Source organism: Oncorhynchus keta, chromosome 24 (assembly GCF_023373465.1).
Source record: "Oncorhynchus keta strain PuntledgeMale-10-30-2019 chromosome 24, Oket_V2, whole genome shotgun sequence".
Classification (NCBI taxonomy): domain Eukaryota; kingdom Metazoa; phylum Chordata; class Actinopteri; order Salmoniformes; family Salmonidae; genus Oncorhynchus; species Oncorhynchus keta.
Genome location: NC_068444.1, coordinates 32,735,287 through 32,879,465, shown reverse-complemented (window position 1 = coordinate 32,879,465; position 144,179 = coordinate 32,735,287). Strand labels below are relative to the sequence as shown.

At 42.8% G+C, this 144,179-nt stretch overlaps 6 protein-coding genes across 9 annotated transcripts; 4 read left to right on the top strand and 2 right to left on the bottom strand.

Annotated features, from left to right (window-relative positions):
- Positions 1–67,419: 67,419 nt before the first annotated feature.
- On the top strand, positions 67,420–68,667 carry LOC118357420 (urotensin-2 receptor). The gene has a single exon (XM_035734492.1). The coding sequence runs from the start codon at positions 67,559–67,561 to the stop codon at positions 68,651–68,653; it is 1,095 nt and encodes a 364-aa protein (XP_035590385.1). The 5' UTR covers positions 67,420–67,558; the 3' UTR covers positions 68,654–68,667.
- A 4,488-nt stretch (positions 68,668–73,155) lies between these two features.
- On the bottom strand, positions 73,156–106,308 carry uts2r2 (urotensin-2 receptor 2). Its single transcript, XM_035734491.2, has 9 exons — positions 106,005–106,308; positions 105,328–105,551; positions 104,785–104,860; positions 104,652–104,694; positions 101,819–101,883; positions 100,260–100,316; positions 96,337–96,490; positions 91,950–92,073; positions 73,156–74,297 (listed from the first exon to the last, which is right to left on the bottom strand). The coding sequence occupies exons 1-9, from the start codon at positions 106,070–106,072 to the stop codon at positions 74,149–74,151; spliced, it is 960 nt and encodes a 319-aa protein (XP_035590384.1). The 5' UTR covers positions 106,073–106,308; the 3' UTR covers positions 73,156–74,148.
- Positions 106,309–113,392: 7,084 nt separating this feature from the next.
- Positions 113,393–119,155, top strand: hexdc (hexosaminidase (glycosyl hydrolase family 20, catalytic domain) containing). 4 transcript variants are annotated; one of them, XM_052478172.1, is made up of 13 exons: positions 113,393–114,681; positions 114,955–115,056; positions 115,823–115,938; positions 116,091–116,178; positions 116,382–116,546; positions 116,702–116,885; positions 117,023–117,094; positions 117,195–117,393; positions 117,571–117,653; positions 117,748–117,826; positions 117,919–118,029; positions 118,210–118,299; positions 118,462–119,155. In XM_052478172.1, exons 2-13 carry the CDS (start codon positions 114,967–114,969, stop codon positions 118,661–118,663), a joined length of 1,479 nt encoding a protein of 492 aa, XP_052334132.1. In that variant the 5' UTR covers positions 113,393–114,681; positions 114,955–114,966; the 3' UTR covers positions 118,664–119,155. The 4 variants fall into 4 exon arrangements, with proteins under 4 accessions (XP_052334132.1, XP_052334131.1, XP_052334133.1 ...); XM_052478171.1 differs by lacking the exon at positions 113,393–114,681 and adding an exon at positions 114,690–114,829; XM_052478173.1 differs by lacking the exon at positions 113,393–114,681 and adding an exon at positions 114,691–114,829 and having other exon boundaries at positions 116,064–116,178.
- Positions 119,156–119,631: 476 nt separating this feature from the next.
- Positions 119,632–122,306, bottom strand: LOC118357417 (cytochrome b-245 chaperone 1 homolog). Its single transcript, XM_035734490.2, has 5 exons — positions 121,024–122,306; positions 120,879–120,915; positions 120,571–120,741; positions 120,170–120,314; positions 119,632–119,935 (listed from the first exon to the last, which is right to left on the bottom strand). The coding sequence occupies exons 3-5, from the start codon at positions 120,593–120,595 to the stop codon at positions 119,785–119,787; spliced, it is 321 nt and encodes a 106-aa protein (XP_035590383.1). The 5' UTR covers positions 120,596–120,741; positions 120,879–120,915; positions 121,024–122,306; the 3' UTR covers positions 119,632–119,784.
- Positions 122,307–122,635: 329 nt separating this feature from the next.
- Positions 122,636–135,375, top strand: narf (nuclear prelamin A recognition factor). The gene is made up of 12 exons (XM_035734486.2): positions 122,636–122,918; positions 124,374–124,457; positions 124,656–124,865; positions 125,379–125,511; positions 125,678–125,812; positions 126,316–126,434; positions 126,594–126,723; positions 130,934–131,006; positions 132,855–132,992; positions 133,170–133,327; positions 133,661–133,916; positions 134,057–135,375. The coding sequence occupies exons 2-12, from the start codon at positions 124,401–124,403 to the stop codon at positions 134,316–134,318; spliced, it is 1,671 nt and encodes a 556-aa protein (XP_035590379.1). The 5' UTR covers positions 122,636–122,918; positions 124,374–124,400; the 3' UTR covers positions 134,319–135,375.
- Positions 135,376–136,789: 1,414 nt separating this feature from the next.
- LOC118357416 (uncharacterized) lies at positions 136,790–142,543 on the top strand. Its single transcript, XM_035734488.2, has 7 exons — positions 136,790–136,947; positions 137,975–138,043; positions 138,241–138,579; positions 138,862–139,929; positions 140,070–140,441; positions 140,913–141,043; positions 141,546–142,543. The coding sequence occupies exons 4-7, from the start codon at positions 139,863–139,865 to the stop codon at positions 141,696–141,698; spliced, it is 723 nt and encodes a 240-aa protein (XP_035590381.1). The 5' UTR covers positions 136,790–136,947; positions 137,975–138,043; positions 138,241–138,579; positions 138,862–139,862; the 3' UTR covers positions 141,699–142,543.
- Positions 142,544–144,179: the final 1,636 nt, after the last annotated feature.

The following is a 144,179-nucleotide window of genomic DNA, read 5'->3' as shown; positions in this document are numbered from 1 at the left end:
TTGTGAGGCCTGTGGGTGTCCTAGAGCAAAATAATCGACATGTACGTGTGCGTGCGAGTCTCATCTTTCCTTAGAGGAGCCAAACCGTTCAGACACTACAGACGATTTTGTGAGAACACCGATTTTTGGGATGTATCATGGTCTGACAAATACAGCTCTAGCTTTGTCCCCTAGGTGGATGCAGTGGATTGGGTGTTACATCTGCTCCTGCTACACCCTCTACTTCTCATCCTGTGTCTTCCTAACCTGCCCCCATTCACCCAGTGCTCTCTCCCTCTCTCTGTGTGTGAGTGTATGTGATTGTATGAGTGGAGGCAGGTGTGCTGGAGGCAGAGCGAATCCCCACAAGCTGCAACCTGTTCCATAATCAAGACCTCTAAAAAAAAGTCAGCCCTGCCCCTTCCACACTGCCAGATCATAGCCTCTGCTCAGTCAGTCTGCTTTTCAAGCCATTTGTTCCTGATTAGAGCTTGTTATCCTGTTGTGCCTTGTTTCCCTAGCCTGACGCTACTTTTCTCCCCGCTACAGTTCCGTCCACTCTGACTCTGGTCCCTGTCTCCAGTCCCTTGTCTCATCAGTCCTGCTTCCCTGCCAAGGACTCCTGCTCTACTGCTTCCTTGGATTCCGGACCTGCTTGTCCTGCCCCTACTCCCCTTGCCCCAGCCTCGTTCCTTGCTACGCGCCTGAATTCCCTTGGCCTGCACCCCATCTCCCCTCGCTTTTCAATAAATACCTTATCCCTGTCTCCTCGTCTGAGTCTGCACTTGGGTTCACCTGCTTCGCCCACTGTGACATTGAGAAGCATTCAATGCAAAAAAACATCTCTATCTTAAACTGATGGATTTTTAATGGGGATTGTTATATTATGCTAATTAGATTTCCACAGGGGTTAAATGTAACAGTGTTTTAAATGTGCACCCTACATGTCATTATGATAATCACAGTATCTATACCAGCATTTTAAAAGTGGTGGACAGATGATACTCAAACATTTTCCCCATCCAAAGCAGGGGAAGATCTCTAGTTTAGGCTTAATCTGCCCTGCAGGTAGTGAATGGATCCATTCTCTCCTGTTGGGGAAGGTCTCCTTCAACAGGACCTTTTAAGTGCGTGTCGCTTGGCCTCTGCTTCTCACAATTTTTTTCTGTTTCTGCGATATGCTTCTAACAGTCGTCCTCACATAGTTCACCACTTCGTGGGCGTGCCATTGTGGCTGCATTAGCTGCAGGACAGTTTATCTTGTTCATGTCGGCTGGATCTGAAAGCCTGGCACTCCAGCGAACATTCTTTATCTTTGGCGGAGGCATTTGGTGAACAACGATTATAAGAAAACTTTGTTTGAAGTAGTGATATTTCAGATAATCAAAGCCACTGTCATCAAAACAAGTCACAGAAACCAAGTGCCGTTTGCCTGCATTTGCTTTATTGTTAAGGTTTTGTTGGTGACTCGGTATGCAGAAATCACTGAGTGGAGCTATAATTCTATAATGCAACATACAACCTTTGGAAGTTGTCCATTGAAATAAGTGCTTTAACCCATGGCTCTGTTCTCTCGTGCTTTATACACAGATATCTTGCAAACATCTTTCTGCCTATGGCTCTTTACTCCCTGCTGTCTTAGTAGTGGGCTGTCTTCTCTACCAGTTTACTCCACACAGACAGGGCATTACCCTCTGCCAACTTCTAGCAAAGAAGTGTGGAGATGGGTGGGCGTGGTGTTTAATCTGAACGATATGGGTGAAATGGGTGAACAATATATTTGCAAGTGGAAAGTAAACCAAATGGACACACAATGGAGGATTAAATAAATTGGATTAAAAATAGAGGTACTATTCAAGACAATAGTCAGTGTGGTGTGATGTATGTGCTTCACTTCAGGTTGCTTGCATATATGAATACACTTACTCGTCTCTCTACAACTTTACAGCTGTCTTGCAGTATTTGCTTCAGCATCAGTGCCTGTAAGGGAATAGAGGTTACTTCAACACAGTTCAAACAGACAGGAAAGTTTCAGTGCCCAGATACTATGTAAAATACATTAAAGAACCTGCTATGATTTGGTTCACTGTTCATCTTCACATTTTCTGCCTGTGGAAACGCAGCTGGTCCACTTTGGCAGCCTCATGTTATGGGTATGCTTGTCAACAGAGAGACTTGGGAGTTTGTTAGGATCAAAATAAATATGAAAGGAGCAAAGCCCAAATGAAATAAAAAGTTAGAGGAAAACCCACCTCAATCTTCTGAAAACCATAACCCTGGAATAGGGTTTTATTTTTCGGCATAAAAATTACAAAGTGAAAGTGAAATACACACCAGAATGTCCAAGAGGTGTTCAGTGTTCCTAAGTGGTATAGTCTCACTCCTGACTTAAATATCCTTAAAAGATCTGAGACAAGGTTTAAATATTGCTATCCATCATTGATCCCCAACCAAAACTACTGAACAATTGACAAAAACAATGGATATATGTTGCTCTAAAAGTTGTGCAAAGTTGGTAGAATCTTAATGAAAATTACTCAAAGCTGTAATGGCTGCCAAATGTGCATCCACCAAGTATTAACTCAGGGGGAGAATTACACAATTATGATTTTTTTTTTAAATTATTATTATGTTTTTATTACTTTGGAAAATGTTCTATAACTTTCTCTAAAATGTGGAGTATTTAGTGTAGATCTGTAGGGGGGAAAAAAATTGAGATTTCATTTTGAGGCAGCATTTGTCATTTAGACTTTCTATAGGCACTGTAGACAGGCAAGCTTACAGGCAATGGACACTCCACATGTTGAGAAACTTACTTGTAGTATTTTGTTAATTGTCCCTGTCTTATGGCAATGAATTTGTTCCACTCTCTGAAAGTGAAATATCTAATTATAGAAGCAGACAGGCAGGCAAGCACATAGACAGACACCATTGTTTTTATTTACCTGTTGAATTCCATGACATGGGTGTCAGGATTTGGCCAGGGTTGTTCCGGTTTTTGGTCACTAGATGCCCCCATTGTGCCTTTTGACCTTTTGTTTTCCCTTGATCCCCATTATTATTTGCACCTGTGCCTCGTTTCCCCTGATTGTATTTAAACCCTTTGTTTTCCTCTGTTCTTTGCTCTGTGTTTGTATGTTAGCACCCAGCCCTAGTACTCTGAGAACTCTTGTTGATCCCGGTGGACTCTCTTGTGGAATTCTGTTTTTTTTTTTGTTCTTGTTTGTTTGTTTTTTGAGTATCTTTTGAGGCTTTTGTGCTTTACCTTCCACCTTGTGGATTTACCTTTGTTCTTGTAGGATTCCTTTTGAGGTTGTGGAGTTACATGTTTTCCTGAAGAATTTCACTTTTTACTTCATTAAATACACAGTCTCAAGTACTGCTGTGTCTGCCTCATCTTCTGGGTTCTGCTGACTATTCGTGGCTCAGTTGGTTAAGTGACTGTTTCTCACTCCGGAGACCCGGGTTCGTAACCGGGTCCTGACAATGGGCTCCCAGCACTCTCCCTCCATCAAGACTATAAAAGTGCTAGTGTGGAGTTCTAGGAAAATCTCATCCTTATCCACCTCTAGTCCATCACTCTCCGGCACCAGCTGGTAATCCTCTGCCTGAGAGCCCAAGCTTCATAGCTCCTTCAGAATCAGATTGGCAATAAATAAATCATGAGTGTCCAGTGAAATGAACAAAAATGTAACATTTTCCCAAAGCAAGTGAAATGTCATCAAACAGTGGATTCGGAAAGTATTCAGACCCCTTCACTTTTTCCACATTTTGTGTTGTTAAAGCCTTATTCTAAATTAGATTTTTTTATATATATATATATATCCTCACCAATAAATGCACTCTAGCCTGTAATGACAAAGCAAATGTATTAAAATTTTTACATGGAAACCTTTGACAGTGATTACAGCCTTGAGTCTTCTTAGATGTGAAGCTACAAGCTTGGAACACCTGTATTTTGGGAGTTTTTCCCATTCTTCTCTGCAGATCCTCTCAAGCTCTGTCAGGTTGGATGTGGAGCGTCACTGCAAAGCTATTTTCAGGTCTTGTCACGTTCTGACCTTAGTTCCTTTGTTATGTCTTTGTTTTAGTATGGTCAGGGTGTGAGGTGAGTGGGTTGTCGATGTTCTTTTTTCTATAATTTGGGATTTTCTGTGTTCGGCCTGGTATGGTTCTCAATCAGAGGCAGCTGTCAATCGTTGTCCCTGATTGAGAATCATACTTAGGTAGCCTGGTTTCACGTTTGAGTTGTTGGTGTTTATTTTCTGTTCTGTGTTTTGTTGCACCGTTCAGGACTGTTCGTTTGTCGTGTATTGGTTTTGTTTCAGTATTCAGATTTGGATCTCTGTACTTTGCTCCGTTAATCTTTCTCTTAAACCTGACTAGTCTCCCAGTCCCTGCCGCTGAAAAACACTCCCATAGCATGACGCTGCCACCACCATTTATCTTAGGGATGGTGTTGGCCAGGTGATGACCGGTGCCTGGTTTTCTCCAGAGTTGACGCTTGGCATTCAGGCCAAATAGTTCAATCCTGTTTCTCATGGTCTTAGAGTCTTTAGAAACCTTTTGGCAAACTCCAAGCAGGCTGTCATGTGCCTTTTACTTAGGAGTGGCTTCCATCTGGCCACTCTACCATAAAGGCCTGATTGGTGGAGTGCTGCAGAGGTTCAGACCATCAGCTTCTTGGTCACCTCCCTGACCAAGGCCCTTCTCGCATGATTGCTCAGTTTGGCCATGCTGCCAGCTCCAGGAAGAGTCTTGGTGGTTCCAAACTTCTTCCATTTAAGAATGATTGAGACCACTGTGTTGTTGGAGACCTTCAATGCTGCAGTAATGTGTTGGTACCTTCCCCAGATCTGTGCCTCAACACAATCCTGTCTCGGTGCTCTACAGACAATTCTTTAGACCCTGTGGCTTTCCAAATCATGTCCAATAAATTGAATTTACCACAGGTGGACTCCAATCAAGTTGTAGAAACATCTTAAGGATGATCAATGGAAACAGTATGCTCCTGAGCTCTATTTCAAGTCTCATAGCAAAGGGTCTGAATACTTAAGCTATTCAGACCCTTTGCTATAAGGTATTAATAAGATATTTCTGTGATTATATTTTTAATACATTTGCATACATTTCTAAAAACCTGTTTTTGCTTTGTCATTATTGGGTATTGTGTGTAGATTGATGAAAAAAAAAAATATGGAATGCATTTTAAAATAAGGCTGTAACGTAACAAAATGTGGAAAAGTCAAGGGGTCTGAATACTTTCTGAATGGACTGTAAATCTATGCACTTTACTCTACCCTTCTCTAGAGCTTACTTAAGTGATGACACCAAAACCATCTTCTTGTCTTCCTGCTTTGACTCCAGGTCTTCATGACAGGCATTCCAGTTGAGTGTTTCCAAGTTAAATATACATGTTTCAAAACAATACATGAACACAAAAAAAACTAAAATAGAAACAATCCTCCATTTTTTTAGCAGCTTACAGAAGCTAGCAAATGGATTGATCAAAACTAGCTTGTACATGTAATGGGGAGGCGGCTTGTGAGATGGAAGTGAGTTCCCATACAATAATGGCTCTATGTAATACTGTACACTTTCTTGAATTTGTTCTTGATTTGGGGACTGTGAAAAGACTCCTATTGGCATGTCTGGTGGGGTAAGTGTTAGAGCTGTGTGTATGCTGACTATGCAAACAATTAGGATTTTTCAATACATTGTTTCTTACAATAAAATAAGTGATTCAGTCAGTCTCTCCTCAAATATTAGCCAAGAGAGACTGGTATGCGTAGTATATATAACAGCCCTCTGATTACAATGAAGAGAAAGACGTGACTCTCCAGCTTTTTATTTATTTTTTATTTTTCCTTTATTTAACTAGGCAAATCAGTTCAGAACATACTCTTATTTACAATGACGGCCTACCAAAAGGAAAAAGACCTCCTGCGGGGACGGGGGATAAAACATTTAAATACACGACAAAACCCACATCACGACAAGAGAGACAACACAACACTACATAAAGAGAGACATAAGACAGCAACACATGAGAACACCGCATGGTAGCAACACAACATGACAAGAACATGGTAGCAGCACAAAACATGGTACAGCTCGTTCCAGTCGCTAGTTGTGCCGAACTGAAAAGAGGAGCGACCCAGGGATGTGTGTGCTTTGGGGACCTTTAACAGAATGTGACTGGCAGAAAGGGTGTTGTATGTGGAGGATGAGGGCTGCAGTAGACATCTCAGATAGGGGGAGTCAGGCCTATGAGTGTTTAATAAATAAGCATCAACCAGTGGGTCTTGCGACAGGTATACAGAGATGGCCAGTTTTCAGAGGAGTATCGAGTGCAGTGATGTGTCCTATAAGGAGCATTGGTGGCAAATCTGATGGCCGAATGGTAAATTACATCTAGCCGCTCGAGAGCACCCTTACCTGCTGATCTATAAATAAGGTCTCCGTAATCTAGCATGGGTAGGATGGTCATCTGAATCAGGGTTAGTTTGGAAGTTGGGGTGAAAGAGGAGCGATAAACAGGGCAAAATAGAAGTAGGCCTATAACAGTTAGGATCAGCTTGATATCCCCCTTTAAATAAAGTATGAACCGTGGCCCCAACAGTGAATGTGGACTCGAAGTGAGTGTTAGCTCAGGAGAGAGAGAGAAGATGGGGGTGGGGGGGTACCTGTTGCAGAGAGGAAGAGGGAGACAGGCCAGGGAAGACGGTGAACAGATTGCCAGGTGGAATCCAAGCAGCAGTGCAGCAGGCAATGGGAGTAGGTGTCACCCACTTGGGAGAAGCTTTTATTTCTGGAGGCAGATTTCTTGTAGAAAATGCCAGTGGATGGTCTTTGAACAGCAGGGGTGGGGTAGCCTGCCATTTGTTGGTCTCAAAGGCTTCGACACCTCTCTCTTCACACGTCAGTGCTAATTGAAGCTGTATCTCTTTGTCCTGGCAAAACTTGGTAGCCTGAGCATTCAGTCATTATTAAGTAAAATATATCATTGTAATGTATTTTTCTTCTTGGCTTTTGAAAGTTTTAAAAAAAATTGCTTCAGACTAAGCATTAATCACTCAGCTCCAGGTTGGATGGGGGTTTTCAGGTCTCTGTTTGTTTGCCAGAGCATTTGATGTATAGTTTGAGAATAATAATCCTTGAATGGAGGAAGCCTTCCAAGAAATTCTGTCAAAAATCAGGTTGTAGGTTTGGAGTTTCGATTTTGGAGTGAAGGTTATGTTCATTAGGGTAGCATCCTGTCCATCTCAAAAACTCTAAGTTTGTCTAACTCTAAATCTATCTATTTTAAAAAACATGCTGAAAAATGTGGGAGCTCATCTGCTCATGACCGCTCTCCCACACATGTTATCTGACTCCCTCTTGGTGCACCTTTCACTTTAGCGGGATAATTGTCATCAACTTCCGCTGAATTTCAGAGCGCCAAATTCAAATGATTAAATTACTAAAAATATTTAATTTTCATGAAATCACAAGTGCAATATAGCAAAACACAGTTTAGCCCGTTGTTAATCCACCTGGCGTGTCAGATTTCAATAAAGCTTTTTCGGCGAAAGCATACCAAGCGTTTATGTAAGAACATCTCTCTCAGTAGACAAAACATTACATACACCTAGCATCAAAGTAGATTGGTCAGGAAAGTCAGAAAGCAATAAAAATGGTCACATAAGTCAGAAAGCAATAAAAAATAATCGCTTACCTTCGATGATCTTCAGATCTTTGCACTCACGAGACTCCCAGTTACACAATAAATGTTCCTTTTGTTCCATAAAGATTATTTTTATATCCAAAATACCTCCATTTGGTTGGCGCTGTATGTTCAGAAATCCACAGGCTCGAGCGGTCACAACGGGGCAGACGAAAATTCCAAATAGTATCTGTACAGTTCGTGAGAAACATGTCAAACGTTTTCATAATCAATTCTCAAGTTGTTTTATTGAATAAATAATCGATAATATGTCTCCAGGACTGTAGTTTCTTCAATAGGATAGAGAGAGAAAATGGCTGCCCCACTCTGTTGCGCATGAAAAACTCTGCTGGCACCCTGCCACACCTCTGACGGGATCTGATCTTTGTCGCTAATTTTTCAAAATAAAAGCCTGAAACCATGTCTAAAGACTGTTCACAACATGGGGAAGCCATAGGAAAAGGAATCTGGTTGATATCCCTTTAAATGGAGCGAAGGCAGGATATGGAACATGGAGCTTTCAAAATAGAAGCCACTTCCCGGTTGGATTTTCCTCAGGTTTTCGCCTGCAATATCAGTTCTGCTATACTCACAGACAATATTTTGACAGTTTTGGACACTTTAGAGTGTTTTCTATCCTAATCTGACAATTATATGCATATTCTAGATTCTGGGCAAGAAAAATAGGCAGTTTCATTTGGGTATGTTTTTCATCCAAAAATATAAATACTGCCCCCTAGTCTCAAGAGGTTTTTAACAAGGTTTTTATTTGCAGCACTTGACTGGACAATAATCAAGATACGACTAAACTAGAGCCTGCAGGACTTGCTTTTAAGGAGTGTGGTGTCAAAAAAGCAGAGTATCTCTTTATTATGGACAGACCTCCATCTTTACAACCATTTAATCTATATATTTTCACTAAAACAGTTTACAATCTAAGGTAACACCAAGTAATTTAGTCTCCTCCACTTGTTCAACAGCCATATGTAATTATGTAGTAAACAAAAAAGTGTTAAATAAATCAAAACATATTTTATATTTGATATTCTTCAAAGTAGCCACCCTTTGCCTCGAAGACATCTTTGCACACTCTTGGCATTGCAAAAATATTTGTAACCCTTGGATTTATTCACATTTGTTGTTACAAAGTAGGATTAAAATGTATTTTTTTTTGTCAACAATCTACACAAAATAAATCTAATGTCAAAGTGGAAGATTTAAATTTGATCATTTGAAAAGATTCATAGAAATTCATAGAAATAAATGACTTAAATATAGGTGACTCACAACCTGGATTCTGTCTTATTTAGCTACATTTGAAACTGTGTTTTTTACATTGGATAAAAGTATAAACAAAATGGTATATCATACACTACATTTAAGGAAAGAAATTCTGCTTTGAATGTTGATCAACTTGTAAACTCACTTCTGAGAAATTGCCTTTGAATGTTTTGGTATCGAGTGAAGAGCTCTTCTTTGTCTACATCCATTCAGCATCGTTCACACCCTTTAACCCCACCCATCTCGTTTCGCTCTCGGAAGCCACATTTGACGCTTTGGCTGATGATTTGTTTACCAGCCTAACTAGCTCTGCTGGCAACAATTTCATTACACTTTTTTGCAGATCTTTACTGACACCAGCCATATTCAACGGGTGTTGTACACACATCACGTAACGTTAGCTAACGAGCCAGCCACCTAACGTTAGCTAGTTAAACAACAATGAACACAGTGCCAACAATGCCACAGTGCTGAAAGCTAACCAAACAGTTTCAATGTTAGGCTCTAACTAGAGAAGCAAACTGCTCTGGGATGTGAATAATAACGTCAGCTAGGGAGCCAACCAGCTAGCTAACAGTACACTTTAGCTTGAAATAAAACCACATTCTGTCAACATTAGAAAGGTGTCATATCTGAAAATGAAGCTAGCTAACATTAGACTATCTTACCTGTAAATATCATCATGCATGACAGACGATACTCTCCCTGTCAGGAATGCCATACCACGGATGCCCTTAGTTTAAAGATGTAATCCGGAGACAGGTGTTTTCTCTAACCCTTTAGCTATCAAACTCTAATTCCACTGATTTCAAAACGTGATCCTACAGAAAGTGGAGAGCAACACTTATGCAGCTCCACTACACAATATATATATTTTTAAGCCGCTTTGACAGGATTACCAACACAGACTGACCAGCTCAAATAGACAGAAGCCTTCTATATGGCAGACCAATCCGAACTCATCTCTTGGCATGTCCAGCCCACTCATGATCTCAGCCAATCTTGGCTAATAGTAAGGTTCCTGTCTTTTTTGTGGCTTAACCAACAAGGTTCGTAATTTAACAATTTTATTCGTATTTACCGATGGCATGCAAGTTTGTTATTAAGGCAAATGAAAGTTCACATGTTCGAGAAGGCATTTCTGGTCAGAAACGCATTTTGCTACAAAACAAAATGTTTACGTTCAAACAGCTCTCCTGTGAAGTCGTGACTTGTGACATACGCCTAGTTTCATGAATTGGGTCACATAGTCAGTGCTAGAAAAACTGTTGGCAGCGATTACAGCAGTGAGTATTCTTGTGTAAGTCTCTAAGTCTCTCACACCTTGATTGTGTAATATTAGTTCATTATTCTATTCATAATTATTCAAGCTCTGTCAAGATGTGGGTGCTCATGCCTACACAGCAATTTTAAAATCTTGCCAAAGGTTCTTGAGCAGATTTAAGTCAAAACTGTAACTTGGCCACTCAAGAACATTAACTGTCTTCTTGGTAAGCAACGCCAGTGCAAGCCTTGTGTTGTAGGTTATTGTCCTACTCCCAGTGTCTGTTGTAAAGCAAACTGAAGCAGATTTTCCTCTAGGATTTTGCCTGTGTTTAGCTCCATCCCATTTATTTTTATCCTGAAAAACTCCCCAGTATTTGCCGATGTCAAGCATACCCATATCATGATGCTGGCACCACTACGCTTGAAAATAACTTAGGCAGTTACTCAGTTATCTGTTGTGTTGGGATTTGCACCAAACATAAGGATTTGCATGTAGGCCAAAAAGTATTATTGCAGTATAACTTTAGGGCTTTGTTGCATAAAATATTCTGTTGTATTATTATTTTCTACAATTTTGTTGATCCATCCTCAGTTTTCTCCCATCACAACCATTAAACTCTGTAACTGTTTTAAAATCACCAATGGCCTCATGGTAACATCCCTGAGCAGTTTAATTCCTATCCTGCAGCTCAGTTCAGAAGGATGACTGCATCTTTGATGTGTCTGGGTGGTTTAATACACAATCCACATCATAATTATTAACTTGACCATGCTTAAAGAGATATTTATCTTTTATTTACTTCAGATTATTTTGAGTTGACATCAAATGACAATTAAATCCTTGTATACTTATAGTGTACTTGATCACTAACAAGCAGAGTTTAATTAAACAATAAACCATTTAAAAACAAATCCAAGAGTATTGAATATACTGAATTACAATTAAAGCTTAAAAATTGAAGTACAGTTTTAATGTGTGTTTACTGTTTAATGATAGTGAACATAGTATACTTAAAGCCTGAAAAACAATGAATTTAAAGTACACTTTTAACAAGTCTATTGAAGGTTGATGGTAGTATATTTATAGTATACTAAAACACTGAAAAAACAATGGATTTACAGTACACATTTAATAAGTGTATTGAAATGTGATGATAGCATATTTATAGTATACTAAAACACTGAAATAAATTGTTAATACAAAGTACACTTAATAAGTGTGTTGAAGTGTAAGGATATTATATTTATACTATAAAAATACATCTTGCATTTGAAGTGTATTATTATTTTTTTTTGTATATATAAGTATACAGTGCACTTGTAATATATTCAAATATACTTTTTTTTGCTTGCGTACAATGGCTCACTGTTCATTGTGAACCCTTAGTCAAATAATTTTTCAATTTGCATTAAGTCAACGAGTCAGATGTGCAGCCAGACTTACTGTATAAATACTGAGTGGACAAAACATTAAGAACATCTGCTCTATCCATGACAGACTGACCAGGTCAATCCAGGTGAAAGGTATGATTCCTTATTGATGTCACTTGTTAAATCCATTTCAATCGTGTAGATGAAGAGGGGATAGATTAAAGAAGCATTTTTAGGCCTTGAGACATGGATTGTGTACGAGTACCATTCAGAGGGTGAATGGGCAAAACAAAATAATGAATTGCCTTTGAATGGGGTAAGGTAGTAGGTGCCAGGCACACCGGTTTGTGTCAAGAACTGCAATGCTGCTGTATATTTTTTGGTAATTTAAAAAAATGTAACCTTTATTGAAATAGGCAAGTCAGTTAAGAACAAATTCTTATTTACAATGACCACTACAGTCCCTGGTTCAAATCCAGGCTCTATCACATCCGGCCGTGATTGGGATTCCCATAGGGCGGCGCAAAATTGGCCCAGCATATTCCGGGTTTGGCCGGGGTAGGCCGTCATTGTAAATAAGAATTTGTTCTTAACTGACTTGCCTAGTTAAATAACGGTTCAATTAAAAAATATATAACATACAGTATCGTACTGTGTATTTTTGATTAAGTTTCTCCCACTTATTTTTCACCAATACAGGTGACAGCTGCCCCTTCAACTCCACCTGAAAAGATACAAGATGAATTACAACATTAACCGAAACATGAGCAAAGTAAAGTTGTGTGAACTTTCTGCAGATAGCTAAACTGCCACATTCCTTATCAAATAGCCAAGGTGAAACAGTAATGAGTGCAGCTCACAGTAACCGTAACCGTTCAGGTAAAAACGAATATTGCATAGCATGAACAGTACAATCAGCTAAACACAGATAAATCGATGTGACTAATCAGGAGAACAAGAAGAAAATAGAAGCATAGGGACCAGCATCTGTGAAAAATAGGAATGTAGGCTAACGTTATAGCTATTGTCAAGAGAGCTACTTGTGGCAGCATTTCTCCTGCCGGTGAACAGGTGTTTCCGAGTTGCTCGCACTGAATTAAATCCCTGGAATTGCCAACAGACCCTGCAACAGTATGAACACAAGCCCTAGTATTTACAACAAGTAACTAGCTACAGCGGCTTGCAAAAGTATTCACCCCCCTTGGCATTTTTACTATTTTGTTGCCTTACAACCTGTAATTAAAATATATATTTCTTTGGGGGGGGTTGTATCATTTGATTTACACAACATGCCTACCACTTTGAAGATAAAAAAATATGTTTTATTGTGAAACAAACAAGAAATAAGACAACAAAACAGAAAACTTGAGAGCGTACACAACTATTCCACCCCCCCAAAAAAAGCTGCAAGTCTCTTGTCTCTTGGGGTCCGTCTCTATAAGCTTGGCACATCTAGCCACTGGGATTTTTGCCCATTCTTCAAGGCAAAACTGCTCCAGCTCCTTCAAGTTGAATGGGTTCCGCTGATGTGTAGCAATCTTTAAGTCATACCACAGATTCTCAATTGAATTGAGGTCTGGCTTTGGCTAAGCCATTCCAATACATTTAAATGTTTCCCCTTAAACCACTCAACTGTTGCTTTAGCAGTATGGTTAGGGTCATTGTCACAGGTGGACATTATTTCACGAAATATGTGCATTTTGAAGTTAATTGGTTGCACCAGATCTTTTTTAGGGGCTTCATAGCCAAGGGGGTGAATACATATGCACAAACCACTTTTCCGTAAAAAAATAATAATAATTAAACACATTTTGTTTTTTTCATTTTACTTCCAGAATTTGGACTGTTTTGTGTATGTCCATTACATGAAATCCAACAAAATTTGAAAAAACAAGGGGGATGAATACTTTTGCAAGGCACTGTAGCTAGCTAACATTGCTGCCGGTAAATGCTTCCATTCAGCCACGAGCATTAGTGAGGTCGGGCACTGATGTTGGCCAATTAGGCCTGGCTCGAAGTCGGTGTTACAATTCAACCCAAAGGTGTTCGATGGGGTTGAGGGTTATTTTTTATTTATTTTTATTTCACCTTTATTTAACCAGGATGCAGGCAATGAGGCAGTGATCACTGAGATCTTGATTGAAAACATCAGGGGTGTATTTGGAGGGCGAGTTAGTTAGGATGACATATATGAGGGTGCCCGTGATTATGGATTTGGGGTTGTACCTGGTAGGTCCATTGATAATAATAGTAGTAATACAGAACTCTGCAGGCTATCTTTGCAGTAGATTGCAACACCGACTCCTTTAGGCAGCTCTATCATAGCGGAAAATGTTATAGTTAGCGATGGAGATTTCAAGGTTTTTGGTGGTCTTCCTAAGCCAGGATTCAGACATGGCTAAGACATCCGGGTTGGCAGAGTGTGCTAAAGCAGTGACTAAAACAAACTTAGGGAGTAGGCTTCTAATGTTAACATGCATGAAATCAAGGCTTTTACGGTTACAGAAGTCAACAAATGAGAGCACCTGGGGAGTGGGAGTGGAGCTAGGCACTGCAGGACCTGGATTAACCTCCACATCACCAGAGGAACAGAGGAGAAGTAGGATAAGGGTACGGCTAAAGGCTAAACGAACTGGCCGTCTAGCACGTTTGGAACAGAGAGTAAAAGGAGCAGGTTTCTGGGCACGATAGCATAGATTCAAGGCATAGTGTACAGACAAAGGTAAGATAGGATGTGAGTACATTGGAAGTAAACCTAGGCATTGGGTAATGATGAGAGAGATATAGTCTCGAGAGACGTTTAAACCAGGTGATGTCATCGCATATGTAGGAGGTGGAACAACATGGTTGGTTAAGGCATATTGAGCAGGGCTAGAGGCTCTACAGTGAAATAAGACAGTAATCACTAACTAGGACAGTAATGGCCGAGGCATATTGATATTAAAGAGAGGCATGAGTAGCCAAGTGAACATATGGATCCAGTGAGTGGTTGGGCTGACTGGGGACATGGCGATTCAGACAGTTAGCAGGCCAATGCTAACAAACTAACAGTTAGTTGGCCGGAGCTAAAAAAAAGCTAGCAGTTAGCAGACCGGGGCTGGCAAGCTAGCAGTTAGCAGGTCAGGGCTCTGTGCAGGCCAATCTGGACCTTGCTTTGTGCACGGCCGGATTGTCGTGCTAAAAAAGGAAAGGGCCTTTCCCAAACTGTTGCCACAAAGTTGGAAGCACAGAATTGTCTAGAATGTCATTGTATGCTGTAAATCAAATCAAATCAAATTAGCATTAAGATTTCCCTTCACTGGAATTAAGAGGCCTTGCCTAATCCATGAAAAACAGCCCCAGACCATTATTTCTCATCCAACAAACTTTATAGTTGGTACTAAGCATTCGGGCAAGTAGCACTCTGCTGGCATCCACCAAACCCAGATTTGTCTGTCGGACCGCCAGATGGTGCGGCATGATTTATCACTCCAGAGAACGGGTTTACACTCTTCCACTGCGCATGGTGATCTTAGGCTTGTATCCGGCTGCTCGGCCAAGGAAACCGATTTCATGATGCTCCCGACAAACTGTTATTGTGCTGATGACGTCTTGCTTACAGTGATAGTTTGGAACTCGACAATGAGTGTAGCAACCGAGGACAGACAATTGCTTTTGCGTTGCATGCTTCAGCACTCGCCGGTACCGTTCTGAGAGCTTGTGTGGCCTACCACTTTGCGGCTGAGCCGTTGTTGCTCCTAGACGTTTCCACTTCACAATAACAGCCCTTACAGTTGACCGGGGTAGCTCTAGCAGGTCAGAAACTTGACAAACTGATTTTTTGGAAATGCGGCATCCTATGACGGTGCCACTTTGAAAGATACTGAGCTCTTCAGTAAGGCCATTCTACTGCCAATGTTTGTTTATGAAGATTGCATGGCTGTGTGCACAATTTTAAACACCTGTCAGGAATGGTGGCTGAAATAGCAAAATCCACTAATTTGAAGGGGTGTCCACATACAGTGTATGTGGTCCATGTTTCTGACCAATACAGTAGGGTGAGGAGGATTTTAGTTCTGGATGGATGTTGCGATCATCGAAGACTCCTTTCCTCAGTCTTGAGAAGGCTCCACTGGCACAGCTTAGACTGTCGTGTATTTCCGCATCAATGTCAGCTTTGGAGGAGAGCAGGCTTCCAAGGTAGAGAAAGTGGTCCACATTTTCAAGAGGGGTATTGTCAACCTGTATTACTGGGACTGGTATATTTTTGTCAGGTGGTGATTGGTGGAGGATTTGGGTCTTTTTTATGTTTAGGGCCAGTCTCAGGAGCATGTATGCCTTTGCAAAAGCATCCACGATGCACTGAAGGCCATTTTCCGAGTGTGCAGGGATGGCATTATCATCTGCATACTGAAGATCCACGATGAAAGTTGAAAAGTTTGCTGTCTGTTCTATACAGGATTTGGACTCCTTGAGACAGATTTTGGCTTGTGAGGTGGAAGTCTTCAGTGATGAAGATAGAAAACAAGGTGGGCGCAATGATGGTGCCCTGTTCAACTCCAGTGTACACCTTGAAGGGTTCCATTTCAGCGCCGGTGTTACTGCGCACTGTAGCTGACATGTTGTCTAACACACACACACACACACACACACACACACACACACACACACACACACACACACACACACACACACACACACACACACACACACACACACACACACACACACACACACACACACACACACCAAATGTCAGCAACACATTGAGATAGAAAACCAGTGGTAGTCCAAAACCTCGTAGGGTAAGATTTGAATACCCCTGCTCTAGAGAATAGCATGTGATGTCTTTGACTCTGTTCTACCTGACTCTGTACCACCTGGTGTCCCACATCTAAATCCGTCCCTAGTTAGAGGGAAAGAATTAAAGAAAATCAGTGGAACTGGTTTCTAAGGTCCAGATTTGAATTTGAGGTCTGTAGACATACAAAAGGTCTGTGCTTTTGTTCTAAAAACAATAATTTATATTAGTGCTCACTCTGGCCTTAGGGTACATGCACATGGAATGTATGTGGGACAAAATCATTTTCAACCCTTTTGCCTGAAGACACACACTGTGCCCAAACCAAAGTGAGTTAAAATCAAACAGAACTGAGACGAAACAGGGTCCAGGGATGACAACAGATGGGACAGGAAATGAACTGGACATTCAGACAAATCACCCAGACTCACGTCGAGACTTAGTAAAGGTAGTTAGTTAGTTAGTTAGTTAGTTAGTTAGTTAGTTAGTTAGTTAGTTAGTTAGTTACACTATTTACCATGTCAAATTCTCTCACCCAAATAGTGGGTGCACAAGTGGTAACTTAAATACTGCATAACTTCCTTATACTTGATAATTATATAGGCTATAATTCCACTTGATTTAACTATTGTATAAAGGCCTATTAAATGGATCAAATGAGCCAAAGACTTGACCACACATTATTTTATAGGTTTTTATCTGAAAGCACACTTTGTACCCAAACACAGATGTGTGGGTGTGATGAGAGTGAGAATAGTAACACACACATACAGGACTAGAAGCACTGTTTCCAATCAACTAAGAACTGCATATTAGCTAGAAACTCCACCACAAACTTCAGACATCTGCTTATAAATTTGGAGCTGGGTACCAAATAGTTGGAAAAAAGATTTTATCCATGGCTGGAACAATTTTTTTCCAAATACACACCCATATATGCACACACCCACATGCAAATGCAAACACACACACACACACACACACACACACACACACACACACACACACACACACACACACACACACACACACACACACACACACACACACACACACACCTCATCCATAATCACCACAAGATAAAGGGAATGTGTTCCTCCAATGAAAAATATTATTACAAGTGCTATCGGTTTTGCCATGGAAGTAAAACATTTTTGTCTTGCAACTCTTAAAGTCACAGACCAGGCATGCAATACTCAGGCCCTTGAGTTTCAGTTATGCTGTTTTTTTCCCTCAGCATGTACCTGATGTTACTGATTAGCAGGGGTGTAGGAACATCTGGTTTCATAGGTAGAGATCTGTCTCTGGGTAAAAAGTGTTGATGGAAATCAACGACTGTGGCCTTACACTTACTACACTCTTACGTGATCAGCACCCTAAATTAACAATTGAGATCTGCTTGTTTATGTTGTTTTGGTCCACCCATAATTGCCCTCTTCTTGAGAACACAGCTATTTTGCCTTTAATCAGTGAGGCAGCGTTTTAGACTTTAAGTTAACCTAAATAGATATTGGAGATACATTTTTCTTAATAATAATTTCCTCTTCAATTAAGACCATGACAGTAGAGGAAAAGACTTGGACATCAACTTGCTTCTCTCTCCAATAAGAGCTGCCCTAGGTTGATTAACTTTGACAAGGTCGTCCATTTTAGACAGCTTTCTGGCTCCTCTTCAAAATGGACAGTCTGTTCTCCAACTGAAATATATATTATTGTAAAGTCCAATGGGAGAATCATCATTTAAAGGGTAACTAGTTGAAAAGCCCTATGTGGTATGGATATGAGTCAGATTTTTTTTTCTGGTGTCAAAATTTACTACAAAGTGTAAGTAGGATCATTTTGGGCATAAAGTCAGTCTAGAGAGATTATTAGGAAAAAACTGTAATCCGGTTTGTAGGCTACCTATCCCTCCCCCCCTCCGAAGCATAGGCTACAGTAGGCTACTGACGTTACAAGTATTAGAGAGGTTTTTTATAAGATAAGAATGGATTCACTTTTTCAATGCTAATTAAGGATACTATAGTTATCACGTTTCACATTGGCTTTCTTCAGAGACATCATGCCCATGGGGGGCATAGGGGCGCGGCCACATCAGATTTATCCTGTTTAAATCAAATTAAATACAAATATATTTAATAATACTATTTGGGTTGTTGTTTCTCTGTAATGCTACTAGCCACGTAGCACTTTCATGAAGTTGAATTTAGCCAAACTAAATAGGTTCCCAATCGCCCAAGATCATAACTAGCTTCCAAGAAACCACATCAGGCTATCAATCAAGTTAGAGTGGCTAGCTTGTCTAACTATCTTAGCTGGAATGCCTGCTGGCAAGGTTGGTCGACTTAAGAAAAACAAGCAATATCTACATGTACTGAATGAGACAACCTTTTACCCAGATTTTAGCAGAGATGCAGAGAAGAATATTTAGTTTCTTTTTAAAAAAGAACCTCCAATCAGGAGGGTACAGACAGCTCAAGAGGTATGCTTAGATAAGCAGAAAAACATACATGTTTTTGTACATAGGATTAAGCTAAATGTTTATGGCTCTAGATTGCAGGAAAAAGCTGTTTTAGGTATTTAAAAAATGCTAAATTATCCAAATGCCACGGCCCAGCCATCCTCACATACTTTATGCTCCCATCAGCCTTTTATGGCTGCAGGGTCAGTATTGAGTAGCTTGGATGAAAGGTGCCCAGAGTAAATGGCCTGCTCCTCAGTTGCTAATATATATGCATATTATTAATCATATTGGATAGAAAACACTCTGAAGTTTCTAAAACTGTTTGAATGATGTCTGTGAGTATAACAGAACTCATATGGCAGGCAAAAAGCTGATAAGAAATCCAAACAGGAAGTGAGAAATCTGAGGTTTGTCGATTTTCACCCCAGGCCCTATTGAATTCACAGTGGGATGTGGATGAAATTGCACTTCCTGGGGCTTCCACTAGATGTCAACCGTCTTTAGAAACATGAATGAGGCTGTATGTTTGAGGAATTTTAATTACGAGATTTCTGTTGATTTGAATTTGGCGCCCTGCACTTTCACTGGCTGTTGTCAATATCATCCTGTTAACGGGATTGCAGCCCTAAGAAGTTTTAAGAGTCTATTGATGCACCTGCGTGTCAATCTACTGTAAGTAACATAATAAAAAAATCCACATCAAAATCTGTCAGTATAAACTGGAGATATCTGTTCATATAAATGTTTTGTATGAGCTGCGTCTCAATCCACCGGTCTTCCGTATCTGCGGTGGAAGCTGGCCAAACTACAGAGGTGTTTGTCAGACCAAGAGACATCCCGGTCTTCTCATGGAAACGTGTGCAGCGTCCGGACAGTTTGGCTTACAACCACTCTATGGAAAATGAGACTTTCACAAGCATGATAGTGCTCTCCGTTTTGCTCTACGACTCCCACAACTGTCACGGAACTCGTCTGAAGGTAACCCGTACAAATGAATGGGATTATGGAGGTAGTTTTGTTTCCAAAAAACTTAAATATTTTGTGAGCTTTCTTACATCTCCAAAATATAGGTCAGACACATCAAAACCTTGTTCCTTTTCACTGTATTTTTTTTGTCATTAATGAAGGTGTTATTCAATGTATTTCTATGGGTAAAGGACAAATTCAAAAATATTTTTTAATACCTATATGGGTCCTAAAATTCCAAATAAAGTACCTAAATGATCCATGGTACGACCATCTTAAAACAATTCCATATGTTAGCTCAACTCTGCCCCTTTATTAACTATAAAAATGTAAGACTTGATTTTAAATCTGGTGCTGCTCTGCACACACAAGCTTGTTAGCTACCTTGCTCTGGTCCAGCCAACTATCATAGGTTCGAAGACATTCAAATTTCCTACATAGAATCTGTTAGTAGCGTATAAATTATGTGGGCCTAATTCAGGTAATGCATGTCATAATAAGATGCCCTGTGACTCAAGCAGCCTCCACCCTTTCTCACTCTCTCCCAACCCACCAAATTTCAGTCGCATCTTGCGCCCTACACTTGTCTATCCATTACGTATGTGAACAACTAACTTGCCCACTCCATAGCAAGCTGCTATATCTGCAATGATTGGTGTAGTAATGAGCTAAATGTTTTTTTTTAAACTGTTGATTTCACAGGTTAAAAAAGGAAAAGAAAGGAACGATATAAACTGTTCATTTTTTGGGTTCGAACTGGTTCAGAACTTTATTTTGCAGGTCGGAACAGTGGAACGGAACAAAAAATGTTTTGGTTCTGAACAGAACTAAACTGGAGAGTAATTTTAATTCCATCCCTTGGGTGTGATGTTTGAGTTTGAGTTTCTTTTCGTTTTTTTACGGGGACAGTGCACATGAATCAATGTTTCAGTAAATGTTTGTGCTTCAATAAAGTTTGTGCAAACTTCCAATGAATTTCAACAATATTGCCAGATGGCCAGGAATCGATTACATCGGACGCTACCACTATCTGCTGGCTATCAACTGTCAAACCTGTGACTGGTGTTAGTGAGTAGTTAAGTCGATAGCTATCAGCTAGTTTTGGTTATACATTGTATTTGATAGCTAATGCTAGCAAGCCAAGCTAGATATGATACCACAGATGAAAGTAGAATGATACTTTAGCTAACTAAATACATCAAGCTAACATGAATGTGTTAGGAATATGTGCATAGCTATAACATTAGCTAGCTACCTTGCTATAACAACAACAAACTGTAGCCTAGTTTCCATTGGCATTTAGGGTAAATGCAAGGCAGGCATTTGGATACTACAGTGGCGTGCCGTGGGCCTGGGGCCTGGGCCTTCAGTGAAGTCCTACACAGTCCCACCCGAATTAATCCACCTCTTATTACCATCATTATGATGCCATGGCTCTAGACACTATACATTTAGACAGAAACGCAGTATAACCAGGCGTTGCGTCACCTTGAAATTGACATTTTTATTCAGAGAATTGCAGGGGAAGAGTACAATACCTTTTCATTGTGCAGCTTCGTTGCCCTGCGCGCTTGTTCGTTGAGCTGTAGATCCACTCGGGTGTCCCCAAAAGTTTTCAAAAGCACCATTGCTTGTAAGTGCCCAGCCGTACTTTGGTGTCTCGTTGCTGCCTTGGTTAGACAACTCATATTTGCAAAGCCAGTGTGGCTCCAAACACCAAATCGATCACTTGCAAATAATAGGCATTCCCAGCAGTACAGTTTGCAGTGCTTCTCGGAGCCTGTGAGCCATTGATAACGCTCATTGTTGGAACTTTGAAAGTGGAGAACGGACCCCTTTTTCCACCTGTGACAGGCTTTGTAGCGCCGGCGTCGACCTCTCCTGACAATGTGTAACTTTTCTTGAAAAGTTTGTCTTGAGAATGGCGTTATAATTATATCTTCGACCAAATCGATATCTTCTCCTTCCGCCATTGTGGATTGAAAAAACAGCTTTGTAGTACGCAAATTAATTTGTTTATCAGTTTCCTAGTTCTGAGACCTGCCCATATAGGACCTGCCTCTCAATATTGGTAATCCAATCAAAAGACGTGCACGCACTACGCCTGCTAGCTGGCTCCTGTGTAACACTGGAGCCAGCCAGCAGGCGTACAATAGCCAACTCTAAAGCTGATTGGTTGACACTAAATTTCAATTCACTTTAAGCTACAAGCGCCTGCACTGTTGATTCTGAAGGCCTGGTTGACTGGCAGATCTGGAACAGTCTGGCTGACTGGCGGATCTGGAAGAGTCTGGCAGACTGGGGGCAGATTTTAGACCCCTGGCAACACATGATGGCTGAATATGATTGGATAAAAGATCTAACATAAAGCCCTCCAAACCAGCCCTCCAAATCTCAACCTGGGGCTGGAAGCAGTGCAACCAAGAGGAAAGCTATGAAATGAAGAGTGTAACTGTAACGGTTTTCATGTGGTGAAGGAGAGTCGGACCAAAACGCAGCGTGTAGATTGCGATCCATGTTTAATGAACAAAACGTAACATGAATCTAAAATACAAACACTACAAAACAAAGAACGTAACGAAATCCGAAACAGCCTATACTAGTGTAAACTAACACAGACAGGAACAAGGACACTAAGGACAATCACCCACAACAAACTCAAAGAATATGGCTGCCTAAATATGGTTCCCAATCGGAGACAACAATAAACACCTGCCTCTGATTGAGAACCACTCCAGACAGCCATAGACTTTGCTAGATCACCCCACTAGCTACAATCCCAATATATACACACACACATACAAAAACCCATGCCACACCCTGGCCTGACCCAATACATAAAGATAAACACAAAATACTTTGACCAGGGCGTGACAGTAACTCTTACTCTGGGGAATAATTTAATACATATTTGTGGGAAAATATATATTTTTTAAATATATATTCTGATGATGTTTAGGCCAGCAGAGAAGGCCTTGCTGGCCCTGACGGCCCACCACTGGGATACTAGCTAAAGATAGCTAACTAATCATAGGATGTAGCCAGCTTGCTTTCAATGATGTTTAAAATCGAACTGGCTAGCGAAGATCCCTGCTAGCTAACGTTATTTCAACCGGACAAAGATATTAATAGCCCACTTACCCATACGTAGAATGTATGCACACATGACTGTAAGTCGCTTTGGATAAAAGCGTCTGCTAAATGGCATATATTATTATTATTATTATTACCACGATTTTAATTCGGGGGCTTTGTCTACTAACCCAAAACAACATTCCTTACTGTTTTCATAAAAGTGTATTGTGCATTTTCTAAGGCAAAAATAAATGAAGGATGGTACTTGCCTCCTAATAACATTATGACTCTGGCAGCAAAGAGCAAAATGTGTCAGCAAGCATTCAATAACATATACAGCTGGTTTCATCGTAACAGCTTCACCGGCCTGAATCATTTCTGTAATTACAGTCCCTCTACAACAGGGTTTTCAAACCTATCATTCCATGTTTTTTAAATATTCCACAGCTAGCACACTTGATTGAAATGGTCAACTAATCATTAGGTCCTTGACTAGGTAAATCAGGTGAGTTAGTTCATGGCTACAACTAAATTGTGAAACGTATGGGGTACCCAGTGCTCTACAATGCATATAATTACTTTCAAACTAGAGCTATATGTTTTTTTGAGTGATGATATTACATTTAATTCACAGGCTAGGTATAAAACCTTGTTCAACTGTGTCGTGGGAACCCCCCCTACTATATTAGGGCCTGTTACAGAAGACGAGGCTAATGCAGTGCCCAGACACCAGTCCCTCTTCAGAGTAATGAAGGACACTTGTATCAGGTAGGTCACATTTGATTTGGTCAAAATACTCACTTGTCTGTCCAGGAATTCACCTAACCACCATTGATAATGTAATTAGTGCTGTGTGTATTTGTATGTATATCTTGAATGTTGTAAGGAGGTTCCCCCTTACTCCTCCCAGGGCCGAGTGAGTAATGCCAACCACCCCTTGTGAATGACCTGTGAATCAGGATCTCTGATTGGATATGTTCAACTGTGTATTTACTGATGGCTTCCATGACTGTATGGTGACAATCTTTCTGTCTCTCCCTACCTCTCCGCTTCTGTGATGTAAGAGCTGAGTCAGATCTGTAAGTCAGGCTCTGTCATGACCAGTATCAGTGATGAAAGAGGCCTGAAGCCGATCTACACTGCCATGCCCATCAGACGCTTGCAAACACCTCAGAAGGGACTTGAGGTGATTACTGATAAGACAGTACATCACAAGTGTTTAATAATATACCTGTCAATCATCATACATGTCACTTTTCAAAATCAAAACCAATTGTATTTGTCACATGCTTCGTAAACAACAGGTGTAGACTAATAGTGAAATGCTTACAGGTCCTTTTCCAAAGATGCAGACTTAAGATTAAAATACAACATTTAAATAGAAATAGTGACACGAGGAATAAATACACAGTGAATAATGAATAACAATAACGAGTAAATGTAGCTTGGATATTAGCCTTGTCGATAACAAGGCTTATCTAAATGGGAAGCCTGGGGAAGTCCATGGCACAAAATCAGCTAAAAAGTGGTGGGAAACGGGTGTAAATCAGTGATGCCTCGCAACATTTCAAACCAATCAAATGCATTGTGTGGGCGGAGCATCAAAGGTGCTCACTAGATAAGTGTCGTAGGTGCAACAGTGCGTGAGAATGGCCGTGAAATTGCCATTTAAAACCCAGTGGTGGAAAAAGTACCCAAAAGTCCTACAGCCTCACATTTGCTTACCACCGTAGCATACTCCTGGGCTACAATATTCGGGCCCACGCCCGGTCAATCGATGTCACCGCATGAAGAGGAATAAACAGACTCACCCCATCGCGACGTCCCCCAAAGGCTAACTCTCTAGCCCTTGCTATCTCCTTGCTTGCTAATTCGGCCTGCTAACTGCTAGCTTGTTTAGCCCTGGTCCGCTAACTGCTACCTTGTTTACCCCGGCCTGCTAACTGTTAGCTTGTTAGCACAGGCCTGCTAACCGTGTGCATCGCCGCGTCCCAAACACTCACTGGACCCATATGTGCTTTCTATCTCTTTCCGATTTTTAATTTGTTTATACCTTCCGGAAACCTGCCTCACCCAATGTGATACGGAATCGTTATTATTTTTAATTTTTAGAACACACTCAAGAACCTCCAGAAGTTAACCAGCTAACTAGCTACAAGCTATTTAGTCATTGTTAGTTTTTTAACCTGGATAACACTCGCCAGTCCAGCTTCCCTGCCCCATCCACCGCTGCCCCCTGGACACTGATCACTTGGCTACATAGCTGATGCACGCTGGACTGTACATTAATCACGGTACTCCATTCTGCTTGTTTGTTTTATCTGTCGGTCCCGTTGCCTAGTCAACGCCATTTTAACCTGCTGTTGTTGTGCTAGCTGATTAGCTGTTGTCTCACCTACTGTTTTAGCTAGCTTTCCCAATTCAACATCTGTGATTACTGTATGCCTCGCTGTATGTCTCTCTCAAATGTCAATATGCCTTGTATACTGTTGCTCAGTTCACAATGGAGCCCCTAGTTCCACTATTTATACCCCTGATACCTCCTTTGTCCCACCTCCCACACATGCGGTGACCTCACCCATTACAACCAGCATGTCCAGAGATACAACCTCTCTCATCATCACCCAGTGCCTGGGCTTACCTCCGCTGTACCCGTACCCCACCATACCCCTGTCTGCGCATTATGCCCTGAATATATTCTACCATGCCCAGAAACCTGCTCCTCTTATTCTCTGTCCCCAACGCTCTAGGCGACCAGTTTTGATAGCCTTTAGCCGCACCCTCATACTACTCCTTCTCTGTTCCGCGGGTGATGTGGGGGTAAACCCAGGCCCGGCATGTCCCCAGGCACCCTCATTTGTTGACTTCTGTGATCGAAAAAGCCTTGGTTTCATGCATGACAACATCAGAAGCCTCCTCCCTAAGTTTGTTTTACTCACTGCTTTAGCACACTCTGCTAACCCTGATGTCCTTGCCGTGTCTGAATCCTGGCTCAGGAAGGCCACCAAAAATTCAGAGATTTCCATACCCAACTATAACATCTTCCGTCAAAATAGAACTGCTAAAGGGGGAGGAGTTGCAGTCTACTGCAGAGATAGCCTGCAAAGTAATGTCATATACTTTCCAGGTCCATACCCAAACAGTTCGAACTACTAATTCTGAAAATTATTCTCTCCAGAAATAAGTCTCTCACTGTTGCCCCCTGCTACCGACCCCCCTCAGCTCCCAGCTGTGCCCTGGACACCATTTGTGAATTGATCGCCCCCCACGCAGTCAAACGACCACCCCTCATCACTGTCAAACGCTCCCTAAAACACTTCTGTGAGCAGGCCTTTCTAATCGACCTGGCCCGGGTATCCTGGAAGGACATTGACCTCATCCCGTCAGTTGAGGATGCCTGGTCATTCTTTAAAAGTAACTTCCTCACCATTTTAGATAAGCATGCTCCGTTCAAAAAATGCAGAACTAAGAACAGATACAGCCCTTGGTTCACTCCAGACCTCACTGCCCTCGACCAGCACAAAAACATCCTGTGGCGGACTGCAATAGCATCGAATAGTCCCCGCGATATGCAACTGTTCAGGGAAGTCAGGAACCAATACACGCAGTCAGTCAGGAAAGCTAAGGCCAGCTTCTTCAGGCAGAAGTTTGCATCCTGTAGCTCCAACTCCAAAAAGTTCTGGGACACTGTGAAGTCCATGGAGAACAAGAGCACCTCCTCCCAGCTGCCCACTGCACTGAGGCTAGGTAACACGGTCACCACCGATAAATCCATGATTATCGAAAACTTCAACAACCATTTCTCAACGGCTGGCCATGCCTTCCGCCTGGCTACTCCAACCTCGGCCAACAGCTCCGCCCCCCCCCGCAGCTCCTCGCCCAAGCCTCTCCAGGTTCTCCTTTACCCAAATCCAGATAGCAGATGTTCTGAAAGAGCTGCAAAACCTGGACCCGTATAAATCAGCTGGGCTTGACAATCTGGACCCTCTATTTATGAAACTATCCGCCGCCATTGTCGCAACCCCTATTACCAGCCTTTTCAACCTCTCTTTCATATCGTCTGAGATCCCCAAGGATTGGAAAGCTGCCGCAGTCATCCCCCTCTTCAACGGGGGAGACACCCTGGACCCAAACTGTTACAGACCTATATCCATCCTGCCCTGCCTATCTAAGGTCTTCGAAAGCCAAGTCAACAAACAGGTCACTGACCATCTCGAATCCCACCGTACCTTCTCCGCTGTGCAATCTGGTTTCCGAGCCGGTCACGGGTGCACCTCAGCCACACTCAAGGTACTAAACGATATCATCATAACCGCCATCGATAAAAGACAGTACTGTGCAGCCGTCTTCATCGACCTTGCCAAGGCTTTCGACTCTGTCAATCACCATATTCTTATCGGCAGACTCAGTAGCCTCGGATTTTCGGATGACTGCCTTGCCTGGTTCACCAATTACTTTGCAGACAGAGTTCAGTGTGTCAAATCGGAGGGCATGCTGTCCGGTCCTCTGGCATTCTCTATGGGGGTGCCACAGGGTTCAATTCTCAGGCCGACTCTTTTCTCTGTATATATCAATGATGTTGCTCTTGCTGCGGGTGATTCCCTGATCCACCTCTACGCAGACGACACCATTCTATATACTTTCGGCCCGTCATTGGACACTGTGCTATCTAACCTCCAAACGAGCTTCAATGCCATACAACACTCCTTCCGTGGCCTCCAACTGCTCTTAAACGCTAGTAAAACCAAATGCATGCTTTTCAACCGATCGCTGCCTGCACCCGCATGCCCGACGAGCATCACCACCCTGGATGGTTCCGACCTTGAATATGTGGACATCTATAAGTACCTAGGTGTCTGGCTAGACTGCAAACTCTCCTTCCAGACTCATATCAAACATCTCCAATCGAAAATCAAATCAAGAGTCAGCTTTCTATTCGGCAACAAAGCATCCTTCACTCACGCTGCCAAGCTTACCCTAGTAAAACTGACTATCCTACCTCGTACGCTTTCAGTGGATACAGCTGGAGAACTGCAAGGCAATCCCATTGTGCTCTACTTGCGAGCCATGAACAATATGACCAATATATATTGTCCTGCTAATAACAGGGTTAATAATATATCTGTGAAAATATTGAATGGGCTTTTATATAATTCTACATTAATCACAATAATAATCGCTTTGTTTAAAAAAATAACAATATTTTGGAGATTTCGTTTTCAAATAAAGTAACATTTGTGAGAAAAAGGCCATTCTTGAACATGCGGTGAGACATTGTTACTAATTTGTAAATAAAGCCAGTTTGTTATTTAGAATGATTTATTTATGTTTTTAGAGGGAGAGAAACCAAAAACCTACAATCATCTCATGGGTCTCCTAGTCGAGGGTGGCAGGGGTATTAAACCAGAATTTGTAGCAACACAGCTTGCACTGTACAACGTGGGAGTGGCCTACAGTACTACAGTAAAACCAAAATAATACTAACAAAATCAAATAATAAAAACCTTAGTGTAACAACAGTTTTAGTAAGTAATACTGAAGTCGTGCACAATTATCTGTTTCTATTTAGGTTTATGTCGCCCATTGTCAGTTAGAGACACAGTAGGACCCAAAAGCATAATCAGTGCTCTAACTCCCCCTTGCGCTGGTCTGAAGCAATGAAGTGGTGACGCAGGGTACCGTATATCAAACCCCCAATTACCTCTATGTCCCGCAGAATAATGGCAAAACTTTTAGTGGAGCAACCACTGTATTGTAGTATTAGATATAATATAAATTTACCACATAGGGCCTATGGATTTAAACATGGGAAAGCAAGAGCAAACATTTCAAAAAGAGAAATCTCCACTCCACCTATGGTGCGCATTTGCCACAGTAATAATTCATTTTAAACAAATTCCAAATGCAAGTTTCATACAGGGGTTCTTCCTTTGAAAGTTGCAGCATACTACAGCACAGCTTGTGGGGTGCAGCAGAATTCTATGGCACTTCATTTAAGTGTCAGCCATTGTTGCCAGAATGACGCTATTTCCCACAATCTGCCACCATCTACCACAAACGGTCGAGGCATAAGCTCAAAACTTTTAAAGGAAGAACCACTGTAAGTAAATAATACAAGCTATTGTTACAAACCAAAATACCAATAGGCCTATGCTAGAGGTAGATTTAGGCTGTTTATTATCATATCTAATCATATGTCATGCATTTTACATAGGATGGTCCTCCCTGTCAGTTCATCTTGTATTGTAGTAATTTTATCTAGTGACAGATCTTTTATATCATATGATATTGCATTGTATGCTATAGCAATCACTTCATTCTAGTCATCATGTATTAGTACTGGTATTAATTAATTTCTCATTCATTTTGTTATTTTACATACTAGCTATATTATGTGTTGACTCACAGCCGTGCGAGTGGTTAATACCATCAAAGTTAATAACAATTGTTTCAATGGCCAAGGTGAGAGAAAGAAACGGAGGGAAAAGTAGTGAAAAAACATCAAAGGTTAGGGCAACAGTAGGGTAGTACTGGAGCCTACAGCACCTGCTGCATTTGGAGGGAATGCTGTGATGCAAGCGTTTGCATTTTTGACAAAAGAACAGCAGAAAATACTCTTGAAAGCAGCAGGGCGAAGAAACTTTCACTTAAGCGTTGTATGGCCTCGTTTCGGTCAATAACGGTTCACAGAGATGACAGTTTCCATGGGGAGGGAGACGTAGGAGTGAGGTGACCAGATTTCTGAAATGAAAACTGGGGACATTTCCAGTTTGGAGGACAAAATATAATTAAAACATCCAATGTTATTGTTTATGAAATAAGAAAGGGGGACAATTCCGGTTTCATGTATTTCGTCAGGCACAGGCACACTGTGACAGACACAAAACAACTATATTACATAAACACTACAGGCAAGAGAGAACTGTCCAATCTGAACAGCCACTCGGTGGTCCTGGTAGTCTGAGTAGATTACGAGCAGAAGAGAATATGAGCAAAATGTAAAAAACAGAGACCATAGTATATGTGAAATACTTAACAACATAATAAAGAAATAAGATGATGATGAGATTGGTACCTACATAATATACATATACCAACATATTCTGTATATTTCTCAGAAGAATGTAATTTTCTTCAGGATTGCTCTGTCTTTGGTCAGCTTCTCCATGAACTCCTGGCAGGGGAGGTGGAAGTTTGTCTTCACAATAAGCATGGCCTTGATGGTAGGAACAGTCAATCTATTTCTTGCTGCTGTCCATATGTCATTCATTTGGGAGAATACTCTCTGACGGTGAAAATATGAAAATATCCTAATATCTTTGTGAGCAGGTACTCAACATCAAGGGGAATCATATCCAAAGCCGTTCTGGCCATGTTATGAATGATGTGGGCAGGACAACCTAAGCCAATCGCCTCCCGCTGCAGAGCATTTTTGACTTTGGTATGAACATTGACCCTCCCCAGCCTATTCAGTTCTCCGAAGTTGGTATTTGTGTTGTCGGCAGCGAATTCCACGACTGTTTTCCAGGTAAGATTTGGGGATGACAACCAGGACCTCAGCTGCAATTTCCTCTGCTGTTTCTCCGTTCAATTCAACAAAATCAAGCAGTTTTGTTTCCACAGATGTGCTGCCATCATATATCTTACAATATCTGACTACTATTGGCAGCAGCTTTACATGTCCATGATTGGACGCATCAATGGACAGGGACACAAATTCAACCTGGTCTAGGTCCTATGTTACCAACGTAGTAGCCCATGGTGCTAACACGTTACTCACTATGGCGTCACATTTTGTCCTAGCACATGTAAACATTGGCTCATAAGCTTCTGTGTCAGTTGTGCTACCACTGTTGTGTCATCAGAAAACTTAATGCTGGTGTTGGAGTCGTGCCTGGCCGTGCAGTCACGAGTGAACAGGGAGTACAGGAGGGGACTGAGCACGCAACCCTGAGGGGCCCCTGTGTTTAGGGTCAGCGTGGCGGATGTGTTGTTAACTACCCTTACCACCTGGGGTCATCCCGTCAGGAAGTACAGGATCCAGTTGCAGAGGGAGGTGTTTAGTCCCAGGGTCCTTAGCTTATTGATGAGCTTTTGTGTTGAATGCTGAGCTGTAGTCAATGACTAGCATTCTCACATAGGTGGTACTTTTGTCCAGGTGTGAAAGATTGCATCATCTGTGGATCTGTTGGGGTGGTATGGAAATTGGATTGGGTCCAGGGTTTCTAGGATAATGGTGTTGATGTGAACCATGACCATCCTTTCAAAGCACTTTATGGCTACAGATGTGAGTGCTACGGGTCGGTAGTCATTTATGCAGGTTACCTTAGTGTTCTTGGACACAGGCACTATGGTGGTCTGCTTAAAACATGTTGGTATTACAGACTCGGACAGGGAGAGGATGAAAATGTCAGTGAAGACACTTGCCAATTGGTCAGTGCATGCTCGCAGTACACGTCCTGGTAATCCATCTGGCCCTGCAGGCTTGTGAATATTGACCTGTTTAAAGGTCTTACTCACATCGGTTGCAGAGAGAGTGATCACACAGTCTTCTGGAACAGCTGGTGCTCTCGTGCATGTTTCAGTGTTATTTGCCTCGAAGCGAGCACAGAAGTAGTTTAGCTTGTCTGGTAGGCTTGTGTCACTGGGCAGCTCTTGACTGTGAGAAACATTATCAAGGGCCAGCCACTTTGAACATGTGCCATTGGGAGGACAAACTGAAACACTATCAAAAGCAGAACATGAAGAAACGCCAGAAGAAGAGCGCCGGGAAGGAGGTAGTCAACTGTACCGGTAAATTGATGTAGGTTTGCCCTAAACTGTTCATTTGGGGTATCATGTTGATTTTAGAGGTCTACACACTGGGAAGCTTATTGTAATTTAGATGAAAATGCTTTGAGATACCGATATGTCATTAACATGCCACTCGCGACAGTAAAGCAGGAACAAACAGGGGCTGTAATGAGAAAAGATAATACTTTTTTTTACAATCTATCTGCAGTATTAAAGCTGATCTACCCCCTTTTTTTAAATAATTGTCTGTGGACTCTCTTCTGAAACACATGAAAGTGTTGGCAACCGATGAATGGATTAAAACCGGGGAAAGGCTGGCCGTGTTCTCAAATGGGAGAGGAGCGGTGGCTTTGATTAAGGATTAAACATCAGCAGCAGGCTAACTGCATCCCCTTACCTTCTATAATCCTTTCGAATGGGCAATCCTTGAGGAATAAAACAGACCAGTTGCAGGCTAAGTTTAATCATCTCCATGTGTACAGAGGTACCTGTTTCATGGCTTTTACTGAGACATGGCAGACTGACTCAGACATGGACTCGTCTTTGGAGATAAACGGATTTGGGTGTCCGTTCTGACTGTACCAGGGACAGTGATTCGACTGGGAAATCACAGGGGGGCGGAGTCTACTTGCACATCAATCACCAATGGTGCAACAATGTAACTGTCTGTGAGGATAACACAGTACCACCGACACAGCCCGCTCCCAAGGACTGTGGGCTCTCTTTCTTCGTGGCTGACATGCGTAAGACATTTAAGTGCGTAAACCCTCACAAGGCTGCCGGCCCAGACTATATTTTTGTCCACAGATGATGCCATCGCACTGCACACTGCCCTATCCCATCAGGATAAGAGGAATACATATGTAAGAATGCTGTTCATTGACTATAGCTCAGCCTTCAACACCATAGTACCCTCCAAGCTCATCATGAAGCCTGGGGCCCTGGGTCTGAACCCCGCCCTGTGCAACTGGGTCCTGGACTTCCTATGGGCCGCCCCCAGGTGGTGAAGGTAGGATACATCACCTCCATTTCACTGATCCTCAACACAGTGGCCCCACAAGGGTGCGTGCTCAGCCCACACCTGTACTCCTTGTTCATCCATGACTGCATGGTCAAGCACGCCTCCAACTCAATCATCAAGTTTGCAGACAACACAACAGTAATAGGCCTGATTACCAACAATTACAAGACAGCCTAGAGGGAGGAGGTGAGGAACCTGGCGGAGTGGTGCCAGGAAAATAACCTCTCTCTCAATGTCAACAAAACTAAGGAGCTGATTGTGAACTTCAGGAAACAGCATAGGGAGCATCCCCCCTATCCACATTGATGGGACCGCAGTGGAGAAGGTGAAAAGCTTCACTGACAATCTGAAATGGTCAGACAGTGTGGTGAAGAAGGTACAACAGCGTCTCTTCAACCTCAGGAGTCTGAAGAAATTGGTCTTGGCCCCTAAGACCCTCACAAACCTTTACAGATGCACAACTGAGAGCATCCTATCAGGCTGTATCACCGCCTGGTAGGGCAACTGCACCACCTGCAACCGCAGGGCTCTCCAGAGGGTAGTGCGGTCAGCCCAACGCATCACCTGGGGCACACTGCCTGCACCTCCAGGACATGTACAGCACCCAATGTCACAGGAAGGCCAAAAATAATCAAACACATCAACCACCCGAGCCACGGTCTGTTCACCCCTCTATCATCGAGAAGGTGAGGTCAGTACAGGTGCATCAATGCTGGGACAGAGAGACTGAAAAACAGCTTCCATCTCAAGGCCATCAGACTGTTAAATAGCCATCTCTAGCAGGCTACTACCCGGTTACTCAACCCTGCACCTTAGAGGCTGCTGCTCTATACACATAGACATGGAATCACTGGCCAATTTAATAAAGGAACACTAGTCACTAATAATTTTCACATACTGCTTTACTCATGTCATCTGTATATACTGTATTCTATTCTACTGTATTTTAGTCAATGCCACTCCGACATTGCTCATCATAATATTTATATATTTCTTAATTGCATTATTTGACTTTTAGATGTGTGTGTATTGTTGTGACTTGTTAGATACTACTGCACTGTTGTAGCTAGGGACACAAGCATTTCTCTACACCCGCAATAACATCTGCTAAATGTGTGTCTGTGACCAATACAATTTGAGAGACTATGTCTACCTGATATTGAACTTCTGTCAGTGTCGGTAAGACCTATTTCCCAAGAGAGTTCCCCCAAATATTTATCCTGGTTGTTTACATTCAGGCCAATGCGAAGAAGGCTGCTGATCTTATTTATTCTTTGACACAGAAACTGCAATCTGTGTCTCCTGATACCCCCAATATTATTTTACGAGATTTTAATCACTGTAACACAAAGAAAACTCTGAATAACATATTTCAGTATGTCACCTGCCCAACACACTTCAACAAGGCCCTGGACTATGTTATGGCTCCATCAAAGGGGGCTACAAGTCTATAGCGAGAGTCCTGCTCGGCTCATCTGACCACAACACAGAACATCTTCTACCTCCCTACAGGACTGTGATGAAGAGCGAGAAAGCGCAAAAGCGGGAAGTGAAGGTTTGGACCAATGAAATCAATCCGGTGTTACAGGGCTGTTTTGACTGCACAGATTGGGCTGTGTTTCAAGACTCTCCCGACAACATCGATCAACTCACTGATGTGGTGTGCAGTTATATCTCCTTCTGTGAAAGTACAGTGATCCCTAGCAAAAATGTAACTATTTATCCCAACAAACCTTGGGTTACCAAGTCATTGAAGGGCTTATTGTATAAAAGAATACTGCTTTCTATGAGGACAATGTGACTGCTAAATGGGAATCTAGAATTAAGGTGAGATCAGAAATGAAGAAGGCCAAACTGAAATATAAGGAGAAGATTTAGGGTGAATTCAGTAGCATTAATCTTAGGGATGCCTGGAATGGAATGAGAACTATGGTTGGGCTACAAGACAAGGGAAACAAGATGATACACGATGGTTTTAACTCAAGCAAAGGACTGGCTGATGAGCTAAATGGTTTTTATCTCTAATTTCACATATTAGCAGAGAGGCTCCTCTCCCACTTCAAGCTGAACATGAATGTTTTGGGCTGGATAGTGACTTCCTTACCGACCGGTCCCAGCCAGTTCGAGTAAATGGTGTCATGTCAAAGCAGCTATGCTCCTCCACCAGATCCCCACAAGGGTGTGTGCTCTCTCCTGTACATACTATACACTAATGACTGGCGTAGCGAAAATGAAAACATGCACATCATCACGTTTAAAAAAAAATAAAAAAACAATTATTAAAATATTTTTATTAAACACACACAAGAATGGTGTATAGGTATACATGACAGGTATACAATTCTTATCTAAACATAAAAGAGCAGACAGGAACAACAAGACCCAGAGTTCTGGGTGCAAAACAGATAATACAAAACACGACATACAGAACAAATACACGTAGAAAGAAAGAGGGAAGATGTCCCCCCTATCCCCCACTTATCCCCCAACTGCTCGGGTGGTAGGGCCAGCACATGCTGCCCAAAGGTAGATTAAAATATTACAATTGAGAGTGCGTTAATAAGTACAAATTCACAGCGCTGACTCGTCCAAGTAGGAGAGGAAAGGCTGCCAGATTTGATCAAATGTTGATAATTTATTGTTCAGAATATATCTAATTCTTTCTAAGTGTACAGTGTTTGCCAATTCACTGAGCCATAATTTGGTAGAGGGCGCTTCCCTCCTTTTCCAAAACAGCAAGATTAGTTTTTTTGCCGAGATGAGACCATACGAGATTAGTTGTTTTTGGGGGTTGGTTAATCCGTTTAGGGACTCAGATACTCCCAGGATTATCAGAAGCGGGTCTGGATCTATTGAAGTCTCCAAAACTTCAGAGAGGATCCTAAAAATTCCACACCAATAACCATGCAAGCTAGAAAATAGGGCAAAGCAGTGGAGTAGTGTACCCTGCGTAGCCTGACATTTAACACATGTAGGGGATGTGTCAGGAAATATCCTATGCAGTTTAGTTTTGGAATAGTGTAATCTGTGTAATACCTTGAATTGTATGAGACGATGTCTGGAAATAATGGAGCATGTGTGGATATACTCCAAGCTCTCTTCCCAGTCTGCCACCGAGATGTCAGTCCCTAGTTCTTCCTCCCATTTTGCCTTAAAGGCATCAGTAGAAGGTGTGCTAACAGATTGAAAAGCATCATATAGACGCGATATCAGTTTATCTGAGGTGGGGCATATTTTTATGCATCCGTCAAACATGGAAGGTTTAGCATTCCCAAATGTTGGGAGGTGTTTTCTAACGTAGTCTCTAATTTGTAGGTATCTGAAAAAATTACTTCTGGGAAGATTATAAGTTTCCCTCAGCAACTCAAAGGAAGCAAAGGTCCCTTCTATGTATAAATCCCCTATGGTACTTATCCCCAACTCTCCCCATCGCTCAAAGGTGTTATCAAGGTTAGAAGGGTCAAAGGAGGGATTCCTGGCGACAGGGAGCATGAATGACATTGGTCTAAGCTCAAAGTGGACTTTAATTTGCTTCCAGATTCGGTCTGTGCTATGTATAATAGGATTGTTACAATAAAGTGACATTTCCAGATTGACAGGCGACAAAATCACAGCGCCAATAGAGAAGGGGTGACACTCCTCACGCTCCATACTAAGCCAGCTGGATGCCGGGAGTACGTCATCCAACAGAAACGTAACAATGCGGAGGTTAGCGGCCCAGTAATAAAATATAAAATTTGGGAGAGACAATCCTCCTTCCATCTTGGATTTACAGAGGTGTTTTTTTACCTATCCTGTGTGTTTTATAATCCCAGATGAAAGGATTGATTATTGAGTCCAGTTGTTTATGAAAGGATTTAGGTATGAATACTGGGATGTTCTGATATAGGTAGAGCAGTTGTGGGAGGAAGACCATTTTAATGGCATTAATTCTTCCGAGCAGAGAAATTGGGACAGTTCTCCAAAATAGTATGTTTGCTTTGTGTTTTTGTATCAGAGAGGGGAAATTCTCTTTAAATAGTAAGGAGTATTGTTTGGTAACTACAATTCCTAGGTAGGTACATTTTTCTGAAGATAACTTAAATGGGAGATGTTCTAGCCAGGAGGTATTTTGCGACCGTATGGGCATTAATTCACTCTTGTTCCAATTTATTCTGTATCCCGAGAAGGTACCAAACAAATTGATCACATCAAGAATAGCTGGGATACTAGCCTGGGGTTCTGTTACATAGAGGAGGATGTCATCTGCGTATAGGGAGATCTTATTTAGAGTATCTTTAGTATTATAGCCGTGTATTGTTGCATGAGATCTAATCGTCTGAGCGAGCGGTTCGATAATTAGGGCGAAGAGCATAGGCGACAGCGCACAACCCTGCCTTGTCCCCCTGTTGAGGTTAAATCGGGGTGACAATGATTGGTTAGTGAGTATTCTGGCACAGGGGTTCCTATATAAAAGCTGGATCCAATTTATGAACCTATCTCCAATATTAAATTTCTGTAGGACCTTGAATAGATAGGGCCACTCAACTTGGTCAAAGGCCTTTTCGGCGTCAAGAGATATGACGGCAAGGTCCACGTTGGGTAACCTCTGAGAATACATAATATTGAAGAGGCGCCTGAGATTGAAGAATGAGTTTCTGTTAGGGATAAAGCCGGTCTGATCCGAATGGACCAATTTGCCAAAAGTGCTAAGCCTGTTAGCCAGAGTTTTTGCTAAAATCTTTTGGTCTGTATTAAGGAGAGATATTGGTCTGTATGACCCTACCTCTTCTGGATCTTTACCCTTCTTATGTATAACTGTAATGAACGCTTCGTCCAAAGTAGAAGGGAGAGCTCCATCCTCATTGGCCTGAATCAACATTTTGTGCAGATAGGGAGAGAGCATGTTGCTGAATGTTTTATAGAATTCACCAGGGTATCCATCTGGGCCCGGGGTCTTGCCACTCTTTAGAGATTTAATTGTTTCTCAAATTTCATCAAGAGATATTTCCTTATTCAGGAAGTTAGAATCTTCCTGGTTCAGGGCAGGAAGATTACAGTCCTCCAAAAATGTTTGCATAATTAAGGGGTTAGGATCCGCTTTAGATGTATATAGAGTCTCATAAAACTGCCGGAATCTGTCATTGATGTCTTTGGGGGAAGAGAGTAATTCCCCAGATGCAGATTTAACCCTGTGAATCATTCGGTCACTCATATTGTCTGGCGAGTAATTTGTGTGGTTTGTCACCAAACTCAAAATATTTTTGCTTGGCATAGAGAAAAGATTTAGCAATTTTAGCTGAGAGAATCTGATTATATTCAAATTTTAAAGAGGTAATTTTTTTATGTTTCTCCATAGATGGGTGGCTAGCATTCTCCCTATCCAGTAAGTGAATTTGTCCCTCTAGTTCTTCCAGTTTTGTCCCTCTGTTTTGCCTACTCCTGGCAGCCTGAAAGGAGATGATACAGCCTCTCAGATAAGCCTTCAGTGTTTCCCACAATAATGCTGGGGAGGTCTCTGTTTTGTCGTTGGTATCAAAGAAAAATGTAATTTGTTCTTTAAGATAGTCACAGAATGTTGGTTCTGTGAGGAGCCTCCAGAGAGGATTCAACCTCCAGACCCTCTCGTTTGGTACAATGTCACCCAATCTCAGGGAGAAGGTGAGTGGACTGTGGTCCGAGATTATAATATCATGATACCTCACATTACAGGTATAGGGGAGTAGTCTAGCATTCAACAAAAAGTAGTCAATTTGAGTGTAAACCTTGTGAACATGAGAGTAAAAGGAGTATTCCCTACCCGTAGGGTTAGCGAACCTCCATATATCAAATAAGTTTGAATTTTTTATGTAGGTATTCAAGAATTCGCTTGAATAGGAGGTAGGGGTTCGCCGGGTAGAGGATCTATCCAAATATTGATCTAGCACACAGTTAAGGTCCCCTCCAATGACCATGTTAGTATGGGAGATATCTGGAATCAGGGCAAGGACTCTTTTGAAAAAAGAGGGGTTGTCAATGTTTGGCCCATAGATATTTAGTAGAGTTACTGAGGTAGAGTGGATTTCTCCTATTGCGATCACATACCGACCCTCTATATCCGCAATAGGGGTTTTATGTAGAAAGGGAATTCCTTTCCGTACCAGAATCGCTGTGCCTCTCATTTTGGCAGAGAAGTTAGAGTGATACACTTGCCCCACCCACCTACACTTAAGTCTGCTATGAGAGTTATTCTTCAGATGGGTTTCTTGCAAAAATATAATATCAGACGAGAGTGCTTTCAAGTGGGCTAGGACCTTGCCCCTCTTAATTGGTTCGTTTAAACCCTTGACATTCCAGGAAGTGAATGTAAGCCCCGCCTTCCTCTCGTTTGTAGTTCCTATGGTGGCCTGCATACCATGTAACTTGATAAAAAGGTAAGAAAGCGCACCAAACCATCACGATCAGCATATGTAGCACCTACACCTGAGCAGTATCCAACCACCCCTCCCCCTGCAAGCACCTTTACTTCCCACCCTGTTCCCCTAATTTCCCCAACACTTACCCCCCATCAACCCACATTTAACAGGCATGTACAAACAGGAGAGAAAAAAAAGGAAAAATAAAAATAATAAACACATTGGCACCCTCATAGACGTCATCCTGACCAACTGGCCCTCCAAATATACCTCCGCTGTCTTCAACCAGGATCTCAGCGATCACTGCCTCATTGCCTGTATCCGCCACGGAGCCGCAGTCAAACGACCACCCCTCATCACTGTCAAACGCTCCCTAAAACACTTCTGTGAGCAGGCCTTTCTAATCGACCTGGCCCGGGTATCCTGGAAGGACATTGACCTCATCCCGTCAGTTGAGGATGCATGGTCATTCTTTAAAAGTAACTTCCTCACCATTTTAGATAAGCATGCTCCGTTCAAAAAATGCAGAACCAAGAACAGATACAGCCCTTGGTTCACTCCAGACCTGACTGCCCTCGACCAGCACAAAAACATCCTGTGGCGGACTGCAATAGCATCGAATAGCCCCCGTGATATGCAACTGTTCAGGGAAGTCAGGAACCAATACACGCAGTCAGTCAGGAAAGCTAAGGCCAGCTTCTTCAGGCAGAAGTTTGCATCCTGTAGCCCCAACTCCAAAAAGTTCTGTGACACTGTGAAGTCCATGGAAAACAAGAGCACCTCCTCCCAGCTGCCCACTGCACTGAGGCTAGGAAACACGGTCTCCACCGATAAATCCATGATTATCGAAAACTTCAATAAGCACTTCTCAACGGCTGGCCATGCCTTCCGCCTGGCTACTCCAACCTCGGCCAACAGCTCCGCCCCCCCCGTAGCTCCTCACCCAAGCCTCTCCAGGTTCTCCTTTACCCAAATCCAGATAGCAGATGTTCTGAAAGAGCTGCAAAACCTGGACCCGTACAAATCAGCTGGGCTTGACAATCTGGACCCGCTATTTCTGAAACTATCTGCCGCCATTGTCGCAACCCCTATTACCAGCCTGTTCAACCTCTCTTTCATATCGTCTGAGATCCCCAAGGATTGGAAAGCTGCCGCAGTCATCCCCCTCTTCAAAGGGGGAGACACCCTGGACCCAAACTGTTATAGACCTATATCCATCCTGCCCTGCCTATCTAAGGTCTTCGAAAGCCAAGTCAACAAACAGGTCACTGACCATCTCGAATCCCACCGTACCTTCTCCGCTGTGCAATCTGGTTTCCGAGCCGGTCACGGGTGCACCTCAGCCACACTCACCACCTTGGATGGTTCCGACCTTGAATATGTGGACATCTATAAGTACCTAGGTGTCTGGCTAGACTGCAAACTCTCCTTCCAGACTCACATCAAACATCTCCAATCGAAAATCAAGTCAAGAGTCGGCTTTCTATTCCGCAACAAAGCCTCCTTCACTCACGCTGCCAAGCTTACCCTAGTAAAACTGACTATCCTACCAATCCTCGACTTCGGCGATGTCATCTACAAAATGGCTTCCAACACTCTACTCAGCAAACTGGATGCAGTCTATCACAGTGCCATCCCTTTTGTCACTAAAGCACCTTATACCACCCACCACTGCGACTTGTATGCTCTAGTCGGCTGGCCCTCACTACATATTCGTCGCCAGACCCACTGGCTCCAGGTCATCTACAAGTCCATGCTAGGTAAAGCTCCGCCTTATCTCAGTTCACTGGTCACGATGGCAACACCCATCCGTAGCACGCACTCCAGCAGGTGTATCTCACTGATCATCCCTAAAGCCAACACCTCATTTGGCCGCCTTTCGTTCCAGTACTCTGCTGCCTGTGACTGGAACGAATTGCAAAAATCGCTGAAGTTGGAGACTTTTATCTCCCTCACCAACTTCAAACATCAGCTATCCGAGCAGCTAACCAATCGCTGCAGCTGTACATAGTCTATAGGTAAATAGCCCACCCATTTTCACCTACCTCATTCCCATACTGTTTTTATACTGTTTTTTATTTTTTTTAAATTATTTTTATTTTTTTATTTTTTATTTACTTTTCTGCTCTTTTGCACACCAATAGCTCTACCTGTACATGACCATCTGACCATTTATCACTCCAGTGTTAATCTGCAAAATTGTATTATTCGCCTACCTCCTCATGCCTTTTGCACACATTGTATATAGACTGCCCATTTTTTTCTACTGTGTTATTGACTTGTTAATTGTTTACTCCATGTGTAACTCTGTGTTGTCTGTTCACACTGCTATGCTTTATCTTGGCCAGGTCGCAGTTGCAAATGAGAACTTGTTCTCAACTAGCCTACCTGGTTAAATAAAGGTGAAATAAAATAAAAAAAATTGTCTGGCCGATGCCAAAAAAGCACGGCGCGACCTCGAACAAGAGGTAAAACAAAAATAAAATCACAACTATACGTTCACCTCTCACTATCCTAGAACTTCTACTAACATATGAACTGGGGAGGCTCCTGCGAGTTAAGTGTTCAGTTAGCATCTAATAAACCTAAACCGAATAAGTTGCAACTTAAACATATTGCGCATTCAAGCGTCATCCTGGGTCAATCCCAGAGATAAGCAAGATATAGCCTCAAGATTATATTGCTAAGCACTGCCGGTCAAAAAATAAACCATCCGCAACCGACATAGTCAGCCGTACCTTTACATACTGTGGGTCAGGAGATCGGAACAAGGATTTGTTAAATTAAACGTTCCCCCCATAAAAAAAATATGTTTAATAAAAAATAAATAAAAATATATACACATATACATACATACATACATACATACATACATACATACATACATACATACATACATACATACATACATACATGCATACACACACATATATATACATACACACACATACACATACCTATATATACATATATATACATACACACACACACACACATACATACATATACACGTATGTATAAAAAATCATATATATATTTAAAGAATATGTATATACATCCATATGCACACATACACATACAAACATTCATACCCCAGAATAACAATCTACACTGATTTAAAATATACACATACATAATACTAAAATGCTAAGAGAAAATAGTAATAAAGTACAAATAGTATTTATATGTACGCACACCTACACATACATAAGCACTACAGAGGGCTGGTGGGACTCTAATCGGGAGAGAGGCCCATGGCCAGACAAAGGCAGAACGGCACAAAACATCAACCTGCTAACCAGGTGTCTGCCCCCTCCCAACCATCACCCCCAGTCCCCTGCAAGCAATAAATAAATGGTATGGTAGTAAGAGTGATGTAAGGATTGTAAAATAAATAACGAAACAAAACAAAAGTGGGGGAATATAAGTATATCCGTCCGAAGGTGTCAGTGATCAAACCTGGAAGTAAAAAATATGCATCGCTGAGCACAGCCGGGATGAAAGTGAATTTAACGTTAAATGAGAGCTCTGACCGCCATCCATTGGTCTGCTCAGCGTCTTACATGCTCGGTAGCCCTTGTTGACAAGGCACTCTAACCTGTACGGGGGATTGGTGTATATCCCCGGATAAACTTCTCTACTTCTCTACCGAGGAGAGCCAAATCTTCGCACCGGAAGGCGGGGTAATTCTTAGTCTTGCAGGGAAGAGAAAGGCTGGGCGAAGATGGAGTTTGTAGAGTTTGGTCATGACATCTCTGTAGTCGGCGCGATGCTTTGCCACATCGGGCGCATAATCCTCATAGACACGGAATGGATGCCCTTTATGTGACAGGTTGCCCCTCATTCGAGCGTCACGCAGGATAAGATCCTTGGTCTTGAAACTGTGACAACAGATGATTACTGGGCGAGGACGTTGGCCCGGTCCAGGCACTGGGACAAGGGAGCGATGTGCGCGGTCCAGCTGGGGATCCGAATCCAAAACATCCGATCCCATTGCATCCTTCATTAGCTTGGCGAAGAAGTCGGTGGGGCGGGAGCCCGCCTCTATCCCCTCTGCCAGACCAACAACGCGAAGGTTATTACGTCTGGATCGGCCCTCCAGGTCCACCACTTTCACAGAAAGCCTCTGCACAGTATCCTGCGATGACGTGCATAGCTTCTCTAACTCGTCGATCCTACTAGCTTTGAATTCAGAAGCTTTCTCAAGGTCCACAATACTCTGGCCATGCGAAGCGACCGTTCGAATGATGCTCTCGATTTTGGTGTCCAGTTCAGCAATAGTGGCCTTAAGATCCTCAGCTATAGCAACACGTAGCTCCCCCAAAGCCCGGGTAAGTTCTGTAAGTGTCACGTTGTTGCATGTGCCTCCCGCCATGTCTGTCTCGTTGTTTAGTGGGGAGTAGGTCTCCGTTGTGGATTTATTGTCCTTTGGTCGCTTATTACTTGGCATTTTCATATAAAAAGTTACAATCTTGTATTAGAAAGAAACGTTTCTTGTAAAAAGTGCCATAAAGTAGGTTAAATTAGATTGTTACGCAAAAAAGTTGCAGGAGCCTCTCACGCACAGCCGTTCACTCCAACATGCTAGCTCCGCCCCCCATCATCACATTTTCTGATGACTCTGTCATCGCCAGTCTACTACAACTACAGGATGGAGAGTCTGAGCATGGGCCTCTGGTAGATGACTCTGTGTCATGGTGTGACAACTGCTTTCTCCACTGAATGTCTCCAAAACTAAAGATATGGCCGTTGACTTCAGAAGGCAGCCACTGAACCCCACACCCACTGTGGTCATGGGAAATGACATTGAGCTGGTCAGTACCTACAAGTACCTGGGAAGAGTGACGGACAACAAGTTGACATTTGAGCAGAACACAGTTAAAAGGGACAGCAGCTGCTTTTTTTTTACTCTTTTAATTTCAGCAAGACAATGATGACACTGTTTTATGGGAGTTTTATTGAATATCTATTGATGTTCTCAATGGTGGCATGGTTTGGCAATCTTAATGTTTGCAACAAAAATCGTTCGGACAGGTTGGTTAAGGTGACCAGCAAGGTCATCGGAGTGCAACAGGCACAGCTCTTCAGTGACATTCAGAAAGCAAGTGGTAAAGAGAGCTAACACTATCCTAGACTCTCCGGATCACCCACTCTTCAACGATTTTACTCTTCTCCCCTCAGTTTGTCATAGACTTCCCAAACTCAATAGCAACAGATACAACAACTCTTTTATCCCAATGAAATGTCTATTTATTGCTGCACTTTCGCACAATAATTACTCCCTTTTATCGATCTCATTGTTTCATGTTATGTGTATATCGGTTGTATGATTGTCACTGTTTTTAATGTTGTTATTTTATATTGTTGAACCCTGACTGCACAACAAATTTCCCAATTGGGACAATAAAGATAACTTGAACTAATGGCTTCCCACAACAAGTCAAAAACTTCTGGTGAAAAAATGGGATTAATAGATACAACAGCTAGAACTTTACAGACGTTTAGTAAAGGCTGGTCAGGTGCAGCCAACGGACATCTCCAAGTGTCCCCCCAACCTCTTCAAATTGTCCTAAGTATGTAGATGAGGTAATTCCACTGCTATTACACATTGAATAAACCTAAAGTTATGGGTCATGATAACACAATTTCTACAATATCAACCGCTCTCAAACATTGTGGTGGTGTCAGGGGACATCCAGGGGACATCCAAGTGTCCCTTCAACCTCTCCAAAGTGTCCAAATTTGGCAATTCCACTGCTATTACACATTGGATAAGCCTAAAACTTACTGGTCCCACATTAATAAGAACTATTTGCAAGACATTTATAAAAACAGATATATATTAGCAATGTAACCCAGACTCTTGCGAGATGTGGAAGCTATCGTACCCTGCAGTCTCTTTCTTGTCATTCTCCTCATCCTTTTGTGGGTCATGTCGCAACCCCCCTGCTTTTTCTAAGCCCGAGTCATCTTGGCTCAGGTCGCTCCCAGCATCTGTGTCTGACTCACTAAGAATTCCCTCCAAAGCCTCTTTCTCAGTATATCTGGATTTTGTCATCTTTTTACCCCCCTGTTGGTTAGTTTGCTTGGTTTTTCGATATCTTTTAACATCCCTGTTAAGCCATTTTTATCCCAAAGCGATGAAAGAATGGTAAAAAATACTATGATGCGTTCTGAGTGTGTCCTTTCACAATACAGGTAGCAATGGACCGCATTATGCTAAAGAGCTACTCAAGTCCTAGTTAGTCCCACTTGGGTCATTTGAGGTGACTGTAAATCTTATCTTATTGACACTTAAGTAAATGTAATATTTGAAGGGTAAACAGTGTGCTTCATACATTATTTTCTCAGGGCGAACATTACATTTTTTCCAAATCAGAATCCCAGTCACACATTCCAGTCACAAATATCTCCTCTTATCATTACCATTTCATAATAGATTTCAAAGCCAATTAGAAGCCAATGCACAGAATCCCCACAAATAGTTTGCCAATGTTTAACAAAATCCAGTAACAAAATACTGTCAGAAAAGAGAAAGGAAGAAAGAAAAGCATTTATCCATCCTATTTGCATGAAGCCTAATTGATGTAATAAGCGTTTATGAATGGAATTCATGCCCAACAAAACACACAAAATGTCCTGTTTATTTGATTCCATGAGTGTTGGAGGAAAACAAACATGGTTAAATAGATTCCTAATATCTTTCCCCAGGGCTTTTGTTTGCCTGTTTACTGCTATTTGTTTGTGTGTACAAACAAACAAACACGCGCAACACAGAGACACGTGCGCACACGCGTGCACACACAGAGACACGTGCACACATGCGTGCACACACAGAGACACGTGCACACACGCGTGCTCACATGCAGACACACACTTTACAAAACAGTAGTGTAAGCTGGGTTCGCTCCTGGAAGCGTACCATGGTTTAGACAGCTTAGGGAGGATAAAGGAGGAAATGATTTTGCCAAATGCGAGTGTTTAGAGAATGTATGAACAGAAGTCTGTTTAGCGAATGAATGCCTGTATCTATATAGATAGATCAATTCATTAACCAACCAATGGACAGAAAAAGTGAAAAATAAAAAGGTCAGTTACACCTCACATGATTAGGGCACCCAACAATGAACCAATCACCATCCAGCATAGCAGGATGTGTCTCAGAGCGTGAGCCCAATGAACATCTAAATAACCTCTTTCTTATCTCTTCATTCCAGCTAATTTAGCTTATCGCCCTCTGACCTCGTCCCTTTGATATGTCCCTTTATTGTATATAGTGCACACTTCCCCCTCCATAGGGTCATGTTTATCCCTGCACCCTAAATAATGATTAAATGACCTCAGACCACATATCTCTGTTTTGATCATGTTTAACCACCCGTATTCCCCTGTTACACAGCTATTATGCAATATCTTTTAAAAAGACAGCACTTAACCCCACCTTGTAGCTATCCTACCATGACTGTCATACCGTCAGTACAACTGTACTCTGTGTCGCATGCATAAGATGGGACTGGAAATATTCTTGCATCACTAATACTAATTATGGAATAAATAAAGGGAATGGGAATATTTCTGCATCACTAATGCTAATTATGGAATAAATAAAGGGAATGGGAATATTTCTGCGTCACTAATGCTAATTATGGAATAAATAAAGGGAATGGGAATATTTCTGCATCCCTGATGCTAATTCCAACCTTCGGGCATTTTGTCTGCATAGTTCTGTAAGAAATGGCACTGTATTTTTCTCAGTACGTCTGTAAAAAGTTGCATCATCTTTCGGTAATGATGCACTAAGGTCATGAAAGGTGCGTGGTTTGACGGGAATGGGGTAAAATGATGAAAAGAAAGTACAGGCCTTACAAGATCTTTCAATGAAAGCTGGTGTCACAGCAACAAGGTTTTGACCATGACAACCGACCATCATTTTAATCATCTTTAAATCATTTCATTTCAGTCTTAATGACCCATGTTCACCTCTTCATTGGTCACTAGCCCACCAGATCAAGAAGGGGTGTCGTAGCTCTGCCTGTGTCATCTGTTACTGCTTCTTTATCATGGGGGTGGGTGGGATGAAGAGATGGGAATTATTTTATACCTCACTCCAGTCTCACTGTTATTATCACAGAGTAGGAACCACTGCTTTCTGATTAAACTGTAATTAATGGAGATGACATAAAAAAAAATATATTGTGTATCATACTTTTAGAGGCAGAATTACTGTACAAGTAAATGCTTAGCAGGGGCTGGCGTTTGGCTCGACTTGCAGAGATGCCCTTACTTTCCAGCGTCTTGAACTTTGCAACACGCACCACATTAATTGCTCTATTTCTCGGCCAACGTGTGAATAAGTGGAGATTGCGAATGCACGACATGAAGCATGTTTGCAAACTACTGTGAACAAAATCTGATCTACTAGTCAATTATAATTGACAACAAGAAGAGAAAGCCAGAGTGAGCTGTCACTGTTTACTACCATAGCTTCTCACATTGTCAGTTTCCCCCCAGCAGTCAAACAAACAATGTATACATACAGATCTCAGTATACCACCAGTACACCAGGATTAGGGTTACAAAGCTACCAGTAATTTAACAAAGTTACCGGAATCTTTGGTCATTTTCGTAGTTAACAGTTCATCAATGTTATTACATTTACATTTAAGTCATTTAGCAGACGCTCTTATCCAGAGCGACTTACAAATTGGTGCATTCACCTTATGACATCCAGTGGAACAGCCACTTTACAATAGTGCATCTAAATCTTTTAAGGGGGGTGAGAAGGATTACTTTATCCTATCCTAGGTATTCCTTAAAGAGGTGGGGTTTCAGGTGTCTCCGGAAGGTGGTGATTGACTCCGCTGTCCTGGCGTCGTGAGGGAGTTTGTTCCACCATTGGGGGGCCAGAGCAGCGAACAGTTTTGACTGGGCTGAGCGGGAACTGTACTTCCTCAGTGGTAGGGAGGCGAGCAGGCCAGAGGTGGATGAACGCAGTGCCCTTGTTTGGGTGTAGGGCCTGATCAGAGCCTGGAGGTACTGAGGTGCCGTTCCCCTCACAGCTCCGTAGGCAAGCACCATGGTCTTGTAGCGGATGCGAGCTTCAACTGGAAGCCAGTGGAGAGAGCGGAGGAGCGGGGTGACGTGAGAGAACTTGGGAAGGTTGAACACCAGACGGGCTGCGGCCACAGGCAGGGAGCCCAGCCAACAGCGAGTTGCAGTAATCCAGACGGGAGATGACAAGTGCCTGGATTAGGACCTGCGCCGCTTCCTGTGTGAGGCAGGGTCGTACTCTGCGGATGTTGTAGAGCATGAACCTACAGGAACGGGCCACCGCCTTGATGTTAGTTGAGAACGACAGGGTGTTGTCCAGGATCACGCCAAGGTTCTTAGCGCTCTGGGAGGAGGACACAATGGAGTTGTCAACCGTGATGGTGAGATCATGGAACGGGCAGTCCTTCCCCGGGAGGAAGAGCAGCTCCGTCTTGCCGAGGTTCAGCTTGAGGTGGTGATCCGTCATCCACACTGATATGTCTGCCAGACATGCAGAGATGCGATTCGCCACCTGGTCATCAGAAGGGGGAAAGGAGAAGATTAATTGTGTGTCGTCTGCATAGCAATGATAGGAGAGACCATGTGAGGTTATGACAGAGCCAAGTGACTTGGTGTATAGCGAGAATAGGAGAGGGCCTAGAACAGAGCCCTGGGGGACACCAGTGGTGAGAGCGTGTGGTGAGGAGACAGATTCTCGCCACGCCACCTGGTAGGAGCGACCTGTCAGGTAGGACGCAATCCAAGCGTGGGCCGCGCCGGAGATGCCCAACTCGGAGAGGGTGGAGAGGAGGATCTGATGGTTCACAGTATCGAAGGCAGCCGATAGGTCTAGAAGGATGAGAGCAGAGGAGAGAGAGTTAGCTTTAGCAGTGCGGAGCGCTCCGTGATACAGAGAAGAGCAGTCTCAGTTGAATGACTAGTCTTGAAACCTGACTGATTTGGATCAAGAAGGTCATTCTGAGAGAGATAGCGGGAGAGCTGGTCAAGGACGGCACGTTCAAGAGTTTTGGAGAGAAAAGAAAGAAGGGATACTGGTCTGTAGTTGTTGACATCGGAGGGATCGAGTGTAGGTTTTTTCAGAAGGGGTGCAACTCTCGCTCTCTTGAAGACGGAAGGGACGTAGCCAGCGGTCAGGGATGAGTTGATGAGCGAGGTGAGGTAAGGGAGAAGGTCTCCGGAAATGGTCTGGAGAAGAGAGGAGGGGATAGGGTCAAGCGGGCAGGTTGTTGGGCGGCCGGCCGTCACAAGACGCGAGATTTCATCTGGAGAGAGAGGGGAGAAAGAGGTCAGAGCACAGGGTAGGGCAGTGTGAGCAGAACCAGCGGTGTCGTTTGACTTAGCAAACGAGGATCGGATGTCGTCAACCTTCTTTTCAAAATGGTTGACGAAGTCATCTGCAGAGAGGGAGGAGGGGGGGAGGGGGAGGAGGATTCAGGAGGGAGGAGAAGGTGGCAAAGAGCTTCCTAGGGTTAGAGGCAGACGCTTGGAATTTAGAGTGGTAGAAAGTGGCTTTAGCAGCAGAGACAGAGGAGGAAAATGTAGAGAGGAGGGAGTGAAAGGATGCCAGGTCCGCAGGGAGGCGAGTTTTCCTCCATTTCCGCTCGGCTGCCCGGAGCCCTGTTCTGTGAGCTCGCAATGAGTCGTCGAGCCACGGAGCGGGAGGGGAGGACCGAGCCGGCCTGGAGGATAGGGGACATAGAGAGTCAAAGGATGCAGAAAGGGAGGAGAGGAGGGTTGAGGAGGCAGAATCAGGAGATAGGTTGGAGAAGGTTTGAGCAGAGGGAAGAGATGATAGGATGGAAGAGGAGAGAGTAGCGGGGGAGAGAGAGCGAAGGTTGGGACGGCGCGATACCATCCGAGTAGGGGCAGTGTGGGAAGTGTTGGATGAGAGCGAGAGGGAAAAGGATACAAGGTAGTGGTCGGAGACTTGGAGGAGAATTGCAATGAGGTTAGTGGAAGAACAGCATCTAGTAAAGATGAGATCGAGCGTATTGCCTGCCTTGTGAGTAGGGGGAAGGTGAGAGGGTGAGGTCAAAAGAGGAGAGGAGTGGAAAGAAGGAGGCAGAGAGGAATGAGTCAAAGGTAGATGTGGGGAGGTTAAAGTCGCCCAGAACTGTGAGAGGTGAGCCGTCCTCAGGAAAGGAGCTTATCAAGGCATCAAGCTCATTGATGAACTCTCCGAAGGGACCTGGAGGGCGATAAATGATAAGGATGTTAAGCTTGAAAGGGCTGGTAACTGTACTGAGACCCTTTACTCAGTACTTTGTTGAAGCACCTTTGGCAGTGACTACAGCCTCTCGTCTTCTTGGGTATGACGCTATAAGCTTGGCACACCTGTATTTGGGGAGTTTCTCCAATTCTTCTCTGCAGATCCTCTCTGCACAGCTATTTAAAGCTCTCTCCGGAGATGTTAGATTGGGTTTAAATCTAATTGTATTTGTCACATGCGCTGAATACAACAGGTGTAGACCTTATAGTGAAATGCTTACTTACAAGCACTTAAAACCTCTTCAGGATTTGCCCCTTTTTTTCCACTTTCGCCTAAAATTACATACCCAAATCTAACTGCCTGTAGCTCAGGCCCTGAAGCAAGGATATGCATATTATTGATATCATTTGAAAGGAAGCACTTTGAAGTTTGTGGAAATGTTAAATTAATGTAGGAGAATATAGCACATTAGATCTGGTAAAAGATAATACAAAGAAATAAACATGTGTTTTTTGTACCATCATCTTTGAAATGCAAGAGAAAGGCCATAATGTGTAATGCCAGCCCACGCACAATTTAGATTTTGGCCACTAGATGGCAACGTTTTAGACTGATCCAATGAACCATTGCACGTCTGTTCAAAATGTTCTATCAAGACTGCCCAAATGTGCCTAATTAGTTTATTAATGCATTTTCAAGTGTGCACTCTCCTCAAACAATAGCATGGTATTATTTCACTGTAATAGCTACTGTAAATTGGACAGTGCCGTTAGATTAACAAGAATTTAAGCTTTCTGCCCATATCAGATATGTCTATGTTCTGGGAAATGTTAGCTCCTGTAGAGGTTTTAAAATCTGTCACTGTTTTAAAGTCACCATTGTCCTCATGTGAAATCGCTGAGCGGTTTCCTTCCTCTTTGGCAACTGAGTTGCTGTATCTTTGTAGTGAATGGGTGTATTGATACACCATCCAAAGTGTAATGAATAAAGTCACCATACTCAAAGAGAAATTCAATGTCTGCTTTTACATTTTTACCCATCTACCAATAGGTGCCCTTCGTTGCAAGACATTGAAAAACCCTGCTGATCTTTGTGGTTGAATCTATGTTTGCAATTCACTGCTTGACTGATAGACCTTACAGATAATTGTATTTGTGGGCTACAGAGATGAGGTAGTCATTCAAAATCATGTTACTGTAGCATAAAGTAATGAAAATGCTATTGTGTATTTGAAAGAATACATTTTAGGGATACTAATTATACCCTAGACCTTCATAAACATAAAGGATCATTTTTTTCAATAACATGTATTATATATTATATATTTATTAGACTGTTAAAATGTTGGAGTCAAATGTTTGGGTCCAACGCGGCCAGGCCATCCTAGTGTTAAGGGGGTAAATGCAAAACTAACCATAGATCAGTCCATAGGGGCAGCTCCATCCTAAAGTATGATGCAAATAGCTGTGCAAACTGCCTCCAGCCTCCCTGTGAGGAGAATATAATTAGCAGTGGTGTTAATGTGATTGATGTATCCCTGCGAACAGAATGTTCCCCCGGTGTGGACTGTTAAAGTGATTACCTAATACACCTGCTGACCAGGAAGAACATCACCAAGGAGACAGGACCCCGCATGACTCGGGATATAGGGATGGAGAGAGGGAGGGAGGGCTGAGAAGAGAGAGGAGAGAGAGAGTTGACAAGGAGGAATATGAGGTAGATGGTAAGAGAAAGAAAACTAAAGTAGATGAAGAAGAGGAGGAAGTGATAGTGGGAAACAGATTAAGAAAGAGGAACACGTTATTTGTATGATGAACTTCACAAAGTACAGAAGGAATATTTCCAACCCACTGCAGAGCAAATTCATACACACAGAGTACAGTAGAGAAGGATGAAGGCATTTAAACCAACAGCTCATCCACTGTTCAGCAACCACTGCTCGCCGCTATTAAAAGAATCGCCTTCATTCCATCTCCAATTGCATTCATTCCATCTCCATATGTAAGCATTTGAAAAATATAAAATATACATGCTGTACTTGTACTGCTTCACAATGTGGAGCACTTTGAAGCCGGACCTTGTTTGAAGCCGGACCTTGTTTGAATCCGGACCTTGTTTGAAGTCTGACCTTGTTTTGAAGCCTGACCTTGTTTGAAGTCTGACCTTGTTTGAAGCCTGACCTTGTTTGAAGCCTGACCTTGTTTGAAGCCGGACCTTGTTTGAAGCCTGACCTTGTTTGAAGCCTGACCTTGTTTGAAGTCTGACCTTGTTTGAAGCCTGACCTTGTTTGAAGCCTGACCTTGTTTGAAGCCTGACCTTGTTTGAAGTCTGACCTTGTTTGAAGTCTGACCTTGTTTGAAGGCTGACCTTGTTTGAAGTCTGACCTTGTTTGAAGCCTGACCTTGTTTGAAGCCTGACCTTGTTTGAAGCCGGACCTTGTTTGAAGCCTGACCTTGTTTGAAGTCTGACCTTGTTTGAAGCCTGACCTTGTTTGAAGCCTGACCTTGTTTGAAGCCTGACCTTGTTTGAAGTCTGACCTTGTTTGAAGCCTGACCTTGTTTGAAGTCTGACCTTGTTTGAAGCCTGACCTTGTTTGAAGTCTGACCTTGTGTGAAGTCTGACCTTGTTTGAAGCCTGACCTTGTTTGAAGCCTGACCTTGTTTGAAGTCTGACCTTGCTCAGTCCTTATCCTCCTCTCCTCCTTCCCAAGCTAAAAGTTCAGTCATTAAATGTCAGTTGGTTATTTCAACGCATGGCAGAAACTACTCATTACCCATTGAGACAAGTCTCATGTGGAGCGATTATGCAAAAAAATCTCACAAATTCCGTTTGTAGAGCTCCCATTATAGGCCCGACTTGTTTTCGGACTCAATAGTTTTCTAGTGTTTAAACTTTTCAAAGCCAGCAGCAGCAAATAATACATACTGAGTTTCTAAAAAAAATAGGCAAAAAAGTCACTATCTCCCATTGATTTGCTGCCCGAAGTAAAGTGTTCACACGATGTGAGAGATTGAGTCCTTGTTCTAATCGTCCACTGGAAAGAGATGAATGGTCACCTTAATCATCCAGGCGAATATAACACTTTGTGTGACAGTGATAGTGCCATTGAAAGTTGACAGGCATAATGATTAGATCTAGTCAATTTCACATTAGTTCCAACAGACTCCTAAACAGCTTCTATCCGCTGGCCATAAGACTGTTAAATGGCTAACAACTACAGCTCTCCCTCTCCCACAGTCTATTCACACTGACATACCCATCCACAGGTCTCTACCCACTCTGACACACACACACACACACACACACAAACCTCCACTGTCACTCTTACTCACAGACACACACATACTCACATACAGACTCATTACTGATGCTACACACTTACACCCACAAACACACCTAATGATTATTGATTAGATGTATTACTACCATTATGCTGCTGTTCACTGACTATTGATAGCCATCACCATTACTGTCTATTTATCCTGCTACTGGTCACCATTACTCCTGTTCACATGTATATATTACATTAGTATATTACCATAAGTATTTATATATTCCTGCTACCAGTCATTATCAGCCCTGTTTACATGTATATCCTACTACCTGCACATTGAATAAGGTAATGGCACTGACCTGTATTGTAGCGTATACGCTTGGAGTCAGAAAGCAGGTGCAGAAGGTACTTTTAATGATAAGAAAAGGCAGATAAACAAAACAGGAGAAGTGTACTGAACGTGAACAAAATCAATGCTGCCTGATGACTGACGCCACTGAGGGCTAAATAAGGGGAGAGTAATCAAGGTGATAATGAGGTCCAGGTGTGCGTAATGAAGATTGCCAGGACCGGTGGTTAGTAAACCGGCGACGTGGAACGCAGAGCGGGGGAGGTTGATGAGCGCTGGGATGGAAATCCTGGATGATGTTGGGATCCAGGATGTCGGCCGCTGGGACTCAACAGCGCTCCTCTGGGCACATACGGAGCAGGAATTGACATAGCAGGCATAGCTATTGATTGAATGGTGCGGGTGATACCTGGGTGTCCAGTGGCAAGGGATGTGTGCGCCCAGGTCAACAACCGATCCCTCACGTCTGTGGGGATGTAGGTGCGCTCCGGAGGGTCGGTTGCAGGTGTGGGTATCCTCCAGAGCCTGGCCGGTGTCTACGTCCCAAAGCACGGGGGCAATGATTCGGGAGGGCGGAATAATGGCGCACTCAGGACAGGATCCTCTCCCGAGTTGTGAAGACGGGACAGGGCATCGGCTGTGATATCCTTTGAAACTGGGCGATTTGATTCGGTGAAGTTGAATCTGGTGAAGAAATGGGCCCTGTCCGTATGTACTCCAGTTTCCGATCGTCAGTGAAGATGAGAAAGGGATCCTTGGCACCCTCCAGCCAGTGTCTCCACTCCTCTCATGCCAAATTCACTGCCAGGAGCTCCCAGTCACCAACGTCATAGTTCCTCTCTGCAGGATACAGTTTCTTAGAGGAGTATGCACATGGATATCATTTATGTGGGTTACCTTGGTGTTGGGACAGGACGGCCCCCATGCCCTCTTCTGAGGCGTCCACCTCCACCATGAAGTGCAGCGGAGGATCTTGGTACTTCAGCATCAAGGCGGAGGTGAAATGTCCCTTCAGTAGGCTCTCTCCCAAATAAAGATGTGCCAAGCTTGTAGCGTCATACCCAAGAAGACTCGATGCTGTAATCGTTGCAAAAGGTGCTTCAACAAAGTACTGAGGGAAGGGTCTGAATAAACTCAGCAAAAAATCACTCACTCATCCACCAAGGTACCTGAAAGTTCCTGGACTTTTCTGGGGGGAATGGCCTGTATACTGTATGGAATATTAATGACACATGCATAACCTTCACAATCCAGTATGCCGTGCTATTTTGCTGGTTGAATAAGGGGTCTCCCAAGGCTGGGTTCCCAGTGTAGCTGTTCTCCATGGTATAAGAACGGAGAAGGAAACACAGAAATAAATATTAGTGGAGGAATGAGAAAGAGGAAGATGGAGAGAGAGAAAGAGTTTTATCTTGTCTTCCATCACACCTGGTTCCAATTCCATCAATGACATGTTGTGTATTTAACCCTCTGTTCTCCCCCCATGTCCTTGTCTGTAATTGTTTGTTGTAGTGCTTGTGCAACGGTATGCTGGTATTTACCGGGTTTTGTTTGACCCATTTATTTGTATTGTTCTGTTGACGGTGGTTTATGGATATTAAACGACACCGTTGTAAATCAGTTTCCGCTCTCCTGCGCCTGACTTCTCTGCCACCAGTACGCACCTCACTACAAAGACATTACAAATGTCCTATTATGTATATATACAGTGTTGTAATGATGTGCAAATGGTTCAAGTACAAAAGAGAAAATAAATCAACATAAATATGGGTTGTATTTACAATGGTGTTTGTTCTTCACTGGTTGCCCTTTTCTTGAGGCAACAGGTCACAAATCTTGCTGCTGTGATGGCACAGCGGTACTCTCTCTAACACCTCCTTCTCTCTCACAGCTAAGCCCACTGGGCTCAGTATATTGTATGAATCAGAAGAGAGAAACACTAAAAATGTAATTCCCTTCATAAGACCACTGGGACAGTATATTGTATGATGAGAAGAGAGAAGGTCTTCAGGTCCTCTTCAGCTAAGCCCACTGGGCTACAGTATATTTTATGAATCAGAAGGGAGAAGGTCTTCAGGTCCTCTTCAGCTAAGCCCACTGGGCTACAGTATATTTTATGAATCAGAAGGGAGAAGGTCTTCAGGTCCTCTTCAGCTAAGCCCACTGGGCTACAGTATATTTTATGAATCAGAAGGGAGAAGGTCTTCAGGTCCTCTTCAACTAAGCCCACTGGGCTACAGTATATTGTATGAATCAGAAGGGAGAAGGTCTTCAGGTCCTTTTCAGCTAAGCCCACTGGGCTACAGTATATTGTATGAATCAGAAGGGAGAAGGTCTTCAGGTCCTCTTCAACTAAGCCCACTGGGCTACAGTATATTGTATGAATCAGAAGGGAGAAGGTCTTCAGGTCCTTTTCAGCTAAGCCCACTGGGCTACAGTATATTGTATGAATCAGAAGGGAGAAGAACGCACTACATGCACTTGCATTTTTTTTCTTTGAAATGTCGCCTTGAAGAATAATGAAATAAATCTATAAACTGTCAGGAACAGGAGATCTTGCATGTGTATGTGTGTACAAAAACAGTGTGTGTGAAAACTATGTGGATGGAGTATGATAAAACGTACAGCAAGCACCTCTACTCTCCTCCTTGCTCTCCTTCTCGCCTGAATTCCCAAAACAGCCCTAAGCTATGTCATTGTGCTGTCCTTACATCACCCCTACTATCGGCCCTTCATGTATATCAGGGCTACTCAATTGCAGTACTGCGGTTGTCAGTCTCTGGTTTGTACAACTCTGATTTTTCTACACCCCTAAGTAGTGGTTCCCAAAATGTTTATAGTCCCGTACACCTTCAATCAACCTCCAGCTGCGTACCCCCTCTAGGCCCAGGGTCAGCTCACTCTCAAATGTTGTTTTTTTTTTGCCATTGTAAGCCTGCCACACACACTATACGATACATTTATTAAACATAAGAATGAGTGTGAGATTTTGTCACAACCCGGTTCATGAGAAGTGACAAAGAGCTCTAATAGGACCAGGGCACAAATAATAACATAATAATAATCAATCATTTTGCTCTTTATTTAACCATCTCACATATAAGACCTTGTTTGTTCATCGAAAATGGTGAATAACTCACCATAGTTTAATGAAAAAAGGTGTGCTTGAAAGGATGCACATAACTCTGCAACACATCTTGACCACCAAAGCCTATTTGATGTCACAAAGCTGTCCAGCACTTATCCTCTCCTGTTGTCCTGGTTTGCAGAAGAGGATGTCTTCCTTAATTGACCCCCATAAACGTAACGTACATATACCAGGAACTGTGCCAGGCCCTGCCACGTCTGTTGACTCATCCAGCTGTAAAGCATAGAATTCACTGGCTTGTAGGCGAAGCAGTAATTGTTTCAAAACATCTCCTGCCATGTCACTGATGCGTCGTGAAACAGTGTTGTTTAATGAAGGAATTGTATGTATAGTTTTTCCCCCAGCATTGTCCCAGTCATATCCACGGCAGCAGGAATAATTAAGTCCTCCACAATAGTATGGGGCTTGCCTGTCCTAGCCATTTGGTAGCTCACCATATAAGACGCTTCTAGCCCCTTCTTATTAATCGTATCTGTTGCTTTTATACATGTCTTACTACTCGAAAGTCGTCTTAATTCTCGCTCAAAAAACTCCTGTGGCTTATTTTTCAAATTGGCTTGTTTTGTTTTCTAAATGTCTCCACAAGGTTTCATTGAGTTATGAGACAGTACTTTTTCACATACATGTATAACACACTGTGGCTGAGGAAAGACACTACTCCCAATGTAAGTGAACCCCAAATCAATGTAGTTCTCATCATATTGGTGCCTCTGATGGTCCAAGTCCTTGTCTGTTGTTCGGTGCTTTCCCGGGTAAGGGGGCAGTAGCTCTTCGGCTGCATCAGATTCACAACTGTCAGTGTCCATGCTAGCTGGGCTAACAACACATGTAGAGTTACTGATGCTAGCATTGGATGTGCTCGTGGAGGCAGAAGAACTTGTGTCATGATAGGTGCCGGTGTAGTACTGCTGGTAGTAGCATTACTGTTGGTATGTGTTTCTATGGATGCGGGCCTTACTTTTTTTAAACAATTTATCCATTTTCGAATCATTGGAATGAGCAGCAGCTACGTTTGGCTACACATGGACCGTTAGTGGAATTTCCGTGATAGAGTAACAGTTAATGTGATTGGATGTTAATTATTTGACCAGGCTACCTGTATTTGACTTTGCTGAAACCAAATGTATTTCACTGAACCCAAAAGTATAGCCCTGTTGGAAAATATAAATGGACTGTTTGAAAATGTGAAGATTTGTTAAATTATTTTTAAACATGACTCACATTTTTGTCTACCTGCTGTAGAATAAAAACATTCTGAATGTTCTTTTCAATCTCTGCAACAAGCTCCCTAGGTTGAAGAGCTGTTATTTCAAAGGTCATGATTTTCATTAAGAAGTTTAGACTTTTAAAGGCAGGTGAGAAACTTCCTGGAAAGCCTCAGGTGAGAGAACATGACATGTCCTCCAGCACAGTACAACTAACAGAGTTAAGAATGTACAATAAGCTCTCTCCACCACTAGTTTGTAATATCGCAGTTGGAGCTTTCCAACTGGTACCTACTTGTACAACTCAATCGGTTTTCACGTTGTCAAAGAGGGCAGTCACGTGTGTTGTGAAGCAGAGGATCACTGGTTTGAGCCAGGTATGGGGACAGGGACAGTGGAGGAAGCTAAACTGTTAGCAGCACACTAACATCGGTTGCACAAGCGTCTGACATTCAGATTGTAAAAGGCAGGAAGGCAGCCATGCCAGGCCTCTGCCTGTCTGCGTGTTGTGCTCCTGTAACTGGCTAAGCCTGCCTGCTCTCTGGTTTACTGCTAATGATCTTCACAAAGGGTTTCCAACAGGTCGATGGAGATGCTCTCAGCCCACCTAAGAGTAGCTTGCCAAACAGCATGTATTTTTCACGTGTTCCACCACAAACTGACATAAACCAATCTTGCAGGTATCAGACAACTCAAGGTCCCATCTACTATCCATTCAAATTCACATTGACATTATCCCACCACTAGTTGGGCACAATTGGCTTCAAACGCCAAACGTACCACAATACCTGCCATTTCATTTCCAGCTAAATTGGCACTGTATCTCTGTGTGGTACCGGCGTTTGTCTATATATTCACTTTGTGTAGCCAGTTAGCTACACACATTTGTATTTACATTTCAAAATGTTAACTTCAAAGTAGGCTTTGCTGGCAGAATTATATCATGATTATTTATCAATTAATGTAGGCTTTGTTTAGCAAACTCTGTCATGACGGCAGCAAAAACATTGCGAGCACAAAGGAGATACTACACAAAAAAATATAAATGTTATAGATATTTTTCTTCCAGCCCTCAAAAATTGTCTTCTGATGTCATTTAAGCATTGACACGGATTCAGAACATCCAAATTCATTGTTTCTCTATGAATAATTGTAATTTAGTAAATACATTCCATAAATAAATCTGGGAAAATTAAACTGAGAACCAGATTTCGGGAAAATACAAAGAGTGCCTATTTGAAAGCTAGGGGGAGGGGGGTGGGGGGGTATGAGAATTTAAAAGTAGCTCTCATGCTAGAAAAGGTTGGAGACCTCTGATCTACACCATGGCTACCTGGTGATTCTGAAAAGGCATTTGCACTTAATAAAAGCTAGAAGGTTAGATATGAGACATTTCAGTGAATTTTAAAACTCACACACAGTTACGCGTTCCCACACATGCACACGCACACACTCACACATTCTAGGGCTCCCGAGTGGCGCAGCGGTCTAAGGCACTGTATCTCCGTGCTATAGGCATCCCTACTACTACCCTGGTTTGATCCTGGGCAGTATCCCAACCGGCCGTGATTGGGAGTCACATAGGGCGGCGCACAATTGGCACAGCGTCGTTAGGATTTGGCCGGGGTAGGCCGTCATAAATAAGAATTTGTTCTTAACTGACTTGCCTAGTTAAATAAAGGTAAAATAAAAAACACAGAACATTTATTCTGAGACTGTTATCATTAAGCTGATTTCATCTTCATCTCCCCTCTCTCCCTCCCTATCCTTTTTTCTTACCACTTTAGTAGCGAGAAACTGTGAGGACTGTGCAAATTTAAATGTAATTATCTCTATTATGAAGATCAGTAAGGTCGCTTAATCATTTTCCATATTGCATATTAATGGAGGCAGATGTAACAGTGCATTTTGGAAAAAATGGCATACAACCATAGAAAAAGCATTGCGTTAAAATGTAAAAACAAATCAATTAGGTAAATGTTCATTCCAGTCTGACCTCTGCATGTGGTTGATATCAAATCTCCATAACATCCACAGGCTTCATATACTGTAGGTATCACGTACCTGATATACAAAAGTATGTGGACACCCCTTCAAATTAGTGGAGGCTGTTATAGTAGTAAAGGGAGACCAACTCCATAATAATGTCCATGACTTTGGAATGAGATGTTTGATGAGTAGGTATTCACATCATATAGTAAGCCTTTTAGCTACGTCAAAAACTTCAAAGAACACAACAAAAAAACAACACTCAGGTAACCTTGACTCTCTGTCTGACTCATCTCATTTCAACATCTAGATGAATAAATACAAAACAATGCCCACAAACCATGTGTAAGCGAAATACATCTGACAACTCTAGGGGCATAGGAAGATGAAAAGAAAATGCTCGATATGCACCAATAACAACACGTGCGGACACGTGAGTAAACTAGATGAGAACACAGAGGGGGAGTGCAAAGCATGCTCTGTACAAGTCACTGCTCCTCAATATTCCTGAACAGCCAGCTACATGCAGAACTGATAGAGAATCAGAAAATGACAGATCATATACACTGAGTGTAAAAAAAAAACGTTAGGAGCACCTTCCTAATATTGAGTTGTACCCCCTTTTGCCCTCAGTACCGCCTCAATTCGTCGGGGCACGGGAAACTGTTGAGCGTGAAAAACCTAGCAACATTGGAGTTCTTGACACACTCAAACCTTACCCAATTGAAGGGCACTATAATCTTTTGTCTTGCCCATTCACTCTCTGAAAGGCACACATACACAATCCATGTCTCTCTCGAATGTCTCAAGGCTTAAACGTTGTTCGTTAACTGGTCTCTTCCCCTTCATCTACACTGATTGAAGTGGATTTAACCAGTGACATCAAGGAAGGATCATAGACTTACCAGGTGAAAGCTATGTCATGGAATGTTTTGTACACTCAGTGTATAATAGGTATATCACGACTGAGGATATGACCCAGTCAGACACAAGAGGCGGATAGTATGATTCTCAGAATATTTATTATAACAAAGGGGCCGGCAAAGGGCAGGTCGAGGGCAGGCAGAGGTTCGTAATCCAAGGGAGAGTCAATCAGGGACAGAACGGAAGGCGAGCTCAGGGTCAGGACAGGCAGAAAGAGCAAAACCGGGAAGACTAGAAAATAAAACTTGAGAACATGGAAACACACTGGTAAGACCTGACATTACTAGACGAACTGTCAACAGACACACAGAAAACACAGGTATAAATACACAGGGGATAATGGGGAAAAATAGGAGACACCTGGTGGGGGGTGGAGACAAGCACAAGACATGTGAAACAGATCAGGGTGAGACACATAGACCTTTAATGTAATTTAACTGTTTTACAGAACATTTAATTGCTTTTTGCTTTTAACCTGATGTGTTAGTATTATGTTCTGTTTCTATTAATTTAAACTCAATAATTGATCTTGGGGTGATTTGTTTTCATGAATACGGTTTTCATATTTTCAAGGCAAACTTCCTCCCAGAGGGGAGAGGCTTTTTCAATTAACCTTTCTGTCTTTCTCAAAGAGTGTAACGTTAATAATGCATTTCATGGCCTTTTATTCCATTTTATATCCATTGGATTCATACTTAGTAAACGTTGAGGATACCATTGATCAGACCAGCCAATCTGACCAACAAACGTCAAACAGTGACTAGTAACTCTTGACTATAATAATGTTTCATCAAGTGTTGAGAACTGATCTTCCTGCCATTAACAAATAATAATGTTTTGTTGAGCTTGGTTGAAGGAATGTGTACCTAGCGACATGTGCATGGCAAAAGCACATTGTCATCGCTCCCCGGAAGACACTCCTGATGTCATGGGACCAAGAACTAGACGTTGGGTTCCATTAGTTGGACTGAAGAATCAAGAAGGAACTCTCTTATGGTACGGGCTGTTTCTTCCTATATTGGACACAGGCTGTCCATGTACAGCTTCTGTTCAGGGGGGATTTGTAGGCTCAGCCCTAATTTATGTGCTCTCTGACACCTGGAGCTGCATGGCAAATGGTCCAGGAATAAAGGACAATGCCCATGGACTAGTCAGCCCTTCCTCCTCTGAGGGGCCGAAATGTATCTCTGTTACAGTATGCAGAGGACTGACTATTGTGGAATAATGCCTTGTGAACTGGCATTGTGGTGTCGTGACAACAATCACTCCCTCAACGTGAGCAAGAGGGCACAATAGTGTCTCTACTTCCTAAGGCGGCTGATGAAATGTGTCATGCCGCCCTGAGTCCTCTCCAAATACTACCGCTGCATCATCAAGAACATCCTGACCATTTGATTCACAGCCTGGCACGGGAAATTGCTCCGTAAACAAACGCAAGGCCCTCCAGCGGGTGGTGAAAATGTACTGGGACCGTGCACCCACCCATCTGGGACATCGCCTCGAAACGGTGCCTGAGGAAGGCACACAACATAATCCCCACACACCCCAGCCTCTAGCTGTTCTCTCCCTTACTGTCGGGCAGACGGTATCGGAGCATGAGGTCTGATAGCAACAGGGTCAGAGAATGTTTCTATCTACAAGCTATCAGACTGCTGAAGACTTGAACTGGACTGACCACCTGCTCTGATTCTCCACAACTTAGCACACATGCACTCACTCATGCACACCCCCACAGAGACACACACACATACATATACACTCATGCTACACACACATCACTGCTGCTACCAAACTCTTATTATACTGCTCAGTTTATACACTGCCCCCCTTCCCCAATACATGTGTAAATATTGGACTATAAATTGTGCTTTCCTGTATTATACATACAGTACATTCGGAAAGTATTCAGACCCTTTGGCTTTTTCCACATTTTGTTACGTTACAGCCTTATTCTAAAATGGATTGAATAGTTTTTTTTCCCCTCATCAAACTACACACAATTCCCATAATGACAAAGCAAAAACAGGTTTTTAGTCATTTTTGCAAATGTATTAAAAAAATATGGAAATATTATATTTACAAATGTATTCAGACTCTTTACTCAGTACTTTGTTGAAGTACCTTTGGCAGCGATTACAGCCTCTCGTCTTGGGTATGACGCTACAAGCTTGACACGCCTGTATTTGGGGAGTTTCTCCTATTCTTCTCTGCAGATCCTCTCAAGCTCTGTCAGGTTGGATGAGGAGCGTTGCAGCACAGCTATTTTCAGGTCCTCTTCAGAGATGTTAGATCGAGTTCTAGTCCGGCCTCTGGCTGGGCCACTCAAGGACATTTAGAAACTTCCGAAGTCACTCCTGCGTTGTCTTGTCTGTGTGCTTAGGGTCGTTGTCCTGTTGGAAGGTGAACCTTCGCCCCAGTCTGAGGTCCTGAGCGCTCTGGAGCAGGTTTTTATAAAGGATCTCTCTATACATTGCTTTGTTCATCTTTGCCTTGATCCTGACTAGTCTCCCAATCCTTGCCATTGAAAAACATCCCCACAGCATGATGCTGCCCCCTCCATGCTTCACCGTAATGATGGTGCCAGGTTTCCTCCAGACATGAAGCTTGGCATTCGGGCCAAAGAGTTCAAACTTGGTTTCATCAGACCACAGAATCCTGTTTCTCATGGTCTGAGAGTCCTTTAGGTTTCTTTTGGCAAACTCCAAGTGGGCTGTCATGTGCCTTTTACTGAGAAGTGGCTTCCGTCTGGCCACTACCATAAAGGCCTGATTAGTGGAGTGCATCAGAGATGTTTGTCCTTCTGGAAGGTTCTCGAATCTCCACAGAACTCTAGAGCTCTGTCAGAGTGGCATTCAGGTTCTTGGTCACCTCCCTGACCAAGGTCCTAATCCCTCGATTGTTCAAGACTAGGAAGAGTCTTGGTGGTTCCAAACTTATTTTGGTACCCTTTCCCAGATTTGTGCCTTGACACAGCTCTACAGACAATTCCTATGAACTCATGGCTTGGTATATGATCCGACATACACTGTCATGTCAGAGAATTGGATGTGGAACTGGAGACAAGTGGGAGTGGAGTTGCTAGGCGGGGGATAAATGACGGTCAAAGATAAAAGTACAAAATAAATTCAAAATAAACACAAAAGAAGTTAGTTTGAATGACACTGTTGTTTCAGCTCATGCCTGCTTGCCTGAGGCTGATGCCGTGGAGGTGTTTGTGCCCGTGTACACATGCATATACACACACTCTCATTCAAATTCAGACACGTGCCCATACACGGACACACACACACACATACACACATGTAAATAGTGCCATACTGTACATGCACTCCAACATATTCAGTTGGCCTTGCTGTTGTGATTTTTGTTGTCCTTGATGTTTTTTGCTTTGTTGTTTTCTGTTTTCCTTTGTCTTTTTTCTCTTTTGTTCATTTTGTTGGTTGTTGGTGCATTAGGGGATAGGTGCTGGGGGGGGGTCTTGGGGGTTGGGAATGGAGTTATTTAATTTTATTATGATTTGTTATAGCAAGCCTAAATAAGTTCAGGAGTAGAAATGTGCTACACGTCACATAATAAATTGCTTGGACTCAATATTTGTGCAATAATAATGTTTAGCATGATTGTTGAATGACTGTAAGGTCCCTCAGTCGAGCAGTGAATTTCAAACACAGATTCAACCACAAAGCCCACGGGAGATTTCCAATGCCTCTCAAACAAGGGCACCTACTGGTAGATGGCTAAAAATGATATACAGTAGACTGGGGGGTGCCTTTCCAAATCATATCCAATCGTTTGAATTTACCACAGGTGGACTCCAATCAAGTTGTAGAAACATCTCAAGGATGATCAATGGAAACAGGATGCACCTGAACTCAATTTCGAGTCTCATAGCAAAGGGTCTGAATACTTATGTAAATAAGCTATTTCTGTTTTTATAAAAAAAATGTTTTTGCTTTGTCATTATGGGGTATTGTGTGTAGATTAATGAGAAATGTTTTTATTTAATACATTTTAGAATAGGGCTGTAATGTAACAAAATGTAGAAAATGTTAAGGGGTCTGAATACTTTCTGAATGCACTGTATACTGTATTCTAGTCAAGGCTCATCCTATATAACTACTGCTGTACACAACTTTCCTATTCATATACTGACCCTACTGTCTATACACATCATTATATATATGTGTGTATATACTGTACCAGTCAAAAGTTTGGACACACCTATTCATTCAAGGGTTTTTCTTTATTTTTACTATTTTCTACATTGTAGAATAATAGTGAAGACATCAAAACTATGAAATAACACATATGGAATCATGTAGTAACCAAAAAAAAAGTGTTCAACAAATCCAAATATGTTTTATATTTGAAATTCTTCAAAGTAGCCACCTTTTGCCTTGATGACAGCTTTGCACACTCTGCACACTGGCATTCTCTCAACCAGCTTCATGAGGAAGCCACCAGTTTAAACCGAATGACCATGCTTTACGAGAGAGAGAGAGAGAGAGAGAGAGAGAGAGAGAGAGAGAGAGAGAGAGAGAGAGAGAGAGAGAGAGAGACACGGAGAGAGAGAGAGACACGGAGAGAGAGAGAGACACGGAGAGAGAGAGAGACGGAGAGAGAGAGACGGAGAGAGAGAGATGGAGCGCGAGACGGAGAGAGAGACGGAGAGAGAGACGGAGAGAGAGACGGAGAGATAAAGAAAGAGAGAGAGAGAGAGAGAGAGAGAGAGAGAGAGAGAGAGAGAGAGAGAGAGAGAGAGAGAGAGAGAGAGAGAGAGAGAGAGAGAGAGAGAGAGAGTTCCCCAGTCCCTGCCTTGAAGTGAGTTCCTCTCAAAGGGTGATGTCCTCCTCACTGTCTCTCTACTCTCTGTTACTGGGAGGGACAGACCTCATGACACATTAACAGTGACACAGTAACTTCTGTTAATGATACAGTGACTTATGAAAGTTTTCACCCCCTTGGCATTTTTCCTATTTTGTTGCCTTACCAGCTGGAATTAATACTGATTTTTTTTTGGGGGGGGGGGTTGTATCATTTGACTTGCACAACATGTCTGCCACTTTGAAGATGCTAAATATTTTGTTATTGTGAAACAAACAAGAAATAAGACAACAAAAAAACAGAAAACTTGAGTGTGCATAACTATTCACTTCCCTGGGCTTTGACTAGGCCATTCCAAGACATTTAAATGTTTCCCTTTAAACCAGGTGAACCTCCGTCAAAGGGGGTGAATACATATGCACTCACTACTTTAAAAAATTTCAGTCATTTTCTTTCATTTCACTTCACCAATTTGGACTATTTTGTGTATGTGCATTACATGAAATCCAAATAAAAATCGATTTAAATTACAGGTTGTAATGCAACAAAAAAGGAAAAACGCCAAGGGGATGAATACTTTTGCAAGGCACTGTATGCTTCCTCTATTCTGTTCCCCTCCCATCTTGCAGACATCTTTTATCTCACATAACACAGTCTCTCTTGGGACTGGAATAAAGACGTCACACCTGTGCTTCTTCAATGGGGCTGTATCTGCACACACCTTTTCCGTAAATTGCTCACTTAATCTATTTCTCAAACCTCAACAACTTCTTTATGCACAAAATCGAGTGAGTGGTATATTATTATATGGCCTGTGTAGCGTCATTAGTCCAAACGTTTTTGAGGAAATGGAAAATATATTTTCACCTCTTAGATTATACAAGGGAATTAAATCGAACGTTTTTTTTGTGCCAGAAGCAGGGACGTTTGATTTTTCCTAATACCTACACTTGTGTAGGTCCAGGTGAGAAAGATGAATATCACAATACCCTTTTTATGCGTAAAAGTGTCCCGCTCTCTTTCCTTGAAATAATGGGAATTCTACCATTTTTAAATTAACATATTAATTTGTAGGAAATCCATACTCAATCTTTGTTCATTTTTTTGCAGGCAAAGTTTATGTAAGAAACGCACCTCCTTATTTCTCTCAGTCCCTCTTGTTTGGCATGTGACTTATTTTGTCACAGCTCAAAATTAATGAGTTCATGAATAAATTCAGAATTAATTAAATATAGTGTACTATATATAGTGTTATGTTTGTATATGTTATGCAATATCCATGAGAGTGTGACTGGGGAAGAGTTCAGTGACTGACGTCAGGAGAAGCGGAGAGGAGCAGCGGCAGCGCGCGCAGACAGATATCACTAAAGTCAACACACAACCTGCACTGGTGCGCTTCACTGACCAGTGACCAACTACACCTAGCTGCATCTTTTAGAACTTCTTCACCATAAACAATACATCGGAACAAAAACGGAACGACACCAGAGAGGCTCCACACACAGACAGTGCGATGAACCACAACAAGACTGTTAACCATAATGTCAGTCCGCCAGCTCCAAACAGCGGCTCCGGGAGCAGCGTGGACGAGCTGGTTATCACCTCCACTTTCGGGACCTTGTTGTCGGTCGTCTACATAGTCGGCGTGTCGGGGAATGTGTACACTCTAGTAGTGATGTGTCATTCTATCCGCTTCGCCACCTCCATGTACATCTCCATCATTAACCTAGCGCTAGCGGACCTCTTGTACCTCTCCACAATCCCGTTCGTGGTGTGCACCTACTTCCTCAAGGACTGGTACTTCGGAGATGTGGGCTGCCGCATCCTCCTCAGCCTGGACCTGCTCACCATGCACGCCAGCATATTTACCCTCACTGTGATGTGCACGGAGCGCTACCTGGCCGTCACCAAGCCCCTTGACACGGTACGGCGCTCCAAGAGCTACCGAAAAGCCCTGGCCTGGGGGGTATGGCTGCTCTCTCTGGTCCTCACCTTACCCATGATGGTCATGGTCACAGAGACCACTAAGAGCGCGTCCAACGGGGGGGTGAAGAGGATGTGCGCGCCCACCTGGGCGCCCCGGGCGTATAAGATCTACCTGACCGTTTTGTTTGGCACGAGCATCATGGCACCTGGGTTGATTATCGGCTATTTGTATACGAAGTTAGCCCGGACTTATTTAGAGTCCCAGAAGAACTCGGTCATCAACAAAAGGAACAAGCGCTCCCCGAAGCAGAAAGTCTTGGTAATGATTTTCACTATAGTTCTGGTGTTCTGGGCGTGTTTCCTTCCGTTCTGGATATGGCAACTGTTCCCGTTGTACCACAACAAACCGTTAAGCCTGGCATCTCACACACACACCTGTATTAACTACCTGGTGGCCTGTCTCACCTACAGCAACAGCTGCATTAACCCCTTCCTCTACACCCTCCTCACCAAGAACTACAGGGAATACCTGAAGAACAGACACAAGAGTTTCTACCGCTACACCTCGTCTTTTAAGCAGCGCGCTCCCAGCTTGCATTCCTGCGGGAAGTCGGCCTCCTCCTCGAATCAGTTTGAGTTTAACTCGGAGACGCTGGTGATGGGGACTCTGCAGGGACAGTGAGCCCGTGCAAAGAGAGAGTGATTTTGGAACTGCAACAGGTAACAGGTAATCATTATCCCTTTTACGCATCTGTCAAATGCACAAAAGTAGTTTGCTAAGATATGCATTTGTCATATGGCTGGGTATATTATACTTGTATTATCCTTCCTTCCTTCCTTCCTTCCTTCCTTCCTTCCTTCCTTCCTTCCTATCCCTCAAATTAGATATGACTTGACAGTGTACAGGTCAATCAGGGCTAGTTTCAATTCATGGCAGAGCAATGAAGTGTGTGGAGGAGAAACTGGTTTTACTTCTGTTTGACTCCGAGTCTCCTGTGCTATATTCTACTACACTTGTATAATCTATCTGACTCCCACCTGCTGTCTTTCAGTGTTTAGCATCCGTGGCTAGAGTGAATGGCAGGTAGACTCTAATAACGACGTCCACTGAATACCACAGCAGGTGGGAGGAAGATTCGCCATGGAGGTGGAAAATATAGCAGACAGATGTGAAAGTTACACAGTAAAAGCATCTCTTCCCTCTGCCCTGGTTTGTCACCGTCTGGATGAGAAGAATGGGTTATCTCAATAGTCAAAAATATACTTTCCTCTCTTTCCTCTCCTTCATTTGCACTGCGGTGAGGAAACTGTGTAGGCCTTCCTGTCTTTACCCTCCGAGTGCAGAGTTACTTCATTCATGGTAAGCACCTGAGTGTCTTTACCCTCCGAGTGCAGAGTTACTTCATTCATGGTAAGCACCTGAGTGATGGTCGCTATCTACTGTCATGTGGTGCTGACGGTCGGAACTTTGGAACACTAGTATGACCGCTGGCCATGGTGCTGAAATCTCTGCTATTAGCTTGGCTTGTTTACATCAGGCCTTCTACAAGTGACAGTCACCACAATTCTCATTAATCCTGATCATATATCAGTGTTTCATTGATCATTAATGGAAACCTATCGGTGTGTGATCCATAATTGATCAGACTGGATCAATATCATAGTTTGATACAGATACAATTATCTATTTGTTATTTTGGACAGGAATGTCTGTTCCGGTTGTGCTGTCCTCTTGGCGGCTAATGAACAATCGCTAAATCAGCCCTCATGTTTTATGTAGAGTCTATAACGGTGATTAAGATGGCCTCCTGTGCTGGGCAGAAGCTTGTTTAGTCTAATCTGCTCCAACGGGAACCGTATCAGTGTCACGTCAGACCACCATCTGCCTTCACATCTCCACCTCCTCAAACTCACCTCTCACCCACGCAGATAAAACACAGCCAAATGGCAGGAAATTGGTTTTATACACTTCCTTTCACTCACACGCACCCGGGCACACACCAAGTCCCAGGTGGCCTGCGCATATCCGTAACATTGACATTTGCAGGTGAAAAAGCTTAAACGGTGTACCTCGCTCTCTCTCCTAATGAGTCCCAGATAATAATAAATGACTCCAGCAGATAACACCGGAGCCTAGTTGAATATTTCACATTCTCTCTGATGTTCATCATACTCTCAGATTGCATTCTGGGTCTAAAATGGCACACTTCTCCCGATATAGTGTACTACTTTTGACCAGGGCCTATAGGATGCCATTTGGAATGCACAGCTTGTGTGGAGCTGAGCAGAGCCGAGCGGATTCCTATCCCCATCTGTTTTTTTCCAAGGCGGAGGATGGTAAATAGGCAGTTTAAGGAAATTATAACGCAACGCAGCCTCTTCAAGTGTAAACACTGGACTGCGGTTTATCAGCCAATGAAGGCTTGTATTACTCAGAGCACTCCAACAGGCGCTGGGCTATGCCTGTTACGTACGTGGAGCAGGAATGAGAGACAATTGGAGGTTTAACCGTTTGAAGCGTGTTTTAACGAGGGAGGACATGTTAGGAAAATTAGGTGAATGGCACTGGACCTTGACTTTCCATTTGCATCAAGTAACCGCAAGAAAGTCTTCATGTGCCGTTTTTAACTACGGAACTTATTTTATAGTGAGGAAGCGGAAGACAGTGTTCAGCTAAATCTACCAATTCATTTGATATTTCACAAGGGGAAAACGATGTGATCAGAAGAGATCAGCAATGTGGACAACTGATATAGAAGGGTGATCGTGCTAGTAGGTGAGTGTCGCTTTGGAGTTGGTCCTACAAGGTCCTCTTTGAATGGTCAGAACTTGTTCAAGTCACTCTTATCTAAAGGAGGTGAGAAAAAAAGTTTGTTTATCAAGCCTGTATTTTCTTGGTATTGATCGGAGTCCCTGTGACGCATTGAACTATTTCTGAAGAAATCTCAAATGATTTTCAATACACACAAACAAGAGTGCCTCGAATCCCACAGGTTTCCTGCGTTTCAACAGTTTTTGTTACCCAAAAGATCGGTCCAACAGCTTTGAATTAAACACTTCCCCTAGTGTGAACCAGAACTCTTATGCGCAGCACTCCACCAACACGTGTAACAGACTTTCCACCGTTTCTTGCAGTTTATTTTACATGAGTGCTCCATCGTGTGTGTTCCATTCTGTTGTTTCTACCTCCCCTCTCCTAATTTCACACTCTTCCATCCTCCCACCCACTCCTCTTCTCATCCCTTTCTCCTCCTCCTCCTCATCATCATCCTTCTCTCCTCAAAGATGAAAGCTGTGCCTGAGGAGGAGATCTAGGTAACACACTTGTACTCACATGCACTTCCGAAAAGTTCATTTCTATCCTCACTAAAGATAAGCTATTGGGCTCACTCACAACGAATATTCCCCCTCCAGACAGAACTGAAGGGAGAGTTTTAGTTGTGTGTGTAACCGATACTGAAGCTAAAACAAATGAACGGAACATACACAGACTCTAACAAGACTTGTCATGCATTACAATAGCTCAAGGCATGCTGTTCTTGTCAATCATCACTTTATTGATGTTTTCAACATGGCTTCCTGACAACAGACTTATTAATATGCATCCGATGTCCAAAAAAAGACTGATCTGATTGAGGGTGAAATAAACTGACCGACATGGAGCTGACTGAGGCTTTAAAGATCAGGTAAAGACATAATAGGATTTCAACTCTGCCAACTCACTGGCATGGATTACAGGGCACACTGGTCCTGTGTGCCAGCCGTCTGATACCCAACCCAACAGATAACAGTCCCTAGGGCTACCTCTCGTGTCCTTTCCTTCGCCAGCACTGGAAAAAATAGCACAGGTGAAAGCAATATGGCGATGCCTTATTTTGAATTGGTGTGTACAAAGAAGAAGCCACTTTTGACTATTGTGATGCAACCCCTGCTCCAATATGTCATGTGGTTCCCTCCCACAACCACAGAATCTAACCAACTCAATTGTCATTCTGTGACAAAAGTCAGTTGATAATCAATGCATTGGCAATTGAAATATACACTGAGTGTACAAAACATTATGAACACCTCTTTCCATGAGACTGACCAGGTGAAAGCTATGATCCCTTAGTGATTTCACCTGTTAAATCCACCATCAGTGTAGATGAAGGGGAGGAGACCGGTAAAAGAAGGATTCTGAAGCCTTGAGACATTTGAGACATGGATTGTGTATGTGTGACATTCAGAGGGTGAATGGGCAAGACAAAATATTGCAGTGCCTTTGAACAGGGTATGGTAGTATGTGACAGGTGCACCGGTTTGTGTCAAGATGTGCAACGCTGCTGGGTTTTTCACACGCAACAGTTTCCTGTGTGTCAAGTTGGCTGGATGACCTTTGGGTGGTGGACCATTCTTGATACACATGGGAAACTGTTGAACGTGAAAAACCCAGCAGCGCTGCAGTTCTTTACACACTCAAACCGGTGACCCTGGCTCATACTACCATACGCCGTTCAAAGGCACTTACTGTAAATATTTTGTCCTGCCCCTTCACCCTCTAAATGGCACACATACACAATCCATGTCTCAATTGTCTCGGGGTTTAAAAATCCTTCTTTAACCAGTCTCCTCCCCTTCATCTAAACTTTTGTCTCGCCCATCCACCCTTTAAATGTGGTAAGCATTGGGGCCAGCATCCCTGTGAAACATTTTCAACACCTTGTAGAGTCCATGCCCCGACAAATTGAGGCTGCGCTGAGGGCAACAGGGTGCAACTCAATATTAGGAAGGTGTTCTTAATGTTTTGTACAAAATAAAAACACTGTACTTGCTGCATGGTGGAACACGCTCATTCATTTTCTACCAATAATATTTTATTTAAAATTGTTTGGGAGTAAGTGGGTAGAGGTTAAGAATAAAAATGCATTTGTCACAGAATGGATGCCATGAGCATCCTCCCGATTTGTTTAGGGAAGCAGGCTTCATAAGCAGACGCATGGACCATGTCCTTAGCTAGAAATTGCAAACACCATGCCTTATCCTGAGTATCAGGGCGTAAAATGGCTGAAGGCTCGTACAATGACTTCCTGAGGGGCTTAGTGTGTTTCAGACAGCCAGAGGTGGTGAGGTGATGGCACAACTTTCTAAGTCATAAGCCCAATTCTGCACCCCCCCCTTCAATGATTTTTGTTGTCCAAAACTAGGTTACTTCAGGTTCTTTTATTTCTTCCAAATCCCACAGACAATCTTCAAATAATATCCCATTTGATCAAATGATAAAGCTTGACACATAAAAATACTAATTACTTTTCAACTGTGGGGTTTCTTCTCAGAAGAAAACACATTGTCACATTCCCTATGTAAGTGAGAGTGAATGGCATGGAAGTGCCCTTTGGTGCTTCGACAGGTTGATACTTTCACATGAGGGAATAGGAAAGTTGTCAAGAGGTGTACAAATACCACTACTCCACCTCTCCAAAGCCCATTTCTCTGAGACCCGTTTGTGCTTTGAGCCATTCAGTTTCTAGTGGGGCAGAAACCATTGGCGCACAAATATTGAAAGAGAAACAAACAGAGGAATAAACAAGGCAAAGTTGAAATTAGATAGAAATAGAGGGCACAGGCATTTGACCTAGCCTAAGTACCGGTCTCTTTCGCTAACATTCCACACCTTGACACATTTTGTCATTGCCAAGGAGGAGTGGCGAGGAGTGGAATGGTAGCTGAAGAGACTGGTACCCGGACTACATTTGACCCCTTCTGCAACACAATCAGTATAGAGACAACCATGGAATGGAAATGTGACAAAGAAAAGAAAAAAGGCAAAACATTGTATCAAAACAATTTACTTTTAAATCACTTAATTTATAATGTGAAGAACACACTGTGTAGTAAGTGGAATCCTATTGTCAGAAAGCAGTACACCCTGTTTACTTTGGCACTGATAAAACTGATCTGAGACCAGTGTGTATTATCCTTTGTCCTTCTCCTTGCCTCTACCATCAGTGATGTGATCAGCACCACATAGAAAAGTAAAAAGCATTCATTTCTGTTTAAGTATAAGATGCTGATATAGAAAATATTATTTCAGGTGTTGCTGAATTATCAGGGAAAATCACGTATCTGCCCCCTCTTTTCTCTCCTCACCACCCTTTTCTCTCCCGTCTCTGGGTTGCAGGAGTCCTCCGGGCGACACTGTCACACAGAGGTAATGGGCATGGCGGGGTCTGAAATGGCGTGGGCGGGGTCACAGGTGAAGGAGACTGTGATGGCGTAGCGCGTTCCCCACGAGACCTGCTCTACGCGGTGAAGGTTTTCCGACCCTGAGGAAAAGAACGACACTCGCCCTGGAAGAGAAGAGAAAGAGGGGTCAGAAGATGGGTTGACGTCTCTCTGACCCTGGAGGGGAAGAGAGGTTAGGAATGAGGGGATCGATATGGGGTGGTGATCATCAGACCTTGGAGGGACCTTTGAGGGAGAGAAGAGAAGATTGGGGGTTAAAAAGAGGGAGAGCACAGAGAATGTACAAGTGTTCAAAACCCGGTGTTGAGGTAAAAAGTGTTGAGTGTTATATCAGAGTGTTGATTCTAGTGGGGTTAACACCAGTGGGATTGAAATGGAAGCTATCTGCAGTCTTATTTGAATCACAGTGGAATCAACACGGCATGGTGTTGTTACTCAACTGTGTGGAGTTAATCTCCGTTAACTCAGAGTGCTTTGTTTGTTGCTGGTGGATTTTCAGAATAGATTGTTTTAACATCTATGTTTCTGCATGAACATTGATTGATTGATGAATTGATCTTATGCTATACAAAGATAAATTACTGAAATTGTTCTAAACTTATCCAATATGTAAGTGGTTGGACTCATTGCACCTATTACTGAGATGGTTTAGGTAGTCTTATTTATCAAGTTCTTTACCATAGCAGTCATTTTGAACGCAGGTTGTTGGTGATACAATTGTTGAATATCCTCCCTTTGGCTGGATTCCAATAGGAATCACAAATCACTTTGGGGCGGCAGGTAGCCTAGTGGTTGGAGCGTTGGGCCAGTAACCAGAAAGGTTGCTAGCTAGATCAAATCCCTGAGCCGACAAGTTAAAAATAAAAAAAACGGTTGTTCTGCCCCTGAACAAGGCAGTTAACCCACTGTTCCTAGGCCGTCATTGTATATAAGAATTTGTTCTTAACTGACTTGCCTAGTTAAATAAAATAAACATTTGAAAGCCAGCATATTGTGACTTGCAGGTCTGATGTGGCACATGAGCCTGGACTTTAAGACCATATCATTAAGGAATACTAGGCCATTACTATTAATTCAAACACATTCACTTAGGCAGTCACTTGGTGAAGGTGTCAGCACTACAAGTTAATTAATGCACAACCATGTCACTGTCACTAACAAACACAGTCATGGGTGGATAACTAACATCCAGTCAAAAGGCACTCTGGGAAATATGCAAATATGGCTTTACACCCTATAGTGTTAAAACACCCAAACAAATTACTGTGACACTACATGGTTATTCACTGAGAAAGTGTAACAAAGTCTAATAAAAATTGTTACTTTAAGTCAGACTTTGAAACAACCACGGTTTTAGGGACCCAACACTCTGGGGGTGTTAGTTTAACACTTTTTTTTTTTCTTCGGTGGGTCACAGACACACTAAGAAAGTGTTACATTTAACACTGTGGCTGTTAAAAATCTGATTTCAAAATTGCTGTGAGGAAAGAAGAATGGAAGAAGTAGTGAGTTATAAAGGAAGGGAGAGAAATCGAGATAAGGGTTGAGAGGACAAGGAGACATGGGCAATGTAAAAGATGGTATAGGAAGAGAGTTAGAGAAAGACGCAGCGGAGCCAGATACATACAAAAGAACCGACAAGGTGAGAGCAAGAGAGAGAAAGAAGTGAGGGGAAGAGACGAGGTGACACGGAGTAACAGAGAGGAGAGAAAACAATCAAGGGACAGTAACACAGTGGCAGTATGGAGACAGAAGAGCTGGTGCAGAAGTGAGCTCCAAAGCCAACAGACAGAGATGTTATTGAGATATCGGAACAAAACAAATATTAATAGGCAGTCACACAAACTGGTTTAAACCAATGAAGTATACAAACCCTGGATTTCCGATGCTATGCATTGGCCAATAAGAGGCTTTGAAGCCACCGGGCAGCCATGTTGGCACTCCCCAGAAGGAGCAGTCCTCCATAGGAATGAATGGAGTGCAGTGGGGACAGTAACAATAGAACTTTAAATGATACTTTAAGGATAATCATATAAAGATTAATGTTTAGCGCACATAATATAATTACAATATATAATGGTGTCTGTAATCAAATAAATGTGGCAAAAACAAAATGTTGACATTAATAAATGCATTTCTATAGCTACCAAAATATTTGTTACAACAGTGGGGGTGCCAATATGGAGGTGCGGTGGCTTCAAAGCACCGCCACATAGTGTATATATGAATCATTGGTTGTAACCAAGTTCTTTGCCTGACGACTCACCCCGAATGAAATTCCGTTGCTGCTATCGATCGCTACATCCATTCGGTCTGAAACTGCCATCCTAGAAGTCGTTTGTGTGACTTCAAAATGAGGGGCGTTGTGCAAAACAAAACTCATCAGCGATTCGATCGATAAGGATGGGTAGCCAGGCAACCAGGTTCTAGCGTCTAAAGCCAACTTTTTTACTTAGACATGACTGTTGAGATTGGCTAGGTCAGCTAAGAAAAAGTCGCTGCAGGATAAAGTAAAAGGATTCAAAAGCTCCTTAAAAAAAGTATGTCCACTTCTACACCATTTCTGCTACACGCTGCTGTTCACTGCAATAGCAACGTGTCTTTCTAGGGCAGATCCCCCCCCCCTTTTTTTTCCTGTGAGTGTTTTTGTCATACCATTTAAATATAAAGCTGGAGTTGTCTGTTTTTTTTATAGAGCATTATCTGGGAGGAAAGTTGTGTGTGATTTATATAAGTCCCCCTAGCTGTCTGCTAGCAGAGGATGGCAGGGGAAATCAGCGTGAGGCGGTAATAGAATTTACACTTTGAAAAACTAGACAATGGGGGGAGAAACAGTAAGACAGCTAAACAAAAGACAGAGAGAGCGCTAGTGGAAATGACAAGAGCTATAATAGACAAACGATTGCTTTTCCCTTCACTGAAAAGGAGGGTATTTCAGGTATTAATAAATTAATGGTATTAGTCATAGGTAACGGTAAAGAACACTTCATTGGAGAATAATTATTCTCGAACCTGGGAAATGTAAAATATTTGAAACGTTTATTGTGAAAAGGCACTATTGTTGATCATGTGAATGTCAGCTACTACAGTCAAGTTCAAATTTATTGACACCCTTGATAAAGATGAGCAAAAAAGACACAAAAAAAGAATACAAATACTGAGCTATATTGTATGCAACAAAAAAAAGCAAATTATACTATTTTATACTAATAGAATTACCCAGAGAAAGAGATTTAATATTTTCTACTCAAAAAGATAGGGGTCAAAATTATTGCCCGTGTTTTCAAAACCTCACAAGTATAAAGACACAGCCTTTTTCTCAAATGTTTTATGAGACTGAAGAACACTTTGGGAGGGATCTTAGGCCATTCCTCCAAAAATAATCTTTCCAGATTCTTGGTTTCCTTTGTCTGAGCTTAAGGACTTCCCTCTTCAATTTAAACCATGTATTCAATGGGGTTCAAGTTCAGAGAGATGGCCATTGCAAAATAATGATTTTGTGTTTAACTAAACATTTTTTTGTGGATTTTGGGCCTCAGGACCAGCGTAAGAAAAATAACCACATAAAGATCCACCACCATATTTACAGTAGATATGGGGTTCTCTTCCACCATCTTTCTCACCACTGGTGTGCATGGCCAAAGAGCTCTATTTTCATGTCATCTGACCATTGGTTCAAATCCAAGCACCGGTTTGAATCCAAGTGCCAATTAGGGCTGTTAATGGTGACCGTATTACCACCACAGCAATGGTTATGACTGCATTCATATTCTATGTGACCGTTCAGTAATTCGGCTTCTCCAAAGCTCTGATGCTGTTGATGGTAACTCGGCTTCTCCAAGCTCTGATGCTGTTGATGGTAACTCGGCTTCTCCAAGCTCTGATGCTGTTGATGGTAACTCGGCTTCTCCAAGCTCTGATGCTGTTGATGGTAACTAGGCTTCTCCAAGCTCTGATGCTGTTGATGGTAACTAGGCTTCTCCAAGCTCTGATGCTGTTGATGGTAACTAGGCTTCTCCAAGCTCTGATGCTGTTGATGGTAACTAGGCTTCTCCAAGCTCTGATGCTGTTGATGGTAACTAGGCTTCTCCAAGCTCTGATGCTGTTGATGGTAACTAGGCTTCTCCAAGCTCTGATGCTGTTGATGGTAACTAGGCTTCTCCAAGCTCTGATGCTGTTGACGGTAACTAGGCTTCTCCAAGCTCTGATGCTGTTGACGGTAACTAGGCTTCTCCAAGCTCTGATGCTGTTGACGGTAACTAGGCTTCTCCAAGCTCTGATGCTGTTGACGGTAACTAGGCTTCTCCAAGCTCTGATGCTGTTGACGGTAACTAGGCTTCTCCAAGCTCTGATGCTGTTGACGGTAACTAGGCTTCTCCAAGCTCTGATGCTGTTGACGGTAACTAGGCTTCTCCAAGCTCTGATGCTGTTGACGGTAACTAGGCTTCTCCAAGCTCTGATGCTGTTGACGGTAACTAGGCTTCTCCAAGCTCTGATGCTGTTGATGGTAACTAGGCTTCTCCAAGCTCTGATGCTGTTGATGGTAACTAGGCTTCTCCAAGCTCTGATGCTGTTGATGGTAACTAGGCTTCTCCAAGCTCTGATGCTGTTGATGGTAACTAGGCTTCTCCAAACTCTGATGCTGTTGATGGTAACTAGGCTTCTCCAAGCTCTGATGCTGTTGATGGTAACTAGGCTTCTCCAAGCTCTGATGCTGTTGATGGTAACTAGGCTTCTCCAAGCTCTGATGCTGTTGATGGTAACAAGGCTTCTCCAAACTCACCCCATTCCGTACAAATGTGAGCAACCGCAACATTCAAACGAGGCTGTAAAGAAAACTAATGGGACTGTAGCGACTGTGTTGACTTTAAAATCTGGGGTGTGAACTGCATTTCTATTCAAGCGTTGATCGACATGGTAATGGCTCTATAGTATTGGAGAAAAGTTTCAATAACGGACCCTCCGTTACATCGTGACGTGTCATGTCGTAAAATACAGCATGCATAAAGCAACTATTTCTGTCTTACAATCGCTCGCCACCAGGTGTAGCACTTCTCTCATCGTTTAAAAACAAGAAAGGGACAGGGGTAAGGGGGGATGCCTAGTCATTTTTTGCGTCGTCACTGCAAGTGATCATGACTCTCAAAGCCGCTGTTTACTTCTGAAGATCACTTTAGCCCCGCCCTAAAAACCCGATTCAAATTCAACACAAACCTTCAAATAGGTATGTAATGACACATTATATAAAACTCTTTATAGTGTTTTATTTACAAGGCGATAAGTTGGACAGATCGAGTGAAAAAAAGCAGTTTCCCCACACATTTCCTCTCCTTCTCACTATCACGCATTTTCACTATCACGCAATAGTTTCACTTCCCCACCCGCCATTTATAAAAAGACCCAGCATGGATTTTGGTGGAAAGACAAAACAAGATCTCTACTGAGCCAACAACAGCTCTCCCTGACCCAGCACAATCCCAAACACTGCAGGATCTGATCACCGCCACCAACCAGACCTCAGATGGGGTGGCTTCCATACCCACCTCCCTCACTGCAGAGACACTCCTCCTGTAGTATGCCCAAGCAGTCAGCTTCCCTGAGGAGCTAAAACCTCTGAAAGCCGGTAAGGAAGTGGCTAAGGATAGCAGTCTTCTCTCACTTGCCCCAAAGTACGACCAAATACCCGGAATGATCCGAGTTGGAGGGAGGCTGTGCCAAGCATAAGTCTTGGATCCTGATGCTATCCATCCAATTATCCGAGACTCCAGACACACTCTCACCAGCCTCCTCATAAAGAGTTACGAGAAGCTTCTCCACCGGGCCAGAGAAAGTATATGGGGAGATGAGGTGAAAGTACTAGATACTTGGAGGATGAGGAGTCCTCGCAAGCACCAATACGCCTGCACGGAATGTCAGCCGGATCAACTGTGCCCAAAATTGGGGACTTGGCCCGTGCTCGCTTGGCCTCTTAGCTGACCATTTCTGGGCCCAATTCATTTGGGATTACTTACCAATCCTACAGCACAGAGGGGAATGGAGGAGGGAAATGGCCAGCCTGGACACTGGCTAAGTAGTAATGATAATGGACCCTCTACTCCCTTGAGCCTCCTGGGTGGTGGGCCATATCACCTAGACCATGCCTGAGACCGATGGTCGTGTTCGATCAGGGGAGATCCAGGTAAAGAACCTGACGTATATCTGGCCATTTGCCCAGATAATTCCTCTCCCTGAGATGACAGAGGACATGGAGGGGTGAGCTTTATGAGGAGTGTGGAATTCAACAAGATCCCGAGGTGGCTGTGGAAAAGGCCAATGGAGTTGGTGGAATCGTCCTTTAATTCATGGCCGCTTGCGCAGCTGGGCAAGAGTTCTTTAATTAGGTCGGGTGGAAATGTCAGACAGATCTCAACTCATTAAAAGGAGGAAACGGCCACAGCCCCCGACCTCGCTGCTTTCTCTCCCCCAACTCCTTCTAATCCAGACACTATGTGTGTTGACAAATCAACATAACATATTTGGTGGATTTATCTTTCATCTGAACTATCTGTTGCGCTCGGGAGAGAGGGCCATCAGATATTTTTTATAGTTATTGCGGAGCGCAGATTGCCGAGCACGCTTCAAACCTATTGTGTTATACCAATGGACAATGATCATGGCCGTACAGATCATCACGGCACAATTAAACCATTGATATATGATCAAATGTAACGAAGTGATATGTACATAAGACACATCTGGAAATATGAAATATGAAATGTAATTATTATTTGCAAAATTGATCATCCTGAGATCAAATTGATTAAGATTATAGATTGAGTAATTGATCGATTTATTTGCATTATGATTATGATGAACGGTTACGATCCTAAATGACTCAATCATGCTTCATATTGAACTGAATTGCTGAACTAATTCATTATGTAAATAATGAGAATGATTGTTATTATGATTTGACTTTGGGATTATGAAATTGATACATGTTGTTCTGTTTCCTTTGTTATGCAGCAAACAAAAAAACTAACCATTAAATATACCACTTTGTGGTTAACGTAATTTCTGCTTCAGTCTCCTCAATTCCTCTCAGTCATCTGACCCGTGACCACCTGTTCACCTTCACTATTGTCAGCCATCCTACCTGTCGGCTACACACACAGATTCCAATAATCTTTCAAACTTCTTCAATTTAAGCACATTAATCCACTTTGCAACCGGTGTATAGCCTAACTGGCAAACATACAGTGCTGTGAAAAATTATTTTCCCCCTTCCTCATTTCTTATTTTTCTGCACATTTGTCACACTTAAATGTTTCAGATCATCAAACAAACTGAAATATTACACAAAGATAACCCAAGTAAACAAAATAATGCAGTTAAGTGATGATTTTATTTATTAAAGGGAAAAAAAATCTATCCGAACCTTCATGGCCCTAAAAAATAAGATATTTATATGCATTATATGCATAACATTCACGTGAAGAAATATCCTAATAGTTTATCAACATTTTAAGATAAACATTCTGATCGGTTGCATCAGCCTAATTGCTTTTAAATGTTGGTTGTTTTTATGCAAGTGGTTGTATTAATTTGGGATCTATCGCATCCCACAACTGTCCCAGAGTATGTTTGGAATATTTATTTATTGCACAGAAGGACAAGTTGACCAATAAAATGTCAACTTTTATACTATGGGGTATAGTAGATTGACAGAGGCCAGTGCTTTTGCTGTTCGTTAGTCCTATTCATCTTGTTGGCTGACAAAAAGTAGGCTAAATTTGGAGAGTTCTTCTAACAGCTTCAATATGAAACTCGGAATTTGATGAGGGACGCATGCAGCTGCTTCCCGGATGCATTTGTCTTCACTTGTAGCCTACTGCGGAACTGAGATTCCTGTGAGAGGGACCCGATCACCTGACAGGCATTTGCTAATAACAATTGAGATATCTGAGAGAACCATGTGAGTGAGAGGCGCTTCGGAACACAGCAGCCGGGAGACGTGAATTCTGATTATTATATTCAGCCCAAGGGCCCAGCGGCCACTTTGGTCGCAAAAGGCTCCGAATTCTAAGCAAATCTTGTCTGCTAAATTAACTAGTGTAGCCCACAGCCATATGGCATAGCCAGATCAGGGCCTAACATAAGAGAATGCTATTCTGTCCTTCTGAAAAATACTACATTTTCTTCATATCATGTTTATTTAGACCAGTCTTAAATAAATAATGGGTTTATTGTGATAGTGTAGGCTATAGTAAATGGATTTATTACACTTTTTAAATGGAATTTCAAAAGGTCTGCATCAATGGCTTGTAGGCTGTGCGTGGAAGCCAGGAGATACCAAATGTGTTTTTATTAAATAGCAGTTATACTTGACAATCACTGGCTGACAAAAAAGAAAATAAATGAAAATAGTGATTTGGCCACGCAGGCCAGTGGTGGGTTTGGCTTAGAAATCAAGGATCTGAAAATATTCTGTATGAAGAAATGGTCAAAGATCTCTCCCAATGTGTTCTCCAATCTCATAAAATATTTTTGAAAAAGGCTTGGTGGTATTGAAAACAAGGTATTGGTATTGAAAACAGGGGAGCCAATCATTTTGTCCCCTATCTTTCTGAGAGAAAATAATTTTATAAGTACACATTTTTATTAAAATCTTACTCTGAGCAATTGTATTAGTATAAAATACACTTTGCAAAAAAAAATGTAAAATACAATATAGCTCAGTATTCGTATTATCGATTGTGTAGTTGTCTTTGCTCATCTTTATCAATGGTGCCAATAATTTTGGACCTGACTATATATCAAGCCAATGGATTAGTGATACAATAAGAGACGGTAGAAATATTATCTAATCTGAGACAGCTTTAATCAAATCAATTATAACATGGATAGTTCCAGTCTTGCCTCACAATTGGTCAATGAGTATTCCAACCATTCATGTTCTTCATGACACAGTCTCAGTTGAATGAATAGAATTTACATGCCCCTGCTCCTCCTCTAGCTTAGCGGCTTACAGATTTATGGAGCAGTGCCAACATTCAGGAGGATATACAGCAAGTTATCTTTTCATGCATAATCACATCAGTGAAGCTCAAGCGTGGCCATGCACATTTCTCCATGAGACCAGATACAAAGCTAAGACGCTGCTGGTGAGCAAATCCAATCAGACTCCTATCAGCCAGACTCCAAACCAACCCACTGATATTGCTGTGCCCATGGCCCCACAGGCTATTGTATTTTAGAGGCTATTTAAACCTCGGCTGAGTTTCAGTTGGTAGAGGGGAAGGGAGGGGAAGGGAGGGAGAGAGTTAGGGTTAGTAGCTTTTGCTAGTCTGCCCTGGCTACAAAGGCAGGCCAATTGTGATCTTTTGCCAAATATTTGTCAAAGATCTGATCTGATTTGTCAAGAGACCAATAACTGGGCAAAATATTAGAATTGGGCTGCCTGTGAAAATGCAGCTATTGAACATGGAGACAAAGAACACTTATCTCTAAGTTAAAGTACATCTCAATAATGTTTGCAGCTCAATAGTGGCTGTAGTGGCATCCACTCCTTAGTTTCCTCTCCTTTATCTACACTCATATGAAAAAACATGATAGGAGAAAGCAGTGTGGTAGAAAAATAATGGATGAAGCTTAATCAATTCTTTGAAACAGACGTGCAGGGCTAGAACAAAAGCCTGCACACAGTAGCTCTCCAGGATGTGAGTTGGAGACCATTGATGTAGAGAGAGACGAGGCAAGAAGGGAAGGAGGAAAGGAGGCTACCTCAAGGCTATTAATAGATGCAGGTGTCTGACTCATCCAGCCCTGTAGACAGTAGAAGCTGCTTAGCCTACAAACTTTACACCACCCACACTCTCATCAGCAGAAAAGCATCCCTATCCTCCAGACAATTAATCTACTCCTCCCACACCACCATAATTAATGATCCACATTGTCACTTTCTTTCTCCCCAAACTGCCAGGTGTGTTATGCATGAATTAGTAATCTGATTTTAAACTGTATATCTCGGAGTCTCATAAATATATTAAAGTGCCTGGGTTGATTTATGTGCAGACCCCTAGTGTTAAAGTAACGAACTCCTGCGTTGTGGATGTAAAGAACCCTTTGTGTCTGTAAATATTCCGTTTGTACATATTGATATATCCTTGTATGATCTGCTAATAGGAGAACAATGGGGATCGTCTACAGCAGGGGTAGGCTGAATCACATCCGATAGGGCGGCGCATAATTGGCCCAGCATCGCCCGGGTTTGGCCGGGGTAGGCCGCCATTGTAAATAATAATTTGTTCTTAACCTCTTCAACCTATGGGGGCGCTATGTCATTATTGGATAAAAAGACGTGCCCGTTTTAAGCGCAATATTTTGTCACGTAAAGATGCTCGACTATGCATGGAATTGACAGCATTGGAAAGACAAAACTCTGACGTCTCCAAAACTGCAAAGATATTATCTGTGAGTGCCCCAGAACTAATGCTACAGGCGAAACCAAGATGAAGTTTCATACAGGAAATGCCCCAGATTCTGAAGGCGCTGTGTTCCAATGTCTCCTTATATGGCTGTGAATGCGCCAGGAATGAGCCTGCCCTTTCCCAAGGTGTCTGCAGCATTGTGACGTGTTTGTAGGCATATCATTGGAAGATTGACCATAAGAGACTACATTTACCTGGTGTCCCGCCCGGTGTCCTGTGTTGAAATTATTGCGTAATCTGTAGGTCCATGCGCGTTCCATTTCTTCAGAAGAGAAAGTCAACTGCCACGATGGATTTTATCGTCGATAGATATATGTGAAAAACACCTTGAGGATTGATTCTAAACATCGTTTTGCCATGTTTCTGTCGATATTATGGAGTTAATTTGGAAAAAAGTTGGCGTTTTAATGACTTAATATTTTATTTTTATTTTTTTTCCCCTTACCCAAACGTGATGAACAAAACGGAGCGATTAGTCGACACAAATAATGTTTTTTGTAAAAACGGAACATTTGCTATCTAACTGAGAGTCTCCTCATTGAAAACATCTGAAGTTCTTCAAAGGTAAAATATTTTATTTGAATTATTTTCTGGTTTTTGTGAAAATGTTGCATGCTGAAAGAGAGGCATAATCCTATGCTAGGCTATCAATACTGTTACACAAATGCTTGTTTAGCTATGGTTCAAAAGCATATTTTGAAAATCTGAGATGACAGTGTTGTTAACAAAAGGCTAAGCTTGAGAGCAAATAAAGTCATTTCATTTCATTTGCGATTTTCATGAATAGTTAACGTTGTGTTATGCTACTGAGCTTGCGGATAGATTTACACAATCCTGGATACAGGTTTTTTTTTCGTAGCTAAACGTGACGCAGAAAACGGAGCGATTTGTCCTAAACAAATAATCTTTCAGGAAAAACTGAACATTTGCTATTTGAGTCTCCTCATTGAAAACATACGAAGTTCTTCAAAGGTAAATGATTTTATTTGAATGCTTTTCTGTTTTTTGTGAAAATGTTACCTGCTAACGCTAAATGTTGCCTGTGAACGCTAAATGCTACGTTAGCTATCAATACTGTTACACAAATGCTTGTTTTGCAATGGTTGAGAAGCATATTTTGAGATGACAGTGTTGGTAACAAAAGGCTAAGCTTGAGAGCAAATAGATTAATTTCATTTCATTTGCGATTTTCATGAATAGTTAACGTTGCGTTATGGTAATGAGCTTGAGGCTGTAGTCACGATACCGGATCCGGGATGGCTCGACGCAAGAAGTTAACTGACTTGCCTAGTTAAATAAAAGGTTAAAAAAATGTTAAGATATTCACCTGGTCACCTGGGGGTCCGCAGCCCGCTTAGGGGTCCACATAGGTACTGCAGGGAGGTCCAAAAATATTTAACACAAAATTATTTAAAAGAAAAATAGTTATGTTTTTAAGAATATCGCTAGAAACAACTAAATATTTTTTGATTTCATAAACTACCTACTGTAGAAAATATGAGAATATCTTGCGGCAAGTGCTGCTTGTAACCTTTCTTGACTTTGACATAGATTTTTGCCAACACATGGCTAACCTTTGTTAAACCAGCTTAACAGCTGCTCTGAGCAAAAATGTGTTTGGAGTTACCTTCTAGCTAACAGGCTGTTAAAAATTACACTTCCTCTTCCAACTATAATGTAGAGAGGTCAAAATAATGAAAAACTATCTACCAAATCTATTAATTAATAAAAGTACAAAAAAAGATTACTTCTCCTTGCCATTATCATTGACATGAGGTTGGCTAATATATGATGGTGGTCCCTGGGTCACGGTTTGCCTGGGAGGGGGTCCCTGGGCAAGAAACAGTTGAAGACCCCCAGTTGAAGAGCCACAGAGGGACGACTGGGATTCGTGGTCTTAAAAGCACCAATCAGACGAGCCACCTGTATAGAATCCCCCTGGTCCTACAGGCCCATTAATTCCTGTGACTTGACAGACATGCCCTTTTCGCCACTTCCTCCGATCCCTAGATCTGCATCTCTCCTCCTATGCCTCTACCTCAATCTCTCCTTTCCTTCCTGATCGGTTTCTCCCCTTTCAATCTCTTTCTTTCTCCCTCCCTCCCTCCCTCCCTCCCTCCCTCTTTCTTCAAAATATTTGTCTCTCTCCCTCTCCCCACTGCTATCTCAAACAGCCCTAATTATCTCAGTGTGGGGTTCACTGCATCATTAGACCACAGAAGGGGGGTGATCTTTATTCAATGATACAGTGCACACGTCTCTCCCACTTGGCTGCAACCTGGAAATAACTTCTCCTGAATAATATCATGAATTATGCCGGAGTTTCTTTCACTCAATCTTCATACTCCAAACCCCAGCGGATCAGTTTTAAGCTCTGCTGCGTCTGCTCTCTCATATAATAATGTAATGTGGCTCAGCAGAGGACTCCGAGGGCTCTGAAAATGGACAGGTTATTCCCCGTTTTAAACCATTCAGGCTCACCCTCTCCTTCTTTCTTTTTTCATCACCTGCCTCCCTGTCATATATACAGTACCAGTCAAATGTTAGGACACACCTACTCATTCAAGGGTCATTCTTTATTTTTACTATTTTCTACATAGAAGAAATAACACATATGGAATCATGTAGTAACCAAAAAAAGCACTAAACAAATCAAAATATTTTAAATTCTTCAAAGTAGCTACCCTTTGCCTCGATGACAGCTTTGCACACTCTTGACATTCTCTCAACCAGCTTCATGAGGTAGTCACCTGGAATGCATTTCAATTAACAGGTGTGCCTTGTTAATTTGTGGAATTTCTTTCCTCCTCCCAGTTGCCCACTGCACTGAGGCTAGGAAACACTGTCACCACCGATAAATCTACAATTATCGAGAATTTCAATAGGCATTTTTTCTACGGATGGCCTTGCTTTCCACCTGGCTACCCCTACCCCGGTCAACAGCTCTGCACCCCCCACAGCAGCTTGCTCAAGCCTCCCCATTTCTCCTTCACCCAAATCCAGATAGCTGATGTTCTGAAAGAGCTGCAAAATCTGGACCCCTACAAAATCAGCTGGGTTAGACAATCTGGACCCTCTCTTTCAAAAATATTCCACCGAAATTGTTGCAACCCTGATTACTAGCCTGTTCAACCTCTTTCGTATTCTCTGAGATCCCCAAAGATTGGAAAGCTGCCGCGGTCATCCCCCTCTTCAAAGGGGGAGACACTCTAGACCCAAACTGTTACAGAATTATATCCATCCTACCCGGTCTTAGAAAGCCAATTTAACAAACATTTCGAATCCCAACGTACCTTCTCCGCTATGCAATCTGGTTTCCGAGCTGGTCATGGGTGCACCTCAGCCATGCTCAATGCCCTAAACGATATCATAATCGCAATCGACCTGGCCAAGGCTTTCGACTCTGTCAATCACTGCATTCTTATCGGCAGACTCAACATCCTTGGTTTCTCAAATGACTGCCTCGCCTGGTTCACCAACTACTTCTCAGATAGAGTTCAGTGTGTCAAATCGAAGGGCCTCTTGTCCGGACCTCTGGCAGTCTTTATGGGGGTGCCACAGTGTTCAATTCTCGGGCCAACTCTTTTCTCTGTCTACATCAATGATCTTGCTCTTGCGGCTGGTGATTCTCTGATCCACCTCTACGCAGACGACACCATTCTGTATACTTCTGGCCCTTCTTTTAACATTGTGTTAACTAACCTCCAGATGAGCTTCAATGCCATACAATTATTGGCCTCCAACTGCTCTTAAATGCAAGTAAAACTAAATGCATGCTCTTCAACCGATAGCTGCCCGCACTTGCCCGCCCGCCCGCCTAGCAACACTACTCTGGACAGTTCTGACTTAGAATATGTGGACAACTACAAATGCCTAGATGTCTGGTGAGACTGTAAACTCTCCTGTAGATGATCAGGCTGCTGTGTCATCGGCAGACTGCTGTGTCGTGAAGTCCTGAGTGAACAGGGAGTACAGGAGGGGGCTGAGCACGCACCCCTGAGGGGCCCATGTGTTGAGGATCAGCGTCGAGGATGTGTTGTTACCTATTCTTTCCACTTGGGGGCGGAGCGTCAGGAAGTCCAGGATCCAGTCTGGTAAGACTGTAAACTCTCCTTCCAGACTCACATTAAGCATATCTAGAATCGGCTTCCTATTTCACAACAAAGCATCCTTCACTCATGCTGCCAAACATACCCTCGTAAAACTGACTATCCTACCAATCCGTGACTTCGGCGATGTCATTTACAAAATAGCATCCAAAACTCAGCAAATTGGATGCAGTCTATCACAGTGCCATCCGTTTCGTCACCAAAGCCCCATATACTACCCACCACTGCGACCTGTATGCTCTCGTTGGCTGGCCCTAGCTTCATATTCATCGCCAAACCCACTGGCTTCAGGTCATCTATAAGTCCTTGCTAGGTAAAGCCCCGCCTTAGCTCACTGGTCACCATAGCAGCACCCACCCGTAGCATGCGCTCCAGAAGGTACAGTATATTTCACCGGTCATCCCCAAAGCCAATTTCCCCTTTGGCCGCCTTTCCTTCCAGTTCTCTGCTGCCAATGACTGGAATGAATTGGAAAAAAAAAAAAAATCACTGAAGTTGGAGACTCATATCTCCCCCTTAAGCATCAGCTATCAGAGCCACTTACAAATCATTGTACATGTACATAGCCCATCTGTAAATAGCCCATCCAACTACCGCATCCCCATATTGTTATTTATTTATATATATATATATATATATATATATTTTTTTTTTTTATATACACAAACACATAATTTATTTGTATTTGTTTTGCTCCTTTGCCCCCCAGTATCTCTACTTGCACATCATCTTCTGCACATCTATCACTCCAGTGTTAATTTGCGAAATTGTAATTATTTTGCCACTACAGCCCAATTATTGCCTTACCTCCCTAATCAAATCAAAATCAAATCAAATTTATTTATATAGCCTTCGTACATCAGCTGATATCTCAAAGTGCTGTACAGAAACCCAGCCTAAAACCCCAAACAGCAAACAATGCAGGTGTAAAAGCACGGTGGCTAGGAAAAATCTTACCTCTTTTCTATTGTGTTATTGACTGTATGTTTGTTTATTTCTTGTGATTGTTTATTCCATGTGTAACTGTGTTGTTGTTTGTGTCACACTGCTTTGCTTTATCTTGGCCTGGTGGCAGTTGTAAATGAGAACTTGTTCTCAACTGGCTTACCTGGTTAAATAAAGGTGAAATAAAATAAAAACGTATTAATTAATGCATTTGAGACAATCAGTTGTGTGACAAGGTAGGGGTGGTATACAGAAGATGGTATTTTACCAAATAGGGCTGCGTCCATATTATGGCAAAACAGCTCAAATAGGCAAAGAGAAATGACAGTCCATCATTACTTTTGAGACATGAAGGTCAGTCAATCCGGAACATTTCAAGAACTTTGAAAGTTTCAAGTGCAGTCGCAAAAAACATCAAGCACTATGATGAAACTGGCTCTCAGGAGGACCGTCACAGGAAAGGAAGACCCAGACTTACCTCTGCTGCAGAGGATAAGTTCATTAGAGTTCCAGTCCTCAGAAATTGCAGCCTAAATAAAAGTAACATACACATCAACATCAACTGCTCAGAGGTGACTGTGTGAAATCAGACCTTCATGGTTGAATTGCTTCCAATCAACCACTACTAAAGGACACCAACTATATAGACTTTCTTGGGTCAAGACACATGAGCAACGGACATTAGACCGTTGGAAATCTGTCCTTTGGTCTGATAAGTCCATGTCTTCGAGAGACGCAGAGTAGGTGAAAGGATGATCTACGCATGTGTGGTTCCCACCGTGAAGCATGGAGGAGGAGGTGTGATGGTGCTTTGCTGGTGACACCGTCAGTGATGTATTTAGAATTCAAGGTACACTTAACCAGCATTGCTAGCACAGCATTCTGCAACGATACGCCATTCCATCTGGTGGGACTATCATTTTTCAACAGGACAACACACCTCCAGGCTGTGTAAGGCTATTTGACCACAATCACCCGACATCAACTCAATTGAGATGGTTTGGGAAGAGTTGGACTGCAGAGTGAAGGAAAAGCAGCCAACAAGTGCTCAGCAAGTGGGAACTCCTTCAAGAGTGTTGAAGAAGCTGGTTGAGAGAATGCCAACAGTGTGCAAAGCAGTCGTCAAGGCTACTTTGAAGAATCTAAAATACATTTAAATTTGTTTAACACTTTTTTGGTTACTACGTGATTCCATGTGTTATTTCATAGTTTTGATGTCTTCACTATTATTCTATAATGTAAAAATTGTAAAAATAAAGAAAAAACATTGAATGAGTAGGCCTGTCCAAACATTTGACAGGTACTGTATATTCCCTATTTTAAAAATAAAGGGCTTCGGTCGTGTGCCGTGAAGATTCACAGCAGTCCCTCTTCAAAAGCCTTCACGGTCTTTCCTTCTTTTTTTTCTTACCCATTCTTTCTCTCAGCAGTCACATACAGTCATACGTGTCATTTGCATATCTTCGGTCATGTGTATTCTGAAGGTCTGTCAGATGAAACACTGAACTCACTGTCATGAGACCACAGAACTCAATTCCATGAGACGAGAAAGAAAAATACATAGTAGGAAGAAAGAGAGGAGGCCACAAAATAGACAGTTTCAGAAACTACAAGAGGCGGATAAATCCATAGCCAGAGAGCCAGAACAGAGAAAAAGTGAGAAAGGGTGAGAGCCCAGAGTCTCATGTGGAGAGGACTGAATATGGACGTCATACACTTCCACTCAACCAGTGGTGTCAAACACAAGGCACAGAGAGATAATATGTAATCCCACCACGTTTCTCTTGAAACTAAACAGTTTACACATAATCACCATACTTTACAATCATCTATAAATAAATGCAGACTATTAATTACCAAGAGGATAAGAGTGAGAGTTAACATGATCAACAGTGTTACCTAATACAGCGACTGACAACAGCATTAGACGAGGCCCCCCAAAGACGATCACGGCTAATCCTGCAGCATTTACGGCCTTACTTCCACACAGTCACCCATTTACAGGGGATTAGAGCTCATTTAGACTACACATAAACACTACTTTAACCAGAAAGAGAGTGGACACTTAAAAAGCACTGCTAACACTGCTAAACGCTGATTACAATGTACAGCCAAAAGCGATAGTAATAATGTTATAAATAATAATAATAATAAAGGGATAGTTCAAATGAATAGCATTTACAAAGAGTTTTCCACTAGATTTGGAACTGTTTTACATTGTATGGAGACGTACCTGCTCGCGGTTCCACAGTGCGGTTGCCATTGGAGTCCATGAAGATGAACCTGCCTCCGGTGAAGTCTGTTCCGTAGTCAGAAAGGTAGAGCAGAGAGGTGTAGTCAAAGGATCCATAGGTTACCTGTTATGTTGGTAAACACACAACAGGTTTTTAAATCTCTGCAGACAAAGTATACACTCACTTGTTGGCAGTAATACCGAGTGGGATTCTTTTTTTGTTCATACCTATATGCCATTTTCTCAGCACCAGATGACAATTTGGGAAGTTTTGTCTTATTCAAGTATTTTCATCAAACAACATAATGCCAGCAAGGGAGATTTAAGGAGCTAAAAATCAATACAATCTAATTGGGTGATGTTTGATTAGACTATATGAAAGATTAACTGTTGCTAGTTGTCAAGTCTACAATAGTGCTTGTTTAGCCAAGGGGTTTGATGAATAAATAAAAAAATCATAATCAATAATAAATATATATATATCCTTTATGTATTAACTAGGTAAGTCAGTTAAGAACAAATTCTTATTTACAATGATGGCCTACCAGGGAACAGTGGGTTAACTGCCTGATTTTTACCTTGCCAGCTCGGGGATTCGATGCAGCAATCTTTTGGTTACTGTCCCAACGCTCTAACCACTAGGCTAACTGCCGCCCCAAAACACAAATAAAACATCTAAAAACCATCTAAATCAAACCAAATTACATCAGGGACATAACTCAAATGTTCTTCTTCAATTTGGGAACATACTCCCACAATAGTGTTTCAGTCCTCACTGGGTGAGCATGGCCATGGCAAGGTTATTTTGCACTGTTTTACATAGCAGTTTTTCCCCTTATATGCATTTAACAGTGGCACACTAGTGCTGCAAAACAATATTTTTTATATATCAAACTTTATTTGGATAGTTCATCTGTAGATGGTCATACTATCAACAAACCAGCTGTTGATAAGCAACTGCTTGCTAAGGTTACGGTTAAGGTTAGGTGTAGAATATGGGTTAGGCTAAGGGTTAGGGCTAGCAGAAATGTTACTGGTAGTCTGTAGAGCATCTACAGATGGACTACCCAAATAAAGTTACCAAAGAATCCTAGGGGAAACTGCATTAGTTTCCCACGTCTTCATGCCAGACATTGTGCCGATTCGTCCTGGGCGGTACAGAGAACAGACACGTTGCAGCTGTGTATGAAACCATCTTAGCAGTATGATTGATGGGGTGGAAACCAACCCCAGACACTTAAAACAATTTACATTTAAATGAGGGCCTGGTTGGGCCAATTAATCCTGGTGGAGGGGGAAGGGGCAGGGTGGAGAGGACAGATGGGGGAGAGAGCTGGTGTTTTTGGATGACATTTTCCCAGCTGTCGAGGAACCGAGAGACAGAGGATAAGGTGACATTAATTTATATTGCGGAAGACTCAGAGGAGATATGATGAGCTTTTGGGGCACTGTAAAATAAATCATGATCGGAGATACCCAGAATATCTCATACGCGAACAACACACACACACACACACACACACACACGATGGAGCATCAGCAAATGAACAATGCTCAAAGATAGGAGAACACACACATCTTAGCGAACAGATAAGATTCCGACATATCCTTTGGGACCTTTGTCTGTAGTGTTCAATGTGTACAAACATCTCTTACAGTCCTATCAATTGAATAACCCAATGAATTCCAAAAAGTCTGCTTTGCCGAGGCCCACAGTCGAGGCATCACAGGAAGATGGAATGGGAGGAATCATACTCTGGTATGAAATAATCACTTCATTCTATTGCCCTGCTGGCTAAACAATAATGAGATATATTCATGTGTGATCAAAGCTGCATTCAATCTCACAGAAAATACGCAACTTTCAATTAACCACCAACTTACCCTCAAGACTATTTCAAATCACTTTTTGGAGAGAAAAAAATAAAGTTTTACTTGCCCCAAAGTACATCCAATAGGTTTTCCTGTTCCATACTGTACTTTTTATGGAGTCATTGATGCATAACTACTGTACAAAAGTTTCATACTTGAATATGAAATCTGTTTCATAAATATTAAAGGGGATATTTAAACACAGATGGGAGGAAGTGTATGCTTTACACAATTCTGACTACAGTCAGAGGGTCTACTGTACTGTGAAACAGGAGAAGGGTATATTCATTGCATTTGGTAAGGAGGCTTCAAAACATCTTGACTACACAACTAAAGTGAGGTGAGTAAAGACCTTTAAAAACAGGTAAACATTCACAAGGCCGCAGGGCCAGACGGATTACCAGGACGTGTACTCCGAGCATGCGCTGACCAACTGGCAAGTGTCTTCACTGACATTTTCAACCTCTCCCTGTCTGAGTCTAACCAACATGTTTCATGCAGACCACCATAGTCCCTGTGCCCAAGAACACTAAGGTAACCTGTCTAAATGACTACCATGAAATGCTTTGAAAGGATGGTCATGGTTCACATCAACACCATTATCCCAGAAACCCTAGACCCACTCCAACTTGCATACCGCCCTAACAGATCCACCAATGATGCACTCTATTGCACTCCACACTGCCCTTTCCCACCCAGACAAAAGGAACACCTATGTGAGAATGCTATTCTTTGACTACAGCTCAGCATTCAACACCATAGTGCCCTCAAAGCTCATCACTAAGCTAAGGACCCTGGGACTAAACACCTCCCTCTTCAACTGGATCCTGGACTTCCTGACGGGCAGCCCCCAGGTGGAAAGGGTAGGTAACAACAAATCCGCCACACTGATCCTCAACACAGGGGACCCTCAGGGTTGCGTGCTCAGCCCCCTCCTGTACTCCCTGTTCACTCATGACTGCACGGCCAGGCACGACACCATCATTAAGTTTGCCGATGACAACAGTGGTAGGCCTGATCACCGACAATGACAAGACAGCCGATAGGGAGGAGGTCAGACACCTGGCCGTGTGATGCAAGGACAAGGGTAGTGAGAGGGTAGTACGTATGGCCCAGTAAATCACTGGGGCTAAGCTTCCTTCCATCCAGGACCTCTATACCAGGCGGTGTAAGAGGAAGGCCCTAAAAATTGTCAAAGACTCCAGCCACCCTAGTCATAGACTTTTCTCTCTGCTACCCCATGACAAGCGGTACCGGAGTCAGTCTAGGTCCAAGAGGCTTCTAAACAGCTTCTAACCCCAAGCCATAACACTCCTGAAGATCTAATCAAATGGCTACCCAGACTATTTGCATTGCCACCCCCCTCCTAACCGGTGCCCCAGCACATTGATTCTGTCCCTGTACCCCCTGTATATAGTCTCGCTATTGTTATTTTACTGTTACTCTTTAATTACTTGTTACTTATTTCTTAAATGCATTATTGGTAAAGGGCTTGTAAGTAAGCATTTCACTGTAAGGTGTACCTGTTGTATTTGGCGCATGTGACATAACATTTGATTTAATTTAAAGGTCAGGTCTCAGTGCCCCTGTAAAATGTATCAGACAGGATAATGCAGAAAGAGGCAAAGTTTAAACGTTTGTGTTTGTATACTCTGTGTATATGTGTATATTTAAGGGATAATCAACGAGAGGCTATGCGTTCTATAGAAAAAAGTTAACGAGGTGGAAGGTATGTTCCGCGACGCGCTAGTGCAGTGGAACTGACCTTCCACCTAGTTGCATTATTTTCCAGCGAACTAATTGAGCCCCGAGTTGATTATCCCTTTTATGCTATGGCTATAATTGAACAGATTTGTCCCTAGAAATGTGTTCATTTGCTGGTAGAAATGTGTTCAACATCCACTGAAGTAGCTAGGAAGTTTACTAGATAGATACAGTAGTTGCCGTGGTAACCACACAAACAGACTTGCTAGTTTAGCTAACCAAACCATCAGTCCTAGCTTGCTATTATGAAAATTGAATTCAACAATACCAATACTGTTTTCAATTTGACTGTTGCTTTCAAAAGCAGCTGAAAACACAACATGTAAAAATGAACTATAGCCATTGAATTCAACCGTGCAAATATACCATGCGTTATAGGGAAATAATGCACGCTCTAGAATGCCCTTCAAGCCAATCAGAAAGCAGTATTCAACACCATAGCATAAAACATATGACACCTTCTTGATGTAATATTAGAAACTGGGTGGTTCGAGCCCTAAATGCTGACTGGCCGAAAGCCGTGGTATTTCAGACAGTATACCACGGGCATGACAAAACATGTATTTTTACTGCTCTAATTGCGTTGGTAACCAGTTTATAATAGCAATAAGGCAGCTTGGGGGGGGTTGTGGTATATTGCTAATATACCACGGGTAAGGACTGTTTCCAGGCACTCCACGTTGTGTCATACATCAGGGGCCTTATTGCTTAATTATATTATGACACCTTATCTTTTATAAAATAATCTTACCTTGTCTATGTGAGGGTGCCAGTACTCATCATGCTGTGTCTTGGCCAGTGTGCTGTTGATGCGTGAGAAGAAGGTGGGCTTGGTGAGGTACAGAAGAGATGGGTCCAGGTCAAATGTCTCCGCGATCACTGCCTGAATACGACCACGCACCTCCCTGGAGGGTGGAAGTAATCAATCAACCAATTAAACAATTCATCAATCACTCCATTATTCATGAATGAAAATTGAGTCAGAGGGCATATTACAATTGTGCTCAACAGTAACTTGGGCCTGTAAATATGATTCACACAGAGAGAGAGACACCAAGTGAAAACTTTTTCAACATTATCTCATATAACAAGTGATAGGATTATTACACCAACATATTAACAAGATCTTCAAAATATAGTGTGCTATAAACGCAACACCAATTAATTAACAACATTATTAGATCATATTTCCTATGTTACCATTATGAGTTGTTAAACAGCCTAAGTTAATTATGTATTCAGGCAGCCATGGACTGCAAATGGAATCGGAAGCTTAGGATTGTGCAATTATAAATAGGTAGGTTCAACCCTCATTATAATTGAAATTAAAGTCAAAGTGCCTTAAAAACACGACATCTAGCCTACCGATTGCAAGGTGCAAACTGTTTCCAAAACATTGGAGTCTGGTCCAGTCAATCAACGCGATGACCTTTACCACGTTTGCACCATTATCGTTATGCACACTTGCTGCTCCTCATTCAGGGTTTGCACTAGTTACCACAGTCACAATTGAATATATCGTAAACAATTAATGGTCGTCATTTAAAGTAAGGGTTAGGTATAAAGTAAGGAGTTAAGTTTAGGGTTAAGTTTAAAAATCACATTTTAAAGAAGATAAATTGTAGAAATATGTGGGGTTTATGTCTTTGTGTCTGTGGTAACTAGTGATGACCCTAGTTTCATCAGACCAGAGAATCCGGTGGCGCCGTTATGATGGTTATGTGCATAATGGTAGTACCGGGGTCTCCTGATAACAGAGGCAGGCTCCGTCTGTGGCCTTGTACGTGGGCCAAAGCTCATCCCTGCTGCCTGCTCCAAAGGGGGCTGGTAGTGGGTCGGAGCCCTTTTTGTCTTCTCTGATGAGCACTGGACACGTGAGCCAGAGATATGAGAGTCTGACATTACGCGCCTGAAAAGGGCCGATACACCTCTGGACAGAGAGCAACCTGAGAGATCATATGTTTGTCATGGAAAAGGGTCTCCTTTGTGGAATAGGGTCTCCTCCAACAGGAGCGTGGGGAATAGAGGTAAAACTGCACAGAGTCTGTTCCCCTATCCGCTCCCCCGCGTTGTGTCAAACACGGCGTCGCATCTGGGTCAGCTGGCGGCGCAGGGGTAGCTGGGACAGCAGGAGTGTTGTTTGGAGCCTAGCGCCGGGCTCGGTAATGGACTGTAGACCCTGGTCTCTGAGATGAGGATGACAAGATGGCCGTCAATGCTGTAAGGCTGACGTCACCAAGGGCAGATGTTTGGCCAGTTGCTTCCTCCCCTCCACCGATTTCCCAATGCGCTCCATCGCCTCCACCACAGCAGCTCCGAAAAGAGCCTTCTTGGAGATAGGTGCGGTGAGCAACTCGTTCCACTCTAGCTCCTTCATGGCAGTGAGAGAGAGCCACAGGTGCCGCCCAGCACATATTGCAGAGACTTGATTCAAATGAAGGACAGCGCCAGAAATCCAAGCTACTTAATCCACCTTCCCCGTGATAGCATCCTTCCCCGTCAATGACTTGGACAGCAACGCTGCAAGGAGTGCCACATTGCCGATCCTTTGGACTCGGTAGTGTGGGTTTTTATTATAGGGTCAGGAGCCCAGAACAAGATGAACATGGTGTCATTGAGCATAGGAATCTCCATTGAGAGTGTCTGTTGGAGAGCGGACACTCTTGTGAATGGCAGGAACAATTACAAAAGGGCGTGTGGCGAAGCTATGACGTGTCCCTCTCCATAAAACATATACCTCCTCTCTTCAGAATGCGCTCAGCCGTCTCCCGTCAATTCTTGCCCATTCCTTTTTACATTGTGTTAATCGTTTGCCCTTTGATGGTTTCTTTTGTATGAATTCAACACATTACATAGATCCCCAGTAGGCCTAGTAAATGTACCGTTAATCCCTCGTCATTTGGTTACGTAGCTTTCTGTTAATACATGTATTAATTACAGTCATTTTACCATTCTCGGAGTGGAAGAGTTGTTTGCGGAGTTCACTACCTGCTAAAATTGTGAGAAACAAGTTATTTTGTTTCGTAACCATTACGAGTTGTCAATCTTTTCATTGTATTTTCTTTGGAGTGCTCCGCGAGCAATGAGCATGTGTCTGGTTTCTCGGTCTTGAAAACGTTGAGGGAGCGCGTAGGCCTGAGCATGCATGGAAGTAGGCCTACCTACTGTGGCCCAAGTCCACAACTAATACACTGAGCTTCTGAGTCATTATTTCTTCCACTCACACATTGTAAACGAAGTCTGTTTTTTTAACATCCATCGCAAACGATAGTTCCTCAGTATTTGAAAAATCTTTCCAACACTCCCGGCCTCGACAATCACCAAGCCTCTGTGTGACATAACAAAATATCATGATCTGATGGTCCCATATATCTGGTGGAACAGTCGTAAAAAAGAAACAGCTGTCAGTCCCGAGCTCACTGACACGGAACACTGAGGGCCCGAACTCCCATCGTACTCATGACGGCGTAGGGTGACTTCATATACTACGACGGTTTCATCAACTTCTCTTCTTCTATGGCTCTACAGCATCAAGTCGCACTAAAAATAACTGAGGCTGACTGAAGTGAAGTAGCCTCAATATACACAGAGTATATAAAACATTAAGAACACCTGCTCTTTCATGACAGACTGACCAGGTGAATCCAGGGGAATGCTAGGATCCCCTATTGGCGTCACTTGTTAAATTCACTTCAAATCAGTGTAGATGAGAGGTTAAAGAAGGATTTTTAAGCCTCGAGACAACTGAGGCATGGATTGTGTACATGTGCCATTCAGAGGGTGAATGGGCAAGACAAAATATGTTATTGTCTTTGAATGGGGTATGGTAGTAGGTCCCAGGCTCACTGGTTTGTGTCAACTTCCTGTGCATGGGGCGGCAGGGTAGCCTAGTGGTTAGAGCGTTGGTCTAGTAACCGGAAGGTTGCAAGTTCAAACCCCCGAGCTGACAAGGTACAAATGTGTCGTTCTGCCACTGAACAGGCAGTTAACCCACTGTTCCTAGGCCGTCATTGAAAATAAGAATTTGTTCTTAACTGACTTGCCTAGTTAAATAAAGGTAAAAAAAAAAGTTTTTTAAAGAACTGCAACGCTGCTGGGCTGTTCACACTCAACAATTTCCTGTGTGTATCAAGAATGGTCCACCACCCAAAGGACATCCAACTAGCTTGAAAACTGTGGGAAGAATTGGAGTCAACATGGGCCAGCATCCCTGTGGAACGCTTTCGACACCTTTCAGAATCCATTGGGAATGCAACTCAGTATTAGGAAGGTGTTCCTAATGTTTGCCCTACTCAGTGTATAGGGGTACATGTACTCTCATAGTCTGAAGGTGTGTGCATAATTACATTTTCTCAGGTGATGCTGCCTTGGCAGCACGGTAAACCAATAGGGGCGGAGCTCTACAATATAGAACTGCGCGCTCTAAGCAGGGACAGTTGTGATTGGCCAGTATATGCATGCCATGCAGAGTGTGATTGGTCAGCTTCCTCTGTGCATGTAGAGAATTACTGAACGGCGTCTAGCGCATCTCATTGGAAGCGGTACCATAGTGTAGTTTTTGTTGTATTAATGGAGTGTTAATGAAAGGAGAATATGGATATTGCACATGTCAATTTAGATCTGAAATTGACGAATCATGCAGCCCTAAAAACACGCACACAAGCACACACCTACCTGTAGAGTCGGAAGTCCTCTTCAGAGAATACATCTGTTATCTGCTCCCCAAAGTACCTGTCAGCCGCGCAGGCATAGAGAGCAGAACAGAACCGGGCCATTAGCATACATTACGGTCCAGCAACACACAGACAGCACAGTACACTGCACAATTACCCAAGAGGCCATGACAGAGCAGCTTTCCAAAGAGGGCAGGATAAAGAAGCAGGCGGATTGCAGGAGATGCCACAGTTTCAGAAGACTGATGGAGTGAGTGAGATTAATGGTTCAGTTAGTAGTGAATGGGCTTTCTCTGTTCGGTTGGTTTTACACTCAACCAAACTAGGACAAAACTGACAGTGAAGTAATTACATTAGTAGAACTTCACATTTATTTAGCATTGTATCAAAATACCTTTATAGACGGTACATGGATCTGGTAAAGAGCTCAATGGAACTCAACCCAAAAATGTAAATGCCATGGAAACAGGTGGGAGAAAGACACCGTGGGGGAATGATACCGAATCTCCTCATTGCCCCGCAGCAAAACTGTGCCTAAACATTTGGGCTACTGTTTATGTGTATTTCACACTATGTTGAGGTAAAACAAGGTACAAGGCTTGTATGGATGTCAACCCCAACACATGTTCATGTCATCATCACCAATCAGCTGCATTGCAGTTAAAAAACCACTTTGACAACCTCCACTGATTTCTGTACTCTAGCTATGCTACCAGCTTATAAGAAACGGGAGTTAGCATTTATCAGTCACTTCTTCGAAACCTGAAAAGTAACCACTTCTAAATGTTATGGAGCGAAAACAGCCAAATACTGTATATCCAAATTGGACTTTAGTGATCACATTGTGGGCCTGTTATAATACATCAATCACTACAGATTTTTACAAAGATCCACTTTGTTCAATTAGATGTGTTGAATGTACGCCAATCCGGCGTCCTTCTTCTATCCCATTGACCTCTTTACCGCATATATACCAGTATGTGGATCCATACCGGTATACCCAGGGGTTCTGTGGTTGCCATGGCACCATGAGGTCGCCTGGGCAGAGAGCTCTGTAAATATTTCTGGAAAGATATGGACTGGGGTTTGAAGGAATGGCAGAGGCTCGCCACATACGGGACTGTTCCAGACTACTGTCGAGGTGTGGTGGTCTTTTCTGGCACTTTTACAGCCACCAAAGTATCAGCCAGGTGGGTGATGCACTTTGAGAGTGGATAATCCAGTGAGTCTATGGAGGAGGAGACGGCATGCCTGATGAAGAGCTCTGGGCTTGTCTATCTGAGTGACATTTCTCCCTGCCTGTCTGTATCATCGATACTCCCTCCGCTCAAGCTGCTGACTGCCTTTCCGAACTGCCTCGCGACATCTGAAGCTGTGGAAGACGACCAACCATGAACTGCCAGATCTATACATTTGTTTCTGTTTTCAAAGTGACTTTGAAATTCTTGTTTGTAATGAAAAGTACTATTTAATTAGGATCATTAGTATGAATTTAAAAGGGGAAAAGACACTGGATCAGAGAGATAGCGAGAGGAGAGGGAGAACTTCACTCCTCCTCACCTGTAGATGTTGACAAACTGCTTCCCCATCGACAGAGCCCCAGAGTGCAGGTCCAGGATGGAAGCCTGGAGAGGCCAAAAAAAATGAGAATAAGCTCATTATTAGAACTTATTTCAGTCTACTTCTCTGCCCTTCATTTGTTATTGTTGTTTATTGGTTTATTCAGATCCCCATTAGCTTTTGCAGAAGCAGCAGCTATTCTTCCTGAGGACCCCAACCAGCCAGTGCACTTCCCCCAGTTCTCTTACTCCGCCAGCATACGAGAGTGAGTCTCCACCATACATACACACACTGGAGAGACACATACCGCATCAGCTCACACTCGCGTTCACACTTGTAAAAAAAAACACAGAACATGACAAGTAACAACACACTGATAGACAAGGACAGTCAGACAAGGACTACAGTCACACACTACATTAAAATACAATGAGAGATATACACATATACATCTAAAAACAACAATATATAGGCATGGGTCTGTGTGTCTCCCCTCACAGTTCCTGCCATGACATTTTGTTTGATTGTTGTTGTTTTTTAAAGTAATTTGGAGATTTGCTTCCATGGGATCATGCCTCTGTATAATACTGTGCGTTGCAGTAAATTTGTTTTGGACTTGGGGAGTGTGAAGAGACCCCTGGTGGCATGTCTTGAGGGGTATGTCTGGGTGTCTGAGCTGAATGTTATTTGATTATGCACACAATCTGGAACTTTCATTACAGTAATTTTCATCATAAAAACTAGGAGAAGAAGTTAATTTCTCATCAACCTTCAACCAGGAAAGACTGGCATGCATGTTGCTGATGTTAGTTATGCATGTGCAGTTAAAGGCAAGGTGTGCTACTCTGTTTTGAGCCAGCTGCAGCTTTGCTAGGTCTTTCTTTGCTGCACTTGACCATGTTACTGGACAGTAATAAAGATGGAACAAGACCAGATCCTGAACAACTAGTACAGTAGATGTGTCAAAAAAAGCAGAACATATTTTTATAATATACATACCCCTCCCCATCCTCACAACAGCTTTGTCAATATGACTTGCCCATGATAATTGACCATCCACTGTTATACATAGTGAGTTTAGCTTCCTGAACTTGCTCAATGTTCACACCCTTTATGTACAACTCCAGTTGACGTTTAGGTCTTTAGAGAAAGTGTGTACCAAATACAATGCTATTAGTAGATGTGTTTAAGACCAGTTTATTATTAATCACCCATTCTGATTGAACTATAACTCCCTATTTAGAATTTCAGTGAGCTCACCGACTTTGGGTGGTGACATGTAGTGTGGAATTATCTGCATACGTAGTCGTTCTAATTTTGTGTAAGACCAGTGGCAAAGCATTTGTAAAAATAGAGAAGAGTAACGGCCCAAAGAAACTGCCCTGGGGGACACCGCACTGTACACATCGGATGTTAAAGAAGCTTCCACTGAATAACACTCTGGGTTCTATTGGATAAATAACTCTCCAACCATGTGATGGCAGTTGATGTAAAGCCATAGCATTTACAGCAACAACCTGGGGAATAGTTACCGGGGAGAGGAGGGGGATGAATGAGCCAATTGTAAGCTGGGGATGATTAGGTGGCCATGATAGTTTGAGGGCCAGATTGGGAATTAACACCCCTACTCTTACGATAAGTGCCATGGGATCTTTAATGACCTCAGAGAGTCAGGACACCCGTTTAACGTCCCATCCGAAAGACGGAACCCTACACAGAGTAGTGTCCCCAATCACTGCCCTGGGGAATTGGAATATTATTTTTTTTAGACCAGAGGAAAGAGTGCCTCCTACTGGCTCTCCAACACCACTTCCAACAGCATCTGGTCTCCCATCCAGGGACCAACCCTGCTTAGCTTCAGAAGCAAGCCAGCAGTGGGATACAGCAGCATACCATCCTGGCATTGTATTTGGTCAAACACAATTCTCCCAGTAAACTGATTGGGTGGCTGTTAGATACAGCAAAGGGTGCTTTACTATTTTTAGGCAGTGGAATTACCTTAGCTTCCTTCCACACCTGTGGACACACACATTCCTTTAGGCTTTGGTTAAAGATTTAGCAAATAGGGGTGGCAATAGTCTGCTACCATTCTTAATACTTTCCCATCAAGGCTGTCTATACCTGCTGGCCTATCATTATTGATGGATAACAATAGTTCACCTCTCCCGCACAAACTTGACCAGATTGAAAATAGCAATCCTTTAGATCTTACATACAAAAATATGTTTCACTGTTGTCATTTCACTTCTGAGTTTCCCCTTTACTAGTGAAAGTCATTGAACTGCTTGGCAATATCGAAAGGTTTTGTTAGGCTAGACTTTTAGGGTATGGCAGTATCCCAGGACAGATAGTAGCGGTCCCAGCAACTGAGGCTAACCACGTCGCGGGATACAAATTAAACAGTTGTGTCAGCTACCCAGGGATACTCTGCTCTCTCTTAGCCAGTAAATAAATCATGTTAATTTTTTCAGATGTCCCCTGTTTCTTCCACTACCCTCACTACAGTATCTTAACAGGGCATTAACAATAATTTATTATGGCTGTGGACCCGATCTACAGGAGGTGGAGGGAAGACTCAATGGTGAGGGGTCAACTAAACAGCCTGGTACGATAGCATTACACACTAATAACTGTATCAGCCTGTCTGAACTTAACTTTGGATGTTGTACCCATAGAATTAGGAATTAGAATTTAATAAGATATCTATGGTTGTACCACCCTGACCTCTAGTGGAGACAGAGGGAAGCTACAACTGAAATCTGAGCAACAGTGTTCATGGTAGCTTTAGGTCCTGTTTAAGTTCAAATATGCATTACTAAAAGTAGATACTCACCCCTCCATCTGAACCAGCTAGGGCCAGACCCCTCTCTGCCAACCTGCAGGAGTAGAGAAATAAGTTACAGAGAAATGAAAAGAGAGGGGGGGGGGCTATGGACAGAGACGAAAGATGGTATAGAATCCCTCACCGCCTGAGGGCCATGGCCTCCTCCCTGGTCACCGAGTTGTCTGTGATGGCTCGGCCACATGTTTTGGGAGTGCATCCTGGGAAGAAAAAAAAGAGTCTCTCACATCATCTGCAACATCACAGTAGAAACTTCAGCCTACCTCCTGCCTACTTCCTGGATCATGTCCTATACTGATTTTAATGGGATTCAAGATTAAAATGTACTTCGACCCAATGGCTTTTTGAAAGGTTTCCAATTACAAAAAAGCAATCTAAAACATTAATGAAAGGCATCAGGTAAAAGTAAACTAATCCACGAATACAAATATAATATTAAAATGACCATGTTCTAATGAATTTCATTATATAATCTTAAAAACAGTATGGGACATGATCCAGGAAGTAGGCGGGAGTTTTATAGGGTATTCCCCAACTAGGGAAAGAAAGTGTGCAGGCTTTTATTCTAACCGTGCACTAACGCATCTAATTCAACTAAACTCTTCATATGGCATGCATCATTTTTAGATTGTGGCTTTAATACAAATATGTGTTGTTTTAAACCCACCTGGGTAGCGTTTGTAGTTCTCATAGTCCTCAGAACAATCCACAGTGTAGACCCTGGTCTGAGCAACCACCTCAGCCTGTCTGACCAGGGTCTCTGTGGTGTAAGGGTCCCCTGAGGCCAGGTAGAGCCAGGTGAGGGTTCCTACCACAGCCAGGGCCACCACCACTACGAGCAGAGAGCCACGGGACACCCGCCATGCAGACGCCTGCCTCAGAGCATTACCCCTGGGAGAGGACAGGAGAGAGGAAGTTTGGTTTGATTGTCCTGCAGTGAAAGGAGAACAGAAAAAAAATACTTCCCTCTTCCACCCATTTTATTATCACACACAATATATATATATGCAGCATTTCTGTATTTATGTCTGCCGAACGAATAGCCAATAAAACAAATTTTACCTCCGTGCCGAACGGAACCAAAACCTACTGGCTCTCTAGGAAGTTGGGTAAACAATATAGTACTTTCCTGGGGATATTTTGTCTCAAATTTAGAACAAACCGCACAGACAACCGGTAGAGTACATTCAAATGTAATTTTATTCAATATTCTGGTGTGTAAGGAACATTTACACGATTTTGCACTCCAATGTTTCAGGATGTGTATATATATCATCAATTCATTGTGTATTACACAGCCTGTTTAATCAGACTAGCACTGACCATGCATGTCGTTGACGTTACCTTTTGATCTTTTTCTCAATCCCGTTGGCGTCTGGGATTTTTGGATTTCCTCGCCGTTGTATCGTCATTGTATAATGCAAAGCCTTTTTCAGTGGACATTCATAAAGCTATATAGCTAGCTACTTCTTTTCATGCAGAAATAGTAGTGGATTTCAGATTACCACTACTCGGCATTGCTTCCTGGTCAATGCGTAACAGTCCATCTGGTTGGCTCCTGAAGAATGAAACCTGCGTTTTAATTGGACCACATCATGAAAGCCTATTGCTCTGCAGGCCAAGTCAAAGTCAATCAACTGACTATCAGCACGGCAATCTGTTTACATTGATGGGTGTGTAGTCGCTGGTGCGATGTCGCCTGGGTGCGTTCATCGTTTGCTATGTTGCGCGACGGTTTGTACTGAACAACACGTTTCCCCAAAACGGTGCACACTCTTCAACAACTTTTGAGGTACGTTTGCTCCCGTTTCGTGGGTGTGGTCAAATACGAACTATTATATTGACAAGATAGTCGAGTGACCGCTCTAACAATGCAAATACATATCCTCAAAAATGGAAGGCAGGCGGGAGGAGAAAAGATCAGGTGGGACCATTCTAGCCAATGAGAGGGCAGATACCACGGACGCAAGACTGCCCTCTCGCATTCAGGATTTTAATTTGATGGCAGATCAAGGTACTGTAAGCATTACTTCAAGAACACGATCCCCCATGATAGAGAATCGAACCCAGTCATGGTACAAGTAGTTGCATATTTTCCACCAGATGTATATCATTGAACTGATTGCTTTAAAATAACACACAGACTAAGTTAAAAGCATAACTAAGTTGCTAATGGAAGCCTGCAGTATCTCGGTCGGCCTTCAATTTGAGATACTCAATGAGAGGGAGTGGCACCGCTATGTTCTGACTGGGTCAGAGATGGTGATGGAGAAGAAATTGAAGTGTGGAGCATAGCGGTAAAAAATCAAGTGGGGAGTAGGAAAAGGAAAGGGAGAAAAAAGGAAGTTTGAGGAGAGCAATATAGTTGAGGTAGAAAGTGCCAAAGAAGGAAAAGATAAATCGCGAGAGGAGCATGGGGTGAGGAAGATCATAAAGTGATTCTGAACTTTAGGGAGAACGGGAGAGTTTGGGTGATGAGGCTGATAAGGTTAACGGCTGTGATAAAATATTTGATTGGGGGAGTTGTCAATGCTAAAGTGTTAAGAGATGGGAGCTTGTTGGTGTTCTGTAAGCAGGGTTGGGTAGGAAAATTTCTAAATGTTAGTTACCTGTCAAATTGTAGTCAGTAATGTAACTTTTACCCAAGAGGAGGGGTGCTAGTGGAGAGGAGGGGTGCTAGTGGTAGTGAACTACTATAATCCAGGTCAGATATTGGACCTGGAAGTGCTGGAGAGGGTGGAGGGCCAGGATAGAAGTAGGGTAATGTGGTGTGGGGAGTAGGCAGGTAGGTGTTTGGAAGGGCAAAGTGGGATCCGTTTCAGGTGCGGAGTGAGCAGGTGATGGCTCGTGTGTATATGAAAGGGGATGTGGATAGTATGAATAACTGGGTGAGTTAGAGGGGGCTACTGAGGCTATACCTAAGAGTTCAGGGAGGAGAAGGAGGAAAGCAGTCCCATAGTGGATGGAGGAGTGTGGGGCTATGGTGAGGAGTAGTACCCGGGGCAGGGCTACCGACGTTAAGGCTAATCTGAAGATGGTGCTGGCTAAAGCTAAAACTGGCGAGTGTAGAGAGTATAGAGATATTGTTATCCACGTCGGCACCAACGATGTTAGGATGAAACAGTCAGAGATCACCAAGCGCAACATAGCTTCTGCGTGCATATCAGCTAGAAAGATGTGTCGGCATCGAGTAATTGTCTCTGGCCCCCTCCCAGTTAGGGGGAGTGATGAGCTCTACAGCAGAGTCTCACAACTCAATCGCTGGTTGAAAACTGTTTTCTGCCCCTCCCAAAAGATAGAATTTGTAGATAATTGGCCCTCTTTCTGGGACTCACCCACAAACAGGACCAAGCCTGACCTGCTGAGGAGTGACGGACTCCATCCTAGCTGGAGGGGTGCTCTCATCTTATCTGCCAACATAGACAGGGCTCTAACTCCTCTAGCTCCACAATGAAATAGGGTGCAGGCCAGGCAGCAGGCTATTAGCCAGCCTGCCAGCATAGTGGAGTCTGCCACTAGCATAGTCAGTGTAGTCAGCTCAGCTATCACCATTGAGACCGTGTCTGTGCCTCGACCTAGGTTGGGCAAAACTAAACATGGCGGTGTTCGCCTTAGCAATCTCACTAGGATAAAGACCACCTCCATTCCTGTCATTACTGAAAGAGATCATGATACCTCACATCTCAAAATAGGGCTACTTAATGTTAGATCCCTTACTTCAAAGGCAATTATAGTCAATGAACTAATCACTGATCATAATCTTGATGTGATTGGCCTGACTGAAACATGGCTTAAGCCTGATGAATTTACTGTGTTAAATGAGGCCTCACCTCCTGGCTACACTAGTGACCATATCCCCCGTGCATCCCGCAAAGGCGGAGGTGTTGCTAACATTTACGATAGCAAATTTCAATTTACAAAAAAAAAAAATGACGTTTTCGTCTTTTGAGCTTCTAGTCATGAAATCTATGCAGCCTACTCAATCACTTTTTATAGCTACTGTTTACAGGCCTCCTGGGCCATATACAGCGTTTCTCACTGAGTTCCCTGAATTCCTATCAGACCTTGTAGTCATTGCAGATAATATTCTAATCTTTGGTGACTTTAATATTCACATGGAAAAGTCCACAGACCCACTCCAAAAGGCTTTTGGAGCCATCATCGACTCAGTGGGTTTTGTCCAACATGTCTCTGGACCCACTCACTGTCACAGTCATACGCTGGACCTAGTTTTGTCCCATGGAATAAATGTTGTGGATCTTAATGTTTTTCCTCATAATCCTGGACTATCGGACCACCATTTTATTACGTTTGCAATTGCAACAAATAATCTGCTCAGACCCCAACCAAGGAACATCAAAAGTCGTGCTATAAATTCACAGACAACACAAAGATTCCTTGATGCCCTTCCAGACTCCCTCTGCCTACCCAAGGACGCCAGAGGACAAAAATCCGTTAACCACCTAACTGAGGATCTCAATTTAACCTTGCGCAATACCCTAGATGCAGTTGCACCCCTAAAAACTAAAAAAATGTCTCATAAGAAACTAGCTCCATGGTACACAGAAAATACCCGAGCTCTGAAGCAAGCTTCCAGAAAATTGGAACGGAAATGGCGCCACACCAAACTGGAAGTCTTCCGACTAGCTTGGAAGGACGGTACCCTGCAGTACCGAAGAGCCCTTACTGCTGCTCGATCGTCCTATTTTTCTAACTTAATTGAGGAAAATAAGAACAATCCGAAATTCCTTTTTGATACTGTGGCAAAGCTAACTAAAAAGCAGCATTCCCCAAGAGAGGATGACTTTCACTTTAGCAGTGATAAATTCATGAACTTCTTTGAGGAAAAGATTATGATTATTAGAAAGCAAATTACGGACTCCTCTTTAAACCTGCGTATTCCTCCAAACCTCAGTTGTCCTGAGTCTGCACAACTCTGCCAGGACCTAGGATCAAGAGAGACGCTCAAGTGTTTTAGTACTATATCTCTTGACACAATGATGAAAATAATCATGGCCTCTAAACCTTCAAGCTGTATACTGGACCCTATTCCAACTAAACTACTGAAAGAGCTGCTTCCTGTGCTTGGCCCTCCTATGTTGAACATAATAAACGGCTCTCTATCCACTGGATGTGTACCAAACTCACTAAAAGTGGCAGTAATAAAGCCTCTCTTGAAAAAGCCAAACCTTGACCCAGAAAATATAAAAACTATCGGCCTATATCGAATCTTCCATTCCTCTCAAAGATTTTAGAGAAGGCTGTTGCGCAGCAACTCACTGCCTTCCTGAAGACAAACAATGTATACGAAATGCTTCAGTCTGGTTTTAGACCCCATCATAGCACTGAGACGGCACTTGTGAAGGTGGTAAATGACATTTTAATGGCATCGGACCGAGGCTCTGCATCTGTCCTCGTGCTCCTAGACCTTAGTGCTGCTTTTGATACCATCGATCACCACATTCTTTTGGAGAGATTGGAAACCCAAATTGGTCTACACGGACATGTTCTGGCCTGGTTTAGGTCTTATCTGTCGGAAAGATATCAGTTTGTCTCTGTGAATGGTTTGTCCTCTGACAAATCAACTGTACATTTCGGTGTTCCTCAAGGTTCTGTTTTAGGACCACTATTGTTTTCACTATATATTTTACCTCTTGGGGATGTTATTCGAAAACATAATGTAAACTTTCACTGCTATGCGGATGACACACAGCTGTACATTTCAATGAAACATGGTGAAGCCCCAAAATTGCCCTCGCTAGAAGCATGTGTTTCAGACATAAGGAAGTGGATGGCTGCAAACTTTCTACTATTAAACTCGGACAAAACAGAGATGCTTGTTCTAGGTCCCAAGAAACAAAGAGATCTTCTGTTGAATCTGACAATTAATCTTAATGGTTGTACAGTCGTCTCAAATAAAACTGTGAAGGACCTCGGCGTTACTCTGGACCCTGATCTCTCTTTTGAAGAACATATCAAGACCATTTCGAGGACAGCTTTTTTTCCATCTACGTAACATTGCAAAAATCAGAAACTTTCTGTCCAAAAATGATGCAGAAAAATTAATCCATGCTTTTGTCACTTCTAGGTTAGACTACTGCAATGCTCTATTTTCCGGCTACCCGGATAAAGCACTAAATAAACTTCAGTTAGTGCTAAATACGGCTGCTAGAATCCTGACTAGAACCAAAAAATTGATCATATTACTCCAGTGCTAGCCTCTCTACACTGGCTTCCTGTCAAAGCAAGGGCTGATTTCAAGGTTTTACTGCTAACCTACAAAGCATTACATGGGCTTGCTCCTACCTACCTCTCTGATTTGGTCCTGCCGTACATACCTACACGTACGCTACGGTCACAAGACGCAGGCCTCCTAATTGTCCCTAGAATTTCTAAGCAAACAGCTGGTGGCAGGGCTTTCTCCTATAGAGCTCCATTTTTATGGAACGGTCTGCCTACCCATGTCAGAGACGCAAACTCGGTCTCAACCTTTAAGTCTTTACTGAAGACTCATCTCTTCAGTGGGTCATATGATTGAGTGTAGTCTGGCCCAGGAGTGGGAAGGTGAACGGAAAGGCTCTGGAGCAACGAACCGCCCTTGCTGTCTCTGCCTGGCCGGTTCCCCCTTTCCACTGGGATTCTCTGCCTCTAACCCTGTTACGGGGCTGAGTCACTGGCTTGCTGGGGCTCTCTCGTGCCGTCCCTGGGGGTGCGTCACCTGGGTGGGTTGATTCACTGTTGTGGTCGGCCTGTCTGGGTTGCCCCCCTTGGGTTGTACCGTGGCGGAGATCTTTGTGGGCTATACTCGGCCTTGTCTCAGGATGGTAAGTTGGTGGTTGAAGATATCCCTCTAGTGGTGTGGGGGCTGTGCTTTGGCAAAGTGGGTGGGGTTATATCCTTCCTGTTTGGCCCTGTCCGGGGGTGTCCTCGGATGGGGCCACAGTGTCTCCTGACCCCTCCTGTCTCAGCCTCCAGTATTTATGCTGCAGTAGTTTGTGTCGGGGGCTAGGGTCAGTTTGTTATATCTGGAGTACTTCTCCTGTCCTATTCGGTGTCCTGTGTGAATCTAAGTGTGCGTTCTCTAATTCTCTCCTTCTCTCTTTCTTTCTCTCTCTCGGAGGACCTGAGCCCTAGGACCATGCCCCAGGACTACCTGACATGATGACTCCTTGCTGTCCCCAGTCCACCTGGCCATGCTGCTGCTCCAGTTTCAACTGGCCTGGGCCCTAGGACCATGTCCCAGGACTACCTGACATGAGGACTCCTTGCTGTCCCCAGTCCACCTGGCCATGCTCCTGCTCCAGTTTCAACTGTTCTGCCTTACTATTATTCAACCATGCTAGTCATTTATGAACATTTGAACATCTTGGCCACGTTCTGTTATAATCTCCACCCGGCACAGCCAAAAGAGGACTGGCCACCCCACATATGCTCTCTCTAATTCTCTCTTTCTTTCTCTCTCTCTCGGAGGACCTGAGCCCTAGGACAGTGCCCCAGGACTACCTGACATGATGGCTCCTTGCTGTCCCCATTCCACCTGACTGCTGCTGCTCCAGTTTCAACTGTTCTGCCTTATTATTATTCGACCATGCTGGTCATTTATGAACATTTGAACATCTTGGTCATGTTCTGTTATAATCTCTACCCGGCACAGCCAGAAGAGGACTGGCCACCCCACATAGCCCGGTTCCTCTCTAGGTTTCTTCCTAGGTTTTGGCCTTTCTAGGGAGTTTTTCCTAGCCACCGTGCTTTTACACCTGCATTGTTTGCTGTTTGGGGTTTTAGGCTGGGTTTCTGTACAGCACTTTGAGATATCAGCTGATGTACGAAGGGCTATATAAATAAATTTGATTTGATTTGATTTGATTAGTAACAGGGCATTTAGAGTACTGCAAAGCACACACAACTTCCAACACCTGATTCAGTATAAGCAGGCCCTGGTGAGGAGAACTATCCGTCAGGCAAAGAGGCCATGTTGGCGTCGGTTCTGTGACGCCATTGGGAGGGCGTCAATTGTGGGAGAAGTGTGGGGGATGAGTGGGGTCAGAAGGGAGTGGGATTATCCAGTGTTGACGAGTGGGGAGGAGGTGGCAGTAACAGATAAGGCAGAGATGATGGCCAAGGCATTTGTCCAAGTGCATACTGTAGCTCTGCAAATTTGTCAGAGGAGGGGCAGAGAGAAAACGAGAGAGGAACACCATGGAGTGCTGGATAGGAGGGAGGATGTAAATGATGTGTTGAATGCACCATTTACCATGGCAGAGATGAACAGGGCAATAGGTAAGTCTTGGTTAACTTCACTTGGGAAAGATGAGGTGTGCTATGTTATGTTGGCCCATCTTAGTGATGAGGCACTGGGTAAAGTATTGGTGTTGGACAACAGAGTGTGGGAGGAGGGGAAACCCACAGGCAGCTGGAAGGAGGCAGTAGTGGTACCAATCTGGAAGCCAGGGAAGGACCCAACGAGGCCAACAAGCTAACGGCCAATAGATTTAACATCACATGTACAGTACATTTGGAAAGTATTCAGAGACCTTGACTTTTTCTACATTTTTTTAACATTACAGCCTTATTCTAAAATGAATTTAATTGTTTTTTTGTCCCTTATCTACACACAATACTCCATAATGACAAAGCAAAAACAGGTTTAGGTTTTTTAGAAATAAAAAATTGAAATATCTAATTTCCATAAGTATTCAGACACTTTATTCAGTACTTTGTTGAAGCACTTTTGGCAGCGATTACAGCCTCGAGTCTTCTTGAGTATGACTCTATCAGCTTGGCACACCTGTATTTGGGGGAGTTTCTCCCATTCTTCTCTGCAGATCCTCTCAAGATCTGTCAGGTAGGATGGGGAGTGTTGTGCACCTCTATATTTTAGGTCTCTCCAGAGATGTTTAATCGGGTTCAAGTCCTGGCTCTGGCTGGGCCACTCAAGGACATTCAGAGACTTATCCCGAAGCCACTCCTCCATTGTCTTGGCTGTGTGCTTAAGGTTGTTGTCCTGTTGGAAGGTGAACCTTTGCCCCAGTCAGAGGACCTGAGTGCTCTGGAACAGGTTTTCATCAAGGATCTCTCTGTACTTTGCTCCATTCATCTTTCCCTCGATCCTGACTAGTCTCCCAGTCCCTGCAGCTAAAAAACATCCTTACAGCATGATGCTGCCACCACCATGCTTCACCGTAGGGATGGTGCCAGGTTTCCTCCAGACGTAATGCTTGGCATTCAGGCCAAAGACTTCAATCTTGGTTTAATTAGACCAGAGAATCTTGTTTCTCATGGTCTGAGAGTCTTTAGGTGCCTTTTGGCAAACTCCAAGCAGGCTGTAATGTGTATTTTACTGAGGAGTGGCTTCCGTCTGGCCACTCTACCATAAAGGCCTGATTGGTGGAATGCTGCAGAGATAGTTGTCCTTCTGGTATGTTCTCCCATCTCCACAGTAGAACTCTAGAGCTCTGTCAGATATTGAGCTGCAGATACCCAGACTTGGAAGATGGTAGCATGCTGAAATGGCACTTCCTGATCTTCAAGTGCGCTACTAAGTATTCTGATAGGAGACGCAATCGTATGGGGTGACGTCATCGTTCATATTTTCTACAGTCTACGGCAGATAAGCTTGTGAACAACAGGTGCCTGGTTTGTACTTGCAAAACAGGTCTACCAGTAAATAAAAATGTACAGGCAACCGACAAAAATTAGAAAGTCTGGAAAGAATCTGTATTATTTTTTACCAAGTCCACCTCTATCAATAAAATCAGTCTTTACTGCCGCGCACAGAGTAGTTTACGGAGTTTCCTTTTTGGTGGCGGTAATGCACGATAAATATTGGATGCCAACCGCCGTTAAACTTAATCGAAGAAGAAAACTTCCCTGCGATGGATTTGGCGCATGAGCACTTGGTCAAAAACAATAACGATTCTTTCCTGACAAGGAATATTTTCGGTTGCTTGTACATTTGTATTTAGATACAGGGCGGGACTGCAGTAAATACAGATAGTTGCTCAGCGAAACGCCATATTTTGTGAGTAACTAACGTATTTTGACATTATAATGCTTTCAGAGCGGTCTAATGGAAACAAACATGGTAGCTTTCTGGGCTAGAAAGGCGACTCGTCAAATTCATCGTCTTCTCTGACCAGACCTGACCTGGTTCAGCCTAAATGCAAATTGTATGAATGTAAAGGCAACGTTTGTATAGTAGGCTACTCCTTTCATTATCAAAAGTCGAGCATTGTATTGTAATGGTAATTTATGCATGATCGTTGTACATAGTAATTTACTTGCTGCTCTCCAGATTTCAGCTACAATGGATGCTTTACCAGCATGGCCCAAGGGGAAGAAGCTGGTTCACCTGGATCTGAAAGGAGCACCTCCTAGAATTGATTACCTGCACAAGGTAATAGCACTGCTCACCTATCTCTTCCTTATTTGTGTGTTGAATGCAAGAGGTCTGTACTCCGCAGAGTACGACCCTGCCTCACACAGGAAGCGGCGCAGGTCCTAATCCAGGCACTTGTCATCTCCCGTCTGGATTACTGCAACTCGCTGTTGGCTGGGCTCCCTGCCTGTGCCATTAAACCCCTACAACTCATTCAGAACGCCGCAGCCCGTCTGGTGTTCAACCTTCCCAAGTTCTCTCACGTCACCCCGCTCCTTCGCTCTCTCCACTGGCTTCCAGTTGAAGCTCGCATCCGCTACAAGACCATGGTGCTTGCCTACGGAGCTGTGAGGGGAACGGCACCTCAGTACCTCCAGGCTCTGATCAGGCCCTACACCCAAACAAGGGCACTGCGTTCATCCACCTCTGGCCTGCTCGCCTCCCTACCACTGAGGAAGTACAGTTCCCGCTCAGCCCAGTCAAAACTGTTCGCTGCTCTGGCTCCCCAATGGTGGAACACACTCCCTCACGACGCCAGGACAGCGGAGTCAATCACCACCTTCCGGAGACACCTGAAACCCCACCTCTTTAAGGAATACCTAGGATAGGATAAAGTAATCCTTCTCACCCCCCCTTAAAAGATTTAGATGCACTATTGTAAAGTGGCTGTTCCACTGGATGTCATAAGGTGAATGCACCAATTTGTAAGTCGCTCTGGATAAGAGCGTCTGCTAAATGACTTAAATGTAAATGTCTGTCTGACATGACCGTTCCCTCTCTCCAGCTGATTGGTCTTTTTTCTGGTCTGGGTGCTGACGGTATATTGGTGGAGTATGAAGACATGTTCCCCTATGAAGGCGAGCTGAAGGTGCTGCAATCCACTCAGCATTCACCGTACAGGTTGGGCTATACACATCCACCATACAGGTTGGCCTAAAGCCAATCACTGATATCAACTCTTATCCTCGAACATCACTATCTTGGCCTCGCTAGAAAGTGAGAAAAAAAATGGTTCTTCCTGACAGGTAATGATTCTCCTCTCTCTGCTGCAGTCGTGAGGAGGTCCTGTCCATTCAGGAAGTGGCCAAGTCCCAAGGGTTAGAGGTCATTCCTCTGGTGCAGACGTTTGGACACATGGAGGTGAGAGAGGGGGAACACATATCTGCCTCCCACCTGTTCATATCATACCCCACTTAATAATCAGAGAGATTGAGGCCAATTTATGTTGTTGCATGTGGGTGTATTGTCTTAGTATCTTTGATATTCTTGTCTTTCTTTGCCTCCTTTATCACTCACTCTCTCACAGAACGTCTCACCCCCACCCCACCCCCCCTCTCTCTCAGTTTGTGTTGAAGCACAAGTCATTGTGGGGGCTGAGGGAGGTGGGCCACTGCCTGGGCACTCTGAACCCCCACAGAGAGGAGGGTTTGAGGCTGGTAGAGGAGATGCTTCGCCAGGTGGTGGAGCTCCACCCAGGCAGCACCAGCCTGCACATTGGAGCTGACGAGGTGAGGCCTTTTGGAATTCAAAAAAAAATTGCAGACGAAGGGGAGGAGATGGGGAAAGGAAGCCATATTGAGATGCATACAAGATTGAAATAACTATCTAATGATGAACAATGCATGACACCACTTTAATTGTAAGCCCCCCCATGCGTCCTCAGGTGTACCTCCTAGGTGAGGGAGAGGAGTCTAGACGCTGGCTGAGCACACCTGGCCGTACAGTACAGCAGCTGTTCCTCAGTCATGTGACCAGGGTAGCAAAGGGCGTCAGGGAGGCGTGGCCAAACCTCAACATGATCATGTGGGACGACATGTTGAGAGGGATGGACCACGACACACTGAAAGGTCAGGGTACAGGCTCTTAAAGTGATAGTTCTGCAAAGTTACACAAACAATCATTTCAATGTTTTAGCCTGAAAGTAGTCTATGGGCCAGAAAAGTTTGCAATCCACTAAAATTTGCTGCTTTTACCTGTTTGCCAGGCAGTGGTTTAGTAGGATTGGTCCAGTTGATGCTGTGGGACTACAACCCCACCCTAGATGTGAAAAACACGGGTAAGAACTAGTGGTTTTACTAGAACAGTTTCACTATGCACATAGTGTTTGTCTATTTGTGCTTAATGTCAATGTTTCCCATCTCCTTTCCCCTCTCCAGTATATCTATTGGAGAGGTACAGTGGTGCAGGGCTGTCAGAACTGTGGGCAGCCAGTGCCTTCAAAGGCTCTACTAATGTCCACACCTGTGTGACCAGCACACAGAGGCATGTGGACAACCATCTACAGTGGCTACAGGTGGCAGCAGCCCTGCCTGAAGGCATACACATGCTGGGCATCGCCCTCACTGGCTGGCAGAGGTGAAATGGAGAGAATTCACTTGTTTTCATCTAAATTATTGTGTCATGGGGCAAAATCAGACTTGTCTGACGCATTGTATGATTTAGACTTTTGTGTAAATCATGGGATGTTTGTGCCGAAATGTATGATGTTCTGATTTAGCCATAATCTATTTAATAATCTTATTTCAACAATAGATATGACCACCTGTCTGTGCTGTGTGAGTTGCTGCCCCTAGCTCTGCCCTCCCTGGCCTCCAGTCTACAGACACTCACACATGGTCAATATTTTTCTCCATATACACTTTGATGTGATCCTTGAGGTATTGTAATGGCACCTGACCCGTGTTGATGGTGGTTCTGTGTGTGCTACAGGCCAGTTCAGCCCGGAGGCTCAGAGCAGGGTGACAAAGACTTTGGGCATCTCTTCTGTAGAGGTAGAAACCATGGAAAGGTGAGACCCTTCATAACAGAAAATGCTCCTCTGTTATAAGGGGATTGTGTTTTTAATCCTAAAAGTGTCTGTCTCTCTGTGCCCTGCCCTAGCTCCACTACAGGTGACTCCGTGCTGTTTCCAGGGAGGAGGTTGGCAGAGCTGGTTGTGGAACTAACAGCAATACTGCAGTCAGAAGAACTCCGCCATTTTGAAGACAACATGTGAGTGAAGCCAGCAGCCACATGGGCTGGAACTAAAGCCTGTACACCCTGTAGCACTCTAGGAAGAGGCTTTATGACCACTGCAATAAAGGCACACTTAATGATTTCTTGATTACTCCTGTAAAATCTTTGAATTAAAGAGCTCTCTAACCTTGACACATATTGCTCTGTGGTTCTCAGGTTTGTGAGAGGCTGGTTCACTCCTTACCACAGACGGAGAAAGATAGTCAGCCCACTTATTGCTCAGCAGTTACAGTGTCAAGCCATGACGTAAGCATCTGAATGTTTGTTTTCCACCACCGTTTACACGCTAAGAAAGGTTTTTCACTCCCTCATATAGTTGTTTTTTTAAATGAACCCGAACAACCCTCCCCCTAAACAAAAAGAAATGTGCTCACCCGTGTTTCTTTCAACCACCCTCCTCTCCCCCAGATTGTTGGCTCTTGTGGAGCAGAGAGTGGCGATGGTGAAGAAGGAGATGGTGCGTCTGTACCCAGCCTCCACAGCTCAGGAGTGGGTAGAGCAGCATGTCAGCCCCGTGGTGGCTCCCCTCCAGAGGGTCCTGGAGGACATCAGAGCCAGCCTACTAGAGATGGTACCCCAGATCGTCTCAGCTTCTATGGTTGGGCAGTAAGGTTTAGCCTGGGTCCGGAAAGCGATCTATCCGTGCAGACTTCATACAGTGAGGTCCAAGAGGTAGTGAGAAAATTATTCCATGATTTTCAAAAAGCAACTTTTATTTAATTCTGTTTGTTAACAAAAAAAGCAAAAATAAATGTATAATTCTTTTTTTTTTTTTTTTTTAAAAAAAAAAAAAAAAAAGACTAGGCAAACCAGTACCTGAAGTCATCCAGCAACACACATTAACTGGACACAAAATATCTCATGCTTTCTTTCAAGCAACAGAAGGCATCTACACTCACCTTCCTCTTGCCAACAGATGCAGTAACTTAGTTAATACAGTCCAGATACAATGTAATACAGTTTATTTGTCAAACATACATATCGTTATTAACACATTTGTCTATGGACCAGAATGTTACCTGAGACTGGTCCTTCGTTTTGTGTATATAAGGCCAGATGAAATCTGTAGTTTACCCTATGAATAATAAATCAATCAAATGTAGTTATTACACCCTTTTTTACATCAGCAGATGTCACAAAGTGCTATACATAACCCAGCCCAAAACCCCAAACAGCAGGCAATGCAGATGTAGAAGCTGTTAGATTAAGTTCATTCTAGAGGTTTTGCCTCCCCAGATTCTCTGACCCTAGTGATGGGACCCATCAATGCTGAAAGACATGCAAGTATTTACTTTAACATAAAAACAGGCAAACATTCTTAACTGATCCCTAGAAATCCATGCTTGATTATAGTTTACAGTCACATGCATTCAGATGGATGGATGGTTGCAGTGAGTAGAGACAATCCTACTAGACCAAGATTATCACTTGGGAGGTCTCAAACACACTGTGTTCCCTAAACTGTGGGAATGTTTTGAATGAGTATTTCACACACACTGATTACATTTAAATAGAAAGGCACTGTAATTATAGGGTTGAGTCTAATACAGTAATGATTGTTTTTGAAGAACAGGCAACACAAACTATGACTTTGTTTAAATATTCTGTGGAAAACTCTACCATTGAAGTGTATTTAAGGCAATTTATAGTATCAGGGATACTACAAAATGCTGTAAAATATATTTGGGTGCATTTCAAGTCTGCTGTGGCTTCCCCTCATCTCTTTTCCTTCTACTGCACTGAGTCACCCTCTTCTCCGGAGTCAGTGCTGGGGTTCAGTTCATCTTCCTCCCTGACTGCCTCTTCCTCCTGCTCCCAGTGACACTGCAGCTCCTCCAGACCCAGGAAACGCTTGAGCAACGAAGCCACTGCCTCCACATCACTGATGGAGAGGGGGAAAGAACAGGATCAAACAACTAGTTGTGATCAAAAATAGACAGCAAGAATATTTTGACAATCAACACTAAATACATTTGTCTAATTTTACTTCTGTTCCATGCCATTCTTGAACTGTTATAGTAAATATTCTACAATGTTTTCAGATCCTGGGAAACCTGTATTCTGATCCTTTAACACACATCTTCCATGTTAGGGTCTTATAATAGACCTATCTCACCTGTGTCCCCCCATGGTGGCGCTCTGTGTGAGGGGGTAGGAGAAACCTGTAGCCAGTCGCAGCACCAGCAGGTATCCCTTCCCTAGGTAGCGCACCTTCTCCTCCTGAACACATACGTCACGCAGGTGCCTCATGTCCATCACCACTGAAAGACCGAGACCGGAGGAGAGGAGAGGAAGGGTATGGGGCAGGTGACGGAAGGGCGACAACAGGAGAGGGAGGGTATGTGAGGGAGATGGAAGGGAGCAATAGAAGGATGGAGACAGGGAGAGACCCTGTTGGAAGACCCCTGCGCTAACTGGATTCCAATCGTAAAACTCATCCCATCTGATCTACCCTTATTGGTAAAGGAGGTTCCATGTGAAAGTACTATACAGGACACATTAGGTGATGTTTCTCACCTTTCTCCTGGCCTCTGCTACACATGGTGAGAATCAGACCATACAGACTGAAGGTCTACAGCTCTATCACTTTCTTGGTTTTATCAAACACTGCCTCCTCCCACTCCTCCATGTTCTGCATGGCCACGAACAGACAGCCCGTCACGTAGAAAAGCTTCCACAGGATACAGTCTGGAAAGACCAGAAAATGGGGACGAGAGACAGGCAGACATTTTTTTCCCCATTCTGTCTTAATTATGTAATTGATGACGGATTCAAGACGGGACAGGCTGGCACTGGTGATGCCTGTAAATCAGGTTGTACCAGACCTGTAGTATGCAGCAGCCAGGCCAATGGACGCAATACCTGAAATCAGAAAAAGGACCAAATGCTGGGGCAATTTATTTTCTGACATTGCATTCAAAGAAATAAACTCAGTAAATATACACACACACACACACATCATGATCCTACCTATGAGCAGCGACCAGGAGCGGATCCCAGGCGACCTCTTCAGGTGTAACATGTTGGTGGTGTGCTCCTCTTCCTGCATATACCCCATCTTACAGACCGACAGGCAGACATGAACAAATTTTATACAATATGGATAGGCAAAAGCTATATAATATAAAGAACCATTGCTTACTCTTGTAATTATGTGCTTACTTCAAGGAAAGAGGGAGGATGTATGTCAGAAGTAGAACATGGCCATGTTGGTTCAATATTGAAGTTATGAATAATGATCACAGATGAATGGAAGTCAGGATGTTTAAACAGGGAAATTGTCCGTGTTGAGGAAATGGAGAAACAGATCTGAAATACAAAATGCTATGTTTTACTTCTGACAGATATCCCCCTTCTCTCTAAGAGCAGGGTTGCCAGGTCAAGCAAATTTCCAGACCAATGACAACTCATAAAGTGCCCAAAAGGCCTGAAAACAAGCTCCTTTTTTTCACAGCAAGAGGAGTTGCCATTTATATTGTAAACCCCTTTTCCATAATGTTACCGAGACAAATATTATCGTAGTAACTTGTAACGATGTTGGAAGCTAAATTCAGTTTTCATAATCATTATTGCAAGCTGTGCTTTAGACCGCTGCGCCACTCGGGATGCCAACAGTTCATCTACTCCAGCAGCTCTCCAGACAACGTCTACATTAGAGGAAAACTGTAACATTAAAGGGAAGGGAATAAGTTATTCTGCAATGTATGTCACTACGTGCGCGCGTGCCAGTAGCTGTAGTGCTCTCTCAACTCACACACACACACCCATCCGGTCCCCCCAACCACTCACTCACAGTAACAACCTGCCTCACAGTCCGCAGCAGGTCCCTGTGAAATATATATTTTAAGATATATGTATAATTCTATTCGTTATGAAGGTATTCAATTACAAACAATGAAAACGTTCATGAAAGGCATCAGATATAAGTAAATTAATCCACGAATATAATTTTACATACATCTTCAATGACTGCGTTTTCATGAATTTGATTAATATAATTTTGAATGCCATTCAAAAACAGTGGGCATGATCCAGGAAGTAGGCGGGACATTCATAGTGTTGCCGATCACTCATTCATCATCTCGCCTATAAATTAAATAATTGTATCCCCATATGCCTATCCATTTCTCTCCTACCTTACACTTTCAAATGGAATCCTAAAATGATACACGCTGAATAATGTGTCAAATTAGTGATAGCGACAGTTACATGTCTAACATTTTAGAGAAGTCCCAATTCATTTAATTTTACAGTAACAACGCACAGTGGGAATGCGTTGATTTCTTCCGGGTTACGTCTATGCTGATTAGATGATGACTTGAGCTAGTTTATCCACCCCCTCATGATAAAAAATGTAGAGGAAACAATATTTCTAACAACTTGTCTCGGATATTTTAATAACACAAACCCATAGAAGAAGAAAACACGCATCTCAGTCATATTTGATTTGAAGTGTCTTACAGTACTAGAATATAGTCATTGATTTACACCAAAAGTGTGGCGCGTGACGCACCCAAAGGGAACCGGGTTTTACGCATGCGCCCTTGATTGACCGGGGCTCAATGGATTCACTCATGTTCTTTTATAGTTCAATGTTCACGAATTCTAATGTTAAGCCGTCTGGAAAATCGGTCTGGAACCCCCGACTCATTTCTACATCAGACGGTCTTGTGACAGAAACCGTCGCGGAGTCGCATATTGTCCATTATAGCCTTTCAGTGGTATCGTAATCGCTTCAGATATTGCTGAGTAAACATCGCTACATATTACCCTGGCTCAAACTCCCCATTTCTCCTTTACGAAACAGCTTGAAAGGTGTCTGAAGTCATTTGTATAAAGTCAGACTAGTAGAAAACGTCCAACGGGTGAGTGAGTGAGTGCGTGCAGTGATGTAATAAATACGGGAAAATCGGATGTCATTGAGTAAAATAATTGCCAAGAACGTGAAAGACACACAAAACATAACAATACAATTCGTTAAAATAATGGACTTTAGATAATCTTTTCTTATTATTTAGTATTTTAAGACTCAATTAAAACAAATTATATCAAAAACACGTTAAAGCAGGGGGTTGATTTTTTTTAATTTTTATATGGTTTTGTGGATATAACGTTGACCAAAATCATGACGTTAGTTCTACATTTCAAAGAGTTCAAAGTATCAAAAAAGTGACCAGTTTTACTCGGTATGTACTCCTCCATATCTCTCCGAAATCTAATAGTGTACGAACATCTGTAAAACAAATGTGTCAAGTGTTTCAGGTGCATCATCGGAGAATGCACACTTCTCATCCATTTCTGTTAACATTGACACCATTGTTTTGGAGGTGTACACCTTGTGCAAAAATATTTAGGTGCATCTCTCATCTTATTAGAAATACCACATTTTGAAGGGACAAAGCCAAGACTTTCGACATTGAATGTTTGTTTTTCCACACAGTAGGTCAATTAATTGTTCATCTCCTTACATGTGGATTCATGTACAAGAAGAGAGCGAGCTGGATAAACAAACCGAGATACACCCTCAGCCTTTGTTAATAGAACCATTCTTAACTAATACATTTAATGGCTGATGATGGAGCCTGGTTTAGGCATCAGGTTATCTGAGCCATGCCAGACATTGCACATTAGTTGCCAAGCAAGGAATGTTTTTCTCCCTCCAATTACTGTTTAGAGATTTAAAGCATAATCATAGATAATTAACCCTTAGCAGGATATAAATAGCTAAATAAATTGCTGTTTATATTGGGTCCTGATAATAGGCCTATATGTTCTAACAGAAGCTTCAGCCTTTATTTAGCATTTATTATATAAATTATGATGATGAATGATGTATAATAATAATTGATGATTATTTTGTCTTTATTTACTGTATACTATGTAAGCCCATTTTGAATACAGTAGTCTTCTCGGAGGACACACACAGATGGTTTGGGTCCATTCTTTGGCTCTCCCTCAACATAATAGTTATCATGGCATAGCCTATACAAATAAAGCTTTATTGCCTGCCTATTGAAACACTTGGTGCAATTATGTATGCTTTGTTGTGATATGGAAGCTGTTTTGTCTGCAGTTTACCATCTTTATTATATGCTGCTGTTGAGATAAGAAGAATGATCCTGATTGGTTAGGACAGGGCTAATAATGTAGAAGATGGGTGGAGTTGAGTCACACACCCACACACACAAATGCTAGCATTTTAGTTTGGATCGTAGAGTAGTTGGCACCACAGTTGTCCAAGGAAAATGTGTAGAAGTGTTGTGAAGATTCCAGGTCTATTCCAGAGCTGGATGGCTTACTGATCCTGTGTTTGTGTGAAGTCCAACCCACAGCCATTTCACAGAAAAATGTCTGAAGAGAACGTCAGAAGACGCAAGGAGAAGTGTGAGAATTGCACTAAACAGGTAAAGCCCATGGAATGTTTGTGGTTTCACTGTGCAGTGTGCAAGTGTCTCTGCAACTGAAATTGTCCATCCAGTCGTATCTGACCGAGTTGTTTGAGGTCATTACTTTTTGCCCGTTACAGTCAAACATCATATATTGTGTCCAATTCTAACATTGATTCATTTATAGATTTTTTTTGGTTGATTGGTCATTTCCAGTGCAACAAGAAGCCGAGTGATGAAGACCGTAGTTCCCTTCCGGAGGAAGATGTAGCCAACGGAGAGTTCCCTGCCTCCTCCCATCTCCTCAAGCAGCAGGTGTTGCTGAGTGCCTGTCTGTCCTGTGAGGGCTGTGTGTCCGAGGAGGAGAGCCTAAAGATCTCCCAACAGAACCTGGAGGAGGTTGCCCGCGTCCTGGGTCTCAACAAGGTACTACTGGACCACTGACCAGGCTCCCTTGGTCATCTTCAATAGGCACCAAATGGAAGAAAACGGACTGAAACGGGGAGGGACTATTTGAACTTATCTAATAAGAGCTGATGTTTTCCCTTTTTCGTTTCAAAATGTTTTTGCTGAGGTGGTCACTAATGAGTACAAACCTGGACACCTCACATGATTAGCCTCCCTAAGCACTTGTGGATATCTGAGAGGCTTTATGATGTCAAGGCTTCAATAGTAGCTAAAGAGACGGGTATATACTGTCTGAGAGGAAAGGGGAACAATTGTGTTATCTTTGCTGTACTTAGTTTCCAGATGACCTCATGCCAGATCTGTTTTAATGTGGGTTGTTATTGCTGGTCTCTTTGCCTGGCATGCAGACTGATTGTTTTATTTCACTTCACTGAAATGTATGGGGCATTCAGTGTTGATGCCAGGTAAATGGTCTCTCTCTTCTCGGCCGACGTTTGACAAGTCCCTCTCTCCCTCTTTTTGTCATTGCAGAAGTGTGATGTGTCCAAACACCAGGTCCTGGTGGTGTCAGTGTGTCCCCAGTCTCTGCCTTTCTTCGCTGTCAAGTACGGTCTGGACATTCCTGAGGCCACACGCAAGCTCTGTGGCTTCCTCAAGAGCCTGGGTAAGTGAGCATGTACAGTATCTATGTCTCTGTGTTGACTGGGAATTCCAGACAAGCCCTGTAGTTTCCTCAAAGATATGAGAGAGAGAGGTACATTCATTGGTATCTACCATAACAGATGAATCATTCTCTTCCCTTCTTCTCTCTTCTCTCTCTCTGTCTGTAGGAGTGCAGTATGTCTTTGATACCACTCTAGCAGCAGGCTTCAGTATTCTGGAGAGCCAGAGAGACTTTGTCCAGAGGTACAGCAGGAGGCACCATGATAGCCAGGCCCTACCCATGTTCACCTCCTCCTGTCCAGGTAATATTTACACAATCTCCTTGTTCCTTTCCCTCTGCGCGCACACACACACACACACCACAACCTGAGTATAAAATATTAAGCATCTTTGTTGTGTTTCAGTTTAACATTTGTGTGTGCTGTTTGAGGGATATGTGGCATTATTACGGTACGGGTATTAAGGGTTGGACCTAGCTCCTATTTGAAAGTACAGATAGCGGAGCCGGGCTGGGAGGGAGAGATACAGACACAGCCTCACACCACTCCCTTCCCTGGAGATAGGCCTTTCAGGAGGGGAGTCGCCCTCCCTCTCCTGCTCTCTCATTCAAATCAAATTGTTTTTGTCACATGCACCGAATACAACGGGTGTAGACCTTACAGTGAAATGCTTACTTACGCTCTCTCGTGTACTCGTTTCAGTTTCAGTCTTGCTCGCTCTACACCTTTCTCTGACCCCATCCCTTTGGATAATAAAACCATAAGCTTAGGACTCAAGTCAATTTCATTATTCTATTTCTGTTCAGGGTGGATCCGGTACGCTGAGCGTGTTCTGGGCAGTCTGGTCACTCCTCACATCTGTACGGCCAGGTCTCCTCAACAGATCATGGGCTGTCTGGTCAAAGACTATTTCACCAAACAACAGGTCAGCGCTATTTGTGTGTCGTAACAACCCATCCCATACAATTACATGAAACTCATGAGAACATGTGAATAATGATTGATGCCACACTGTTCATGTGTTTTAACCATGTTACTCATCTCACACAGCAGGTGAATAGTGGTGTCTGCTTTGTGTTTGTAGAAGCTGAGCCCAGACAAGCTTTACCATATTATGGTGGCTCCATGCTTTGATAAGAAACTGGAGGCAGTGCGAGAGGAGTTCTACAACAGTCTCCTGGAGAGCAGAGACGTGGACTGTGTCCTCACATCCGGTACTATGCTCTCATTACCTCTACCTCTACACCCCTTGACTTTTTCCACATTTTATGGGATTAAAATGGATTTGTCTTTTTTGTGTGTCAACAGTCTACACAAAATACTCTGTCAAAGTGGAAGAATAATTACAACTTTTTTTGTAAAAATAATTATGAAAAATAAAACACTAATGTGCATTCGGAAAGTATTCAGACCCCTTGACTTTTTCCACATTTTATTACGTTACAGCCTTATTCCAAAATTGATAAAATGACACACAATACCCCAAAATGACAATGTGAAAACAGTTTATTATTTTTATGTTTGCAAATGTAGCAAAATCTAAAAACATAAATACATTATTTACATAAGTATTCAGACCCTTTGCTATGAGACTCGAAAATGAGCTGAGGTACATCCTCTTTCCATTTATCATCCTTGATTTGTTTCTAAAACTTGATTGGAGTCCACCTGTGATGAATTCAATTGATGGACATGATTTGGAAAGGCACACACCTGTCTAATAAGGTCCCACAGTTGACAGTGCTGCAAGCCATGAGATCAAAGGAATTGCCTGTAGAGCTCAGAGATAGGATTGTGTCGAGGCTCATATCTGGGGAGGGGTACCAAAACATTTCTGCAGCATTGAAGGTCCCCAAGAACACAATAGCCTCCATCATTCTTAAATGGAAAAAGTTTGGAACCACCAAGACTCTTCCTAGAGCTGGCCACCTGGCCAAACTGAGCAATTGGGGAGAAGGGCCTTGGTCAGGGAGGTGACCAAAAACCCAATGGTCACTCTGACAGCGCTCCAGAGTTCCTCTGTGGAGATGGGAGAACCTTCCAGAAAGACAACCATCTCTGCAGCACTCCACCAATCAGGCCTTTATGGTAGAGTGGCCAGAAGCCACTTCTCAGTAAAAGGCACATGACAGCCCGCTTGGAGTTTGCCAAAAGGCACCTAAAGACTCTCAGACCATGAGAAATGAGATTCTCTGGTCTGATGAAACCAAGATTGAACTCTTTGTCTTGAATGCCAAGTGGAAACCTGGAGGAAACCTGGCACCATCCCCATGGTGAAGCATGGTGGTGGCAGCATCATGCTGTGGGGATATTTTTCAGCGACGGGGACTAGGAGACTGGTCCGGATCGAGGGAAAGATGAACGGAGCAAAGTACAGAGAGATCCTTGATGAAAACCTGCTGCAGAGTGCTCAGGACCTCAGACTGGGGTGAAGGTTCACCTTCCAACAGGACAACAGAGTGGCTCCGGGACAAGTCTCTGTATGTCTTTGAGTGGCCCAGCCAGAGCCCGGACTTAAACCCGATCGAACATCTCTGGAGAGACCTGAAAATGGATGTGCAGGGACGCTCCCCATCCAAACTGACATAGCTTGAGAGGATCTGTAGAGAAGAATGGGAGAAACTCCCCAAATACAGATGTACTGAGTAAAGGGTCTGAATCATATTTTTTTTTGACAAGCAGACCCATAACATGATGCAGCCACAACCATGCTTAAAAATATGAGGAGTGCTACTCGGTGACGTGTTGTGTGGATTTGCTCCAGACATAACGTTTTGTATTCAGGACATAAAGTTAATAAATTCTTTGACACATTTTTTTGAAGTTTTACTTTAGTGCCTTATTGCAAACAGGATGCATGTTTTGGAATATATTTTATTCTGTACATGTTTTCTTTTCATCCTGTTTTTTCCCCCATCACAGCCATTAAACTGGCCTCGTGGCCCCATTGGCCTCACGGTGAAGTCCCTGAGCGGTTTCCTTGCTCCCCGGCAACCGAGTTAGGAAATACACAGTCACTACAATGTATCTTTTGTAGTGACTGTTTATTAATACACCATCCAAAGTGTAATTAATAACTTCACCATGATCAAAGGGATATTCAATGTCTGCTTTTTTGTATTTTTACCCATCTACCAATAGGCGCCTTTCTTTACGACCCATTGGAAAAACCTCCCTGTTCTTTGTGGTTGAATGTCTCAAATTCAATGCTCGACTGAGTGACCTTACAAATAATGTGGGGTACAGAGATAAGGTCGTCATTCAACAATGATGTTCACCACTATTATTGCACACGGAGTCCATGCAACATATTATGTGACTTTTTAAGTACGCTTTTACTCCTGAACTTATTTAGGCTTGCCATAACAAAGGGCTTACTCATTGACTCAAGGCATTTCAGTTTTCATGTGTAATTAACGTGTGATTTCCCCCCCCCCTCCAAAAAAAATCAACGTCATTCCACTTTGACATTATGAGGTTTGTGTGTAGGCCAGTGATGCAAATTCTCAATTTTAATACATTTTAAATTCAGGTTGTAACACAACAAAATGTGGAAAAAGTCAAATGTTTTGAATAATTTCTGAAGGCACTGTATAAATAAAATGTTACTTGTCACGTGCCGAATACAACAGGTACACCTTACCGTGCAATGCTTACTTACAAGCCCTTAACCAAAAATGCAGTTTTAAGAAAATACCTACAACTTGTTGAAGAGATAAGAATAACAAATTATTAAAGAGCAGCCGTAAATAACAATAGCGGCGTTATATACAGGGGGTACCGGTACAGAGTCAATGTGGGGGGCGCCGGTGTCGAGGTAATATGTACATGTAGGTAGAGTTATTAAAGTGACTATGCCAAGATAATAACAGAGAGTAGCAGCAGCAGTGTAGAAGAGCGGGTGGGGGCAATGCAAATAGTCTGGGTTGCTATTTGATGTTCAGGAGTCTTTTGGCTTGGGGGTAGAAGCTGTTTCGAAGCCTCTTGGACCTAGACTGACACTCCGGAACCGCTTGCCGTGTGGTAGCAGAGAGAACAGTCTATGACTAGGGTGGCTGGAGACTTTGACCATTTTTAGGGCCTTCCTCTGACACTGCCTGGTATAGAGGTCCTGGATGGCAGGAAGTTTGGCCCCGGTGATGTACTGGGCCATACACGCCCTGTGATCAGAGGCCAAGCAATTGCCATACCAGGCAGTGATGCAACCCGTCAAGATGCTCTTGATGGTGCAGCTTTAAAACCATTTGAGGATCTAAGGACCCATGCCAAATCTTTTCAGTCTTCTAAGGGGATATAGATTTTGTCGTACCCTCTTCACGACTGTCTTGGTGTGCTTGGACTATGTTAGTTTGTTGATGATGTGAATGCCAAGGATCTTGAAGCTCTCAACCTGCTCCACTGCAGCCCTGTCAATGAGAATGGGGGCATGATTGGTACTCCTTTTCCTGTAGTCCAAAATCATCCTATTTGTCTTGATCAGGTTGAGGGAGAGGTTGTTGTCCTTGCACCACACGGTCAGGTCTTTGACCTCCTCTCTATAGGCTCTCTCATCGTTGTCGGTGATCAGACCTACCACTGTTGTCATCAGCAAACTTAATGGTGGTGTTTGAGATATGCTTGGCCGTGCAGTCATGAGTAAACAGGGAGTACAGGAGGGGACTGAGCACGCACCCCTGAGGGGCCCCCGTGTTGAGGATCAGCATGGAGGATGTGTTGCTACCTACCCTTACCACCTGGGGGCGGCCCGTCAGGAAGTCGAGGATCCAGTTACAGAGGGAGGTGTTTAGTCCCAGGATCCTTAGCTTAGTGATGAGCTTTGAGAGCACTATGGTGTTGAACGCTGAGCTGTAGTCGATGAATAGCATTCTCACGTAGGTGTTCCTTTTTTCCAGGTGTGAAAGGGCAGTGTGGAGTACAATAGAGATTGCATCATCTGTTGGTGCGGTATGCGAATTGGAGTGGGTATAGGGTTTCTGGGATAATGGTGTTGATGTGAGCCATGACCAGCCTTTCAATGAATTTCATGGCTACAGTGGTGAGTGCTACAGGTCGGTAGTCATTTAGGCAGGTTACCTTAGTCCCTGTGCCCAAGAACACTATGGTGGTCTGCTTGAAACATGTTACTATTACAGACTCAGACAGGGAGAGGTATGTCTATCTGCTTTACCTCGTTCTCTCTCTCTTTACATGAACTATTTTTTTCCTTTCCGCATTTCCAGCCACCTCCTCTCACACAAGATGCCTCAATGCCAGCTTTTCTTTCAATTCCCTGTCTCCTATACCTAGACCCACTTCATTACCCCTTCTCTATCCCCAGAATTTGAGAAACATCAGACAGTGAGGGATGTCATTCGTGTTTATACTGTAAACCTGTAGGTTTTATCATTTGTAATGTAAGACTGTAAATCCGTGTGTGTGTTCCAGGGGAGGTGTTCCACATGATGGAGCAGATGAAGGTGTCACTAGCAGACCTAGACTCCGTCCCTCTAGACCACGTGTGAGTGTTTCACTTTTCACTGGCCTCTTATCAGGAAGTTTGTGTCATTGCTCAATGTGGGACTCATTACTCAGTGAAGAGGTGGTGTGTGTGTGTGTGTCCTTCCTCCTAATCAATTAAATCAAATCAAGCTTTATTTATACAGCACATTTCAGACATGGAATGCAACGCAATGTGCTTTATGGAATCAACAAATAAAATAATAAATTAATAAAAGCTGAAATGTTTTACTACACAACAAACATTAAACAAAAGAAAGACAAACTGAACAACTAAAAAGCACCCTAAGGAAAAGCAAAGCTAAAAAGATGTGTTCTAAGATCTCTTTTATATATGTCCACAGTTTCAGCCCCCCTCAGGCTATTCCAGAGGCTGGGGACATAATAACTGAAGGCTGCCTCTCCACGCCTCTTGGTCCCAGGCTTTGTGATAGTTAAAAGGCCAGTGCCAGAGGAACTGAGGGACCTACAGGGTACATAACTTAAAAGCATGTCTGACATGTATTTGGGTGCACAATCGTGGATTGATTTAAAAACCAATAGGAGAATCTTAAAATGAATTGTAAAACTCACAGGCAGCCAGTGCAGAGACCTTAAAACCGGTGTAATGTGTGCTCTCCGTCTGGTCAGTACCCGTGCTGCAGAATTCTGTATGTTTTCAGAGGACCAATGGCTTTCTTGTAGTCATGCCTGCTTGTAATAAAAGCATTGATGAGTCTCTCTGTATCAGCCTGAGAGAGAAATGGCTGCACCATGGCACTGTGGTAAAAGCTCTTTTGGTCACATTCCTAATGTGGGATTCAAAATTGAGTTCAGAATCTAAAATAACACCTAGGTTTTTTACCTGGTGTTTTATCTTTATTGCCCATTAATTAAAATATGCGTTTAGAGTGCGGGCTCCCGAGTGGTGCAGAGGTCTAAGGCACGGCATTTCGGTGCAAGAGGCGTCACTACAGTCCCTGATTCGATTCCAGGCTGTATTCCGTCCGGCCGTGATTGGGAGTCCCATAGGCCTGCGCACAATTGGCCCAGCGTCATGTGGGTTTGGCTGGGGTAGGCCGTCGTTGTAAATAAGAATTTGTTCTTAACTGACTTGCTTAGTGAATTAAAAAATAATTATCTCTCTGTGCTTTGGCTCCAACAATAATTACTTCTGTCTTGATTTAGCTGGAGGAAGTATTTAAATCACTAATACAGTCTAATCGTTTATCCACGGAGCTAAATTCCTCTGGTGACACAGAAATGTAAAGCTGTGTATTGTGTGCGAAGCAGTGAAAATCAATGCTTTCTGATAATGCTGCCAAGGGGTAACATATATAAACTGAACAGTACCGGACTCTAAATCTAACCTTGGTACGCCACATGTGATATGTATTCTCTCTGACTTATGTTCACCAAGGGTGACAAACTCTCAACCGGTTAAATAGGTCCTATGCCAATTTAGAAGTGGACCGGAGAGGCCAACTCACCTCTCCAGTCTGTCCAGAAGGACATCATGGTCAGCAGTGTCTAATGCAGTACTTAAATCTAAGAGTACAAGGACCAAGAGAAAAATACTGTTGCCACTAAACTCTTTTAGCTATTTGAAAACCAATTTCTCCAGAATTTTGCTCAAGAATGGAAGTTTGAAGATTGGCTGAAAATTGCTAACAACTGAATAATCTATATTTAGTTTCTTTGTTAGCACTTCTGTTTTGTTATTTTATGATATGAAGTACATATTTAATTGTATTGAAAGCCCTAAACAAATAGTTTATTATTATTATGTGTGTGTCTGTGAGTGTATTTCTGTGTGTTCGGTTCAGTGACTCGGTTCAGTGTGTCACGTTCTTCTTCGTCTCCATGTTAGCCTGGGTGAGGCGGGGGATCCAGCCTTGGTGAGACACCAGGGCAGAGGATCGGAGGGCTTCCTGGAACACATCTTCAAATATGCTGCTTCTGAACTGTTTAGTCTGGATGTAGAGGAGATCACATACAAGACTCTCAGGTAAGTTGCAAGAGGGATGACTGGGACAGAGAGAGAAGTTGAAGTCCTTGAACTGAGAAAGATGGAGAGGGAAGGATGAGAGCAGAGGGGTAGGAAAGGGGGTAGAGGAAGCAAGCTGTAAAAGAGGACGTGAGTTTAAATATCCCTCTCATTCTGTCTCCCCCTTCTTCCCTCTAGGAACCGTGACTTTCAGGAGGTGTGTCTGGAGCGGGATGGAGAGGTGCTGCTGCAGTTTGCATCCGTCTACGGCTTCAGGAACATCCAGACCCTGGTCCATCGCATGAGGAAAGGACACGTCCCCTACCAATTGGTGGAAGTGCTCTCCTGCCCCGGAGGTAACCCATTGGCCCAGCCACCTGTCAGTCACATCTACTTCCTAGTTCTGATTTGGTTTTGGGTAAATGCGACGAGGGAATTGTGAAAACCTGTGTTAGAAATTCTTGCACAAAATATATATTTTTTTACAATTGAGTAACCCCAGACTAGGCTGCCATTGAACTTAAATCCACCGCTGCAAGTGTAAAAAATGTAACTGAGGAAGCTGAATTCATGTAGTAATTTAGTGTGATCTTTATTGTCCCAATGAATGTTAACCCTTCATTCTCCCATCTTCTCTCTCTCTCCTCTCTGCCTCCCCCTCTTCTATTCTCTTCCCTCTCTCTCCCCAGGTTGTGTGAGTGGTCGTGGGCAGGCGCAGGGAGAGACAGGAGGCCGGGTGGACAAAGCCTTGGTTCAGCAGATGGAGGAGGCCTACAGCAGTCTACCAGTCAGGCTGCCTGACACCAACCCTGGCCTACACTTTCTCTACCAGGACTGGCTGGAGGGACAGGACTCAACGCACGCCAACACACTCCTACACACACAGTACACACAGCAGAGCCCCAGCCAGACACTGATACACACAAAGCCCCCGCACATACAGTGGTGAGAGACACACACACACCTCTCGTACGCACACACACACAGAAAACTCCAACACACCTCAACATCCAAAAGCCCAATATGAGGGGTAATCAGGACACTGACCCTTTCTTTTCTAAGGACCATTACAATGCTTCCCATAGGTACCATTGTATAGGTGGGGATGGCCAGAGGACCAGGATGTTGCTTTTGTGGTCTTTTGCACCCTGCCTAAAGGATCATCTATGGAAAAGACTGGACCAGTATATCCCAGAAAGACTTCGTTCTGGACTACAATATGCCACAAGGTGGTGCTGTTGTTCCATCTGTTTCATTGCTGTGGAGGCTGGTCCACTGTGCTCTCACACCATGGAGGGGGAAACAAAGATATGGGAAAAGGACGCTAGTGCCAAATATGTGGGCTAGATTCCAGCGCGAATCAATTATGTGACGGACCACAACATTTAATCCAGAGGGACACATTTGCAGGATGGACAACATTTCATCTGCCAGCCAAAGGAGCAGTAACCCTGGGAGGAATAATATTCGATCCAAGGGGATGAAGCTGAAAAACTCACACAAATGTGTCCTGTTAACATGTACTGAATGTTAAGCCTGTAAGAATATCTAGATGCCTTAGTACTATTGCATTTCAGAGGAGTAAAAATACCCAAAATGTTCAACATAAAACCAGGTGTACTTGTTTCAACTGTGAAATGTACATGGTGTTTTGTCTCCTGTGATTCCAAAATGATCAATCAATTGATTGAAAATGCTAGATCTTCTCACTAATAATGCTGATAGTGCTGTTGTGACTGCCATTTGCATTGCGTGTGTTCATCCATGTAACAATCACTGCAATCAATTTGGTAAATGGCTGTGGGATGGAGAAATATAACCACTCTCAAATTCATAGACAAGCTATTGAGACTTTTTCATTTATTTTTTATTTTGTTTACCCTTTATTAATACAGGTTTTTTTCTCATTGTATTCCTCTTTTTCAAGAGGGACCTGAAGAGAGACTGACCATTTATGATTTAAAAATTATAGTTTTAACCATAACAAATCAAATGTTATTAGCCAAATGCTTCGTAAACAACAGGTGTAGACAAACAGTGAAATGCTTACTTACGTGTCCATTTCCAACAATGCAGAGTTAAAGATATAAAACAGAATTAGTGACACGAGGAATGAATACACAGTGAATAACATGTTTTTTCTTCTTCATATTCACATTGTTTACAAACAAATGAATAAAACAAGCTCATATTTAGGGTTCTGATGGGGTACAACCGTTGATCTAAGCATGAGGCATTTCTAAGTTCTATTTTTCAATAGTTATTGGGTACACATCAATCCATTTACATGTCCAAAAGTGAATGTACCAATCACAGATTGGCCCTTTTAAGGTTATTGTTTTATTTGACCATATAGTGTCTGTGTCATATTGATTGATGAGCATTAAAACAATTCTGACCTGGAGATCAGTCTGATTTGAATACATTCTGAAATGGGACTGAGAATATATCCCTTAGCCCCTCTCTCTCTCTCTCTCTCTCTAGAATGCTATAGACTCTAGATCCTAGGATTTTGAAAATGTGTGGAAAACCCAACAAATCATCCACCTCTGTTCTGACAAACATAAAGTGATGCAAAGGTTGCATTTTAGGAGTGCAGGCTAGGGCTCTTTCACCTCTGTAAACTATAGTTGCACGTTTTAATGTCACAAGTACAGTTGAATGCCTTTCTTGCAAACTCAAAACCCAACAATGCAATAATGAATCATGTATTACTAGGAGAAAAAAAAACATGAGAAATATGAAACACACTAAGTAAGCATATAATATACAGGAAATATTTAAAAAATCAGATCCAATACCATATTTGCATGTGCAGGGATGCTGGTGTGATCGAGGTAGATATCTATAGGGGTAAGGGGAATAGGCAACAGGATATAAGATGAACAGTGTAGCTGCAGCTTGCACCTGAGTGGGTGTGTAGAGTCAGTATAAAATGTATGTGCATATTATGTGTGAGTGAGCAAATGATGGAGTGAGTGTTTGTGTTGGAGTGATGTCTGTGAGTGTATATATTGAAATAAAAATGCAACCAGAGGATGGCAGTAAACCTGTAAATAGTATGCTGCTGTGGCTGGATATTGGAGCAGGGCCCAGATAAACCCTCTTTCTTGTACAGTGTGTATTCTATTTTGGGAATCAGGAAAGTCTGGTTTAGTTTATTTTCCTTTCAAACTGTAAACAGATTTGACCATATATAAGTCCATGTTTGCTTTTACTGTTTGTTGCTTTGTCTCAGCAGTGCATACTACATATTGTTTCCGATGAGTTTGTCATGAGCTTTTGTTTTCATTGACTACACTAAAGCTGGTTGTGTTTTCTTTTTTATTGATGCAGTAGTAGTTCAGATGGGGAGAAGTCTGTCCCTAGTAAAGTGATGCTCTGCCTTCTTAACAACACTATCAACAGGGCAGGTCCTACAGGCCCTAGTTTTGACGACCTTGACTCTTCATGGATTTAGTACTGTAGATATGTGGTAGTGTTGGAGTAGGTGCCTGAGGGCACACCGTGTGTTGTGAAATCTGTGAGTATTGTAATGTTTTTAAAATGGTATAAACTGCCTTCATTTTGCTGGACCCCAGGCAGAGTAGCTGCTGCTTTGGCAGGATTCAATACAAATACAGCCCCTACAAACATGTGATTGGGAATGTTGATTGAGCCCAATAAAAAGTCTAGTGAAAACAGGAAAAAACTATTCAGGCTTTGTCCACCCTCAGTGCTCATCTTAAAACCTGTCGAGACCTGTCAGAGAGAGACATCGTGACAGTGTAATACTGCATCCTGTTGGCATTTGATTTGTTTAAGGTACCTCCTCCAATGAGATCCATATAATTTGCAGATTGCCTCAGTAAAGATAGGGAAAGTTAAAAGTGGAATATCCACTCTCTCCACCCACTCACTTCTCCCACAGTTATAACCTGGGACACTGCATTGTATGGATTTATTGGACAGAAGAACCTCCAGAGGCTGCGAGCTTGTAAGTGCATTATTATATGTACTATTTAGATCATGTGTGTGTGTGTGTGTGTGTGTGTGTGTGTGTGTGTGTGTGTGTGTGTGTGTGTGTGTGTGTGTGTGTGTGTGTGTGTGTGTGTGTGTGTGTGTCAGGATTTATTATTCACCTGACTTCGAGGTGACATCTCATGGTTACGCTCAGGGTCTCTTTCTCAGAATGACCTTTAGAGTCTGTGTTTGATGGTGAATTCAGCTGAACTGTGGGTGTTTCTTTGGCACTGAGGCTATGGAGAGAGGAAACTGCATAAACTTGAAAATATTTTGGTGTACTCTGGGACTAGGGCTGACACAATTAGAAATCCCTGATCACACTTGTAGGTGATGTCATGGCAACGTTGGCTAGCTAAACTCATGCGCAGAAACACATCATCGGGTCTAACGTTATCACCTGTCGAACTGCGGGACACATGAAAATGTGTCAGTTTGTCACTTTCATGACCTGGCCTCCACAATCACCCGACCTCAACTCAATTGAGATGGTTTGGGATGAGTTGGACCGTAGAGTGAATTAAAAGCAGCCAACAAGTGCTCAACATATGTGGGAACTCCTTCAAAACTTTTGGAAAAGCATTCCAGGTGAAGCTGGTTGAGAGAATGCCCATTGTGCAAAGCTGTCATCAAGGCAAAGGGTGGCTACTAAAATCTATTATATATTTTGATTTGTTTAACACCTTTTTGGTTACTACATGATTCCATGTGTTATTTCATAGTTGTGATGTCTTTACTATTATTCTACAATGTAGAAAATAGTACAAATAAATAAAAACCCTTGAATGAGTAGGTATGTCCAAACTTTTGACTGGTACTGTATATATATTCCACTTTGACATGACAGAGTATTTAGTTGTACAATTAAATCAATTTTAATCCCACTTTGTAACACAATAAAATGTGAAGAAATCCAAGAGGTATGAATACTTTTGCAAGGCACTGTACATATACTCTTTAAGTTAGTCATGTGTTGTGGTCTTTTTTCTTTGTGCTTTAAGACAGATAACTCACTGGCAAAATGCTTCTGTTGTTTCTGTCTCTGGTTTTGGGAACTCCACAAGGACAAGGTAAATTTCAAACTGCAAACTTAGGTGAAATTATGTTTGTTTTGGTACAATATAATACAATATAATACAGCATTGTTATATATGATAATGAACATGTGAATGTCCACTTTTATCATTGTATATATATGAGCATATTTATCATACTGATGTCATCCATTGATATCCTTTTATTCATTGATATCCTTTTTGTTTTCCAGGGGTTACAGTAACGTGTGACAATATATCGGTTTCAAAAGACCAGCAACTGACACTGTGCTGTACAGTGGATTACACTGCCATACAAACTATCAAACATGGGACGAAGGGGACCACAAATGACACAACATGTGTTACTGAATGGTTTGCATGGAAGTATTCAGATAATGTACTACTGAATTGTATAAAAGACTGTCACATGAAAGAAACGGAAGCACCACACTGCTATTATAAGAAAGAAAATGTTACAGAAGCTGATGAGGGTAATTACACTTTTTCCATTGGCACAAACTGTGGGATTGGTTTAGGGACAACAAGCTTTTTCACTGTTGCAGATACTGGTGAGTACAATGCTAAAGCACAAAGCACTGCATCAACTACTCCTGTGTCAATTTACTGTCCGGTAAGATATGCTATGCTTTACCGGACAGTGACCAGTCTATATTGACTAGGGTTAAATGGGCCCTGAGTTTTTCCCGATCATGTGATATGACCAGGAAAAGCTTTAGTAATTATTAAATGTGATAATACAATATTCCTATATAAATTCAATATAGGGCTTTGTACTGTGACGTTTGTGATTATTCTGTGTGTTCACAGCAAACTTATCTTTATTTTCTCAGTGAAACGTGCTGACAACTGGAGAAAGCAACAAGCTCCTGTATGGTCAGCTCTGGTTGTTATCATCAGCGTCGTCGCTGTTCTGGGCGTTCTATTGTTTCTAAAAACTTCTCGTTCTGGCAGAAGATTGATGGAACGACTCAAGAGTTCTCTGACCCAGAGCAACAACAACACTGATGAGAGCCCTGAAGGTTCAAGAGAGGCCGTTACCTTGGTGCCTGCATAACATTCAGCGTGAGCCAGTTGTCTTGTTGGTTCTTTCGAAATGAACTCCACGTTGACCTCTGCTATGTTGCTGTATGTCAGATGCATTCCATACCAATAAAACACTACTCACTTTAGCACCTAAATTAGTTTTGCACCAACATTTGTGGAATCACTTAGTGAAATCACTAATTATCGTCTTTCACAGAAAAAAGGGTGCTAAAAAGGGTGCTATCCAGAACCATCCCCATAGGAGAACCCTTTCACTAACTCTGGTTCCAGGTAGAACCCTTTTCATAACCCTAAAGATTGTTTACAAAGGGAGTTGGTTTTGGTCTATATATACATTGATGTTGTTATATTCTGTAATATTCTCACAAGCATTGTTTTCATAACTACTAAGCTAAACTTGTTTTTAGTTTTAGCCTAAACTCTGACGTAATTTTCTGGGACTCATGTTTTTTTAATGAATATAAAATGTTAATGATTTGTGTACAAATAAACGTTTGGAAATATGTTATTTCTCTCATATAGAACTTGTTGTCTTGTGCCGAATTATTATCTCCAACAATAATGTACATTTCAGTTATCACAGCACATAGAGTACCCGTCAGCAGAAAATAACCACAACACTTCCTGTGAACAAGTCAACAGAGGAAACTCTTCTCTATCCATTTATTCAGTTGTTCACCATTTTACCCTGCCAAAAGACAGTTCACCAGTCAGTTGTGAGTTTTTTGCGCGTGTGGAAGAGTGTGTGGAGCTCTCTGATAAATGCAGCTGGTACCTAGTCGGCAGGATGGATGTTCTGTTGTGGAGATGTGTGCTGGGACTCCTCTGCAGCCCTGCAGTGCTCACCTGGACAGGTAAGTGAGTTTTTAGTTGACCCTAAATGGACAATTAACCGTCAGACAAAAAAAAGGAGGACCAAGGTGGCATTCTTGTCTTCATAATAACAATATGTCTAAATCCTGGGCCCCTGTCTATCTATCTCTCTCCCTGCAAGTTTCCCAGAGCCCCAGTGCCGTAGCTCTGATGAAGGTCAACTCCTCGGTCGAGATCCTCTGCTCCACATCGCTACCGGACCCCACAGGCCTCTACCTCAGGGGTCGATTCCACAACAACAGAGATGTGCTGTACTTGTCGATAGCTGACAGAGCAGTCGGTAGGACCACAATCCATAATGGGTTCAGAGGTCGGGTCACAGTGGTGTCAGACCAGGACCAGGAGGTCAAGCGGTGCTGTCAGTTCACACTGAGACTGTCCCAGCTTGGGGTGGAGGACACAGACAGTTACTACTGCAGCTGGAGGTACTACGATACCAAAGGGAAAGTGCTGGTACAGCGGCACAGTAATGGCACCATCATCATTGTCAGAGGTACAAATATTATTATTTTTATTAAAGAAGAAGAAGAAGAAATGTTATTCATCAGGGTTAGGGTGAATTCCATTTTTCATTCAGATTGTCTTTCTCTTCCTGGATTAACAAAGACTTGGTATCCAATCATTATTCTAGAACTGTCTGTTCCACACTTTTTTATGATGCGGTGTAAAAATATCAATCTCTACTATTTCAACGACATACCACAACTGATGTAAGTGGTTTTAATGTGCTAGTACAAGCTATGATCATGATTAGTGCACAATATGTCAGGTATTGTGTTCCAATATGTGAAATATGGACTCACCATATTCCTTTGAATTTCTTTTGAATGAGTTTTCCCTGAGCAGTTAACCAGGCCAGGAAAAACTCTGGGTCAGAGTCAAAGGGCTATAATGAGGGCCTAGAGTTTTTCAAGAAGACATGAAGCTGAACCACTTCTTATAATTCCCTCTCCCCTCCATACAGAGAGAGATCCAGAGAAGGGCTGTGGTGGCGGTCAGACCATCATGGAACTCATCTTGATTGTGCTGAGTTGGACGGCCTTCATCGTCATCTTCTTCCTCTTCATTGGAGCTCTGATGTGGCGATGCACACGGGTAAGCCAATGTTTCCCTTATATTTGCCACTGCAAAAACATTCAAGTAGTAATTATAATACTTTTCGGGATGGTAAAAACGTTTTCAGTGTAACATTAAACATATTGGAGCAATACATTTTTCAATAAATAAGATTATCTTTGAGAACTAACAATCACCATTCTCAGGGAGAATCTGAAATTCCAAAAATGTCATGGGCTGGGTCCCCCGAATGATTTCTTTGTCATGTTTGAGTCATTCCAGATAGCATAAGAACTTAGGTCAAGGCTAAATGTATATAATTGCAGGAAATTATCTTTAAAACTAAAAATTCTCTCAGTCCCATGACAAAATGTGTAGAATTGCAGGAAATTAGCTTTAAAACAGCAACATTTTGTCTCTGCCGGCCAAGAGGAGGGCCTATAAAACCGTGCCTTTGCCCATGCCCACTAACCCCACCATTTTGGATGAAGTCTAAGATGAGTGTGAATATGAATTTAAACATCTCTATGTTTTCCTACAGACCAAAAAGCACTACACACCAGCCAGGGACAATAGAAGGCACCACCATCACCACCACCAGCATGTGTGTCCACAGCACAGGCTTACTGCTGACCCACAGTTCATCTACTCGAGCAGCTCTCCAGGCCATGTCGACTTTAAAGGGAAACTGTAACATTGAAGGGAATGGAAGAAGTGATTCTGCAATTGTGGTAATGATTTACCTTTAGAGTGTCTACGCAGTTAGGCCTACTGTCTGTTCTCACTAATGGAATGGTCTTTACTTACTGTTTTTGGCTAGATTTCAGATATATTTTCAGACGTCTGTCTGAGCAATCCATTATTTGCGTTTATTTGCCAAGTTGGTAGTTGTGCATTTCTGTTCATTGCATCTGACAGAAACATCAGTGCAATTAAATAGTGTGCAATTATGTGCATTTTGTAGGCTACTGTTCTCATGAGCTCTTTCTCACCAAATGTCTGTTTTTCTCTTCTTTTGTGTCTCCACTTCCGATTGTTATGGGAATTGTCTATGTTAACAGAAAGACTCTTTCTATGTGACTCACTGATACTAACAGCAACGTAGCATACCACATCCTGCAGTTTGATGTCTGACATGCTTTCAGATCATATATCGGCTGCCTAATGTGTGAACGGGTCAATTGTTTTGTTTTTTGCACATCCTGTAGATTTAAGTGTTTCGACAATGTTGTGCTAATCTGTTAGATTATCCTGCTCTTCACCTGACATGTCCTATTGTGACCAAGCTGAATATACATTCACCGCAAGTGAGAGATATAAAATAGGCATGTGTCAGTCAAGTCAACACATACCCATTTAAAGAGATATTGCTGCATTACTTTGTATTTATGGATTCCCTGGTCTCACTGACAGACAGCGGCGAGCCCCAGCTGTTTAGTTGATTTATATATATATTTTTTTTTTTGGGGGTGCGTGTTATTTTGGCATGAATACGTGTCACAAATCAGTTTACAAACATTGTGAAAAAAATAAAGCTGCATACAGACATGGTCTCTTTTTGCTTTCTTGAGGCAGCTTCAAAATGCAGGTGTTTCAGCCTAGCTCAGTGATTTCTGTGGTGGTGGAGCAGCCAGTGGAAAATGTGAAGCGTCGAGGTTGGTAATGTTCTTTAGTTGCACCGTGATTGGCTCAGTGTTCTGTCACTCATGGGGACACTACATCACTGCAAAATCTACAGGGAGAGCTCGAAAATTCAAGCCCTTGGGTGCTGCCATAGATTTACATTAGAAGTGCGCAACCAAGCAGGCTCAAGGTCATTGGCACAGATAGAATGATGTCAAATCACATTATATCTACCATAGCTTTGATTGTCGTCAATCTACTGGCAAATCCTTTTCAATCCTTGTCATATGAAGAGAAATGAAAGATAAAACGTATCGGTGCTCATCGGCCATAAACATTACACAACAAGTTGGAAATCGCAAATTCAACAATGAGTGGTTGAGAAAGAATCAGTGGCTAAGTGAAAGCTTCGCAAAGCAATCACTAGCCTGCTATTTAGTGGAGAGGGTGTGTGGTCAAGGTCTGGGTTTAAGGGTCTCTTTTCCAAGCTTAAAAGGATAAACATTCACAATAACACACCATGGGCCAGAAAAGGTTGAATACATTGACCATGCTGTCAATCCAGCATGACTTCTGACGCGTTCAAAACAACTGGGAATCTCAGACTGGGAAAATACTTTTTGAACGGTCATCCAACTCAGAATTCCAAGTCGGAAACTCAGGCCTCTTTCTAGACCTCTGACCTGAAGATCACTAACGTCGTGAATGAACATTGTTTTCTTGAAGTTCCCAGTTGTCTTGAAAGCACCATAAATCCTGAGAATTCCAGACTTTGATGACAAAATATTCCCACAAGAAGAACCGCCATGCCACCTTCCTGTTCAAATGAGCACAGCACAACAAGGTGAGTCCAAAAATGTGTTGTATGCTGCTGCATAAATGATGTAATATGTCAGGGAGATATGTATACTGTAGCTAAGAAAGTAATACTAATTGTATGTTGGTAGTAAGCTCTTAGTAGCCCATGTGCGTCACCCTAATAATCTGGTCCCTTTCCCCCTCATAACTTAGCATACTTTTGTGACTTGGTGGTGCACATGTAGCCTATAGCCTGTTTTAGAGAAATGTCATCATTGAATATTGTAAGTGCTTTCCTTGTCTGCTTATATGCCCCCTTATTTATCCTACGGTTCTGACTTGGTGTACAGGGACAATACTGTAAGAATGGACCATGTTCTGAATTCTGTTGCTGAAAATTCATATTGACTTTGTCCATCTTAGCTCGCTCACTAATATCTTAATCAGAATTACGGATTGCCTTTTATCTACTCATCGTTCCCTTATGCCATAGTTTGTACATTTCAATTGTCACTAGAGACCACATTTGTTTAAGCAAGTCAGCCATATCAGCTATGTTTTTTTTTTAGAAAGGCAGTAAATTATGCTGAATGAACTGTTTCGCTGCCAGACAGGGCTCCGCTGATAGCCAGGTGGAACGGTGGTAAGGATTCACTCCATGGTGCTGAAAAGAAAGCTCTGATATTGGGACATCTTTATGTAGGCCCTAAGAGTTTGTGGGCACAGTTTGTCACCCTTATAGTGCAGTTGATGT

Coding starts and splice junctions, on each gene's coding strand:
- LOC118357420 (XM_035734492.1), top strand. CDS start 67,559: ATGAACCACAACAAGACTGTTAACCATAATGTCAGTCCGCCAGCTCCA.
- uts2r2 (XM_035734491.2), bottom strand. CDS start 106,072: ATGACGATACAACGGCGAGGAAATCCAAAAATCCCAGACGCCAACGGG. Junction 104,861..105,327: donor GAACTACAAACGCTACCCAG/GTGGGTTTAAAA, acceptor TTTTCTTCCCAG/GATGCACTCCCAAAACATGT. Junction 92,074..96,336: donor GGCACCCTCACATAGACAAG/GTAAGATTATTT, acceptor CCAACATAACAG/GTAACCTATGGATCCTTTGA.
- hexdc (XM_052478171.1), top strand. Junction 115,939..116,090: donor ACTCAGCATTCACCGTACAG/GTTGGGCTATAC, acceptor TCTCTGCTGCAG/TCGTGAGGAGGTCCTGTCCA. Junction 118,300..118,461: donor TTACAGTGTCAAGCCATGAC/GTAAGCATCTGA, acceptor CCTCTCCCCCAG/ATTGTTGGCTCTTGTGGAGC.
- LOC118357417 (XM_035734490.2), bottom strand. CDS start 120,595: ATGTGTAGCAGAGGCCAGGAGAAAG. Junction 120,315..120,570: donor TAGCAGAGGCCAGGAGAAAG/GTGAGAAACATC, acceptor TCGGTCTTTCAG/TGGTGATGGACATGAGGCAC. Junction 119,936..120,169: donor GCCACCATGGGGGGACACAG/GTGAGATAGGTC, acceptor CCTCTCCATCAG/TGATGTGGAGGCAGTGGCTT.
- narf (XM_035734486.2), top strand. CDS start 124,401: ATGTCTGAAGAGAACGTCAGAAGACGCAAGGAGAAGTGTGAGAATTGC. Junction 131,007..132,854: donor TCCGTCCCTCTAGACCACGT/GTGAGTGTTTCA, acceptor TCTCCATGTTAG/CCTGGGTGAGGCGGGGGATC. Junction 133,328..133,660: donor AGTGCTCTCCTGCCCCGGAG/GTAACCCATTGG, acceptor CTCTCTCCCCAG/GTTGTGTGAGTGGTCGTGGG.
- LOC118357416 (XM_035734488.2), top strand. CDS start 139,863: ATGGATGTTCTGTTGTGGAGATGTGTGCTGGGACTCCTCTGCAGCCCT. Junction 140,442..140,912: donor CACCATCATCATTGTCAGAG/GTACAAATATTA, acceptor CCCTCCATACAG/AGAGAGATCCAGAGAAGGGC. Junction 141,044..141,545: donor TGATGTGGCGATGCACACGG/GTAAGCCAATGT, acceptor GTTTTCCTACAG/ACCAAAAAGCACTACACACC.